Consider the following 144,179-nt stretch of genomic DNA (forward strand, 5'->3'; position numbering starts at 1 on the left):
CCGAGTAGAAGCGTCGTTGGCGCGCGGGTTCGCGTCCCGGCCTAGTCAGAGGTGGGAGCGGAACGCGGGGCGGCGCTGACACAGGGGTTACATATGTACACAGTAAATGATGAAGTGCACCAACCAAAAATACGACATAAAGTGATAAAAAGTTGGCAGTTTTTGGCCGACTGTGTCACCGCTTCGTGTGGCCACTCGATTCCGACCACCCACGTCTCGGTGGTTCTTCCATTTATTTATTTTTTCGATTGCCGACCTTGCCATTTGGCAGTCACAATAATAATTTCTTGACGAGACTTGCTCTTCGATGATACTCCCGTCAGCTTGGTGCATTTTTGCGTGTAGAAAATAATGTTTGATTCTATTCTACAATGGCGGTGTTTTCGCCCGGAAACAACAGTCTGAGCGGACCAATCACAGTCCGTTTTCGCTACGTCTACGCGTCTACGCGACGCGAAGGTTAGACAAATCGAGAGGTGCGCGTCAGGCTACGGCGTAGGGTCGTAACTTGATTCTTCCTTGACGGCGTAGGTCTGACGCGGAAGTATAACTCGGCCTTTAGGCCCAACGGTCGCAATATCTGCAGAGATTAAACATTGTGCTCCAAACTCGTCAAAAGGAGCCGAGTTGGGAAGCCCAGTCGCATGGAAACTTTGTTGCCCCCGCAGTCATCAACATCATCATCGTCGTCATCACCACGGATGGACGTAAATAGCCTTTCATGTCAGGTGGAACAAAGCTGTTGAGTGAGCAGATTGACTTAAAACTCAGCATACAGAGGGGGTAATGAAAGAACAATTCGCACATCCACCTCTCCAGACTTTATGAATATAAAACCTCAGAGTGGAACAACCATGAAACACTTAATGACAATCTAAATCAGTGGGTGGCTTCAATCTACAAGGATTAATGGGCTTGATGTAGTACACATGAAGGAATACATGTCGCCTTATTATCGTAAGAGCTTTTCATGTCCTCTTTGAAGGAGAGAGGGAGGCGTAAGGGGCCCTTAGCTACTCCACAAATTAGGTGCTGCGTTATCTATTCGATATGTTAAAAAAAGGAGGCATGAGATATGAGCCTTGTCAAAAATTTCCAGGTAGAAGGAACCAACTCCGTGGTGAAGTTTTCCTTTAATGATCATTACTGCATCACCGCCGCCAGAAAACTCCACGGGAGAAGTGCCATGTGTGTGTGTGTAAAAGTATGTTCACATTTGTTTGAAACAAGCAACTTTTCATTAGCAGTGTGCATTTGAGGGTTTTTATAAATTTCGACTATTTTCCCGAACTCAAATCAAAGGCATCACCAGGGAAAAGTAATAATCGGAGCACACACAGAGCAATATAGACAAACAGTGCAGAACGTACTGTATAAAACTTATGACTACAAAAGTAATAAATACTGATTATGTCCTGCAATTACATTTGCACTTTCAGTCTCATCATGATTTGGTTCATGTGGTCAGAGTGTGTTACATCACTGATTTGTAAATCTCCCAAGAGATTAATGTTCTGATTCCCATTTGACATTATTCAGAGACGCATGTTCATGTGGGTGGTAGAAATAAGATATGATTCCTTATTAGTCCCACTGTGGGAAAGTTCAGAAGTTAAAGCAGCAAAGGAAGGAGCAAATTATGAGCACAGAGTTCAATCTAAGAGAGAAGATGAGACATTCAAACCACCTTTTCAGATACAGCGAACAAATTTGAAAACGCAAGAAAGTTGTCTAGACGTTTTCAATGAAAGTGTTTTTTACTCTTTTCAGATAATTTGAGTTAGTGCTTACAAACTAATTCCTTAGCAAGCCTAAACTTTGAGTGGAATAAACAAAATACATGTTTAAAATCTTCAATCATCTTAAGGAGCAGCCATTTTTTTCGGAAAAATGTCACATTATCAAACTTGGAAAAGAAATGCATATTTGTGACGACAAGCATAACTATAGGTTAGAAGGTGTAGAATGCTGAAATATATATTTAGTTTTTAATTATTAGTTTTATCAATGCGCAAACAAAGTTCATTGCAAAATTGCGTGGGAAGACAATGAGAAATAAAACAGACTGTTTAACTGAATCACTTGCACCCATACACATCATGAAGCATATTTAATCAACCTTATAATGATTAAATAATAAATATGACTTAAATAAGTCTTAGTTAACTCATCAGCTGCCATTGACAGCGATAGACATCCAATCCATTTGAACTAGGCTCGTCCTCCCGGTTACATGGTTTGGACATAAATCACCATCTCTGGCTACATTTACAGTGGGGCAAAGAAGTATTTAGTCAACCACTAATTGTGCAAGTTCTCCCACTTGAAAATATTAGAGAGGCCTGTAATTGTCAACATGGGCAAACCTCAACCATGAGAGACAGAATGTGGGAAAAAAAAAAACCTAGAAAATCACATTTTTTGATTTTTAAAGGATGAATTTGCAAATCATGGTGGAAAATAAGTATGTGATCAATACCAAAAGTTAATCTCAGTACTTTGTTATGTACCCTTTATTGACAATAACGGAGGCCAAACGTATTCTGTAACTCGTCACAAGCTTTTCACACACTGTTGCTGGTATTTTGGCCCATTCATCCATGCAGATCTCCTCTAGAGCAGTGATGTTCTGGGGCTGCCGTTGGGCAACACAAACTTTCAACTCCCTCCACAGATTTTCTATGGGGTTGAGATCTGGAGATCGGATAGGCCACTCCAGAACCTTGAAATGGCTCTTACGAAGCCATTCCTTTGTTGGCCTGGCTGTGTGTTTGGGATCATTGTCATGCTGAAAGACCCAGCCACGTCTCATCTTCAATGCCCTTGCTGATGGAAGGAGATTTTCACTCAAAATCTCTCGATACATGGCCCCATTCATTCTTTTCTTTACACAGATCAGTCGTCCTGGTCCCTTTGCAGAAAAACAGCTCCAAAGCAAGATGTTTCCACCCCCATGCTTCACAGTGGGTATGGTGTTCTTCGGATGCAATTCAGTATTCTTTCTCCTTCAAACACGAGAACCTATGTTTCTACCAAAAAGTTCTATTTAGGTTTCATCTGACCATAACACCTTCTCCCAGTCCTCTTCTGGATCATCCAAATGCTCTCTCGTGCAGGATTTGAGTCCCTGGCGGCGCATTGTGTTACTGATAGTAGGCTTTGTTACTGTGGTCCCAGCTCTTTGTAGGTCATTCACTAGGTCCCTCCTGTGTGGTTCTGGGATTTTTGCTCACCGTTCTTGTTATCATTTTGACGCCACGGGGTGAGATCTTGCATGGAGCCCCAGATCGAGGGAGATTATCAGTGGTCTTGTATATCTTCCATTTTCTAATAATTGCTCCCCAGTTGATTTCTTTACACCAAGCGTTTTACCTATTGCAGATTCAGTCTTCCCAGCCTGGTGCAGGTCTACAATTTTGTCTCTGGTGTCCTTCGACAGCTCTTTGGTCTTGGCCATAGTGGAGTTTGGAGTGTGACAGGTGTCTTTTATACTGATAATGAGTTAAAACAGGTGTGAGTGGAGCCTCGTTAGACCGCGTTAGAAGAAGTTAGACCTCTTTGACAGCCAGAAATCTTGCTTGTTTGTAGGTGATCAAATACTTATTTTCCACTCTAATTTGGAAATAAATTCTTCTAAATTCTGAATTCTTTAAAAATCAAACAATGTGATTTTCGTTTTTTTTTTTTTTTTTGTCCCCACATTCTGTCTCTCATGGTTGAGGTTTACTCATGTGGACAATTACAGGCCTCTCTAATCTTTTAAAGTAGGAGAACTTGCATAATTGGTGGTTGACTAAATACTTATTTGCCCCACTGTACATGAACAGTTTTCTTTGAATTAAAAGCCTGATAGGAATAAAAATGCTTCATATTCTATTCCGAACGAGACAAGTGGTTTATGTTGTTTGATAATCCTAGCTGTGCACATGAAAACATTTTATTTCCAAATTTTAGAACAAACTGTCCTTTCCCCCCATGTCTGTGATGTCAGTGTGTGCATTTCTGTGATTCGCGGACGATAGTAGAAGCAGAGCGAGCAGAAGACTGCGTTGGGGTTATACTAAGCTGGTCTGTATCAAGACAAAAGGCTGGTTTATGCTTCTGCAACGGACCAGCGACGTCAAGGCAGACCCGGTTTACGACCCTCCGCCGTAGCCTGATGTGCACCTCCACAAAATCCTGACTACGCGTCCTTTCAACGTGTGGTGACGTGACGCAAATGGACTGTGATTGGTCCACTCAGACTGTTGTTTCCGGTTCAGCACAAAATCACTGCTATTTACAAACATTCTTGTGCTACACTCAAAAATGGGCAAAGCCGACAAGACGATCATCAAAGAGGTTCGCAAGTATGACTACCTGTACAATGTTTTGTCATGGCATTATAAAGATTGCCAAATGACAATCCATTTGTGGAAGGAGATTGCTGAAAATACAGGGCTGGAGGTCAGCGAATGCATTAAAAAAATGGAAGAACCTCCAAGACAAGTATGTGTGTGTTCGGAAGCAAATGGCCACAAGAAGCGGTGACCCAGCCGGCCAAAAACTGCCAGCTGTTCATCACTTGATGTCATATTTTTGGTTGGTGCACTTTATCATTTATTTTGTACATACAGTACATACAAATTGTACATATGTTTGCTATATGTGACATACACATTTTACACTTCGAGTACTGTATATGAAGAACAAAGCACATGTTTGGTGTCTAAAGAGACATTTTGATGTTTCATTTTCAACTACAGTTTACACACTTGATACATCATCACTGATTGAGAGAGCCTCGGTGCTTTTGTGATAACGTGTTTACCATTAAGGCTTCCAACGCAGTTTGGGATGTTCCATCGCCGCCGGAAATCTGCTATGGCTCCCCACTGGCTGGTTGTAGGACACAGCAAAGTAATTGGACAAAACGCTAGACACATTGCTCAGACGCCCGTTTGTAGCTAGCCGCCCACAGATCACCTCCACAACAGTCTTCTGCGTTGCCTGCACCTCACCATTTGTATGATCAACATTTGTTGTTCAATGATGAGTTGAAGATCCACAGTCAAGCGTTCCATCTCCGTTGACATTGTTGTCTAACCGAAGGAAAACTCAAGTAATTCGACAAGAGTCCCCAAAACTGCACAAACACAATGCAACACCCCTCTAGTGGCTTGGCGGTGAGTTACAGAGCAACGCGTTCCCTTGACGCAGAACTTCGAATGCTCGTTGATGACGTAGGGTCTATGCCATCGCTACTCCGTCACTGCAATGCAGAAGCATAAATTAGGCTAAACATGTTACTGAAGAAATGAAAAGAGCTTAAAATCGACTTAAGACTTGATGTTGGAAAAACGGGAAAAATACATAAACTATCGCTAACGTTTAATGGAAAAATGGTCAGCGCGATGTTTAGTTGTCATGGAAATCAGTACAGCGGTACCTCTATTTATGAAATTAATTGGTTCAGGAAGTAGTTCCATAAACTGAAAATTCCGTAAGTAGAGGCGCGTTTTCCATGTAAATGCCCTTATCCGTTCCAAGCCCCACAAAATTCACACATAAATCTTTTATAAAGCATAAAAAACAATCATCACTTGTAACAAACACAGTACATGTCACAATTAGATTATTGCACAATAAGTATAAAATAAGAGTTAATAAGACAGAGTAAAAAAAACAAAGAATAAAGAATAAAAGTTAATACACTCACGTTGAGCTGCCGGAACACAAGGAGCGAATGAAGAGGATGCTGGGATACACACACACACATACAGAAGAGGTCCATCTTTGCCAATTTGATGCAGGAAGATGCTAGATAATTGCTAATAGCAGAACCTCTATAAGTATATTATGTTCAGTAAACTCTGGGAGCTGAGAGTAGCAGATCATACTGTATTTTTGCCTTTCGTATCCTGCAATTTCTTTCTTAACAATATTTTCCCATTGAGGTGTGTCTTAACCTGAAAATTCCTTATGTAGAGATGTTCGTAAGTAGAAGTACCACTGTATACTTGTTCAATCTGCATATGTAGGTAAAAACAGGGGTGAAAGTGGGCAGGAACGGTCAGGAACGCAGTTCCGGTATAAGATTCAGGGCTGGAACGCAGTTCTGGTATAACAATCAGGGTCAGAATGCAGTTCTGGTATACGGTGCTTTGATTCCGAAAATATGACGGCAACTGTCAAAACGCTATGTAAAAAAAAATTTAAAAATACAAAGCTGCTACACATGCGTTTCATCTCCAAGAAGAAAACAATCTACAACAACGAGATTTACATACACAAGTGTTAACAACAAGCATAATAAATTGCTTGTGTAGCGTAATCCGTTTCCACCGATATTTATTATTTTATTCCACGGACGGCATGGAGGTTTCCCCAGCTGCTGTAGTTATTTGAGTTTGACGAAGATGAGTCACGTTAATGTGCGAATGCACGCAGCAAAGCAAAATGCCTGGGCTCATTTATCCGTTCATTTGGCTGACATACTGACATGTGATCACCAGAGATAGTTAGCTCTGATTGGTTCAAATGTGCATGTTTTCTGAAACAGCAAAAAAAAAAAAAAAAAAAAAAAAAAAAGGGCAATGCAACAGAAAATAGATCAAATTTGTAAGAGCAAGGAAAGAGTTAAGGTGGCTTTTTTATCTTATTTAGTTTTATTTGCTCTGATGGGCAGCTTCAGAAAATCTTAGCTGTCAATGTGCACTCTGGACTTATATTTGTTCATTTATGTTAGGCTACTTATTCATTTTCTTTTAATTTAAAAAAGTCAATGTTTGCGCGATCTTCAAAATATATTCCATTTCACTCTGCATAATATAAGTCATTTGTACTTATTTTTCTGAATGTATGTTACTTATATCATTATTATTTAAAAAAAAAAAAAAAGTAAGTAATAGTAAATGTTTAAATTAACTTCAATTTTAATATACATCCTATGTTCTTAAGTAGTTAAAATTAAGATGTGGCATTATGTATGTGAGGAAATGAGGGAAAATAAAAATTAGGAGATGGAGGTTGGGGTTATAGCTGTTTTTGTTAACTTTTATTTTGCAAATCATTGAAAAAATACAATTTTGAATGAAAATCAGTTTTTGTATGTGTTATAGTAATAACTGACCAAAAAGAGTTTTCTTTGCATTTCAGTAGTTTTTTTTTTTTGACACCCCCCCCCCTCCAAAAAATCAATCAATAAATAAATAAATAAATAAATTTTCTGGCTCCGTGGCGAACTTCACATCGGGGAGTTCCGGCAGGAAATTCTAACCACTTTCACCCCTGGGTAAAAATATTTTGTTCTGACCGAAAGTGTGGATCATGAACACACACGCAAGTTTTTAGTGTCCATTGAGGAAATGTTGTCCGTGTAAATGTAGCCAATGAAAGCCACTGAATTTAGAATACTTGACTAAAGTGTAAATATTGAAAAGGGAGACGTTGAAGACTAGACATTACCCTCCTTTGTTGTTGTTTTTTAGCTGTCTTGTTCCAACTGATACATTCAATGTGTCTGGGATTTGCAGTGGAAAAGTGGCCCAATTCCCTAAACATAGTTGGAAATTGATGACTATTAAAAGCTTTAATGGCAACACTCCTAGGAGTATATGTGCTGTTCCGTGCATGCAGGCTGAAAAGGTGCATTCACTCCAATGATTGTTGCCCTCTTCAAGCAAACTGGCTGTCTCGCTCTGTCACCCCCTGGTTGGTTGGAGGCCCAATGGTGATGGATGTTTTTTTCCCCCCTCTTTGTGGAGTCCCTGTACCGCTGCGGCATGCCAGGCAGAATGAAAAGCAGATTAAAGAGGTAGGAGACCGACACATAGAGGATGTTTGGCTGTTGGCTATTGAGTTATCAGGCCTTTTCACACCTAATGAAACAACTTTCAGCACTGCAGCTTATTAAATATCCCAGAGTCACTGGGCAGAGCTGCCAAGCCCCTAGAAAGCTACATTAGATTTTAATTAAAAACAAACAAATCCCCCAGAGCTTTTAAATGTGGAACCATTCCTCTGTGTGGCATCGACAGGTAAAAAAACTTGTATACAGTAATAATGAAAGCAGACTTTAATTTCAAAGTCGTATACTGTACAGAAAAATGCTGATAATGAAGTTAGCATTGAGGGTGACACATGTCCAACAATTCACAGCGAGTGATGACTGACAGTTCAAGAGTTTTAAGTTAATGGTAGGTTAACCAGACAAAAAAAAAAAAAAAAAAAAAAAAAAACAGCTTCCAGAAGATTAATTTCATCATTATGAACTGTTTTGTAATGAAGAGGTTAACTGCTGCAGAGGATGGGGAAAATCTCAACTATCTTCATGAAGGGACTCTATATACTGTATGTGCCTAGAGCATATGTAGACCGACTCAGAATCGTTCTGTCCTGATCAAATTCATGAAAATAATGTTAGACCAGCTGCATCTTGAAGAACACACCATTTTTTGCCAAAACGCCCAGCTTGTCTGCCAAAACCCCAAATCAAGTGGGGCCTGCACCTACAACAATTAAAATTGCATATTTTTTCTTTTTTTACACTCGAGCCCTTGGTTACAGAACCTACATGCCAGGAGCGCTTACTAACAAGCATGAACAAGTTGCTGAAAGTTGTCCACGCATTTAAACCCGTTGCAGAACCTGAACTGTGCAACAGTTCAATCTAGTTTGTTTGTTGTGTGGCGTGCTTTGTAGACAGTCCTTCCAAAAGGGGTAGAACTTCACGGGAAAAAGCTCCAATGTGTTTTTTCTCAATGGAGAGGGTCACCCCAACATTACGAAGGAACTGGTTACCATAAAAATGCAGCTATGAGCGTTTATGGACACATGTAGCACAAGCAGCTCTTAGTGCTGGACAGACATGTATATTAATACTCAGCACTTTCTTCATTATGAATATTCATCCTCATCCATATTTCAGAGCTCCCATTCCTGCGAGGGCCTTGCTACGTTTTGACCAATTTCCATCCCCATTACAGAAATGACAGCTCTCACTCCTGGGTCCTGACAGAGGTTCACCCAACGCACAGGAGGTCCAACGGGGAGGGATCCTCAGCCTGTTCCCAGCTGTCCACAAACACTCATTAACAGAGGAAAATATCCAACGGAATCTCTGAGAATTTTTAATCACACAAAGACCCTGCTAATTAGGCAGCTGATGGGGCATGGAGAGCACAAGGACGAATTCTTTAAACAAAGGACTAGAAACTTTAGGAGCCTTAATTACTCGGGCAAAGAGTTCATTCCAGAATGGCAGAGCACATCATTCCACTAATGAGACCAAGTGGCAGCACATATTAGTGAGAAATAATGTGGAAAGTTCAATTATACTGTGCTTTTGGAGCTTCCCCCCCGACTTTCTACCCACTGCTACTTATGCACACGCAAAAGATGGAGTCTGGGCCAGTGCCGGAAGGAGGCTGGGGCGAAGGACACACAATCACTGGCACCTGCACTCTGCTCTGCACATGTATCTTGGCAGGCTTGATCATCTTAATTGCCCATTAGAATGTTCTCCTGTTTGAAAATGAATATCATTACGGCACCCGATCATGGTGTCTGCTGGAGAAAGACTTAGTGCAATTTTACCATTCAATACTGCATGTCCTGAATTGCAAACACTCAATTGACAAGGAATTTCAATGAAGCAGATGGAGAAATTTCACGAATTAAAAAGGACACTGTCGGAGTCAATTACAAGGATTGAGTTTTCTTTTTTTTGCTTGCATTTTGCTTTGTTTACTGTAAATTAATGCGTCAATGAGTCATGTGTCAGTCTTATCGAGAACATTTTGATTCCACGCCCTCTTTTAATGGTAGTAAGACAATAAAATAAATGTAACTGCCATGGCAACACTTGCAGTCCACTTAAAGCAATGCAGATTAGTTTGGTTGATAGTTTTGAATGGTAAACTGTCCTGGTTTGCTTCTAGGCCGTATTGGCGTGACAATAATATTCATATAGTATAACATACTGTACTAATGTGGCAATCAGTTTAACAAATTGAATATAGTCCAGGGGTGGGTAGTAATGCGTCACATTTACTCCATTACATTTACTTGAGTAACCTTTTGAGAAAAATGTATTTCAAAAAGTAGTTTTACTTTGCTATACATTTTACCTTTATTTGAATAGATTTGTGAAAAAGAAACTCAACTCTTTGCTACTTTGGGCTACACTACAGTCGTTAAATTTTCCCACTTTATAGTACATATTAGATTTTGCTATATTTTTGCCGTAGACGCCCACAATGGCTCTACCAATTTCACCAATGAAACCTCACAACGATAATCACATGTCTCCATTAAACCAATTACACGTACTGTAACAGTACAGTCACAAACTTGCTACCTGAGGTCCTCTGTTAGAGCTGGCCTGTTAAATCAGATAGGGTCTTTAAAGCACCCTAAAAAAACTATTTCACTCGAAAATGGCAGTGATATTTCATTTCTGTGGATTTTTGTAGTAAGATTTAATGCCTTTTTTGGCCTACTATTGTCATGAAACAGGTTATTGCACAGTACAATAATAGCAGTTCATATAAATGACGTTGTGCTGAGAAGAAAAATATACCACTGCTTAAATAAAATCTAAATGAAGTACTCAATGTGTAACCTTGTAAGTAGTTACTCACAATGTTACTCATTACACAACTTTATTAAACAGGCCTTCAATAAATATTAGATGGAAAGTCCCAAATAGCAGGTGAATCCGTGCTGAATCCAGCCTGAGCTCGGCAGAATTGAATTACTTAACTTGCAGACATGGCAAATCACTTGAATACACAGGCCATTTTATTGACGCTCTGTTGAATAACTTGTTTAGCAGTAATGAAGTGAATTCAAAACGCAGTTATGACTTTGAATAACGCGCTTACCATAAACATTTCCGTACGCTTAGATGACGTGTCCTGAATCCTGCGTGTTCTCCTGTTTAGTGTCGCAGCGGATGCCCGCCTTCAGGGTGCGCGCTGTTGTGACGTCACACGTCGACCGTTAAATTTCAGATTGTTAGCGTCCGCCCTGGACCAGTGTGTAACCTACCATTTGGGCTGTCAAAGTGATGATCTGGGCCACATCTGGCGCACTGGCAGTTTGCCTGTCTTTGCGCTTAGGTCCCCTACTACCCCAGAACTTTAACAAATACAATATGTTGCGTACAGTCAAAAAAATGGGTCATTTTTAATGTGGAGTTCCTGTTCCAATTAATATATTTTGAGAAAAAACAATGTTGTATTGTTATGGTGCATTAATGTTAGCATTAATAAATGGCATGAAAAAGAAGTGTTATTATTGCTTTTAGTAGACAAATTTAATTTGCAATATAAACACATTACAGTATGATACATTGAACAAAACGGACCCCAAATACAACAACAACAAAAAAATGGTTTTGATGCAAATCTGGTCCCGATTGGGTAACAACATGTGTGCCACATAATGGCCATAGATTAATGTAGTACAAGTGTCTGCTACTTTTGACCAGTTCTGGCCCCAAACAGGTTGTTGATACGGCAAGTGACTCCCTACTGATTTTGGGCCATTGTTCAAACAGACACTGGGGCAGATCCATTTTACGAAATCGGGCCGAAATTTGCACTACATCTGGCTCGTGTCCGCTCCAGTTATATTTTGCTATCTTGGGTAGCTCTCATTTTGATATCAGATAAGACCATGTTCAGACCATGGAACAAATTTCCATTTCCACTCATTTAAATGTTAAGATGTTTTAAGATAAACATTTTTGGAGTCATGAGGAAGCTCTGACATACAGTATAAAGTATGAGGTGTTCAGTTCTTGATATCAATATCAGTTGTGAACTGGAATTGTATAAATCAAAATGACTTGACTTGATCACTTATTTCTATTATGACACTCATGCTCATTGACAAATTGGGACCGTTTTATTGCTGTTGCTGGGTAAACATCCTCATCACTGGTACATTTGTTACAAAAAAAAAGTGCATTTAGTGTTAAATAATTGTGCTAAATAATCACAATGTGTTACTGTGAAGTGCTACTAAAAGGGTAATACATGCATATTCTCTCCTGCATAAAACATTGTATCAAAACTCCTAATGTCCACATCAAGAGGTGCCTACATACCTATTACAGCAAGCAGGAAGCAAATTTCCCGTGAAATAAAACAGCTAATGGGAAATGGAGGGAGGAAGGCAGCATTCCTTTTTGCTCACTAAGCTGGAACTAGGAAGAGAGGCAGGCAGACCCGCTGAACTTTCAGATGACTTTGCAGAGAAAAACTCATCATAGACCAATAGAAACGAGCAGTTAATTTGTGCTGATAATGTTAGTCATTTTGGTTCGTCTAGACAAAACTGCTGGTATGTAAGATTTCTGCTGCCTATTTCATTAAAAAAAAAAAAAAAAAAAAAAGTATAACAAATAGTAAAATAGATTGAGGGCCACCATTTTTCAGTTGCTGTTCTTGAGTAATACAAGGAAGTGAAGGAACCTGGAGTTGCTCGTGATCTAGATCGGGGTATCCAACTCCGGTCCTCGTGAGCCCCTATCCAGTTTGTTTTCCATGTCTCCCTTTTTAACACACCTGAATCAAATGATCAAATGCTCATCAGCAAGCTCTGCAGGAGCCTCATAACAATCCTGATTATTTGATCTAGATGTTTTTAATATGCGTTGGAAAGGAATTACTGTCTTAAGTGTGTCAGCCCCTTCAACAAAAGGGTGGCGCTATGTCTTTTTTCAGCTTACTTTTTCCAACACCTGGAAGGGCTACTTCTCGCATTCTACTTCCGATGAACATTCCTTCTGGACATGGGGCAGTGGAGTACTTCATTTTAACAGACCATATGGATAATGCGTTATTCATGTCCCAATGTTTTCCATTCCTGACCAAGGACAACAAATGTCAGATTATTTCATGTTTTAGATGATGGTTCAGTCGTCTGAATTTGTCCTGAAAACAAGTGTCTGAAACAGGTCAGGGCCAACAAGCCTACATATGTTAAATACTTAAGACCAAAATTCTTCATGTGTTATGACAATGAAGTGTGGCGTGTAACAGAATGTAGCCAGTAAAAGTAGGACTAACAACAAAATAAAGAGGAAGAAGACGAAAGTTGCTTTTCCCAACAATCTTTTAAGATGCGAAAAATCCTGGTATACAATTCTTGGTCCCGTTAGCTATTTCCTAATCTATTGGTTCAACTGTGAGACATTTGATTTTTGATGGTTTTTGTTGTGATCCTGCAACAACAATTTTAGTCCTTTCGTGTTTACATGCTGCATATCAAACATGATATTCAGAAGAAAGAAAAAAAACAAAGCCAAGTAGGTTAGGTCTGATGATCTGCTTTCTTTGTTGAAGTATGAAACAGACAAACAGTATGAAACAAACTCTGATGTGGTTCGGTTGACTTCAGCCGCATAGATCAAACAAACAGATGTGTTAAAATGACAGCGGGATAACTATCGAGGAATGAAAATTATCTTAAATCTCAAGGGATTGAAAATACCATAACTCTGTGTGGTTATGTTTGAGTGTGCTAGTGAGGCACTATTGCAACTGATACATCAAAATGGAGAAACGTGTAATTATAAAGGTGGACAGGTTCAAGTGTACCACATACTACCACATTGAAAGTCTTTACAATAGAAACTAGAACTAGTGGAAACGGGGGCTTAATGGAGAAATTTTTCATTTGCTGTATGTACAGTATAAATATAAAAAACAAAGGAAAAAACTCTTCCCTCACCTTCCTCCCATCTCCCCCTGGTAGAGCAGGTGGCTGTTCATCTCAAGCTCGGTTCACCTACTAGAGGCCTGGGAGCTTCAGGGTCCTACGCAGTATCTTTGCTGTTCCTCGGACTGTGCTCTTCTGGATGGAGATGTTTAGAGTACCGCATATATTTACAGTATATATACCTAAAAATCCTAGGCTCAAAATTTGGGTAGGCGTCATTGATACGAAAGCTTCAGTACACCAACCCGTTTATTTTTTTAAGCTTTTTTCTTCATTATACGAAAAATTATTCATTTGCCGAAAGATATACATACGAAAAAAGATACAGAAATCCAATTTGCAGAAACCCACGCCATAAATGCGCCTGTACTGTCCTTGCTAAGATGGTGTGGTGCTCAGTCTATGCTAGACAGCGAGGTAAGCTCGCTAAACCTAAAAGGTAATGCCAGAAGTCCTTATGTTTTGCTGGCTTTATTAAGCTGTTCCTGACATCAACACTTTGCAGAGAAAAACTAAAAATGAAATTATTATTACTTATAATTGTTAGCGTCTGCAAATGCGGAAACAAGGTTGAACCTCGAAGCAGACAACAAGCGGGGGATACATAAAAGGGTTTAATGATTGCAAACAAAAAATAACACGCGATCGCGGGACAGTAGAAATAACAAAAGGAGTCCGTGACAGCAGGTCGACGGACAAACTAAGACGATAGGCAGCGGTTACAAACGAGAGCAGCACACTAACAGAAAAACCCAATGCAGGGGCATAACAAGCAAATGTAGCGAGATTATTGTGCCAGATGTCAAATAGCGATCAGCAAGGCAAATATCTCGGCAGCCTTCTCTGAGATCACCCGTGCTTAAATGCTGCGTTGATCAGCCTGCATTGGATTCAAGTGCCACGCCCAGCAACAAAACACAATCTACCCAGCAGCAGAATGTGACAATAATTTCATGAAAGTTGCACTTTTTGGACTTTGAGAGGTTTAAAAAAGTTTATTCAGTTCATTCAGAGTTTATTATTATGAATTTATTTTTACTTTCTTACTGTTGGGCTAGTATTATACATGTTTTATTAATTTCACAAATTTAGCACTATTTTGGCCTTTGAGAGCGGAAGGTTTATTCAACTATTGTCTACTAGGGTTTAGTGTACTTTTTCCTATTTTGCAAAGGTAAGCAACAGCCTGACAAAGCCTTGATAGCAATGATTTCACATCCAATTATGTAAATCTTTGGGAAAAAAAAAAAAAAAAAAAATTAAGAAAAAAAAAAATATAAATATATATATATAATCGGGGTGGTATCGGTATGGTATCGGTATCAGCCGATACTGCACAGCCAGGTATCGGTATCGGGGCCAAAAAATGGTATCGGTGCAACACTAGTCTCAACCCCATAGAAAATCGGCAGAGGGAGTTGAAAGTCCGTGTTGCCCAACGACAGCCCCAAAACATCACTGCTCTAGAGGAGATATGCATGAAGGAATGGGCCAAAATACCAGCAACAGTTTCTGAAAAGCTTGTGAAGGGTTACAGAAAACGTTTGGCCTCCATTATTGCCAACAAAGGGTACATAAAAAAATATTGAGATTAACTTTTGGTATTGACCAAATACTTATTTTCCACCATGATTTGCAAATAAATTCTTTAAAAATCAAACAATGTGATTTTCTGTTTTTTTCACATTCGGTCTCTCATGGTTGAGGTTTACCCATGTTGACAATTACAGGCCTCTCTAATATTTTCAAGCGGGAAAATTTGCACAATTAGTGGTTGACTAAATACTTATTTGCCCCACTGTACGTCACAATGAAAAAATTGCCGTCTGTACAAAAGTCACGTCAAAACTATCACTTAGTTATTGGTCAGATGGTGTATTTTTTGTTACTGTAGAATTTTCTCCGATTTGTTACTTTGTAGATGATAAATAATCGATCCAAACCAAGAAAAAAAAAAAAAAAAAAAAACGTTTAAAAGACTAAATATATGAAAATGAACATCTCGACCACTCCATGATGTCTGCAATTTCTGCGACCCGTGTTATATTACCATGTTTCATCCATAAAATCCGCCAAAAATCCGGCTGTGGTCATTCACTGCTGTGTCTTGACACTCGGTGATACATGCTACGTGGAGTTTTTGGACCAAAAAGAGGTAAGTATGCAATAATATCTCGTTAAAATCATGGCGTCTTTCATTCTACTCTCGCGTGCTCTCACCTCCAATTAGGGTTTTGCTGTTTAATTTTTTTAATTCTTTTTTTAAATGCCCTCCTGTTCAAAATGTTTCTTCCCCCAGAAAATGGAGATTTTAAGCTTTCCAATGATGTATCACACATGCATATCAGACAATTTTGAAATTTGACCGAATTGGGGGTCTCAGAGTGGAACTTCACTGTTTTTTTCACATTGATACTTTTGACAGTTACTGAATGAGTAGAAGGCTAAAGATAATGGGAATTAGAAAAAAAAGAAAAAAGTGACAGCAAGCATTTACCGGCCATTATAAGACACAAAACCACCTTTACTGAAACTTCTTTTCCCAGGTGGCTGCCGTGCACATTGCCTATAGATGGCCACCACTGAAATATTGTGTAAATCAAGAGCTTGTTGACTGTTTGCTCCCTTTGTCCTTACTTGCTGCAGAAAAACCCAGAGAGAATTGTCTGACCAGAGAAGACCCACCAGTGAAGGGAACCTATTGATTTTTTTGTTTCCCAATGCTCACTCTGCTAGAGTTGTTTGTTGCTTTTTGTCCGTTGCCTGCGTTTTATTTACAGGCAGCAGGATCAATAGAGACTCTTCCTGGCTTGCGTGTTTACAGCTTTATGAAAACTTTCAACCTCTATATATCTCCTGTGGTTCAAACAATTCGACTTCTAATGATTGACAAGTGTAATGGCCCGTGAAGGTTGTTGTCTAGAAAGAGATCAACTACCAGAAACATTTGGGTTTAGTTAAAAATAAAACACATTTATTAGCAATATTCTCCGTGCTTGTGAAAGAATGAAAGTCACAGAACTCACCATATTGTTGGTGCAACGAAGCACACCTGCACAAGACATGAATGATTGGTTGACAGAGGAACAAGTTTGAAGACAACAAGTGGTTTTAGGCAGTAATCAAGGGGTATTGCACAAAATTAGGATAAAGACACCCAGGATAGACGCGAAGACGCGGCTTGATTAGTTGGCGCTTTCTTGGATGAATTGATTTCACGTTGGCCGAGCCAGGATGAAGAGGCGTGCTTTAATTTAGCCAGATCTGGATTTTTTCTTTAACAATAAGAAGAACTAAAATCCAGTATTTGTCAAGAAGCAAAAACAAGTAATGTTAACAAAGGAAAGAGAAAAAACCTGGCATGCAATAGCTAGTGTTGTCAGTAACACGTTACTAAGTAATGAATATTGTAGTCATGTACAAAAAGCATTTTGAATAGAAAAATGCTTGAAACGTTTCCGGTACGTGTTTCCATGGTAACCGCTCTAACAACTTCCTGTTTTGGATCTCGAATCACACGCACTAAGTGTTTGGGACCAAGAAAGGCGTGGGCCAGGCTGACAGTGTGGCTGCACATTCGAGCCGTGTGTTGAGATGTGCGAGAGAATGTTAATCTGTGTACATCCACAAATGAACGTGAGTACTTTTCCTTCATTCTCGAGGGTATCAGCGATAGTTTGGACACCCTATATGCGAGACTGTTTTGTAGCTTTCGTTGCAACGACGGGCAGTCATTGCTCCAAGTTGGCAAGCATTGTTTACATGATATTCGTTCTGCACATTTATGCCGTGAGCTGACGTGTTTTGCATTTTTGGGATGTGTTGTAAGTCTGAATGTAAAGTGCTTAGTTGTCGCCACGTTTTGTGGCCAAATTGACCGCATGTGTGTATGGCGTACTTCTGGGTTATGTGCACGCATCCGTGCCCGGACCCACCTTTGTGTTTATTTCACTGTGCAATTCATATGTGTGTTGTTGATTATCGTGCAGTCAATTTGCATTGTTTTACATTGGCACTGATATGCTGTTAGCCCTAAACCCTTACCCGAAGTTCAGAATTTTTTTACATTAGGCCTAATATTCAAGTTAGCGTTGGTTTAATTAGTCGGTGGAGTGGATTTCAACAAATTCCATGCAGTTTATCAGTTATTTGTTAGTTTCACGGCTCCGGAGTGGCTAAGCTAGCGCGAGTCAATGGTGGTCGAAATCAACTCCATCGACTAATTAAACCTCCGTTAACTCGAACATTAAGCCTTATGTAAAAAAATTCTGATCTCGCACTTTAAATTCATTTTCGGAAAGTCAATTCTATGCGATGACATTTTTCTGTTGTCATTCTTATGTTGAGGCGGCAAAGGGAGAAAAATTTGTCAAAAGTAATGGATAAATTACTTTTAAAGTAACTTAGTTACTTTGATAACGGAGTAATCAGTAAAGTAACAATTACTTTTTTGTGGCGTAATCAATTATCAGTAATTAAATTACCTTTTAAAGTAATCTGTGACAAAACAGGCAATAGTGAACTGGTTTAATGCTGGAGCAGTCCAAATATCTAGATGAATAAAATATACTCTACAGGAAGTGTCACCACAAGTTAAAGAATGCAGAGCTGATGACTTTTTCCTCTATCTAAATAGGTGTTTTTGCTTTAAGGCAGCTCACTGAAGTGTCATGATATCAGGTTATAGCACATATAAATGACACACATCTAAATCAAAACCTCTAACAGTAGTTCGACACGCAATCTCTACCATGTTTCCTCTCATAGATACTGTTATGCCTTCTTATTTTTCTCTTAGCAAATTTAGGGTTATGCCTAACTGTTTTCGTCAGATAACAGTTTAGCCTCAATGAAAATTAATTATAATCAGAAAACTTACAGAAAAGCCATCTTATTTTGCGACATTAAATAATTTAATTGTATTTGATCATAAATCATTAAAAAAAAATAAAAAAAATAGTGATGATGTAATATCCAACACTTATATTGTATTTTTTTTTTTTTTGTAATATTGTGCAGCTCCAACATATACATGCTGAGTCTTAAGAGCCCACATTTGACCGGCTTCCAACAGATTGCCATTTTTTTCTGGTGCGACTGACTGAAAAGGCCAAATTTATACCCCAATTCAAATCTTCTACTCAAAATCTTTGCTGATCCAAAATACAAGGTTACGCAATGTCACCATCTACAGGGATCTTATTGTCATTACAGTGGTTAACAACCTTGATGTTCAGAGTGAGCTTCTCTCTTTGAAAACCATACAGATAAATTGATACATGAAAGCTAGCTGTTAGCATTTGTATGGCACTCATAAGAGAGGTTGTCTGCTTCAAGTTCAACAACAATTTTTAGAACAAAAAAAGAAAACAACCAACACGTTTTATGCGCAACCCCACTGTACCTCCTGTGGACGAGCAGCCTGTTCCTGCCATGCTACGCGGTGCTCACGCTCTCATTTTGGTGCAGAGGGCGCCACACGTTGAATTAAACAGGTTCTGATTGATAAGGTAGTTGAAGGCAAATCTGCTCCCGCTAATTGTCTTTCAAATGCCCTCATTAATCAAAGCGGGCCTGGCGCCGTGACGGGCGGCGCTGTCAGCCGCTAGGCTACCGGCTCTCCTCCGGCCACTCACCTCCCAGCGTGACGCCTGCTTCCCCTCTGTCAGACGGCGCTGTCCAAGGACCACGGGTGCACAGGCCATCCGTCCGTCCGCCGCACACCTGCCTTCTGCCAGACAGGATTTGACCGCCCCCTGCCACCGGGACGGCCCCAGAGACCAATTTAGCAGCCGCTTAATGATTTATGGCTTCAAGTGGTGGAAATGAGGGCAGCATATGATAACGGGAATAAACACATTTAATTAGCTCCTCATATGCATTATTTATATATTTACCTGCTCTGATTAATTTATATACTTCATTGTTGTTGCGTTTTTTCTGCTCCCAAGGATTTTTAGTATTCACAGCGTCTGTCGGTGAGTCTTTGTTGTGTGGATGGAACACAGGTTTGTCAAAGAGAGGGGTAGCGTTGTAACTCCTGAGTGTTAGGGGTGTTTTTCAAGGGTGCGGTTGGGTATCAGCAGGGACCGCCCCTGCAATGAAATGAAAGGAAATGGCGGGCGATATTACACATTAAAATATACAGTTCCCTGTGCTCCAAGTATAGCCTTGTTTGTGAATTCCCTGACAGGTAGTTACTCTCCCAGTTTTCTTTGAGCACGGGGCATGCATTTTCATGGAGGCGCTAATCAAAGCTGTGCGGTGTCAAACGGCACAGCCACAGCCGGTCAAATTGGCCTTGTACCTGGCTCTCATCAACAAGTCTCCATAATACTGATGACATTTCTTCACAATGCACCTATCATAGTATGCCCATCGTCAGTGATCATTCACTGCTAGCCCTCAGAGTTAAAATGGATTCGACATCGATCGCTGTCAATAGCAACTAATGAGTTAACACTGCACAATACAATTTCAATTTGAAGATGATAGGAATTAGGTGAGTCTCACAACTTTAATTTGGCCAATGGAGCAAGACATGGTCGGGTTTTGCACCTATGGTTAATTGTTATTTGTGAAACCAATGAATTGCATACCTGACTATTACGTCTACAAGAATACAATGGTACTTCGACATACGATCGCTTCGACAAACGATCTTTTCTACATCCGATGTAAAATTTGACTCGCCATTTGTTTCTACATCTGATGACATGCTCGAAATACGACAACATGATAGCCCTGCAGACGGATGCACGGCAGATTTTCTTGTGAAATCAACACAGGTTCCAAAAAGGTTGGTCAAGGTGGTGAAACAAGAAAAATGGTGACGATTATCATGGAAAAGAAGATGGAAATGCTAGAAAATTAGAAACGTGGGGTACGCAGTCGTGAACTGCTCAACAATACGGCCGTAGAACGTCTACGATCCCTACGGTCCTCCTCCAACCTCCATTTGCCAGTCTTTATAAGTTAAGGTGACAATTATTATTGTGGTAACATCGCCAAAGAAATCGACAGCTTCGTCAGGTTTTTATCATTTACTGTATTTCAGAACTTGTACAACACAACATGCCTACTGTCCGCCACAGTTGACGGTGTTCTCAACAAAACATTAAAAGTGAAAGTAAACTCTCAACCGCACCGCTCCCTCTGTCTGTCACGTCTGCGACGTGGTGCGTTCAGGTACAGCACGCAAAACACATCCGCCACATTAGACCCCGATTCATTACATTACTACAGGAATTATTATTTTATTATTCCGTTTTTTATTAATAATTTGTTTTTCTATGTGTAATTGCCATTTGTAATAGTATCAGCAGAATTTATTCAGGATTTCGTGTAGGTTTTCTGGCTGCGGACCAAATTAATGGAATTCTAATGTATTCTTATGGGAAAATCCTGCTCAACATACGACCATTTCGACTTACAGACAAGGTCCTGGAACGAATTACCTTCGTATGTAGAGGTACCACTGTATTGTCTAGGCTTTGGATCAGGCCTTGGGATTTTGAGTTAAAAAAACAAAAACAAACAAATATATATATATTTAAAATGGTCATCTCGGGTCCTCTACCAGAGGCCTGGGAGCTTGAGGGTCCTGCGCAGGATCTTAGCTGTCCCTAGGATTGCGCTCTTCTGAATGGAGATGTCGGACGTTGTTCCTGGTATCTGTTGGAGCCATGCACCCAGCTTGGGGGTTACTGCCCCTAGTGTCCCGATCACTACTGGCACCACTCTTGCCTTCACTCCCCACATTTTCTCCAACTCTTCCTTCAACCCTTGATATTTCTCCAGCTTTTCATGTTCTTTTTTCCTGATGTTGCTATCGCTCGGGATTGCTACATCTATCACTACTGCTGTCTTCTGATGTTTATCCACCACCACTATGTCAGGCTGGTTGGCCATCACCAGTTTATATATACATATATACATACAGCTTACATAAAGCTTAAAATCTCAATTTTCTGGGGGAAGAAAATTTTTGAACAGGATGACATTTAAAAAAAAAAAAAAAAATAAACAGCAAAACCCTAACTGGAGGTGAGAGCACGCGAGAGCATGATTAAAGACGCCATGATTTTAACGAGATATTATCGCGTACTTACCTCTTTTCAACCTAAAAACTCCATGTAGTGGTATAGCAAGGGTCGCGATGCAGAAATCGCAGACATCATGGAGTGGTCGAGATGTTCATTTTCATATATTTACCCTTTTAAACGTTTTTTTTTTTAATTTTTTAATTTTTCTTTGTTTGGATCGATTATTTATCATCTAACATATCGGAGAATATGCGACAGTAACGGCAAAAATTACAATTAAGCGATAGTTATGAGGTCGATACTGGTGACTTTTTACAGACGCCAATTTTTTCATTGTGACGTAATTTGTTTAAAAGTTTAAAATATGCGAGTGAATAATTTATTAAAGTCGTTTTTTTTTTTTTTTTAAATCTAAATATTAGACATCAATTAATGATTCTAAGCTAAAAATGACAGACATTTCGAATGCTAAATACGATTACTTACCTTCTTTTTATGGCTAAGTTGAAACAAAAGCGTTTGCGCGACGTCTGTAAACAGGGGTTTCCAGGGTAAAACGGACAAATTAAAAATAGTTCGGGGGCATATTGCACCATGAATCTGCTATGGCAGCATAATGACATATTGTTCTATCAAACACACTTGAAGTTCCACTCTGAGACCCCCAATTTGGCCAACTTTCAAAATTATCTGATATGCATGTGTGAACCATCATTGGAAAGGTTAAAATCTCAATTTTCTGGGGGAAGAAAATTTTTGAACAGGAGGGCATTTTTGAAAAAAAAAAAAAGTTTTTTAAACAGCAAAACCCTATCTGGAGGTGAGAGCACGCGAGAGCAGAATTACAGACGCCGTGACTTTAACGAGATGTTAACCTTGTTTCGATCCAAAAACTCAATTTAGCATGTATCACTGAGTGTCAAGACCAGGGGTGGGCAAACCGGTCCTCGGGGGCCGCAGTGGGTCCTGGTCTTTGTTCCAACTGACGCAGCACAGATAGTATAACCAATAAAGTTTCAGTAGAAATGAGAAGCACCTGACTGCAATCGACTGAATGCACTTGTAAAACAGCAGATTAGTGAAAATGTGTCCTCTTAATGGATTGCAACAAAAACCCGCACCCACTGCGGCCCTTTGTGGAATAGTTTGCCCACCCCTGGTCAAGACACAACTGTGAATGGCCACAGCTGGATTTTTGAGGGATTTTATGGGTGAAACATGGTAATATAACAAGGGTCGTGATGCAGAAATCGCAGACATCAAGGAGTGGTCGAGATTTTCTTTTTCATATATTTACTCCTATAAACATTCTTTTAATCACTTTTTCTTTGTTTGGTTCGATTATTTATCATCTAACATATCGGAGAAAATGCGACAGTAAGATAAAAAATACAATTAAGTGATAGTTATGAGGTAGATATATGTGACTTTACAGACGCCATTTTTTTCATTGTGATATAATTTGTTTAAAAGTTTAAAATATATGAGTGAATAGTTTTTTTAAGTCGTTTTTTTTTTTTTAAACGAAATATGAGACATCAATTAATGATTCTAAGCTAAAAACGACAGACATTTTGATTAATAAATATAATTAATTATCTTCATTTTATGGCTGGGTTGAAACAAAAGCGGTTGCGCGATGTCTGTAAACGGGGGTTTTTAGGGTAAAACGGGCAAATTAAAAATAGTTTGGGGGCTTAATGCGCCATGAATCTGCTATGACAGCATATAGACATATTGTCCTATCAAACAAAACAGCTGCTTTGGCTTAGAATACAGTAGTTTCTTTTAAAGAGGTGTGCAAGAGCAGAAACTGCTTTTTCAGTCTTGTCTGTGTTTTCCGCCATATACATTATATATATATATATATATATATATATATATATATATATATATATATATATATATATATATATATATATATATATATATATATATATTTATTTATTTAAAATTAAACTTATGTAGTGCCTTTGACAGTGTTTAGATGAACCACAGTCACTCTAAAACTGAACTATTTTTATATTGACCACACTGTAACTTTGCCGTATTAAAACTTACAACGATCACACTAAGGAAAAACATCACAACATTCCTACTGTTTTAATTGGTTAAAGATTAAAGATTATTTCCTAAATTGAGTAATTGGCTGCCATTGACGACAGTAGATGTCAATATCCATTTGAGCAGGGAGTGGCCAGCAGCGGTCGAATGATTGCCGCCAGCCCTCTCAGCTAAAATGGATTGGTCAACTATTGCAGTCAATGACACTGAAACATGATCATTCATTGCCAGCCATTGCACTTCAAAGGGCAGCTGAAGAGCTTTCCGGATTTTGGTGTAATTTTATGACTTTAATTTGCTTATATTTGAATATTGAATAGGATAATTTGCGTTTTTTTAGTTTTTTTGCACTCCGTTAATGGTCCCTTCCCAAACCCGGAAGTGTGACGTAAATTCCCCGACGCAACAGAAGACTAGTATCCACAGCAAGCATAGCAGCAACAACGATATCAGTGATATTTACACCAAAGGTAACCATTCAGGATCGCTCTTTCGTGATGCTATCGATGGCAAAGGCTCCCAGGAAAGATGATCTACAATTAATCCCTACATGTTTGAACCTGAGGCGTCAGATGACGACGATTTACTTGACACAGCAGGTGTCGTCATGACGCCAATTGACAGCACTTCATGAACGGGAGAATGAATGGCATCGTGATTTTTCTATTTGAGAGAATGCGATTACATGGTTGTATATATTTCCATGCTCTCCACATAGCTGAAACGGAATATTAGTTTATGGGACAGCTCCTACCCATCTCGATATGGTAAAGCTAGCCCAAATGTGGCTAAATAAATGATGATTTGAGGTATTGATTTTTCAAAATAAATGACAAAACAATTTTATCTTCCAGGTGTTGCTGTAAACCTTCAAGTAATTACCCTTCCAAGAGAATGCCTGTGTCGTCAGGTGATCCCAGACATTAGAGCCAAACTTGAGGAGGCTGAAGCACTGACAGGGGCATGAATTACATTAAAAAAATAAATCCATAAATTGTAAACAACAATGACATATTTTGTTGACTGTTTAGTGTATTCTATTGGTATATAATATATTGTAATTATATTACACTGTGAAACAATATTCAATATGCCACAATAATAACAATGATACCAGATTTATGTTGAATCAGCATCAGCTTTCACTGTCAGATTGTGACACAACATAGAAAGCTAAGTTATACCAGGCAAACAATGGCACACGTCAAAGAACATCAATTTAGTAAGCAACACAAAGTTAGGATAGCAATGGACTAGCACAACATTGAAAAATGATTACGGCAAAAGACTGAGAAACAGTTTAGAGTGGGAAAAACTGTATTTACTCTTTTCTGTAGCATTAAATGTTCTCTATACAAAGATAAATCATTATTATTAAAATATGAAGGTAACTAGATTTTTCTTTTAAAAACGTGTACTGTATATATGACTAGTTTATGATTTCATTTAATCAAACTTTGCTACATTTATTTCTCCTAGGTCATCGTCATCTGATGTCGCAGACGGAAGAAATTCAGCATCTGGCAGGCCTCAGGATCTCTTCCGTCGTCATCGCTGGACACCGCATCCCTTGGGTCATCATATGACTCGACCAACTCTCTCTTGATTTCGGGAAATTGGGTGGCGACTGACTTGCAACGCTTTTTTCATCGTGTTGAGGGTTTTTTTTGTTTGGCATCCTGAAAAAAAATACAGTAGCATGAAAATATAGGATGAATCCCAAATTTATTTTAATAATTTTTAATAATAATTTCTTGGTGATCAAAAACATAATGCCCAGTCAAAGCAGCAATCTATTTGATGCTGTTGTTCCCTCTTCAAATAGGCAGACCTTGATGTTGATGCTGTAGTACAATAGTCATTGTTTTATTGAGATGTGTTTGGTACATCAGGGCCTGGCAGGTGGATTGTTTTATATATAGGCTTTATATTTACCCTGTGACAGGCCCAAAAAATAACGAGCCAAGGACCTATTTGGTGCTGGGGACATTTGAATTTACATAATACCTATTGATATAGTAATAAAATCACGAGTAGATGACCTGTCAGCAAACCTATCTACTTATGACAGGCCAACAGCAACAACAACAACAAAAAATGTCACGCTTCAACAAACAGGTAGTAGGATTCCCCCTCGTTTATCAACAGAAGTGCATCAAATTTTAGATTCAGAAAAGCCAGTAAGCGTCTACTTATGTCTTTGTAAAACCAAGGTTGCATTGTTGTAGGTTTTCAAAGCTGTCGTCGCTGAAATGATGAAAAACAATGAGCCGATTAGGGACCTGTATGCATGCTCAGTAAAACAATGGTCCAAATCTTTGAGGAGACGTTTTTTTTGGACCACTCATAGAGTCTCGAGTCTTCCTGTGAGCAATTCATCGCTACACATCAAGATGGCATGACGAATCTCGAGAGTAAAACCCAGAAAATGTTTGCAATACATGGCAAGGATAGCGTGGTGCTATATTTCCGTGTTCAGAGTGGTGGCGAGGCTCCCTGGAAGTTACGTCATCAGGTAGCGGTCGGCAGGGCGGCACGCCCCTCGTTGCTAAGGTGTTGCTATGGCCGTAACTCAAAAAGTACGTGTTCAATTATTATGATTATTTTTTTTTTTATGTGACTTTTTGAGACAGTGAATGATGCATTTAATACAATTCAACCGAGTAAAACACTAAAGAACGAAATCCGAAAAGCTCTTCAGTTGCCCTTTAAATGGGTTTTACAGCGCTATCACTGGTAGTGAATGAGTTCAGTTAATCAGGGAAGTCCCATTGTGATTAAAAACATAATTTCCAAGGTAGTCATGGCCCGGAAGCTACAAAATTTACAATACAATATAACAAATACAATAAATAACATAAAAGATTGATAAAAAAAACAAAGAAAATGAGGTTGCCTTGAGGGCAAGAAGTCTAGATTTAAAAGTACCATTATCAAATAAGTTCAGTGAATTTAGTCTTTTTTCCCCAACATATTCCATGTTGAAGGAACTGAATACACAAAACCTTGTGTATTCAGTAGACAACATCAATTGCATCTTGTCATCACTGAGGAAAAGCTTTAGCTGCCGACTTGTGTGCTGTATGTTTCAAGACTAAGATGCTGATGGGAAATGTTCAACAAAATTATAGGCAGCCATTAGAATTAAATTATTTCATAATTACATATTTTGCATTTAAAATCTACCGACATAATGAGCACCAACTGTAAACGTATTTCAGTTGTTTGGTTCTCTAACAGGGTCAAAGCTCACTGGTCTGCTTCCTCCACCATGCAGGAATGTTGACAACATATAGAACTTGGGACATTTTTGCTAGTCACTGTTACAAAACTAGTCACTAGCCAGTTTGGAAAAATTTGCCAAAATATAGAGGTTTACAGTTTTAAATGGCTTCTTAAAGATTGCAAAGAATGATCTGTTCTATATTTTTACTAATATACCGCGGATAGTCTACATAATAAGTAGGCACAGTACAGACAGATATCCTGATAGTCAAGCTGCTGTGATACGAAAGTAAGCATGGATCCGTCTTCATGGTCACATGGTGTAAAACAATCATAGTGACCTCAAGTGTTGTCTTGTCAAAGCTTGCCTCTTTGACACTTATGTGGCGTTAAATCAGTCAGTGGCGAGGGACAATGACAGCCAATCAAGTAGGTGAGAAAGGCCTGTGTCCAAAGCGGTAGATGCAAAGAAAAACCCACCGGCCACTCTCCAAGCTCTCCCGTGCTCGACCTCAGCATACTTCACTCTTCTCCACTAATCCCTGGCCACTGAAGACCTCCAGACGCCCTCCTCTCATAATGACACGGCTATCGAGCCCCAATTGCGGTGGCTCAGACCCAAGGCGGTGCATTAAAGCCCTTAGCGTCTGATTGCTTCTCCAGAGTCAAGTGCTTGTCTCCTCCCCGTCAATCCTGGGCCACCGTCGTTGCGGCGACGAGGGCCCTCACGCAGGCCCTTCTGGCCCATTGACCAACAGACATCGACTCCATACGTGTATGCAATGCGGATGCAGATAACTGCCATGGTACTGTCTATGACTGGATTGAAAAACATACACAGTGTTTGTTTTGTTTATCTTGTCTTCAGTAAGAATTAGAACAAACGAGAATTTACCTTAATTTTCGAAATATATGTGGCTTATAGTACAGTGTGGTTTATTTGTTGTTTTATTTGGGTTAATAGGTAACACTTAATTTGAAAGCGGCGTCATAAGACACTATCATGGGCATTCCTGAATGCTTATGACAGATGTCATTATGTGTCATCCAGCAAATTATGTCACTAACTCCATTTACAGTGGGGCAAATCAGTATTTAGTCAACCACTAATTGTGCAAGTTCTCCCACTTGAAAATATTAGAGAGCCCTGTAATTGTCAACATGGGTAAACCTCAACCATGAGAGACAAAATGTGGGAAAAAAAACAGAAAATCACATTGTTTGATTTTTAAAGAATTTATTTGCAAATCATGGTGGAAAAAAAGTATTTGGTCAATACCAAAAGTTCATCTCAATACTTTGTTATGTACCCTTTGTTGGCAATAACGGAGGCAAACGTTTTCTGTAACTCTTCACGAGCTTTTCACACACTGTTGCTGGTATTTTGGCCCATTCCTCCATGCAGATCTCCTCTAGAGCAGTGATGTTTTGGGGCTTTCGTTGGGCAACACGGACTTTCAACTCCCTCCACAGATTTTCTATGGGGTTGAGATCTGGAGACTGGCTAGGCCACTCCAAGACCTTGAAATGCTTTTTATGAAGCCACTCCTTTGTTGCCCTGGCTGTGTGTTTGGGATCATTGTCAGACCCAGCCACGTCTGATTTTCAATGACCTTGCTGATGGAAAGAGATTTTCAATCAAAATCTCTCGATACATGGCCCCATTCATTCTTTCCTTTACACAGATCAGTCGTCCTGCTCCCTTTGCAGAAATACAGCCCCAAAGCATGATGTTTCCACCCCCATGCTTTACAGTGGGTATGGTGTTCTTCGGATGCAATTCAGTATTCTTTCTCCTCCAAACACGAGAACCTGTGTTTCTACCAAAAAGTTCTATTTTGGTTTCATCTGACCTTAACACATTCTCCCAGTCCTCTTCTGGATCATCCAAATGCTCTCTAGCGAACCGCAGATGGGCCCGGACGTGTACTGGCTTCAGCGGGGGGACTCGTCTGGCAGTGCAGGATTTGAGTCCCTGGCGGCGCATTGTGTTACTTATAGTAGCCTTTGTTACTGTGGTCCCAGCTCTCTGTAGGTCATTCACTAGGTCCCCCCGTGTGGTTCTGGGATTTTTGCTCACCGTTCTTGTTATTATTTTGACGCCACGGGGTGAGATCTTAAATGGAGTCCCAGATCGAGGGAGATTATCAGTGGTCTTGTATGTCTTCCATTTTCTAATAATTGTTCCTTGTCTTTCTTTTCTTTTTCTTTCTTTCTTTCTTTCTTTCTTTCTTTCTTTCTTTCTTTCTTTCTTTCTTTCTTTCTTTCTTTCTTTCTTTCTTTCTTTCTTTCTTTCTTTCTTTCTTTCTTTCTTTCTTTCTTTCTTTCTTTCTTTCTTTCAAATGACACGTGAGGATAATAAATGAATGAGCAAGAACTCCAAATATTTCCCATATTATCGCTTTATCTTAATGCCTATTGCCATCTTAAAATTAACTCATTTGCTCCCAAAAACGTATAAATACGTTGTATTTTTAATTGTTTCAGTGTCCCAAAGACATATTTATACGTCTTTTACATTTATAAAAAAAAATTATTATTATTTTTTTTTTACAAGAGACATCTCTGGGTTCTGATTCAATTTAGCTCCAAAGCACAAAGCTGAAAATCAATTTTAAAGCAATAAAACTGGCCACTGGAGGGCAGTAGCGCATTTGGTAAGACCCGCAACCTGTTTCAATGGCAAAGAATGGCTGGGCCGCACGGCCGGGGCGCCAGCGGAAGACAACCGAATGGAGAACAACCTCGAGGACGCCCGGGATGTCAGGCGTTGGACGACCAAGCAGAACGACCGTGACCACCAGTGCAGCGGACGATGCCGTTGAGTCCGTGCTGCTTGCCAAGCAGACCCCGCAGAGACTCAAAGAAATCCATCTTTATGAGACAGGCGGCGATGAGGGAAAAGTTTACCTGGCTGTCGTGCCCACAACAGCGTCATCTCTCAGTTAGTTATGTCTAAATAAATTGTTACTTTGCTATCAAAAGCTCTATTTGTCTTGTTGTTTATGGTATTTTGTAAAAGGAAAACATTATTCAGATGTTTGGGATGTAACTAAAGCAAAAATAGCTGTGTTAAAGTTATGTTTGAAATGTATGCTTACACAAAAAGCTCAATTCCTCAGTTTTTTCATCAGAAATTGGAAAATTGCTCAAACTAAGCTATTTTCTAATGCTGATTTCTAAAGAACGGAAAAAGATATAAACTTTCTTTTTTACCTGCTGAAAGAAGAGAGTCTAATCTTTCTTTTGGTGGATTCCATGTTTATATAGCAATAGAACAGAATTTTCTGTGGGCCTTGTAAAATCAGTCAAAATCCAGTAAAATGGACGGGAGCGAAGGGGGTTGCACAACTGACAATGGCCGGGAGTGAATGAGTTAAGTTTGATCTCATCTGAATGTAAAATAGGATCAACATATTTGCAATGGCAAATCTATTTCTTTTCAAACTTTTTGTGAATTGTCTGCCTTTGCCCCAATGCTGCTCTACTTCTGTTTACCCCTTACAGCAGGGGTCGGGAACCTTTTTGGCTGAGAGAGCCATAAACACCACATTTTTTAAATGTAATTCCGTGAAAGCCATACAGTATGTTTAAAAATACGAGTAATGTGTGCATTTTATGTAATTTCAGCATTTTTAAAGTACAACAAGTCTGTGAATTCTTTTTAATAACATTGTTATGCTGTTGCTAATCAATGATGAGTATTTCTTACCATTAATGCGACTTCCGGTGCTGCATGGTGATGCTGATGGTTTTGTAGTCTGGTTGATACTTGATGAGGTTAAGCGTCGTGCAGGCATTGAGAAACTTGGGATATGTCTCTTTTCATGTTCACGAAGAAACGACACGAATCCACTGTTTTTTTCAACCATACACGGAGCACCATCAGTGCATACCGAAACAAGTTTTCCATTGGTAGATTTTTTTCTTTAGCGAACTCAATGAAGGACTAGAATAAATCCTACCCTCTTGTTGTCCCTTGGATAGCCAAAACTGCTAGACTTTCCTCATGTAGTGTGTCACCGACAACATACCTTGCGATCACGCTGAACTGTGATAAATTGCTTACGTCCGTTGACTCATCCAAAGCAAGTGAAACAAATTTATGTCCTTCATGCGTTGCCTCCATTTGATTTGACATCATGATGGTATGATCGTGAACAGTCCTTGCTGACAGGGGCATGTCTTTTATCCATTTAATAATCTTTGTCTTTATCCGAAAAGTCGTCAAAAAGTTCATTGGCAACATCAAGCATGAATGCTTTGGCGTACTCCCCATCTGTCTGGCTTCCCGTTTCTCACAATTGCTAAAGCGCCAGCAAAGCTAGCCAAATTCCAGTCACCCTGTTTGGTCCAAACACGGAGTTGCTACTGACTAGCTTAAACTCTTGTAAGAAGCTCTTGACATGCTTTCTTCCTGTTGTCCCCCGCCGGATATTTCTTTGCAAATGTAGTATGGCGGGTGTCAAAGTGCCGCTTTATATTTGACCTTTTTATAGATGCAATTTTATCATTGCATATTAGACACACCGTAGAACCTGCTCCCTCCGCAAAGGCAAATTTCTCTGTCCATTCCTGCTGAAAAGTATGATACTCCTCGTCTTTTTTTCTCTTTGCCATCTTCTCAAAACGGTTTCTAAAATTAGCGGGGAAAACGAAACTAAAACCGTGGGAAAATTACTAGGCACATGCGCACATCGGCTGCTCTTTTTGACAGCAAAATACGGCGACCCCACTCGATCAGTGTCTGCCTCATCTGCGTTGCTAATGCGATTGATAGACAGATAAACAGATAAATAGACGCAACGACATCTATGTTCGCCACATTCCCACTAAGATAACTGTGAACCGGCTATCTAGTCGCTGGGGATCGTCGCCGTTTTGCGCAATGAACAAAGGAGTATAACAAAGCTTTTTTTTTTTTTTTTTTTAATAATTAAAGATTTGTCTGCGAGCCAGATGCGGCCATCAAAAGAGCCAGATATGGCTTGCGAGCCATAGGTTCCCGACCCTTGCCTTACAGGAACCAATGTCCAAATCTCATAGCTCTGAGGAATTTGATTAAACTTTCCTTTAATGGTGGACAAAAAGAAGTAGTTGCTGGAAACATTTTCAGCCTTTTGCTCAGTTGATTTCTCCAAGTTTCACAGATGACATAAATTGTCCACATTGCTGGCAGGATATTCCTTACAGCGCAAATGAAAAGTATGCACTCGCGTTGCCTGGGAATGAACTGAAGGCAAAAATAATGGGAATGAAAGCACAAATATCTGTTTGTTTGTCAGTGTGGGCCACCACAAGGATGTGCACACACTATATGTGTGCGGGTGTGCACGGTGGGGTGTAAGATGGAGTAGGGTGTCGCAGTTTGGGCAGAAGGTGAATAACTACAGTGCTTACAGTGTAATCATGGTTCCTGTCAGCATTGCTGCAAGAGCGGAGGGGGCGCCCAGTAGACTTGCGCTCCTTGGTGATGAAGTACAGGCTCAGAAGAGCGCGCTACACCTGGATATTTATTAACACAGACCTGACAGTAATGAGGCCTGAACAGGTGGGCTGGGACACACACACATCAGAGTGAGGAGCATCCGCCAGGATGCAGAGGGGGAAGAGACGGTGAAGTTCACCCGGCAGGAACGCGGCCCTAAAGAGAGGAGGCTGCCCACCCACTCGCACTCAAACGCGTCTCACCCCGAGCGCTGAGAACACTACACGCATGTTTATTTCTCCTGAACTCTTTACTCTAAAAGGCACATGTTTGGAAAACAGCGGGTTTTATTTGAAATTAAAGAATCACAGAGACACTCATTTAATTTGCTGGAAATATGTCATACATTTAGCCACTTAAAAATCACACAAGCCGACTCTAAATTGCTTGTTTTGGGGCACTACTTTTTTGTTACTTATTAAAACACTTGTCAACAAACTTCTAGAATGAAACAGAATCTGAATGCTGGGAGAGACATAATTTGCAAGCCTGGTGTGAAGCAGCCTCTGAATATCTGTAGCAGCAATGTGCAGACTTTGCCCTTTAATTTGACAGCAACTAAAATTGGTGTGCTCTTATTTACAGAAAACAGTACTTTGTTCTTTTGCAAATCGTAAACAATAGGAAAATTACAGGTACTTCTGGTTAAAACTAAATAGTAGATATTCTCAGAAAACAAGTACACAATTCCTCCTATCTTACCAGAGGTATGAGCCCCCACCAAATTGATTATATTGAGAAAAATTGACAAAATCATCTTGCTCTTGACAAGACACCATACATTTCCAGTGGGGCTCAAGTCAGAAGAGTTAGCTGGCTAATTAAGTACTGTTATACCATGGATCTGGAATAACAATATATATTATATACTGGAGGCATATATCTGGTTAATAGTATAACAATCCTGGTATTGGTAGTTTATCACTTTGTGGGTAGGGGCTAAATCCTGCTGACATGAAGTCTAAAATTTGCAATGACTGTGGATTTGATCAAAGAAAATGATCCTCCACCTGCAAATGACATGGCCCAGTGGCCCTCTTTTCAGATGAAAGGCCGTTTTGTAAAATTCATTTGGAAATCAAGGTCCCACAGTCTGGGAAAAACTGGAGAAGCACAAGTGTCAAGGTACAATTTGAAGTTTCCATACTCAGTAATAGGAGTGGGAACCTCTTGGTACCTCACCATACAATACGATTTGTGATACAAAGCTCTTGATAATGATGATCTGACGATATGGCGATACAACGATTATCGATACATTTTTAGAATAGCCTAGAATGATTTTCTGACCAACAACTAATAAACAGAAAAACAAGCTACTGCTGTGAATGAGAATGAGTTTATCACTAGTAGACGTCCAATCCATTTGAAATGGGTGGGTGGCATCCCTCCCACTTCAAATGGATTGAACGTCTATGGCCGTCAGCCGCAGCCAATGTCAGGCATTGAGGTAATTTTGGGCCATTTAAGGTCATCTACCTGTTGATCTTCAGTTACTTCCTGTTGACTTTGGGATATTTTATGAGTCACTTTCTGTTGATTTTGAGTTACAGAACAGGAAGTGACCTGGGAATCACCCAAATTAATAGGCAGTGACTCAAACTCAACAGGAAATGACCTATAAATGCCCTAAAATGAACCGCAAGCGACCCGTAAATGCCCTGAAAACCCCCAGTCTAAAAGGATTAGGCGTCGTGCACCGTCAATGCAGCCTTAGAGTTAACTGAGATACTATTATGGTGGAAGATTTTGGTAGCAACTTGTTGGTTTCTTTTTCTTTTCTTTTTTTTTTAAGACACTGACACCTTTTTAAAACTATATCTCGATTCTTGGCAGGAGCATATCGATAACCAGGGGTGCACATAATTTTTTTGCCCAGGTTCTCAGAGGAGGACCTGGAGATGTGACTTGGTCCTCATTGAGCTTGAGAGCCGACCCGCCTGATGCGATAAATTTATGACAAGCTTTACTTAGAGCCAATTAACTTTAATTAATTATATTAACAATTAATGCTTGATTAACATCAACTGGCACAACAAAATTGCCATTACTTTGAAGTGAAATGTAAAGAAATAAAAAGCACCAATTCAAAATAAAGGGCATTATGCGGCTCCCACATTAACTCCAAGCCTTTTTAAAAGTGGGATGTCCTCCTCATAAGACCTCATTGAACGTGCATGTTTAGCCTTGTAAAATGCGAGCAAAAACACGTTTGTCAGTGCATGTCGCTGTTCATTACCTTTATTCCGCCACTTGTCCATAGGGCGAGCGGGGTCCTGTTTGACATCGATAGTTTGCTTAATTGCCACATGCTCTCTGTTTTTTTCGTGCTTTTCAAAGTTTGGATGGCTGAAATTCTTTGACCCTACATAAAATGCGCTGCTCTTATCGGCGACATTGGGATTCTCACGGCACATTTTGTACCGCATTTCCGTGCGAGCATCATTTGCTTCTAGCCATGGTACATCCTGTGGCCTCTTTTTAGCAAAAGTCCTTTTTTTCGGTAGCTCCGGTGACGTCTCTGTCGTCTATCTGTCTTTTGACGGGGGTGGGTGAACACGGAAGTAATTACTCCGTGTGGCCTGCCTCTTTGACATTTTGAGAAGTTATTTTTTCGTGTCCGCCGCAAATATGGTGGTCAGTCATCGGTACGCAAAAGCGTATGGAAGTCGTTGAGGGCCAGCGCGTTTGTCTACGTCCAGTACGCATGCGCGCATGCGGACCACTTATGTGCACCCCTGTCGATAACCTTTTGGGATACAAAGTATCACGAAAAATCCCCATTTCGATATTTTGTCACACCCCTACTCAGTAAAGGTTTAGAGAGCCACATCATTTGACTGAAAGAAAAAAGGGAAGGAAATACAAACAAAGTGACGAAACAGTGAGAATTTAGAATGAAATAGAACCGCCATTAAGTATCAAGCATAAGTATGGATTGATAGCCTTATGGTTTGAAGCTAAACTTGCAAAGGTGTTGTGTCAATATGATTATTGTCTTCAAAGTATAGGGTGTGCAAGCAAAGTAAGATAAATCCATTGTTTAAAACCAGTGTTGAGACTAACGTGCACACGCGGACCACCGACTTGATAAAAGAAAACAGAGAATGGTTCAATTTCTGTTGCTTTATACTACAACCAATCAGCAAAGGAATTATTGATAGACAAATCACCTGCGAGGACAATGGCCAACAACAAAATTGACATCCAAGTGCCAGTTTGTCCACATAGAGGAGCGTATCATTTTAACAGTGTGCGACCAGCACATACTTTATGATAGCTCTCGGTATGATTTCTAGTACGTAAATAAAAAAAGTAGCTATATGGTAAATTGTAGGCACTCATGTAAATCACATGATTGCAATCGGAAAATACCAGAAATTTTAAAATTCCCTCCAAATTCATAGCCAATCAGAGACAAGCGATGACGCACAGGCAGAGGCCGGTGCTTGTTGCTGTCGCATGCCTCTGCAGTCACATTGTTCTCAACGGCGATGACTTTACGTGTATCACACGGTGCAGCTTGCATTCTTACCACTTTTGCATTAACCTCTGTCGTTTGAGGCCGCGATCTCGTTACATTAAAAAAATGATACTTTTACACATTTTTCAGCTTCTTTTATGAGTGCTTCTCTCTTTTTAACTCTTATGTTTTCAGCTCCACCTTTACTATTTTTTATCCATAATCCGAGCACCGAGCTAGTAGCTAATTTGACTCAAAACAGACTCAGATTTGCGGGCGGAGTTGAATGTTTTGCCGTTATGTATTTGCCGCCTGCACACGTCAGGGTGTGTCTGAAAAAAAAAAAAAAAAAAACATATAAGTATATGTGTGTATATATATATGTGTGTATATATATATATATATATATATATATATACATATACATACATACATGTGTGTGTGTGTATATAAATACATACATACGTGTGTATATATATATGTTTATATATAGGTATGTATGTATGGTGGAAAACACAGACAAGACTGAAAGAGCAGTTTCTGCTCTTGCACTCCGAGGAACCCACGGAATCTCTTTCAGTAGAATGTAGATGAGGCTCCGTGACTTTCTGTGTTGTGTGTTTGTTTTCATCACTTCGTTGATCGATCATGGACAAAATTCTAACAATCTGTGCAACCTCTATTAACATGAGGTGTAAACTGATACGCCGGTCACTTGAGTGACCAAAATGACGCAAAATTACAAATAATATTACAGTTGCCGAATGCAGAAGGGCTGTCATGGATTTTGTTGTTACAAGGAAATACAACAAGGTACTTTTCATCTGGTTAGATTATAGTTATGGTATTATGAGCTCATCACACATGTACAGTGGGGCAAATAAGTATTTAGTCAACCACCAATTGTGCAAGTTCTCCTACTTGAAAAGATGAGGGAGGCCTGTAATTGTCAACATGGGTAAACCTCAATCATGAGAGACAGAATGTGGGGAAAAAAACAGAAAATCACATTGTTTGATTTTTAAAGAATTTATTTCCCAATTAGAGTGGAAAATAAGTATTTGGTCACCTACAAACAAGCAAGATTTCTGGCTGTCAAAGAGGTCTAACTTCTAGCAAGATCTAACGAGGCTCCACTCGTTACCTGTATTAATGGCACCTGTTTTAACTCATTATCGGAATAAAAGACACCTGTCCACAATCTCAATCAGTCACATTCCAAACTCCACTATGGCCAAGACCAAAGAGTTGTCGAACGACACCAGAGACAAAATTGTGGACCTGCACCAGGCTGGGAAAACTTAATCTGCAATAGGTAATAAGCTTGGTGTAAAGAAATCAACTGTGGGAGCAATTATTAGAAAATGGAACACATACAAGACCACTGATAATCTCCCTCGATCTGGGGCTCCATGCAAGATCTCACCCCGTGGCATCATAATGATAACAAGAACGGTGAGCAAAAATCCCAGAACCACACATTGGGGGGGGTGGGGGGCTAGTGAATGACCTACAGAGAGCTGGGACCACAGTAACAAAGGCTACTATCAGTAACACAATGCTCCGCCAGGGACTCAAATCCTGCACTGCCAGACGTGTCCCCCAGGCCAGTCTGCGGTTCACTAGAGAGCATTTGGATAATCCAGAAGAGGACTGGGAGATATGTTATGGTCAGATGAAACCAAAACAGAACTTTTTGGTAGAAACACAGGTTCTTGTGTTTGGAGGATAAAGAATACTGAATTGCATTCGAAGAACACCATACCCACTGTGAAGCATGGGGGTGGAAACATCATGCTTTGGGGCTGTTTTTCTGCAAAGGGACCAGGACGACTGATCTGTGTAAAGGAAAGAATGAATGGGGCCATGTATCGAGAGATTTTGAGTGAAAATCTCCTTTCATCAGCAAGGGCATTGAAGATGAGACGTGGCTGGGTCTTTCAGCATGACAATGATCCCAAACACACAGCCAGGGCAACAAAGGAGTGGCTTCGTAAGAAGCATTTCAAGGTCCTGGAGTGGCCTAGTCTCCAGGTCTCAACCCCATAGAAAATCTGTGGAGGGAGTTGAAAGTCTGTGTTGCCCAACGACAGCCCCAAAACATCACTGCTCTAGAGGAGATCTGCATGGAGGAATGGGCCAAAATACCAGCAACAGTGTGTGAAAAGCTTGTGAAGAGTTAAAGAAAAGGTTGGGCCTCCGTTATTGCCAACAAAGGGTACATAACAAAGTATTGAGATGGACTTTTGGTATTGACCAAATACTTTTTTTCCACAATGATTTACAAATAAATTCTTTAAAAATCAAACAATGTGATTTTCAGTTTTTTCCCCACATTCTGTCTCTCATGGTTGAGGTTTACCCATGTTGACAATTACAGGGCTCTCTAATATTTTCAAGTGGGAGAACTTGCACTATTAGTGGTTGACTAAATACTTATTTGCCCCACTGTATCTTCAATATTAAGCTCAGTCTCGAACTTTTTTATTTTTGTTTTTATTTTTTGCAATGCATTTTCCCAGGGGTGGCCAAGTCTGGTCCTCAATCCAGCCTGTATTCCAGGTTTCCCTCCTCCGACATGCATGAACATAATAATCAGGGTCTCAGGGGGAGGTTAAGCGTTTTTAGGAAATGAGAACAAATTTTCCGTCAGCGATCGCTTCGTCTGCTGGAGATTCTGGCTCCGACCCATATATTTGTGCTGCAGCTATAATGGGAAGCGTTCCACTGTCGTCGGTACATAAATTGTATTCGGCGAAAACAAAAACATTTTCATTTGATTCAACGTCTGAATCACAGAATAAAAACGAGTTGTCCGACAAATCGCTGTCTTTGGTGATTGCATGTTCTGTAAATACACACTCCCTCTCGTGTCGTAAAAGCAGCTAGCAAGCAACGTTTAGCCACGCTGTTGAATTGGCCGAAACTTCGGAACTCCTGCGGCGTGGGCAAGTAAAATCAGCTTTTGTTCGTTAAGTACTCAAAAAGATTTAATGGAGGGTATTATATTGTACATACACTATATAATAGTATAAAAAAAAAATATATATATATATATATGTGATTTTCGGAATGCGACATATTTCCTCTATGATTATTTTTTTAGAGTAATGTGCCCAACACTGTTTACAACTGTTATGGTGCTGTGATCATGTCAGTTGGTAACCCTTACGTAACACAAAGAAATCAGTAAAATGTCTTTTCATTGTTTGCCATAACAATCTACTTAAATTGAGGCCAAATGGTAGATTTTCAGCAGATAGTGCTACACCTTTAACACTGGAATGGGAGAATATGGCTTTCATTGCCATGCTTTTTCAATTAAAAAATGTCATGTTTAAAATAGTTTCAGTCTGTGCTATTTTGTATTCTTATTTTTTGCAGTGTACACCCTACATGGTTACATTTCATGTAGTATGAACTCACTAGTTATTAGGATTTGACATTTTCCAGAGCAGCACATGGAGAAAATGTTGGATCATGGCTCTCGGTTGATACATAACGGACTTGAGGCAAAGTCGCAAGAGACAAGCTCTGGTTCTCCTGCTTAACAGTAACGATCATGTTCCAGACCTCATTAAGGGTAATGACAATACCCTTAACTCACAATGTAGACAAGTCCTGGTCAAGGCAGCATCCGGCATGTGTATGAAGTGATTATACGCGACTGATCTGTTATGTTTGTCTGTCCTCCTCTGCTGTTGTCTTATTAAGAGCCCGCGTGAGGCTAATCAGTGTTGTCATGTGACGCTGAGCAGATGCATGGAACAAAGAAGCCGAGGAGACCACTGTGGGCCCAAGGTGCATCTGCGGGGGAGGAGAGAAGAGAAGTGCGCTGCCTGAGTTGATGCTCGCTGATGGCGCACCCTGTCAAGTACCGCGCTCATACTACTAATGGGTGGAGAAAAGGTAGAGGGTGACTACGTCCAACATTTCATGTCACATCCACCTTAATAATTTGTCACTTGCAGACGCTGCGTGACTGACACAAACTGCGGGTGAGTCGGACTCTTGCGCCCACCCAAAATGGCACTTGGAGAAATTCACTTAACTAACGTAGTCAGCTCTGGATCCAGTCCGCACCACTGACTCATTTGAATTTCTCGAGTGGAACCTTCACTTGAAAGCAAGCAACATGAATTTGAAACTGATTAGGAGCTAGGCAACGCTGGCTCTGCCACATGAACAAGCCACTCTTATTCTGATGTTAAACCTCTTTTTCAAACTAAATTGTCTCCCGCTTCTCAGGATTCAAACCCCAGTGCAGAGACTGTTAACACATTCCGCTGAGTCTACAGGGAACGCTCATTTCTTATGCAGAAACTTCTAACTCCGAAAAGATGACCTTGGTCTTATCGGGACAGCTTCGAGATCTCAGCAAAACCGGCGAGTCACAAGCTATTATTCCATAGATTTGTGGGAAGCCGACAAATATCATTGTTCATTTGTCATCATGGCCAAATTTAGCCCACATAAAGCCGTATGATATCGATAATGAGATGTCAGACATCTTTGCCATCTAATCAGCTGCAACAATACTTATAGATAAGTGTCATCTCAGAATGTATGTGCTACAAAGATGAATATCTAGCACTGGAGAAGTGTACAAGTATATTCTGGAGGAAAGTTTAGCATAAGAGTAATTGGAAAGGCATGCAACCAATGTGGATTTAAGTGGATAGCGTACATCCTGCTTTACATATCATTAAGTAAAGAAGACTTTCTATTGTGCAATTGGTTCCATTTTTAGTACTCCAGTCACATAAGCAGACAATTAGGGCTTGTTAGCCCATCTCTTCCAATGCTTTGCAAGGAGGACAGCGCTCCAATCTGTGGAGAACAAACAGTTCCCTTTTAAGATCCTATGTCAGGCGCTAAGCTGGTAAACTCCCATTTATGCTCCTGAACACTCGAGATGGAAGGAATTAGCTCCCCCAGACAGAACTGAAAGACCGTAAGCTGGCCGCATACCTCTGAGAATAATTAACTTCCAACTTTAGATATTAAAGAAAATGAGTTTGCCACAGAAATGACCAGACTTCAACTCCATTAGATGTTTTTTTTTTTTGGTACCACAGAGCAGGCAGGGAGCCATGCGCTCAGCGAGGCACCATCTTCCATAATGCATGTTGGCCCCTTCCCTACTCTGACAGCACTTAAGAAACCTACAGCCATTTGAGGAACAAAGATCTCATCCATTTTTCAGTTTTGACGTTCACTGTCTGACGGGGGAGATGGTATGTGCCTCTCTGTTTGCGGACAGGTGTCTGCACGAGAGAGTTTGTGGGGGCAATTAGAAGCATGTTTTCAGGACACTAACAAATGATCCCTACGCACGTCGAGCGCCTCTTTGTATGAGTCTTACTTTTAACGAGTTCTTTTCATGCAGTCCTCCAAAGGCTCGCTCGCTGGCGCTGCAGATTCACCACGTGCCTCGTACATTCACACGTAGGATAAAGCCTCCAATTGAAGCCGGAGGAGGGATACATACTTACACGGCAACAGCACTTTCAAGAGGAAGAAAACAATCTTCAAGCAGGACAAAATAGGGTATAAAATTGTTTCACGGGAACGCCCGACTGAGAGTGGACAGCTCAAATCTCCATTTCTGTCCATGTCAGACAGCTTAACTTCTGAGTCTCCCAAATAACCCCTTCTGTTTTTTGATAGAATGTGTTTTTGACATGGTTAAAATGCCATTAGATGGGCAAAAGTAAAGGGACATTCTTTTACTCTGGAAAACTTGCTGAGTTTTGAGAGTATCAATTTAAACCAAAGGAATTGTTTTAGGCTAAAACAATGTAATTCAAACAAATTAGAGATAATTGATTTAACAGTCGTCCCTTGCCTTCTAGTTTGGAATACCTACCAAAAACAATAGTAAAGCAACATGTTGACCTCCTTTGATGGCAATTGATGTCTAATCCGTTTGAACTGGAAGTGCGGAAAAATAAAAGTAAATGAATTTTAAAATATTTGGTGTGAATGTTTTTTTTTTTTTTTTTTTTTAAATCTAAAAGAGCCCTAGAATCAACTAGCAACCAGTCTTGCCTGAAGGGATAGGTTCTAGCTCATCTAAACTCTTGAACGAGGACAACAAATTTAGAAAATGGAAGGATGGATGGCTGATGTAGATTTATGTAACAAGTCCAGATGGCAAACACAATGTAAATCAAAATAACAAACAATTGAAGAAAATACTTGTGCATTATTGCCAGATGGTACGGTTATGTGGTATGCTTTTATAGAATCATCAGACCTTATGGTAATAAATATTGCTGCTTTGCATGATGGCTTTCGCTCTTTCAGAGGCCGAGCTCCATAAAGCATCAAAGTATCATGAGGAGCAAACTTTCCAGCTTCTTCAAGCAAGCTATCTCTAATGTTTGGCAACATCTGAGGTGGGCTGATCCTGATTGCACATTAAGTGCTTTTAGACACAAAGCAAGCAGCGCATGTCGTGAGGGATGCATTAGGAGACGATACGTGCTCTCTCTTTTATTGATTTCTATGGGCCTTTTAATTTAAGGCATTCTCACTTAAGGCTGAGTTGAATGTGAGAAAAGGCTGGCTGCATATCCAGCTGTTAATGCGACAACCATGTTCAATTAAAAATGTATGAAGCCACAGATTCAAATCACCGTGAAAGTAATAGGATTGGTAGAAAATACAAGCGCTGTCTTGCAAATGTTTCTCCGAGGTCCCATTTTGAGGGAGAGAGCGGTCATGGATTAGTCTGCCAAAAGACCATGAGTGAAGCAAAATGAGGACAATTAATCCCTTGAATGCTGACAAACCTGGTGGATGCAGCTAATTGGTGAGAGTATGACCTTTGCTGAACACTGACCACTCTCCTACTTGATAACTTTCCCTTGACTGCATGGACTGAATGAAATTGCTGTTTTCAGCCCGGCGACGATAGAAATGGCACACGCAAAAAGAGAATTAGGGTGCAAGGTAGCGCTGGGCTAAGGTACTCAAAGTCAAGCTCATTAACCTCGGCAAGAGAGACGCCACAATGAACCAGAAGATATGCGTGGCATCGGGTCACATCCTGAAGAGCAGCTCCTTGTCAGAGCTGAACTCTCAGCTACTGACACAGCACCATTGGAATTTCTTATATTAAAGCCCTTTTTGTCTGAGGGTGGTGGGTGAAAGGAGAATGGGGGGGGGGGGGGGGGGGGGGGGGGGGGGGGGGGGGGGGGGGGGGGGGGGGGGGATTACACTATAATTAGATTTACCATATTTTCACAACTATACGGCACACTTCAATTCCTTTATTTTTCAATTCAGTTTGCCTTAGCCTGCTGAGACCCAAGCTCTTTAAAATTAAAAAACAACTTTTTTTTGCAATGCATTTTTCCAGGGGTGACCAAGTCTGGTCCTCGAGAGCCCCAATCCAGACTTTTTTCCATGTATCAAATGAATCAAATCATCTGAATTATTGTCAGACTTCTGCAGAGAATGCTGATGATCTGACCATTTGATTCTTTTGTGTTAGAGGAGAGAGACATGGAAAACAGGCTGGATTGAGGCTCTTGAAGACCGGCCTGACTTTGAACCTATTTGCAGGTTGGAGTTGGAGCTGTATTATACAGTTCCAATAAAGTCATCAAATCCATAAATAAAAACTGTGAAAGAAATAATAAATGAAACAATAATTACAATGTTTCGACATGAAAAAAAAAAGACAATCTGTACATTGATGCACTAATGCACTTTATAATCAGGTGCACCTTATTGTATGTATGAAAGGAACTCTATTGTTGACTCCTTATAATCCAGTGCTTTTATAGTCCCAAAAATCCAGAAAATATGAAAAAAACTAGGCCTTTTTTGTGTATGTTGACCATTTTCATTCGACTTCAATTCATTCAACGGCAAAGCCTTTCTTCAACGTTGATGTGGGTGTTTTTTCTTCGGAAACTTCAATAATAAAATATATAAACAAATAAATTAACAGGCAGCCCTCCCAACTCTTCCAGTTAAAATCAATTGACCTTTTTTCGCCGTCAATGGCTATGTTTATATGGACAGAATTTTCTCAGATCAGAGTCTGGATTAAAATTATGATTGGATGCACTGTTTTCATGGACACTCAGTCATCACACTTTTGGTTGGAACAATTATTTTGATGTGTGCAGATTGACCAAATATAGGAGAAATAGGAACAGAAGAATTCCCCGTCAATATTAAATCACACCTTTCGTTTCTACTTTTAACATTACTGTAATTTAGCATATTTTCCCCGTTCTTCTACTGTCAGTTGCTTCAACAATTGTGATCTTACATTATCTCAAGTAACGTGTTTGTCCCGGATACAGACCATTTTAGTACTGCCCCTACCCCGTTTTCCGCTCGCTCTGCTTTTACTAGCTTCCGTGAATAACAGAAATGCATATACTAACGTCACAGGCATTTGCGGTAAAGACAGCTTATTCTGAAATTTTGGAATAAAATGTTTTCTTGCGTGCCAACCAAATGATCAATCGACAAACCACCCCTTTTGTTCGGAATACAATCTTGATCGGAATGTGCAGGATAAGGTTAGAATTTTCTTCATGGGAGGCCTCAGCGGGGAAAATTACCACCTTCATTTTTATTTACTGTGCGATAAATGGAATTATTGCATATCGCGACAGGCTTACTTGTCATCACACCAGATTGGTGAAAAAGTGTCATCTTGTTTGATTGGAATGAAATCCTGCACCCACTGCAGTCCTCTGTGTAATAGTTTGGAGACCACTGCTTTAACACTCGAACTACCAAGGGCGGATCAATTGATACAAATCACTTTTGTAACCAGAGAAGGGTCATCTGACCCTAATCAGCATATCATTTGTGATCACTATGGTCCTCATTAGTCATTCCCATTCACACTTGCAAAATCACAGGGTTGGATTGCTCCAATTAGCATCTTGACTGCTGCCTTGGCTTTGTTGGAAAGTGGACCGCTCAGGCAGGCAGTTGGGCGGACAACAATTTTACATATTCCAAAAGCTGCAGTTTGTCTACAGTATGTAATGTATACTGAAACCTGTGTTTGCTTTGACAAAACAGCTGTTTGAGCTGCTGTGGAATGTTTGTTGGTCATTGTGTGCTTCAACATAATAACCTGTAAACCTTGACAATTGAATGTTGGACTTGTCAAGACAAAGTAAAGGTGCTTGATGGGATTTGTTCAAGATGTTCTAACAATTTTCTACAGTTCTGAGTGCTAGTTGTAGTTTCATGGAACATGGCCCTCTCATCATTTTTTACACTAACCCAGGAGTTAACAAGTCTGGATTTGCAAATATGTAAGATGATAATTGCAGCTATCCAGAGTGAACCTTCACACCAAGGGTGCTTGATTGCTTGTTTGAGTGGTCTTTTGTTTGACAAAGCCAAGTTGTCAGTTTGGTATCAGGGTCATTTGACACCTTTCTGGTATTTCTTTATAGCCAAACCCCCCCCCCCCCCCCCCCCCCCCCGGTAGTTCCGGTGTTAAAGCATTAACTTACAGTGGGGAAAATAAGTATTTAGTCAACCACCAATTGTGCAAGTTCTCATACTTGAAAATATTAGCGAGGCCTGTAATTGTCAACATGGGTAAGCCTCAACCATGAGAGACAGAATGTGGAAAAAAACAAAACAGAAAATCACATTGTTTGATTTAAAAAAAAAAATTATTTGCAAATCATGGTGGAAAATAAGTATTTGGTCGATACCAAAAGTTCATCTCAATACCTTGTTATGTACCCTTTGTTGGCAATAACGGAGGCCAAACGTTTTCTGTAACTCTTCACAAGCTTTTCACCCACTGTTGCTGGTATTTTGGCCAATTCCTCCATGCAGATCTTCTCTAGAGAAGTGATGTTTTGGGGTTGTCATTGGGCAACACGGACTTTTAACTCCCTCCACAGATTTTCTATGGGGTTGAGATCTGGAGACTGGCTAGGGCACTCCAGGACCTTGAAATGCATTGTACGAAGCCCCTCCTTTGTTGCCCTGGCTGTGTGTTTGGGATCATTGTCATGCTGAAAGACCCAGCCATGTCTCATCTTCAATGCCCTTGCTGATCGAAGGAGATTTTCACTCAAAATCCCTTCATACATGGCCCCATTCATTCTTTCCTTTACACAGATCAGTCGTCCTGGTCCCTTTGCAGAAAAACAGACCCAAAGCATGATGTTTCCACGCCCATGCTTCACAGTGGGTATGGTGTTCTTCGGATGCAATTCAGTATTCTTTCCCCTCCAAACACGAGAATCTGTTTCTACCAAAAAGTTCTATTTTGGTTTCATCTGACCATAACCAATTCTCCCAGTACTCTTCTGGATCATCCAAATGCTCTCTAGCAAACCGCAGATGGGCCTGGACCTGTACTTTCTTCTGCAGGGGGACACGTCTGTCAGTGCAGGATTTGAGTCCCTGGCGGCGCATTGTGTTACTGATAGTAGCCTTTGTTACTGTGGTCCCAGCTCTCTGTAAGTCATTCACTAGGCCCCCCCGTGTGGCTCCGGGATTTTTGCTCACCGTTCTTGTTATCATTTTGACGCCATGGGGTGAGATCTTGCATGGAGCCCCAGATCAAGGGAGATTATCAGTGGTCTTGTATGTCTTCCATTTTCTAAAAATTGCTCCCACAGTTGATTTCTTTACACTAAGCGTTTTACCTATTGCAGATTCAGGCTTCCCAATCTGGTGCAGGTCTACAATTTTGTCTCTGTTGTCCTTTGACAGCTCTTTGTGTTTTATACCGATAATGAGTTAAAACAGGTGACATTAATACAGGTAACGAGTGGAGCCTCTTTAGACCTCGTTAGATCTCGTTAAAAGAAGTTACATCTCTTTGACAGCCAGAAATCTTGCTTGTTTGTAGATGACCAAATTCTTATTTTCCACTCTAATTTGGAAATAAATTCTTTAAAAATCAAACAATGTGATTTTCTGTTTTTTTCCCCACATTCTGTCTCTCATGGTTGAGGTTTACCCATGTTGACAATTACAGGCTTCTCTAATCTTTTCAAGTAAGAGAACTTGCACAATTGGTGGTTGACTAAATACTTATTTGCCCCATTGTAAACTGTTTCACTCTAGTTAAAGCTTTAATCATGACAGAACAGATTTATATAAATCTATTCATAAATGAATCATTGGAATGTCTTCAATGTAAAATTCGTATTAGATTGAAAAAGAGAATGATTTAGTGGTGGAGAATTGCTGTGCAGAGGTGGGCCGATGTGAGCTATGACATCATTACGTTGTCACTACGTGCCTTAGCGCGTATCTTAATTTATGAAGCTTCTCATACAGTCGCCTATAATCTTAACCTGTTCAAATAAAGGCTTTGCAGCAGGCAGGTGCAATCAGAGTGATGAGTAAACACATACGCTATGTCTATCTTGCCTATTAATCTGTGCAGCCAGCTGTGAGGAAGGCTTAGCAGCCGTATCTGCGCCGGTCCACACAGCGGCCCGTCGGTGTCGCCGCCTCTGTTTGGATTTCATCGAGAGCAAGCGATGGTTTTTGCAGAGAAAGCACAGATCAGAGCCGAGTGAATGTGGCTGTTTTGTGGAATATTTTGAAGCTGACAGCTTTTCTTGTAGATGTGGATACATGAGCATCTTAACCTTTAAGCCTGTGAGAGATGATGGAGAGACGGACTGAGACGTAGATGAAATGATGAAATGAGAACGCTTAGCATCATACTGTGACACTAAGCACGTTAAATAGAAAGTGGGAAGTCAACTGAAGTTAATGTGCTTTTCCCTCTTTTGCGAAAGGTAGGAAGGCGAAAAATAACACACATTTCACTTATCAACTTTGGAAGAAAGGCCACATGAATCTTTCAAGTGTAAGCCAATAATGTTTGCTGAGATTTTGGCATTAAAATACCACAACACAGCAATCTGCCTTTAGCAAAAAAAAAATAATGTCACTGAATTGGAGAAGAAATGTGACCATTTTAATGTGAGGAGTTTTGTCCATGTCTAAGCTTGCCCCCTTACTACTAAGTGTTAACCAGTGTTGGGAATAATGCCGTTACTCTGTTTCTTTAATAGCACATATAACTTCAACATTAACACAAACGCACGGCTCTCGGCAGACCGTGTGTCTAACTCACTCCCGCATCATGTGAGCAAAACAATATTGGCGCCATGTGCACTTTAGAGTGCCTCGGATAATTCTGTATCAGAATATTACAGCACGTACTTCTTATGACTCCAGGCCGATTGTCCCTGCTCATTCAATTAGACAATGCTTTCCAAAGCTTGCTAACGTTTCTGTTTTTGCTACACCTGAATGCTAGCCTCGTTCCCATCCCCCACTGTCAGCCAGCAAGAATGCTGCTTCCATCTTGAGGACGGCAGACGCTTTGAGGGTAACGGGAGGAGTAGGGGAACGAGGCTACCTGAATGCACCACCTAGATAGATGCGATGGAAGTGATTGTGATTGGCTGAGGGTTAGAGTCATGTGTCATGGTAAGCCAATCAGAGCCAGTGTTTTCACACACAAACCGGAACAGCGCGTGCGGCAAAAAAACACACGCAAAACAGATGGAGAGGGATATGATGGCAGAGCATTCAGAGGAAAATTTGTCCTTTACGAGGTGGAGATATAAACACTATTTCAAGTCAAAATACTTGAAGTACAGTAGGCTATGTCTACTTGACCAGTTGTCTCAGGTTGTGAGAGTTAGATTTAATTGATTAAACTCACTTTATATTGTTTACTGCTGATTGTTATTTTATTATATTGTTTACTGTTTATTTTTGTTGCACTTCAAGTGTAGGATAAATCTGTTGCTGGTGAGGTGCAACAAATATTACAAGGTTCTATAACACAACTACCTGTCTGTTCTTCTCTATTCAACTGACTCGAATACTGCTCAGAAAATGTCAAATTCTTTGATATACAACAACTTCTTTTTAAAGTAATGGAAATAATTACTTTCCCTGGTAACTAGTTACTTTTACTATAGAGTAATTCAGTTACTTTTTCGAAGAAGTAGTGAGTAACTATAACTAATTACTTTTTAAAAGTAACGTGCCCAACACTGGTGTTAACATCTAGGCATTAGAAACAAACACCAAATGCAAAACATAAATAGGTTTCATCCGCAAGTTTTGTTTGTAAATTGACCAGATCCAGCACAGGTAAATCTTTAAATCTTCAGCGGCCTGTACCAGCAAGCAAGACCATCACTCAGTCATTGAAATAAATGGCATCCATTTTGCTGCAGAGTTGTTGGAAGACATTTTATCTCCTGTGGTATCCTGCGTGTGGGACGACAGGTATGGGTTGGTGGTTGGTTGAAGCATGAAATTGATTTCAAGCTTGATTTAAAGGTTTCTTACATTTCCCCCAAAAAGAAAAAAAAAAGATAATTGATTACATGGCTTGAAAAAAATAATCAAATATGCTTTTGATCATATTACCACACATTGATCGTCTGTTATTTAGAATGAAGAAATTATTGCAAGAAGGCTTATCTGCGAGATCTAATAATAAAGAGATGATTAACATTTGTTAAAACTCCGGCGCGGAAAAGGTCAGACTTCTGTTCCGACACAGGGAGATGAAAACATTCCACTTTTTGGTAGGGAATGTCATGATTTAAATTAAGATTGTCAGATTGGCTGTAAGCTCATATCACAGAGCAGGCGTCATGTATGACCTTTTCAAGGAATTGTCATTTTCCACCCCTGTGATGCCACCATGGCTGAGTGGGGGAGAGGGGCCCCCTCCTTGGTCCTGTAATTTGTCCTGGCTGTTATCATTCACGCCGCGCTTCTCCCAGCCACTGGCCCAAATGCCTATGTAACTACGGACCAGCAGGCTGCGACTACACAAAAATGAGAATGTAGCTCTTCAGGCTCCACTCTGCGCTTTGTGTGGAAATGCTTCGGCTCTGCTCTGTTGTTGGCCGGAGCATCACACTCACCTAACCTGGCACAGAGGACTTTAAAGCAAAGTGTATCAGAGCTGACCATATGTACTTTTATGACAGCTCTCATGAAGTAAATCAAAAAGTGAAACCAACCGATGTGTGTTGTAAAATGTTTGACCTAGAGTGACAGAAATTATAAACCACAACAAGTGAAAAAGTGTTGCCAGTTCGTACAGAAGTGGAAGACCGTTTTGCCAAGGATAGAGAGGCAAACATTTGCGCAAATAACTTTTTTTATGTTAAATTATTCGAGCAGGAGACAAATAACTTACTTAGGCAGGGTTTCCCTTTCTCCTCCATAAGCCTTGTAGGCCGCCTAACCCTTTTCTTAATTTTATGCATGAGCTTTTGGGGTTGACTTTAGTTGTAGTTATTTATGATGGCTATACAGTATGTCCGTATGGAAGGAAGGTCAGGAGCTGTAGTTCTGCACTACTTAGAGTCACTTTGTTTTTAACAACCTTCTACACAAGAAATACACTGCGCTAACATATGTTGGAATTCGCCGCACGGAAAACGGCAACAGCCGAACGAAGCGGTGCTCCGCTGCTTAACGCTTCCGTGCGCCAACCGGGAAGGCGGATATTCTGCGTGTTCACTCCCTGTGTTGACCCTTTGTACTGACTCCATGTTCCAAAAGTTTAAAGAAGAATCACCGAAAGCAGGTTGACAATTTATTCGTTGACAATTGTCAAAAAACAAGGCAAAAAACAGACGACGGAGGTACAATTCTGGATCCGAAACAAGGCTACATAGAAAATGTTTCCGAGCAGCAAATCTGTGTTATCTCAGTGTCCAGTGTTTTTTAAGTCCGTGGTGGAGTAGGCTGGGCCGAAAATGTGGCTGAGTGTTGTTTCGGGGCCATCCCTCTGTGGCTTGTTTTGGGCGGTTAGGTTGTCCGTGGATGGGACGTGGTTGCCACAGCGACCGACGCTGGTCTTGACGTCCCAAGCGCCTGCTATCAACTTTGTTATCCGGGCTGGCTCTACTTGTTTTAGGACAAAGAGTAGCGCGCTTTGTCCTTGTTGTGGCCAGGAGAACTGATTGTGATAGTTGGTGCGTCAGTCTTGCTCGTGACGCACACGTTGGGCTTCTGTGATAAGATGGCGTTCTGTATCTATTCTGCTTCTTTTCGTTAAACTATGGTGTGCTATTTATTTTATATTAGGTTTGTTTAGAGTAGTTCAGTCCTACCGTAAATATGAGAAATGATACTATTCCCTGATTAATTATATTACGCGTGTTCGAGTAATGCAAACAGTTAGATGGTGCCTACGAGAAATGGTACCAGTTTTTCATTTCCCCCTCATGAGCCCTGATAAGGTGATTCACTTTACTGTGATCAAGGGCATGGAGTGAAGTCTGCCTAAACTATAGTTAGATGAATGTGTAGACTAATGCAAACAATTATATGGTGTGTGCGAGAACGGTACCTATTCCCTTCACATAATATAAACTAAACTGTGCGCTAACATAATAAAAACTAAACGAAACTGAAACAATTAAAAAAAACAAAAAAACAAAACAAAACAAAAAAACCCCAAAGACTAACACTGCCACCTCTTAAATACTCACTGTAAAGCTAACTGAATTTGCCAAGCAAATGTTAAGATCAATTGTAATAAATACAAACTACAGTGGTACCTTTTACATACGAAATTAATTCCAAATCGAAATGGCAGGATTTTCCCGTAAGAATACATTATAATTCCATTAATTTTTTCCAGAGCCCGAAAACCTACACTAAATTCAACAAATACTGCTGGTACTATTACAAATGGCAATTTCACATAGAAACCCAAATAAATTATAAGTAAAAATCAGAATAATAATATAATAATAATTCCTGTAATAATGTAATAACTCGGGTTCTAATGTGACGGATGTGTGTTGCGTGCTGTACCTGAACGCACCGCGTCGCTGACGTGACAGAGTAGGATAGGTGTGGTGGAGATTTTACTTTCTCTTTTAATGTTCAGTTGTTGTTGTCATCAGCTGCGGCGGACAGTAGGAGTGTTGTGTGGCACAAGTTCTGAAATAAATGATTAAAAACCTGATGAAGCTGGCGATTTCTTTGGTGATGTTACCACAATAATAATTTTCACCTTAACTTATAGAGACTGGCGAACGGAGGTTGGAGGATGACCGTCAAGATCGTAGACATTCTACAGCCATATTGTCGAGCCAGTTCACGTACGCGCACACAAAGTTCATATTTTCTATCATTTCTATCTTCATTTCAATGGTAAGCTTCACCTTTTTCTACCAACTGCATTAACCTTCTTGGAACCCATATTGATTTCTCTCACAAGAAAATCCTTCGTGCGGCCGTCTTGCGGGAACACAAAGAAACTGCGACGCGGTCATAAATTGTCATGTTTCGAGCATGTCGTCACATGTAGAAACAAATGGGGAGTCATCGTTTACGTCGGATTTCGAAAAAATATATGTCGAAGAGATCGTATTTCAAGGTACCACTGTATAATGAAAACTCCTAATCTATGACACCATAAAGGCCTTTTCACAATAGCGTAGGCCTAGTGTGAAGGGTTCGGTGAACACAGGCAATGAAACCAGGGCCCCGCTGGCCGGTATGACCAGTGTGTTGACATAGCAGCATTTCAGCAAGTAAAGAGTGAAGCTTTTGACAACGTGTTTGCTTCATAAAGGAAGTATTTGTCATTACTGCACAAGTTTTATCATTTTAAGGAGTAAGGGGTGACTATAGTAGTCATAAAAAGGGCTTTACTAGTTTTGACAGGAAGGTAGAGCGTTTTAATAGCGTCAGTGAGCTAAAGTTCCACACAATATGCTTGAAAATATAATTTAGGCTGAGCAAGAGAAGTTTAAAATCCCATTTTCAGGGCACTGCTGTGCTCCCGAAAGTGGGGGGGGACTGGGGTGGTGGAACGGTGTGCGGAGGGGAGGGTGTTGGTGGGAGTGGGGTAGTAGTTGTGTGCTACATTGTCCTATTCCGGAGAGCGTTTTAAGGTCAACTTGATGGGCCGGGGTGTGCCCTGGGTCCAGGGTACGGATGGTGGTTCATCAGTTATGGAGCCGGGCGGAAGGGAGGAGTTCCGTGCCTTTTCCCGCCTGGGATGGCGTAGGCAGCGCCAGGGTTATCTAGCGGTTTGCACACCTTAGAATGAGTACACACATGACTAGGTGCCACTAGACACATATTGGTATGTATAACTGTTGGTGCCAGAATAAGTGATCATATACAGTAGCTAAAAGTAGGATGTCTATGTGTCTTATCTGACCTATCTTCCCTCTTCTTATCCTTCTGGTAACTAGATGTATGCCCCTGCCAGATGGTGTCCCCCTTGGAAAGAGTGGTCATATCGAGATAGCAACACTACTTAAATTAGGTAGCATATGTTTTCGTCATACATTTATATCACAATTCCCTCTGTTCTTTCTTTCTCACTGTCCCCTAACCCTTTTTCTGTCCTGCTGCATTGTTTGAATATACAACACAATATAAACAACAACAGTGGGCTTACACCAAACTCCCTTGTACCACATTAAAACTCTTGCAGCTGAACATGACATGTTAAAAATCAAAGAAAAAAAAAAACAATGACAACCCCCTGCCCCGGCACCTTCAGATCGTGTGTGCCACTTACTTTCTGCAGTCAGTTAGCCACATTAGCCTGCTAGAAAGTAATTGTCATTAATATTAATTAAGTGCACTTGTTGGTTATTTGTCTACTTTCTGACCCAAACAAAATATTTACGATTGTAACATCTGCTCTCTGCTGTGATGGAACGGGATTTGTATTGACATTCAATTTAATCACTGGGATGCAACTGTTTTGTGGCCATTAGGCGGCTTGATTATTTTTGACTTTCCATTCGGTCAGATAATACCTTTTTAGTGAATACATACACTACATTTGCTTCACACTCAAACTGTTTAAGGATCAAAATGCATTAGGTCGCGAAACAAGAAAGACTTGATATCAGAGACTTGGAACCTGATATAATTTTGTAGTTCTCTTCTCCGGAAAATTTATCTATTTTCCTCAAACATGGCAATTTTCAAAATACTGCTGTAATTTAATTTTTATGTAATTGAAGTTATTAGTTTGGAAAGAAAAGTTTGAACTTTTCAAGGTTTTTTTAGAGAGTGATTGCATATGCTGTTAAAAAATAGCCTTTGTTTAGAGGTTATGTTCAATGTTTCACAATAAAACCAGATTGACTGAAACATTAATGGGGCGCGCTGTTTTTTCCCCCCAAAAATTTGGATCGTCAAAAATCGAGATTGTCAAGTCAGGGTTTTCCAAAATTGCTGACCGTGCCAAAAATTGTGATTTGTTCATCCCTGGAATATATTATTTTCTTTACAAGATGAAGGCCTTTCAGGTCACCACTCAGATTGTAGTTGTCATTTTGAGCTATTCCTGTTACTTGTGTACAGATCAGAATGAAATTTGGTAGGTATATTCAAGAGATCTATACGTATCGATCCTTGAATCTGATTTTTTAACATTTTTTAAGTCAGAGCTGATTAGCAGACTAATTTTGCCAGTAGGTTAGGAATTAGCCATTAAAGCACATGTGCACTCTTAGGCTAGGTTCGTACTGGAGGTCGTAATGCACAATTATGATTTTTTTGTCATATCTTTTTTTTGGGCGTCAGACAGCCTTTGGCCATTGAACCCATTCAATTAATACGCATGCGCATTAATTCGCAGTCCGACACACACTGAGCAATCTGACCCGCATGCGTAGAAGCATCAAAACAAATAACTAAGCACTGTGCGTGCATGACGCACACAAATACGCCTTATGTATGTGCGTCAGTTTGCCACTCGGCCATGTAAGCAATACCGAAATATTGCTCATTATCAGGCTTATACTTTTCTTCACTGTATTTTATCCTGACTGTGGTCAAGCCAGCCTCCTGCGTAGTAAAAGCCGAGTTCAAGCTAAGCGCTAATGCTAATGAAAAGCTACATTGCTGCCATCTTGGGTGCTGCTCTAGCTCTTTGCTGATGTAATTGCTTCCTGAATTCAGATTTGGGAGATTTAACAGTTCAGAACACCACCATATTCTGGAAAAATGTGTCCCAGATCGGATTAAAACCACATACGAAAGTGACCCAGACCGGATTTGAAATGGTCCACTTCTATGCGACTTGTCACGTTCAGACCGGCAAGTTAATGCCTCACTCGAGTCGGAGAAACACGAAAAAAATCGGATTCGTGCATTAAGACCTGCAGTCTGAACCTAGCCTTAGTCATGGCTACAGGCTCAAGGCCAGTCAAGTCACAATTCCCGTTGTTGTGTACACTATAATTTTTAATCTTTATCTTTGTTATTCATGGACGGATCACAATGCAATATGGTAGATATATTTTAGTGGTGTTTACGCATTGATCCACAGAGGTTGATTTTTGATTTTTTTTTTGTATCAGGGCTGATTAATTGATTGCAGACTAATAGTTTCCTGTAGGTTAGGAATTAGCCAGTAGAGGGCATGCGTGCTCTTTGCCACAATCTTCAGCCTGCAGTAGGACACTAGTGCTTGTTCTACACGTACAAAGTATTTAGGGACACTCAACTTCACGCAAATTTACTCTTGCCACAAATGCTGAGAAATGCTCCCTTGCGCAGGTACCGCCTCCTAAGCCTGTCCTTTATATCCAGCATACTCATAATTTTGTTTTGACAGTCATTGCTGAAAATATTGCTTGCCAAACATTGGACTTTGGAAATGGGAGCAAAGAATGTAGCGTTCACGTTTTTCTCCCTTAATGTTTTGGATCCTTGTCTAGAATCAATTTATGTCAACTGGACAAGAAAAGAATAAGGAAGAAAAAGTACTTGATATTGACTGACATTGACTTTCCTCAAGATGGGACTTGTGAGCACGGAGGATTGAAATCTTGATTCAAAGACAAATCCCACATAGCTTCTCAAGTGTGGCATTTAGGACATTGTCCTTGGTGCTTGTCTAACAGCGCATTTCAGCACTGCCCCGTCTCCTTCCACTGGCTGGATAATGCAGCCTAATCCACATTAGCAATCACTCCGGTCCCTGTTGTGTGGTGGCAGGCCTTTCTAATTGCTTGGCATTACTGGCTGCTTTACTTGTAAATTTGAAGAGGAAGAACATCATTCTGCTTCATCCAAGCAGTAAATGATCCAATTAGTTTAATTTCCAAGAAACACTAAAAGCCCTCTGTTACTGTTACTGCTCCCCCTATTGTTTGTCAAGTGAAATACTGTTAGTTGTAAGGATGAGTGCTTCCGAGGATTTCATTGGGAAAAAAAAAATTCAAATGTCACAGAGCAATGAAAAAAGTCAAATCAGATTACAAACGTAGTTGCGTTCCCTTTAAAATCATCCATAATAGTGGAATAGAAGCCACAAATGCCGATATACTGGCGCCAATTTAAATTTTTTTTAACTCATTGGCTGCCATTCAGTGATCATTCACTGCCAGCCCTCCCAGTTCAAATGAACTGGATGTCAATCACTGTAAATGGCAGCCAATTTAAGCAATATTATAAGCATATAAGAACTTTTTGTCTATTTAAATGAGTGATAAGTGAATAAGAATTTGACATGGTCTTTGTGTTGATTGTGTTCTGCAAAGGAATGATGTTCAAATATAGGCTATAATAAAGCTGATAAAGAAGATCTAAACCAGATGTAATGAAAAGCTTTAAGCTTTTGGGTTCAATTATGCTTGTTATACAACTTTTGTTTGTCAATTACCATATCATATTGGGTTGATTTTCTTGGTAAAAACACTTTACAAAATTGTTTGCTGATTTTTTGACAGGAGGCTGGAGTGCAATATGGAATGGGTAAACAGGATATATGATTACCATCTGAATGAATTAAACACATACTAATAGCAAAAGAGGATTTAACTTGTATGGCCAAGCGAGAAATAAAAAACATCTCATAGCTGAAACAAGTGCAAAGTAGTTTTATCAACTCTAACTCACTGTCCCAAAACTCCTCCAATCCTGCCAAAGTTTTCAAGCCACTGTAGTGGCGTGAGTTACACTTCTAAAGACATCAACCTAAAGCTGTTGACTTGAACTCTCTTCTTTATTTTTCTTTCGTCACCATCACTGGTGCCTGTCACTCATCCACAGTCCCTGTTGGAAGGGCCGCATGGCCCAAGGCATGCCACTACACACCAAAGGATAGAGAAATGACAGACCAATGATACATGCTTTTGTGTAGCGTATCATTTTACCAATCATCTGCATTTCACTTATGTGAGACTCCGCTCCTCTACTCCAAGTGTCAAGTCTGTTGGCCTACTTAGGTTGAAAGTGGAGTTTAAAAAAAGGAGCTGATGAAACCATCACGTCCGAGTCTGGTTGACAACTGAAGCACTGAAGAAAGTGGAAAGCCAGCCATACTATTCTTTGTTCATACAACAAATGTGAAAATTAATATGACAAGCTCTCTGTTGTTGCTTTGGTCAATAATGGTGGCACTAACATAGTGATGTCTTCTTTCTGTAGTTCCTCTCTGTTCTTTCCTTTTGTTTTAAACTAACATTGCAAACTTGCAGGACATGCATCACACGATGGCCTCCTGTATTCATTCATGAACCTCTTTGAAAAAATTTTAGTGTGACAACTCCACCTCCCAACTTACCTTGCTTTAATAAAATAGAAGTGGGGTGTTAATGTATTTTTTCATGCATGCTTTGCTTTGCTTGTGTGGTGTGAGAATCAAGGCTTGCTCTAAAAAGACATTACATCACGAATGTCACATCTTCACTCATAGTGCTTTATTGTTAAATAAAGCCACAGGAGACAAAGGTTCGAATGGCAAGCCCCTACTTGCAAATGCAACTAGTGCAATTGTGCAGTCCTGCACCTGTGATGCTTGTGTGCAATTTCCCCACGGTGGGATCAATAAAGACCATCTTATCTTATTATTCTTTTCGCATTTTACTGCATTTGATTAATTTTTAATCATGTAAACATACTGACGTAAAAATCTACTCAAAGTAAAAAGTAGCTAATTTAAAATTCACCGAAAGTAAAAGTTACCTACAATTTCTTGCTGGAACTCCCTGACATAAAGGTCGCCACGGAGATAGATTTTTTGCGAAGAAAACTGCTTTTGGCATAGTTATACCTATTATACCCATATTCAAAATTGTATTTTTTAAAAAATGATTTGCAAAATAACAGTTAACAAAATCACCAGTAACCCAACCACCATCTCCTAGTTTTCATTTTCCCTTATTTCCTTTCCTTCCTTATTTCCATCGAAATGCCAAACCTCAATTTTAGCTACTTTACATTGAAATTGAAGATAATGTAAACATTGACTATTTTTTTTTAATTATAAAAAGTAAAATACATCAACAAAAAGAAGTACAAATGACTTACATTATGCACAGTGAAAAGGAAGGTGTTTTTAAGCTAACGCAAACATTTTTTCCCCTTCATTAGTAGCCTGACATAAATGAACACAAATAAGTTTAAAGTGCACACTAACATGGAAGATGTTGTGAACATTCCCAGCAGAGAAAAAAAAAAAAAAAAAAAAAAAAAAAAAAACAACCCTTCAACTCTTTGTTTTCTCTTAGAGATCGGATCCGTTTTCAGTTGCATTGCCCTTTTTCATTGCATTAATTCAACAAATCATTTTTTTTGTTTTGTTGTTGTTCCAGAAAATATGTGCATTTGAACTACGGCTGGGCGATATGGCCTAAAGTACGTATCATGGTAAATTGAGCAGATTTACCTCGATAATAAATTATAATAAATAATAAATAAATTCGCCTAAGCCGACTGTTATATAATTTGAAAATCTGAATCAATGCGTGAAATACAAATGAACTGTTTCTCGTTGATTTATTTACCAGATTTCAATTTAACATATTTAAACAATTAAGTAAATAAAGAATTATTGTAAACCATAAGAATTCAAGTATGAACATTTATAACAGCTTGTATGACTTGAACAATGTACAACATTATAAAAATCAATACGACGACTAGGCAAACATGTCATTGTAATACAAATGACTTACAGTTTGAACTAAAGTTGCACCGATACCAGTATTGGCAGGGGGTGCCGATCCGGCCCGAATTGGTGGTATCGGTATCGACGTGTACCAACATTTAGGGCGCCATTACCATCTACTGGCATCACTTGAAAGCAAAGGTACTGTCCTCCCCACGTGAGCTAACTTCCCAAATCCCGATGCGTGACATCTGTATGTCTTCGTCTCGAAATTATCAAACGAAATAAACACCTTCGTCTTCAATATTATGGAAGTTCACTATAGAGCATATCCGCGATGTTACGCTGCTCATCTAACATGGAATTCACACATGATTAGCATGCGTGAGCTAGCGTCTGCTGTTGTAGCGACGATGGGATCAGAAACGTTAAAACCGTGGGAGACTAAGCAAACTCATGGTTCCATGATGAACAATGAGTGGCAAATTAAGAGTACTTCACGTACGCCGTACTTCAAACTCGTCCTGTTTATGAAAGTCGATTGTCATATGCTGGTGTTGTGCAGAAATGAGCAGAAGTAACTTCTGTGGCCAGAAAACACTCAAGCGCGCACACTAGATATCATCAAATAGCAACCTAGATGTCCTATTTTAGATCCCATGCCAACTCTTGCACGCACACACTAGATATCATCAAATAGCAACCTAGATGTGCTACATTAGATCCCATGCCATTAGCTGCGTGAGCCCAGAGCGACGCATAGTCAATATACTACATTGATAAATTAGAAAACCGCCATGACTGAATGGAAGTTAAGCAGGCCAAATCAATCCATACCAGTGACTATGTTACGGTGGCTGGAATGTTCGACCCAAAAGCGCAGCAATGAGGAGGCAGAGGTGACGAGGAGCCCGAGGGCGTGTTTAATAAACAAGAAAATAAAAAGGAATGACGAGAGGTGGAGGCACTGCAGAGTTGGAAGGCTGAGATGGCTTGGAGTTGCTGTGAAGAAAAGGGATATGAATAAGTCAAAGTTTGGTTGCGTGAGAGGCCTGTACTTTACCATGTGAGGTTAGGTGTGGTGATTGATGACAGGTGTGCACAGCAGAGTCAGTGAGGAGGAGGTGAAGGCGAGGCTGAGTGAGCCATAACAGTACCCCCTCCCCGAGGGGCGCCCCCAGGTGGTCGACCAGGGGCCTCAGGATTGGCCTCGTAGAAATCTCGAAGGAGAGAGGGACACATGATGAGCCGCTTTGAGATCCAGCAACGTTCCTCTGGGCCGTAACCTTCCCAGTCAGCCAGGTATTGAAAACCCCGACCACGGCGCCGGACCTTCAGCAGACGCCGGACCTTCCATTGGGGATGTCCGTCAACTAACTGAGGTGGCGGCGGAGCTGGGGCAGAGGGCATGAGAGGGCTCGAAGAGACAGGCTTGATTTTTGAGACGTGAAACACGGGATGCACTTGCTTCATGGCGGCAGGAAGCTTCAGACGAACAGCTGTGGGACTCAGAACACTGTCAATCGGGAAGGGACCAACATACCTTGGAGCTAGCTTCTTGGATGACACTTGTAGCGGTAGGTCAGCAGAGGAAAGGTAAACCCGTTGCCCAGCCTGATACAACGGGGCAGGGGTACGGTGGCGATTGGCCCCACGGCAGGAGCGAATGTTGGCACGCAGTAAGGCAGAGCGGACTTCCCTCCACACTCGTTGGCAACGCCGAAGGTGGGCTTGAATAGAGGGGACAGAGGCCTCGGTCTCCTGGACTGAGAACAATGGGGGTTGGTATCCCAGAGAGGCCTCGAATGGAGACCTGCCAGTGGCGGAGCAGGTCAGGGCATTGAGGGAATATTCCACCCATGACAGGTCCCTGCTCCAGGAGGTCGGGTGGAGAGCGGACACACAGCGGAGGGCTGACTCCAGGCTCTGGTTAGTCCGTTCGGCCTGTCCGTTAGTCTGCGGGTGATACCCAGAGGAAAGGCTAACGGTGGCACCAATACCTTTACAGAAGGCACGCCAGACCTGAGATGTGAATTGGGGCCCCCGGTCCGACACAATGTCGCAGGGAAACCCATGTAGCCGGAACACATGCTGGGTGAGGAGGTCGGCTGTCTCAGCAGAGGTAGGGAGTTTGGGCAGCGCCACCAGATGCACCGCCTTCGAGAAACGGTCTACTACGGTGAGAACGACTGTATTCCCCTGGGAAGAAGGAAAACCAGACACGAAGTCCACAGCAATATGAGACCAAGGGCGACTGGGTACCGGAAGAGGACACAAAAGGCCAGCTGGCGGCTGATGTGATGCCTTGGCCCTGGAACAGGTGTCACAGGCAGCGACGAACTCCCTGATGTCCGCCCTCATGGTCGGCCACCAAAACCTGCGGCTCAGGAAGGAGAGGGTGCGCTGGTACCCGGGATGGCAAGCAAACTGGCTGGAATGGCCCCACAGAAGCACCCGGGATCGCATTGAGTCAGGTACGAAGAGCCGGTTGGGCGGACCGTTTCCAGGCCCGGGGTCAGCCTGTTGGGCCCGTTCGACCTCGGCTTCAACGTCCAGGGTCACCACTCCTACAATCCGAGAAGCAGGAACAATGGGCATTGGCTCGGCAGAAGACTCCTCGGGTGCATGGAGCCGAGAAAGAGCATCCGCCTTGGTATTGCTGGAGCCAGGTCGGTAGGTGAGGGTGTAGTTGAATCTGTCCAGGAACTGCGCCCACCTTGCCTGGCGGGAGCTAAGACGTTTGGCGCCCCGGATAAAGGTCAGATTCCTGTGATCTGACCAGACAACAACTGGCTCCCTGGCACCCTCTAGCCAGTGGCGCCACTCTTCAAAAGCAGCTACCACTGCAAGCAGCTCCCTATTACCGATGTCATAATTCACCTCTGCAGGTTGTAACCGGCGGGAGAAAAAGGCACAGGGGTGTAGCTTCTGGTCCTCCATGGAACGTTGGGACAAGACAGCCCCAATACCTATGTCTGAAGCGTCGACTTCCACTATAAATGGCCTCGAGGGGTCAGGATGGAGAAGGACAGGGGCAGTAGTGAAATGTTCCTTGAGGACTGCGAAGGCGGCGTCGGCTGCTGGTGACCAGACATAGGGGCGTAGAGTGGAGGTGAGGCGAGTGAGGGGCGCAGCTAAGCGGCTGTAGTTCCGAATGAAACGGCGATAAAAGTTTGCAAAGCCGAGGAACCCCTGGAGCCGTTTGCGGGTAGTCGGTCTTGGCCAGTCGAGGATGGCTTTAATCTTGCGGGGGTCAGGACGGATGCAACCACCCTCCACAATGTGCCCGAGGAATTCAACAGAGGCAGCGTGAAAGACGCACTTTTCAGCCTTAATAAATAGTCTGTTCTCTAAAAGGCGCTGGATTACTAGGCGGACGTGTTGAACATGCTCCTCAAGACTTCGGGAGAATACGAGGATGTCATCCAGGTAAAGGACTACGAAGACATCCAACATATCCCTGAGTACGTCGTTCATGAGGGCCTGAAAGACAGCAGGGGCGTTGGTGAGGCCAAAGGGCATAACTAGGTATTCGTAGTGCCCACGGGGTGTCTTGAATGCTGTCTTCCACTCGTCCCCTTCCCGGATGCGGACAAGGTGATATGCACTCCGGAGGTCCAGCTTGGTGAAGACTGTAGCCCCGACGAGGGGTTCAAAATTTGAGCTCATGAGGGGCAGCGGATACTTATTCTTGACAGTGATGCTGTTGAGCTCTCTGTAGTCGATGCATGGTCTCAAGTCCCCACCCTTCTTCTTGACAAAAAAGAAACCGGCAGCCACCGGGGACGTGGATGGGCGTATGAGACCTTCAGCCAGGCACCCATTAATGTAGCTGTCCATAGCCGCTTTCTCAGGGGGTGAAAGGTTGTAGAGGCGACTGGCAGGAAGTTCAGCGCCAGGACGGAGCTCAATGGCGCAGTCGTAGGGCCTGTGCGGAGGAAGGGTACAAGCGCGCTCCTTACTGAAAGCCTCCCCCAAGTCATGGTACACAGAAGGAACCTTGGTGAGGTCAGGAGGAGCAGGACTGGGTCGTTCAGCCAAGGAAGGTGTCAGAGCGGATCGAAGGCAGCGGGCATGGCAAGGGATACTCCAGCTGAGAATGCGGCCAGAACGCCAACATACGTGTGGTGTGTGAAGTTCTAGCCAAGGTCTGCCAAGGATGAATGGCGTGTCGGGTGAGTTGATAACGTAGGGACGGATTCTCTCCACGTGGTTAGCCGAGACTGTGAGGGTGAGAGCCTCACACCGATGAGTGATGGGGCCCATGGGGTGACCATCCAGCGCAAACGCCGAGAGAGACTGCTCCAGGGGCGTGATGGGGAGTCCCACCTGTTGGGCATAAGAACGGTCAACAAAAGTCTCATCAGCACCAGAATCAATCATTGCTGGGACGGTGAGTGTCTGCTCCAACCAGGCGAGAGTGACAAGGAACCTGGCTCTGCTGGAGTGGGGATTAGACAAGTGGCTCACACGGAACCCCCGACCGAGTGAGCCTTGTCTTTTGGGGGTCGAGCTGGGGGCTCTCTCGACGACAAGCTTGGACAAGAGTCAACAGAGTGGGCTGAGCTGGCACAATACATGCAGAGTCCCTGTAGTCTCCGGTGTTCACGTTCCGCTGGAGTCAAACGAGCCCTTCCCAACTGCATGGGCTCGTCCTCACCAGCAGGTATTGAGGAGGCAGGGAAGAGTCGAGAAGTCTGGCTACGACTCGCCGGAGGTGAAGAAAGTAGCCTGGTTGCATTATGACACTGGTGAGCCTTCTCTCGCCTACGCTCACGTTGTCGCTCGTCGAGGGATATGGCGAGTGTGATGAGCCCGTTCAAGGAGGTAGGCCTCTCTCTACCCACCAAGGCGTCCTTAATGGGCTCCGTCAGACCTCGTCGGAACGCACTGAACAGGGCAGGCTCATTCCATTGACAGCGAGCTGCGAGGATACGGAATTCTGTGGCATACTCAGCTACGGAAAGAGAACCCTGCTGGAGGGTGGAAAGAGCAGTATCAGCATCTTGCCCAGGGGCCTCATGATCGAAAACCAACCTGAACTCCCTAATAAACGCTGTGTAATCATGCATGTAAGGTGCAGAGCCCTCTCGGCTAGCCATAACCCACCGACGGGCCTGCCCTGTGGTGAGGTTAGCGATGTAGGCTATGCGAGCAGGAGCAGTTGAATACATGCTTGGTTGGAGTTCAAAGACGTACTCACACTGCATAAGGAATTCACGGCAGAGCGAAAAACAGCCATCATACAGGGCCGGAGCAACAAGGTGGGGCTCCCGGGCGGGGGGTGCGTCCGGCGGAGGGACAGCAGCTGGAGGCCCCGAAGGAGAAGAAATTCGGGCGTCGAGAGCAGCAACCTGGTCGGTGAGGGACTGGACCAAAAGGGTGAGTTGGCTAACCTGGGCCTTGTGTTCGGACGCCTGCGTCTGTTGAAGACCTGACACCGCCCGGACGTCCTCCCTCAATCCAGCGAAAAGAGCAGCTGCGTCAGATAGCTCACGAGAATGATGCGCCAACAGCCGCTCCTGGGTCTGACGCGGGTCGGGGGTCGTGGGTCTCTCCAACTGCGACATGCTGGCTGGGTCTTTTGGCCAGAGCTTACTGTTACGGTGGCTGGAATGTTCGACCCAAAAGCGCAGCAATGAGGAGGCAGAGGTGACGAGGAGCCCGAGGGCGTGTTTAATAAACAAGAAAATAAAAAGGAATGACGAGAGGTGGAGGCACTGCAGAGTTGGAAGGCTGAGATGGCTTGGAGTTGCTGTGAAGAAAAGGGATATGAATAAGTCAAAGTTTGGTTGCGTGAGAGGCCTGTACTTTACCATGTGAGGTTAGGTGTGGTGATTGATGACAGGTGTGCACAGCAGAGTCAGTGAGGAGGAGGTGAAGGCGAGGCTGAGTGAGCCATAACAGACTATAGATAATCCTGCAAATACTGTTAATTCAGTACATGTTACAGATGGACTCGGACCACAAATAGGATGTTTTGCTTATATGGTAAATGTAGCTGCTAAGAGAGCTGCAGCAATCAACCGTGTGCCCCACATTACAAACAGTAAAGATTGTTCTCAGCACTTTTATACAAAATTTCAGATCAGTAAGAAGTAAGTACATAAATATTATGCACTAAAATGCTTGTTTATATGATGGCACTGTTATTTTTGCTTGTTAGCAACAAAAAAAAAAAAAAAAAAAACCTGAAAAAATAGTAATAACAGTTTTATTTTCTGTTTCAGAGCATCAAAATGGTAAATGGACTGTACTTTTGTATTGAATTGTATTGAAAATCGAACCGAACCGTGACTTAACTGTATTGTTGCATCCCTTATACGTATATATATATATATATATGTATTTTTTATTTTTACAAACAGAGTGTTATCGGTATCGGCCGATACTGCACAGCCAGGTATCTGTATCGGTATCGGGCCAAAAAAATGGTATCGGTGCAACACTAGTTTGAACAAAACACTTCAAACAGACAACTTATTGTTAATGACTGCTGTGACATAATTACTCAACACAAGTGTTTACGTCAAGGTTTGAGGTTTTTTTCCCCCAGAGCATTTTGTAATACACGCACGCACACATGCACGCCTCACACAGACACACACACATTAAAGCTATACTGCTCTTTTGCCAATGAAACATTTAAGATTTTATCATGGCAGTAATGACACAGAATAAAGCTAGCACATACAGAAAAATAGCTGTGGCCATTAAACGGCCATATTATAGGCTTCACTGTTGCATTATATTTTATACTGAAAGCTTTCTCAAGGAACTAAACACCAAGCGGCAACTTCTACCAGCAATAATTGAAAAGAAAATGTCTTTCTTTGGACATATAACTAGGAATAGAAACTGCTGCATGACGAGAGACATAATTCAAGGAAAGGTGGAGGGTCGACGTAAAAGGGGAAGACCAAGAACGACATACATGGAAAACATCAAGAAATGGAGTAAGAGCACAATGCAGTAAGCCTTTAGAAAGGCAGAGGACGGAAAAACCTGGAGACAGTTAACAAAGGAGGCAGCATGGTCAGCAAGCCACAACGTTGACGCCGGAGAGAGAGAGAGAGAGAGACTAACTGAATGCTTTACCCTCATAAAAGATATAAAAGAAATCACACACACACACAGATACAAAATAACACGACAAACTAATTGCTAGATGCAGTCCGTGCCCAATCCACCCATTAAGTTCTCAAGGTTAGAGCCACTATCTGACTCCATCACCTTCACTTTATAGCCACCTGCGTAAGCCTGTGGCCTGGCTTCCAGTAGAAATCGTCCTCTCCTGAAATCGTGAGAACCAGGGACGAAAGCCCGTTTGGAGGCCGCCAAGAGTCTACTTAATGTCGGGGGAAAGTTTGGCGAAGCCACCTCTAAGCCAGACTCCATCACGTTTGCTTGTAGCGATAGCCGCTAGTGTTAGCCTACCGGGCTTCTGTTTGTTTGAGTTCCTGATAACCACGTGACTTCATACATAAGCACACTGACTGCTTTCTTAAAGGGGAATGAACATAGCCAAAAACACAGAGTCAAAGCGGGATGAAAAGACTATATTTTCTTTTTTTATTTAATTACCAAATTTACCGACATGGTCAAAATCACGTCGGTCATCGTTAGGGTTGGGCATCGTTTGAAATTGAACGATTCCGGTTCTGATTCCAGTTCCATGTTTCGATTCCGGTTCTGAACGATCCTAGATTAAAGAGGCAGGATCAAAAAAAAAAAAAAAAAGACAGGTTTAACAAAAGTTATAGTTTGAAAATTTATTGGTTTATATCAATGTCTTAATTTCTTGATTTTTAAAAAAAATATATAAATTTAAAATTTATTGTAATTATTATTATATATATGAATTTAAAATTATTTATTATTAATACAATTATTATGAAATTTATAAATTATATGAACTTCTCACAAGGTTATTTTTAACCTGTATATAAAAATCAGTCTTTGAACTCTTTGAATTTTTTTTCCACAGGATTTCATTTTCACAAAGATATTCATTTTTCAAAACCTCACGGAGAAAACATTGACTTATATTCTTTTGCCATACATGTACCTTAGCTGGAAGCTACAACGAAGCATGAGTATAAATTCTTCTATTCATTATAATTTGATGTAGAAGAAGCAAAAATATTGTTTCCTTATTTGTAAAACAGATTCGGTTGTGTTTACAGACACATGCAATGTTTATGTTACGCCAGTGAGTGGCGCTGTAGAAGTGTGGATATATAATGCGGAGAAGAAGAGATGAGAGCGTCTGGCTAGGATGCTTTGTAATGTGATGCTACGTTTTCACTGGTACGAGGTCATTAAAAAAAGTAATCAAATTCTTCATATGGCTGCTTCTTTCTAAATAAGCAACACAACAGATTCCAAAACAAAATTCCTTTTAATACTGGTGATTTTAACGGAGGCCTCTACTGCTTTAAGATGGCAACTGTTTACTAATGCAAGCCAGTCTGTCATTTTGCATGTATTTCTCTTTATATGTTCTAATGCCGCCGAGTCTGTCATGTTGCATCTAGTTCAGTATACATGATATCGACTATAGCCCGACGTAATAATATGACTTATTCTCGTACTATTTTATATCCATCCATCCATCCATCCATCCATCCATCCATCCATCCATCCATCCATCCATCCATCCATCCATCCATCCATCCATCCATCCATCCATCCATCCATCCATCCATCCATCCATCCATCCATCCATCCATCCATCCATCCTCTACTGCTTAATCCGGGGTCGGATCGCGGGATCAGCAGAATACAGACGTAATGTATTGTTTTACTTACCTGGTTCTGACGGCGCAACGTGTCAACTACGTAGCACTCGGCTAGCTTTGCACTTGGCACTTAGGCTATATTCCATGAAGTCAGTCGCGCGTAATTGGTCGTGCAGCCACCTTTGTATGATATAGTTTTGTTGCAAATGTTGCACTGAGCTGACTGGTCATTTTATTTTTGTAAAGTCAAGACAAACTTTTGAGCATCGACGCCGTGTCCATGGTTGTAATCAAGTTGCAATGCATAAACACGCGCTTATTGTGGCTTCTTCTTCGTGGTTTTCGGCAGCATTTTTGTTCCGCTTGGCGGTCAGGGCATCGAAACATGGAATCGGAATTTATTCCAGGGAGAACCGGAGTGTTAGAACCGGGTCCCATCGATGCTCAATGCTCGATGCCCAACCCTAGCTATCGTGAAGAATTTCAGTAATGGTAAATTTTCGGTAAACCGCTCGGCTCTAATTTGAACCAATCAGAGCTAACTATCCATGCTGATCACATGTCAGTATGTCAGCCAATTGATCGGACAACAGAGTCCAGGGTGGTTTACTGTGTGCATGCACACATCGGCATGACTCTTCAAAGTCAGACTCATAGATGCTGGGCAGCAGAACTCTATGGAATAATTAATGAAAATATTGGTGGAAACAGATTACGCTACACAAGCACTTTATTAGCCTTGCTGTTAAAATTTGTGTATGTAAATCTGACATCAGTATATTTTCTTCTTGGAGATGAGATGTGTGTGTGGCAGCATGGCAGATTTTTTATTACATTGGAATTTAACAGTTGCCTTCATATTTTCAGGATCAAAGCACCGTTCCGGCCCAGACTCTTTTACCGGAACGACGTACCGGACTGTTGCGGCCCACTTTCACCCCTGCCAGTAATTACTTTTCTGTGTGGGGGAAGAAGGGGGGCAATAGTAGTTGTAGAAAAAAGTTACTTTGTTGAACCACTGTACAAAATGGGGATGAAAGAGGCACAAATTCATGGGAACAAATGAAAAGACTACTTAAAATATGAGCATAAAAATAACGGTACCGTTACCGGGAATAATCTGAATTGGGTGGAATGAGTTATATGTTCACAGGACAATTACAAACTGGTATACCATAAAGTGTCAATGGTGAAAATTTTGTAGTTTGGATTTGAAATGTACATTACTTTTGTAACACTTGTCCCAGAACTTTCCTGGCACACCTCATATGTGCATTGACACGCCTCCTGCTGTGTTTCCGATGTATCTTTGTTCAAGTCTCCACTGCAATAAATCACTTGACTTTGATTCCTGTAAACTGGCAACCTCTTTCACACGTTTTTGTGGAATATTTACCATCAGCACGCCTGCATCGATTCCTTTTGTGTGCTTCATCAATACGATAATGGCATTCTGGAGCCTACTCTGAATAAAATTAGTGGGTAGATATGCCCTTCAGATTAGAACAAAGACTTTCTGGATCCTTTTAAATGAGTTGAACAAGTTATGCGGCTTGGAGTCAGCAAACTGGGTTCACACATTCGATTCCTTGTGCCATACCCAAATGCGACATAATGTATATTTTATGTCAGACACAAACACTGTTTTGTGCCTGTGCTAAAGAAGAACATAGATAAGCATTGAGGCCATCCTCCACTCTTTGTTCGTTTTGTTGGCAGTTCCCCCGACACACATTTAAAAGCTTTTCATGCAAAAACTGTGGGAGTATTTGCTAGAAACAAATCTATATACAGTAACTACATCAAATTTGGACATGTCTCATTCACAGGCCGGATGCAACCTTGTCAAATTGAACTAAAAGCAAGAGAGCTAGGGGAGGTTGAGATGTTTGTTCTAATTGACGCAATAATGAATGCTTACGGAGTTAGGCCTTGGCTTGGATAAGGGGATCCGTGCCAGGATGCTTTTTAAAGGAAAGCGGTCTCTGCAGCAGCCCTGGGCGCTTGGCAGTGCCACTTGCTCACAATCTCACACAAAAGTGTGCGGCAAGGACCTTGAGATAACCACCCGTGAAATCTTTCATCAAATGCCTTTGATTACTTGTCCACTGGTTACTGCTTTTGAGCTTTTTGCTTCAGAAACTGCAAACAAACATGATTTGTTTGACAATGCTTGCTTCACAGGGACACATTTGTCGAAAGGGTTCGCACCCCAGCTTACTGGGGGTGCCTATCATATCTGTGGAATGAAAGAAATCTATTTAATTGCGCTGAGAGCGTTCTGATTTCAAAATCAACTACGTATGACATCTGGTTAGATCCTATTGTTAAAAAAATGGTGCCATCAAGGTTGAAGCTTAAACTATAACAGCTTTGCTTAAAGCTTTAATTTTGACAGCATTAATAAGAAATAAAAACATTGAGACACAGTTAGGAATCTCATTGTAAGGATTTGTGGTAGGCAAATGGCATAATTACTAAATTGACCACTGAAATTTGGGCCAGATGATCCCCTGCTTTAAGAAGACAGTGAGTGACATTGTTTGGGATAGTTGCTAAATTGAACTCTGCATTTATTCTTCAGTCATACCTGAATTTCCAGACTATTTACTCTATGGGAGCATAAAACAATAATATAAAAAGAAATCTCAGATTGCTCATTAAGAGGATTTAAACACATTTCCAATCCTGGAGCAACACTCTGTTGGGTTTCTAAATGTTGTGTGGATATTGTGTGTTCGTTTAGTGTAAGCTATTTGTATAGTCTATGCATGAGGGTGTGCTTGTGCGTGTGTGTCCCCGCTGGGGGTGAAGACTGAAGCGCTTTATTAAAATGATGAGAGCAAGTTCAATTTGAATCATGCAGTGCCTGTCAGTGGCTTCTCGAATTGCAGGGCTGATGAAATTGCTCTTGCGGTTATTTAAAAGCAGTTGTAATCCATCTGAAAATGCTGTGATATAACCCATTTAATTTCTTATTCCTCGCAGCAATAACACTGAGTAACAAAAATCTATCAAAGCTATGCAGCCTGGTGATTTAGTAATTATCTGTATTTTTACATTACTGCAATTCAGCCTGGATTAATTGGAGTCTTATCTGAACAGAGTGGCAGGTCACTTACCTCCATCCAGCACAATGTGTTTTCATCTTAATCATCCACCTCCACGAGTTCACTCGTGACCCACTGTGCCAAGAATGATTATTTTTCTGGTGCACATAATCAGCAGTAAACACGGATATGCATACCGAAACCACCAGCTGTTTTTAGCAGTTCTACAAAATTAAAGTTTAAATGCTCTGCATATGAAATGCTAGTGCATGCGGCGGCACTTGTTTAGCATTTATAGATCCGATCCAAGCAGACAATAAAGTGTTTATCACATCTGCTGGATGACAATATCAAGATTTGCAATGAGATATGCGGCAACCATGCGAAATGTCAGAAAGGGATGAAACACAAGGCTTTATTTTGCATTTTACAATATAGGGGTAGCTCTGATATACAACTTTAACTTTTTGCTTTGCTTCAACTGACATTGTGCTGCTCTTTTTGGCGTGTGCGTTTACACCCCAGCAATATATCGCGAATATATGCGGGCAGTTCCAACGAAACCAGGAACTTCTCACACAAAGTCAAAATGAGTCTAATCGTGGCAATGTATTTTATATAAATTTTGAGGAGAATATTAAAAATGAAACGTTCACTTCAATGGTTTCGTCCTAACATTGAGTTTGCTTTTGTAAGCAGACCCTTTAAATAAAAAAAAAAAACAAAAAAAAAAAACATCCCAATGTAACCCATTACAGCAACTCTTAAATCTTTGCTGCAGAATACAGTACCTGCAAGGCACGATGGTGCCACCATTTTTCCATAAATGATTCAAATAGGTCTGAAAACCGCTCATTTCAACAAAGGATGATTGATCGGGACTTTTAAAGTCCAAACTTGTCTTTATAACTTGGATCTTCTTTGGACATTTTCTCATATTTTATCTGTATTATTTTTCCTCAAATTTGAACGTGAAAATAGAATGGCTCACATATACGTGTGACTATTGTTTGCATTTAAATGTCAATCACCAAATGGGTTAAACACTGTTTCAACACTTTTAGCAATGCTGCTATTTGTTAGCCCGCATTTAAATGCATTTGCATAATATGTGATCAGCACTTTATATGGACATTCCAAAAGCAAAGTATTCACTCTTTGGAAAAAAGTTATTTACAAACTCAATCAGCCAAACTTTCTTCGTGGAAAAGCGTTGAGTTACGTGCGATCATACCATGCTTGTCTCTCAAGTTTTTGTTCACATGTAAAAGCAAAAAGTTGAAGGTCTTATCTCGAAAAGCTTGTTTTTTGTGTGGTTTTTTTCACTTACAGTATATCTCAAAGGGCCTTTGTATAAATGAACATATGGAAATGAAGATGTCACCCTATCACCCTGGGGTCCCCAAGCTAAGTCCTCTAAAATTGAGCTACGCACCTCTTTTAAGGTTGCTAAATTGATGACATTGCACTTGTTGTTTACAAATATCGAATTGACACATAGCAGCATAGCTTGCCCGTCATTAGTTACACAAGAACAATTCCTTTATTTGCCAATCAAAAATAAATTAACAATCAAATCCAAGAACATTTTAAGCTCTCAGAGAACACAGAAGTATGCTGAACACAAACTGCTAACAAAAAGTGAATGTCACACATTTCAAGTACTACAACCTTTGAAAATTGGGAAATATACAGTCCCACTTACGCACAGCAGTGACTTTATCAGAGTAGGTCAGTGGCGTAGAAAAATGGTGTGTGGAAGAAAGAGCAGGGTGAACCACATGATTAGTGTCATGTTGTGATTCTGATTTGGGAGAACACACCAATATATCCTGTATTGATCAGCTGTTTAAGTTTAGGTAATGTATGAGCGATGTTCATTGGAATCCCAAATGGTTAAAGTGCCTGAAGGCAGTGCGGCGGTAATAAGACTCTTTCTCACTCTTGTTTTCATCCACGTGGGCTATCTGACATGTGATATGAGTGGAAGGCCTGTTGGATATGATATAATCGAGAATGAGGGAGAAGTAATAGTAATACTATTGTAGCGCGGTCACCAATTTTGTAGTGAGACATTTTTCAGAGTAAATTGAATGGATTACTGTTTGTGGACATTTGGATCCCCACCAATGCAAAAAAAGAGGTCACAATTTTATCTTTTTTAGTCCACTGAAATTTAGTCTTTGTGCGTTAGTATGGAAGATGTTGATATAAGGGGTGCACAGATCACAATTTTCTGTCCGATCACAGATTTTTGAAAATTCTGAGCTGCCATTTTCAATATTTGCAGATCCCCATTTCTTTTCATAAACAAGAGCATACATCTTTAATATTCCAATCATGTTATATAATATTATAAAACACTGAACATTATCTGTGACCCAAGACTGTTTTTTTTCTCAGAAAAATAATTTAAAAGTATAAAAACCTTTTTTTCCTAACAAATGAATTACAACTTCATTTACCAAAAAATAAAATGCAGCAGTATTTTGCTTTACAAAAAGAAGATCATAACATTTGAGGAAATGGATAAATTAATTTTCTAGAGAAGAGAACTACTATATTATATCAGGTGTCTTTATCTTTCTTTTTTTACGCATATTAGTATATTTCAATGCGAGACCAGTTTAAATGAGAGCCAAATGTGTGCATTCACTAAACCACAGGTATTAGCTGACTGAATTCACTCACAAAGAGCAGACAGAGATATAAGTCCATCTAGCAGTGACAAAACAACTACCACGCACCACTCCCTTATACATTAACATGACAAGGAGCAGCAGGAGTTGTAATTGTGAACATTATGTTGGGGTCAGAAAGAGTGAAAATACCCAACCAAGCATACTTATATGCTTATATCAATGACAAAAAATCTTTGCGATCAAATGCTGGCAGGCCAATGTGGCTAAGTGACCAAAATGTGACTGGCAGACATGTTGGGCTACATTTTTATGATCGATTGATCTCCCATCTCTTCCTACTTTATGAAATTAGGCCCGATTGATTGTTCAAACTTTAGTTGATATGCGCCCAAAACTGCACATTTATTTATTCTGGAAACACACACTTTTTACTTTTTCCACAGAAATAGAACTGTCAGTGAGCAGTTCAAGCGTCAACCAAAATTGCCCTTTTCTAAAAAAAAAAAAAAAAAAAAAACCAACCAACCAACCAAACAAACAAACAAACAAACAAAACAAAAAAAAAACATCTTACAATCATTCTATATACAACTATGAGCTATGAGTTGATGATGTGGTGATTTGAAAAAGACAAAAAACATGTCATCCATTCACAGTTATGCTAGTCATTGCAGATACTCTGCAAATCCTTTGTAAATTTATTAATTTCAATCAACAGTAGTGGGCAGCATTGATTAAAATGTTGTCTCCCTGATAAAGAGATTACAGGAGACAAAAAAACAATTGCAGGCATCGGGTCGACAGTTAAAGATAAAAAAAGAAAAAAAAAAAAAAAACATCATAAGAATAAAATTCTCTACTTAGCACGCTGAAGGATTAGATGTTGCTTTTACTGTCTTACGTTCAAAATCACATTCACCAATCAAATAACGGCACTTCACTGCATACGATATTTCTCTGAGTATAGGCTAAAGACTGTACACAGATTAATTCCGTATTACTATTCCTATTGTTGTGTACAACAATACTGCATCATACCAACACTATTTTCATGTTGGTTACCTTATTCAGCTACATTCAAGGGTCTCTATGTCAACACTTTAATTTTAAAATGGTGTCAAACAAAGGCAATATTTTTGTAGAAATTCAAACCCTGGGGACAAAACCTTTGGCCGCGCATAGCCATAATTAAAAGATTCTGTGCCCGACTCTTGACAGGGCCAATCAAGCTTCGACATCTGAGCGGCTCTTCCCATTAGCACATTGGCACGGGTTAAAGTGTCTTGTCTACAGCTGCAGTGGCACAAAATGATAACAACACACACTGATTTACATAATGTAGGGCCTTCTGACTGAGACCAGTGCACCCATCTAAACGTTACGGCCTAGGGAAATGATGAGCAATTAAGCACACGCAATTTATAGCAAAGCTATAACATGAAAATAGGTATAGCCGTTTGTTGCCTCTGCATGTGTGTGTTCTCTGTGAAGTTAAGGACATCAAACCTGCTTGCTGCCTGCCGGTGGATAAAACACATAAAGGACTGTCCTCACTGAGATTAATTGATTCCTTCACATTTGGATTCAGTTCAGAGAACCAGAGAAATTGGTTGTTTTGACTGAGGCATGGCTCGTATTCACTCAGCCACTCGTGGCCTAAAACACACACAATAAGGGCACCGTTTGCTAGGTACACAGACAGCTTTAAAAAGTCTGTCTACATCATCACGGCAAAGACTTCAGTGTTGCCACAACTTTATTGTAGACATGTTGGGAAACTTTCACGCACAAACCTGACATTATCTCCTGTGCTGAAGGTAAAATAAAAACAATTAAATTCGCTCAGACCCGACATCACCAGTTTAAAAAAAAATCCTTCCTTTTATAGCTAACAATGCTCAGTTTTAGCTGACACTGTTTAATTCTTGTCCTCAGCTGTGCTTACACAAAAAAATCTTAACACAATTCCAGGACTAAAAAAAATAACCGTATTCATATCACTTTAAGCACAGCATTTTCATATCACTTTATGCACAGCATTTTATGCAAATGTCACTTGTGTATGTTGAATGCATACTCAGTATTCATGATTCTGATAGGATACATTAAGATCACAATATTTTCGACAGATACAAGTTATATTTTCTAAAAAAAATAATAATAATAAATAAAGTTTTTCTACAAGTTCAATTTTTACAACTACAAGTTTTTTGTGTTGAAGACAAAAAAAAAGTTTTTTTTTTCTTTTTACGGGTTATTTTATTCCCTTAATGAACAGGAGATGACGACAGACAATTCAGGAACAGAGAGAAACCAATAATCACCTAATATATGTACTTTTATTAAGGAAAGAGTAATCTAAAGCCAACCAGCCGCAACAGATTCTGCTCAACCTTAGAATTCATCCAGTTTATATTTGCCGTCACCACAAACAGTGGAAAAAACATAGGCAGCCTAGTGCCGCCCATAGCTAGACAAAACAATGGAAGCAAAAGTGCTTGTACGCAAGCAATACTATAAATAAACACACAGCCATGAGAAGATCATGTGCAACTAAGCCTGAACGATATATCGTTAAAACATCGCCATGTGCGCATACGTGATAGTCCCATCGTAAGGACTATGCAATAGTCTTTTTTTAATCCACAAACTTCATGCTCTCCGCACAACCCCTATCCCTACCCTCCCTCTCCCAGCTCTTTGTTCCGCAGTCACTGCGGCATTTGCTTATTAAAGTTAACGATGTTGACAGACGGTTGTGTTTGATCTTGCCAGAGAAGCGGACTTCACACGCGCCGCATGTCAATCATCTTTTAACTTGTTAAATAGTTGCTGCTGCAAGGACGCGCGCGCTGAAATGAATGTGTGTGTGTGTGTGTGTGTGTGCGTGTGTGCGTGCGTGTGTGGAGACGTTCGAAGCAACCGGAAGTGTTATGTCGTGGCAATAACCGCCAGAAGTGATCCTGAGGAGTTTGTAATTTCTACATGTCACTCCAGGAGTCACAGCCAAGGTAGGTAAACAAAAGCATTTAATAAAGCCAAGTATTTTTCTACTACAGTACTGTATTCTTGTTTGAAAATGATTCCGTGGGACAGTTATGTTTAAAACTGATCATAATTATTACATTTAAAGTGCTTAAAAACCATTTATCAAAAAAAATATATACTAGTATATACATTTTTTTTAATCATGCTTTGGGGAAAAAAGTGGAAAAAACATGTCTTATATGTATCTCTTTCCAATGCTAAATCTGAATTAATACATTGAACACACATTAACGGTCTAAAATTTATTATCTATGTATGAATAATAATAATAATAATAATATTTTTTTTGAGGGGTGGAGGGCACTACTTCATGTTTTTTCACTTATCGCAGTGGGTTCTGCTCCCAATTAACCGCGAAAAAGGAGGGATCACTGTACACTTTGGTAACGGTGAGTCATCCAAAGTCTTTCCAAACCGCTATTCAAGTCATCTAGTGAAAATTTCTTAAAGATACATATACATATATTTTTAATATCGCAATATAATATTGCAATATATCACAAACCCCCCAAAAATCGAAACAATAGTTTTTTTCCAATATCGTTCAGGCCTATGTGCAACCATGAAAAATGAACAGATATGTTCAAGTGAATAAATGGAAATATATATCGACTGTGTACAACTAGAAATACAAGCTGCTCTTACTCCATAACTACATTTATTTTTTTTACAACTGCAAGTTACTTTTTGCACCAAAATTACCACCAAATTTATACCACTCAGCTCAATTGCCCGGTTGTAAGTACAGCAGTCAGCTAATAAAAGAATTTAAGATACAAGAACTTTGTGACAAATTAAGACAGAACTCTTAGACGCATTGTTTTTCCTTAAATTTTAATTCTTATCACCTAATAACATGTTCCATCATTTGATCAAAGAAATGTCATCTATTAAATGTGTAAGATTACGGTATAGTTGAAATAACCACTATTACATTTTCACAAGAGTAACTTGCAATTACAAACAATTACATTTCCAAAGAAATCTTCCCAAGACAGCGCATTCACACCTGGCATAAAACTTGGCATATATGACTGGTGTGAGTGCCCCATGCTGCGCTCAAGCACAGTTGGGATCTTTGGTTTTCTCAATGGTTGAAAGTTGTGGGCGTACGCATAGTTCACTTGCTCAGGCCAATGTCTTTTCATCCATGGGATCGTTCCACCTGCCAGTTACTGATGGTATCTGCCACCTTGCACAAGAGAAATAACCAAAAAATAGGCCACATAGTTGCTGGAAAAGTAGTTTTTGTAGCACCATGAAGTAATAGTGAATGCAAATGTGCTAAAGCACGGATGAGTAGAGTGAGTATGGGCTCACGGGGGATGAGAGCGAGGGGTAACCATAGCAAAGCACATTATACCACTGGCCCTGTATGTGCGTGCCCTAAGGAAGTGTACAATTAGTGCCAATTCATTAACGGGTTGCTTTGGTAGAGGTCTATGCTCCACTGATTGCTATTCTAGTTTAGCAATATTCAGGTAAGCAACTGCAATCTAATGTATCAATTTCCAGATATTTTGCTCTTGTAATGTCATTAAGAATGGTAATCAAGATTGGTATATGGCGGAAAACACAGACAAGGCTGAAAAAGCAGTTTCTGCTCTTGCACCCCTCTTTAAAATAAACTGGTGTATTTTATGGTAAAAGAACTGTTGTGTTTGATAGAACAATATGTCTATATGCTGCTGTAGTAGATTCATGGCGCATGAAGTCCCCGAACTATTTTAAATTTGTCCCTTTTACCCTGGAAACCCCCGTTTACAGACGTCGCGCAACCGCTTTTGTTTCAACCCAGCCACAAAAAGAAGTAATTATATTTATTACTCAAAATTTCTGTCACTTTTAGCTTAGAATCATTAATTGATGTCTAATACTTCGTTAAAAAAAAAAAAAAGAGTAAAAAAAATTATTCACTCGCATATTTTAAACTTTTAAACAAATTATGTCACTGAAAAAAATGGCGTCTGTAAAAAATTCACGATATCTACCTCATAACTATCGATTAATTGTATTTTTTTTTTGTTACTGTTGCATTTTCCCCAATATGTTAGATGATAAATAATCGATCCAAACAACGAAAAATTGATTAAAAAAAAAAAAGTTTAAATGGGTAAATATATAAAAAATAACATCTCCACCACTCCTTGATGTCTGCGATTTCTGCCACCCTTGTTATATTACCATGTTTCACCCATAAAATCCCCCCAAAATCCGCCAGTCACATCTGTGTCTTGACACACGATGATACTTGCTACATGGAGTTTCTGGATCGAAGCAAGGTAAGTACGCTATAATATCTTGTTAAAATCATGGCGTCTTTAATTCTGCTCTCGCGTGCTCTCACCTCCAGTTAGGGTTTTGCTGTTTAAATTTATTTATTTATTTTTTTAAATGCCCTCCTGTTCAAAAATGTTCTTCCCCCAGACAATTGAGATTTTAAGCTTTCCAATGATGTATCACACATGCATATAGGACAATTTTGAAATTTGGACAAATTGTGGGTCTCAAAGCGGAACCTGAGTGTTTTCTGCCATATAATGAATGATGTTCAACAGCAGTGAAAATTACAATCACTTCAATAATGTATGCAGAGTTTCATTCCAAACTGAACATTACTATAAGCATAACAAAGTTCACTTGGTCTCCTCAATTGAATCAGTCATATTATAAATATACATGTAATTAGTACAATAATTCTGTAAAAATAAAATTATAAAATCCTTAATTTTATCCCATTTTATCCATTGCTTTTGCATTATTTTTGGAATGTTTCACACTTGAATTTTTGTTTAATACAAGATAAAACACCTTGATCATGTGCTTGATTCATAGTATCTTCAGATGCTGTTATTGTGCAGTACACGTTAGTTGATGTAACAATTCATTTTGTATACAAAAAAAAAGTATATTAAGGTTTCATAATTTTGCATGTGTTTCTAAAATTGTTGTCCAAGCACGGACAATTGCTGACTAGCAATTGCTAAAAGAATCTAGATGCCAAGTGAAGTTCTGCCATGTGCCCATAAATGCTAACAATTGTCATTGCCACCCTGTCAGCAAGCTCACACAGGATGCATGTGTTGTCTAAGATCATATTGGTGATTTCACAATATTCATTATTTCATCATATTGCAATATTGAAAGTAGAGATGTCCCGATCCGATATTTGGACGCCGATATGGGCAAAAAAATGCGGATCGGTATTGGATCGGCCGACACGGAAAAATTCCGATCCAGACTTCCGATCCAGTTTTTTTGAAAATCCGGTCCGGGTTTTCCAGCGCACCAATATACATAATCCATTCCAGTTTTTGCTTCGGTTTCCCTAAAATCCGGTCTGCATTTTAAGGCACACCTTCAACACACTACATTACCGTCTCCCAATTTACCGAGAGACTTTATCTGTAAAAATGTCAGCTGTGTGGAATCATTTCACCTTAAAGGACGACAAAGACGAAGAGGCAGAGTGCAACATATGCTACAATAAAGTCAAGCGCGGTAGTAAAGCTATAAGAAGTTTTAATACAACCAAACTAATCAAGCATTTAGCGATATACACATGCATTGAAAACTAGGTGCGTTAGTAAACAGCCGCCATCTTAAAGCAGGAGACTTCCCTTGTAGGCTGTTGTAGTGACCCTTCCAAGCGAACCTAATTAACTTTTTATCTAAAATACTCCTTGTTCTGCCCTTCATTTCGCGATGTGCATTTTTCGTTCCTGCTTTTATTTTGACAGCCGTCCGACAGGAAAGAAGTGGAGCGGCGGCCATGTTTGTAGTCGTTTCGTCAGTCCGCCGTTTGACGAGAGCTGGGCAGCATTGTTTACTGTGCTCACGCTATCCTAAAGTTGTCGTGTTGTTTGCGCCTTTGAAGGCATCGTCTGTAAGTACAACATTTTTTATATATAGTATTTAGCGATTTAAGTGCCATATTTGGAGCGTTTTGACCACTTTGTAAACTTTGGCACCTGCTGCATGCTTCATTTGCATATTAGAATATTGAGAGGCATTGTATGCGAATTGGCTTCGTATATATTTGACATTTATAGCATATGGATAGTCAAACCTGTCAATGATTTTCGTTCTGTACATTCCATATCTTTTAGTTTCACCTGGGTTCATTTTTGGATGTGACAGTGCAGCTAAATAAAAGCACCTGGAGCTTGGATGCGACTTCCTGACTCCCGCGTTCATTTTTGAATGGAGTTTGGCTTGCTGCGAACCTGTGTCCGCTTACACACACAAGGGGAGCAGTATACTCCTAAATCGGCAAAATCTTGACTTGAATCTATCTTCAAAACAGTTTTAAAACTTTCACATGTCAATAGTAGACAGAAGGGAAATTATGGAATAACGGGAACAATTTCAACAACTTAAACAGTTGATCCGCAAAATTAAATTAATTGAATGTAGTTCAAAGCTGCTGATACAGAATGTGGACTGGAGTATTTTATTTACTGTTTTAAAATGTAAACTTGATACTGAAATAGTCGTTTATTTAAACCTGAGAGGCTTTTTATACAATTTTTGTAACTAATGCACGAAACATTAAAAGCATCTAAAAGCATGGGGGGTTTGTGGGATTTTCCACTGACAGTTTACAATATTATTTGCACGATTTACTGACTGACTATGCCATTTCTGTTTGTCATTTATAATGTTTTGTGTTTGTCACTGAATAAACCGGTCAGTTTCTTGTTACCAACCATTGTGTGTTATTCAAACTCACCTAATTCAGCTGGCTAGTTGTTATCAAGAGTACTAAAACCCTTTTTAACATGAGTCTGACAACTAAGTAAGGAGGCTAAATAACTTTAAACTTTAATACATGCTCAGATAGGCCGGTATCGGTATCGGCCAGTATCGGTATCGGATCGGAAATGCAAAACAATATCGGTATCGGATCGGAAGTGCAAAAACCTGGATCGGGACATCCCTAATTGAAAGTGCCTCAATACACCTTAGTCTTATCAAAGTATATTATCACAAATTGTTGTTTAAAATGATGTTTTGAGTTGGCGAAAGACACAGAAAGGCATTTAGTAAGGATACAACAGTAAAATTGTAGCGTTCGGGTGCTATATAAATGATAATATTGATCAGCTGAACGGAAATGGAAGTCGTAAAATATATTTTTAAAAAACAGTGAGAATACATACAAACTACACGAGACCGGACAGCTAGATGAAAAGGTAAGTCAATACGGCCTTGTTCCCACTGGCAGTCAAAATCGGATTTTCAGCCAATCCAGATTGAAACTCGATGGCTCTTTTGGAGTCTGAACAAAGCACGGAAGTAGGATTTTTCGAGATGAATTGAAACCACGTATAGAAGGTTGTTTCATATCCAATATGGACAACATCCTTCTCAATCTGAACAGTTCAGATGGGATTTGACTGTCCGTTATGTCACTCTACGCGACGGAAAACTAAATGGATCAGAGAGCGCCAATTGCAGAACGGTTAAAAAGAATGGAACAGACTGAGGAAAAAAGCAGTATGTACTTTATATACAGGGTTTCCCAAAAATGTATACACTCTTAAACAGTTGGTAATCAAATTGTCTATGTCTTTGTAGATTAAACCCACTGAATCAATGATGGCAGCCAGACTAAACTTTGAAGAAACAAAATTCATTCTCCAAGTAAGAAAATGCAGTTCAAGTGTGAACATGTCATGTTATCAGCTGCAAAAGGGTGTATACATTTTTTGGTACAACCTATACACAACTGGTCTACGGTGGAAAAAAGGTTTGGTGATGACTGACCTAAGTATACTGCAACGCAGTGGTCTCCAATCCGGTCCTCAAAGGCCCGCTGTGGGTGCAGGATTTCATTCCAACCTGACAAACGACAACACTTTTTCACCAATCTGGTGTTTTAAAAGTGCAATCAGTTGATTGCGTCAGGTGCTGCTTGTTTTAGCAGAAACCTCATTGGTTCAACTATCTGTTCTGGATCGGCCTGGTTGGAGACCGTAATGTACTTGTAATGTGACTGTAATGTATTTGTAATGTAATGTATTAGCAAGATGTCAGATCTCAACTTTTTTAAGTGTGTAAATCACAAAATAACCTCATGGTAATATTGACTTAGTATTTGTGTAATAGTAAAAAAATTCACACAGCTTTTGCATTGGATAGTTTGTCTAGCAAATGATGTGACCAGTGAGTACATTGTAGACAGCAGGTAAGAAAATGATTAGATTCCCAATGCCTATGGGATTGAGTGCATTGACGACATAGATGGGAAACTTGGCAGTGGTGGGACTTGATGATGGCATTCTCATGTATTTTGATCTCCGCTCCCAGAAAGCCTCCCACACACTCTGCGGCATAAGTGCTCACGTCTAATGCCCTCAGAGGATGTTTTGGTGCGTCAGTATGAGTCTAATTTAAGGATATCTGCATGAATTGGGAGGGCCTGGGGCCAAGCGTCTCCTGTTTTTTTGAAGGAAGGGGGTTGCGTTTGCGCCCCTTTCGGGACGAGAGCCGCATTTCAGATAAGATCGGCGGAGGAAAGTGGTGAACCGAGCCGTTTGTTCTCGTTGGCCATCTCTCATGTTGCACCACTGATTGGGGGGAAAGCTAAAATTGCTTTCACCGGGGCTCACTCCAGCAGTAAGCAATGATAACTAACAATGCCCCGGGGACCTAGTTAAAGCTGCATCACACGCACTAGAAAACCACTTTAATGTGGCAGCATTAGGAAGCTGTCAGTTGGCTTGCTGGAGAAAACAGATTCCAACTCATCGCAAATTTTCAAAACATTTGTCATCTTCTGCTTCCCTCCCCTCCAAAATTGCATATAATCAAGGAGGCATTTTAAATTTAATTTCACACAGCTTACCATGAGGAAAAAATATTTAAAGATCATAAAAGTGAGGATACGGAAACAAACATTACCATGCGACATCTGCTCTTCACTGCAACCCTCGGCTGACTCGCTCAGCCATGAGGATCATGGAGCTCATGTCATGCAGTAGGTTGTTATTTTATCATGTTTACTCTTGTTATGATTCAGCTACTGTTGAGTGCGCATGTTTCTGTATTACATTAGTGACAGGTGCAGTTTAAATGTGTTATCTCACAGAGGCTCTGCTTATCATTTTTTAAAACAACATAAAGTCATGTAAAAAAGTGTAACATGACAAGCTTGGCTCTCTAACACTTCATCAACATTGATATTCAGTCTGTTGTTGTATATGCATATCCTGAATTTACTTGGTTCCAACATTAAATTCATAACTGACACTTGAATGTCAATTCATATCTTTTCAATGAAATGAATGGAAAGGCCAATAAGGTAACCTGATTTTAAATGGTAAATGGTGTTATACTTGTGTCGCGCTTTTCCAACTTTCAAGGCCCATTACACTACATCGCCATCCACCTACTGGTGACGCAGCACCTGGAGCAACGTGGGGTCCAGTATCTTGCTCAAGGATACTAAAATGAGTTCATCAGGGCAGAAAATCAACCCCACAACCTCTGGGTTAGGGGACAACTACTCTACCACTGAGCCACGCCACCCCTGAGCCTAAAGGCCAAATTATCCCGGACGCGTGTGCAGTACGGATCCGCCAAGATATCGTGGCTAAGCCAATCCGTTTCCATTCTATCATATTGTTTAAATTATACCGGCCGCATATGCGCTATGGATTGACTGCGGACATTCTCCGACGTGCGGGAGGCCACAGGAATGTTTGGGCTAATTTCTATTTTTGCCGGAGACGCATCCGTCAAAATGGGTGGAGCCAGACCTGCAGTCCACAGGCCAGGTGCTTATTCACAGTTTAAACACCAGCGAACATGGATGATGAACGACTGATTCATTATGGTGGTGGAAAGTTAGAAACTTTAAAAAGGGAATCTGAATGGAATGCCATAGCAGAAGCTATGAGAATGGACGGTGAGTTATGTCATTTAAAACAGTACTTAAATGGTAGAGATCAGGCTGTTGACGTTGTTGGGTTGTCACAAACCCATGGTAAATGCAAAAAAATTTGGGAAAAAATGTTCAGTCAAATCAAGTCCACATCTCTCTCTGCTTCTCTGTTGAGTACAGACTGAGTGTGTTTGTCATTGTTTTTAATGCCACATTACTGCGCGTGATCACGCGGGAGCTCACGATGGAATGGAGCTGCCAGACTGCAATTGGGCGCAGACGTTCTGCGGAGCACGCAGTGAACATGGAGCTTGGCGGATCCGTACTGCAGACGCGTCCAGTATAATTTGGCCTTTATAAGCAACTCATTTAACTCATGGCTGCCATTGACAGTTCTTGTATTTTGAATGTGAAAGGCTGGTAGAGAGTGATTAGTGCCAACCCTCCCAGTCAAATGAGACTGGATGTCCAGAACTGTAAATGGCATTGAAAAGTAGTCGTTCTTTCTCTCTCTCTCTAATATAAAATGATTTTTTGAGATGTGTCGTCCACATACGTATGTGGACGTCACATTCTGGGTCATGTAGGCATGTAGGCCAGACCATACACAATGTACTGTTTGTGAATGTAAATTATTATTATTATTAATGTAAATTACTATTGGGGCCAATAGTACACGACCCAAAATGTGAAATCCATGTACAGTGGGGCAAATAAGTATTTAGTCAACCATTAATTGTGCAAGTTCTCCCACTTGCAAATATTTGAGAGACCTGTAATTGTCAACATGGTTAAACCTTAACCATGAAAGACAGAATGTGAAAAAAAAAACAGAAAATCACATTGTTTGATTTTTAAATAATTTATTTGCAAATCATGGTGGAAAATAAGTATTTGGTCAATACCAAAAGTTCATCTCAATACTTTGTTATGTACCCTTTGTTGGCAATAACGGAGGCCAAATGTTTTCTGTAACTTTTCAAAAGCTTTTGAAACACTATTGCTGGTATTTTGGCCCATTCCTCGATGCAGATCTCCTCTAGAGCAGTGATGTTTTGGGGCTGTCGTTGGGCAACATGGTCTTTCAACTCCCTCTGCAGATTTTCTATGGGGTTGAGACCTGGAGACTGGCTAGGCCACTCCAGGACCTTGAAATGCTTCTTACGAAGCCACTCCTTTGTTGCCCTGGCTGTGTATTTGGGATCATTATCATGCTGAAAGTCCCAGCCACGTCTCATCTTCAATGCCCTTGCTGTTGGAAGGAGATTTTCACTCAAAATCTCTCGATACGTGGCCCCATTCATTCTTTCCTTTACACAGATCAGTCGTCCTGGTCCCTTTGCAGAAAAACAGCCCCAAAGCATGACGTTTCCACCCCCATGCTTCACAGTGGATATGGTGCAATTCCGTATTCTTTTTCCTCCAAACAAGAGAACCTGTGTTTCTACCAAAAAGTTCTATTTTGGTTTCATCTGACCATAACACATTCTCCCAGTCCTCTTCTGGACCATCCAAATGCTCTCTAGCAAACCGCAGACGGGCCTAGACATGCACTTTCTTCAGCAGGGGGACACGTCTGGCAGTGGAGGATTTGAGTCCTTGGCGGTGCTTTGTGTTACTGATAGTAGCCTTTGTTACTGTCATCCCAGCTCTCTGTAGGTCATTCACTAAGTCCCCCCGTGTGGTTCTGGGATTTTTGCTCCCCGTTCTTGTTATGTTTGACGCCACGGGGTGAGATCTTGCATGGGGCCCCAGATTGAGGGAGATTATCAGTGGTCTTGTATGTCTTCCATTTTCTAATAATTGCTCCCACAGCTGATTTCTTTAAACCAAGCGTTTTACCTATTGCAGATTCAGTCTTCCCAGCCTGGTGCAGGTCTACAATTTTGTCTCTGGTGTCCTTCGACAGCTCTTTGGTCTTGGCCGTTGTGGACAGGTGTCTTTTATACCGATAATGAGTTAAAACAGGTGCCATTAATAGAGGTAACGGGTGGAGCCTTGTTAGACCTCGTTAGAAAAAGTTAGACCTCTTTGACAGCCAGAAATCTTGCTTGTTTGTAGGTGACCAAATACTTATTTTCCACTCTAATTTGGAAATAAATTCTTTAAAAATCAAACAATGTGATTTTCTGTTTTTTTCCCCACATTCTTTCTCTCATGGTTGAGGTTTACCCATGTTGACAATTACAGGCCTCTCTAATCTTTTCGAGAACTTTTGGTGAATTGACTATATACCTATTAACCACACTGTGTATGGACGCCATTTTTTTTCATGACTAAAAATTGCCACTTGTCTTTTGAAGAGTTAAAAGAAATCAAGAGTCCAAATGCAATGTCACAATTTATGTAAATGATTTAAGCCATTGTTTCTTCATTCACTACAAAACTCATTTGTAGAAGACCAACTAACAGGTAAATGACATTTGTTTGCATGTCATTTTTAGTTTAAACACTATAAAAGTCTATAAAACATCCATTGCTCAAGAAACACAAAGTATCTCCTTAAATCCGCTAATGTAAAGCATCTGTAAAAATATCCCAATGTGACAGTTTTTTTGGGGTAGGGGATTGAAAGAAAAGTGCCAAAATAAAAACAAAAAAAGACACCCTAGCTTTTGTTAATGTCTTCTCTTCCAGATGGCAATAGTCTCTGAGTGTCTAAGAGGTGTTCTTATCCATTTAATATATGCTCACAGTGTATCCTGTCAAATATAGATTTGAATCAATAGCACTCTGGAGTGGCTCGTTAAACTTAAATCAGCTTGGAAGTGGTGCATGCTTGCCTCACAGCTGCTGTCATTAACCACCGCCTTGCAGATTATTGGAGAAACGTCCTTGTGTGAGCAGATTTGCCAGTTTTCCCGAGGAGCGTCCGTCGCAAAGAAAACCTGTACAAAGGAACAAGGAGCCCTCCTTTTTAGAAAAAGTAATATTTTTTTAACCCAAAACTGAGAGGGCTGGTATTGAATGATCATGTTACAGTGCCGTTGACAGCGATAGAAGACCTTCGCCATTAATGGTAGCCAATAAGTAAGTTATGAACAAACGGGTTCTCGCAAACTAATCATTGGTGAGTAAGTTTTTGTTGTTTAGTAAAAAGTGAACTTCTGAAAATCTCCTAAATCCTGGCTGAAAATAAGTTGTTTTTTCAGCCACAATAATGAACATAACACTTAAATGAAGTTATTATACCAAGGCATGCTCCCTGCAGAGAAGTACCAATAAAGAAAGGGTTAACTGCAACAGCAACAATAATGTGAGTGCAGTGAGACGTGAGAAGTAATTAGTCAGCCTGCTCTCCAATATTTATCCAGTTAATTATTTGTGAGTATTACTCTTTTTCTTCCCTCGGCTGCCCGTGTTGTATTTTCCACACCATTTGTCACCGTCCACCGATTGCGATTCCTCGTTTCCTGTTGTTTTTCCTTCATTTTCCCATTATGGTGATTCTTGCTTGCAGAGGTGTTACACTGCTGTCCTCGCTTGTGCGAGGTCAATCGTGATTATTTATTCATTTGTACTTTGGAGTGTCCAGAGCCAGATGTGTAAATGGGTGTCAAAAATGACAGCGAGGTCATCTGGAGGTCAAATTACTTTTAGAGTCATCGCTAATTCGCTCATCTTTGAAGGAGTACCAGCCCTTGAATGTGTTTTGATATCCGTTAGTCAAAAGAGAAACTAAAGTGGATAACAATTGACTCTTTTATTCTTTAATTAGCGTTCCATCCATGTTTATCTCTGAGTATTGTATTTAGAAGAGCGGTCCAATCGGTGGGATTTTAAAAGCGAGAAAAAAGTGTAATTATTTCGTTCTAGCTCGGCAGTAATAATATTACAGTAGTGCGGTGTGCAGTGAGCTTATCTTTGGAACAAATGAGCCGTCCCCTAGGTGTAGACTTCAGCTCGGGGCCTAAGGTAGACTACTTTCTTCCCCCTTTCTTCGCTTCGTTTTTAGACTCTCATTCATAGCGCATGCAATTATTTTTGAAAATAAATGTAGCGTAGAGAAAAAAAATTGGGCCTCTTGGGCGACGCAAATGACTTCCTTGTTTTTATTAGAAGACAAGGTGTTTATTAGCGGCCTTGTTGGCTTATTGTAGGAGGTTTCTGAGTTTGAGTAATTGTCCAATTAGGTGTAATTCCAGGATTGGTGCTAACCCAGGCGATTGTGCTGTAAGAGGAAGACTACCACCGGGACACACATTAATGAATCCCACTGAGACCTGTCTACCTTTAAGAAAGAGAGAGTGAGTCTGCTTCTGTTTCGCCTTCCCAAATCTTTTTAACGAGGCATTATAACTGGGATTTACAATTGAGACAAGACACTTGTGCTCCCTCCCCCACTTCATCGTTCCTTTTTCTTCTTATTCTTTCCACTGGTTTGCAGAAATAATTTATCATTCATGTTGTTTCACTTCTCTGAGCAATGGCCTCTTATTTAAACAGAAAGGTTACCTTAATTGTTATGTAGCTCAGCTATTTATGCCCAGGCATAAAAATGCATGTTCGCCGCTTGGCAGAAAGGTCACTCGTTATAACCCAAATAACGCCCCCCCCCCCTTTTTTTTGTTGGTGCGGGCTGCTCAAAGTGTTGCCGGCTACTTCACGCTGGGAGACGGAACAAAGTTTGAGCATAGGGCTCCTGAGGATTCCAATTGTTGCCTCGTCTCTGATGAGATGAACTCATTCTCGCTCACTTTCTCGCCCTATTTTCTCTTCATGCTTATGTGGCCCCCATCCACGATTTTTTTGTAGAACTGTGTTGTTTCTGGAATGCAGGCCTTTGGTAACAAAGTTTTGTCTATGCCAGGATCTCATTTCGTTCTTTAACCGCAACAAAATGCTACATGCTGCTTTAAAGTAAGGAATAATTGAAAGGCTCTCCCTACTACTGTAAAGTACAATTTACTTTTAAGCTGCTGTCATGAATACAAATCGTTAGTGGTAAACAGACCAGACACCCTCTTTGCAACAGATATGTGTTCCAAAAAGAGAAAACAGCTAGTTTAAAGCTTACCTTAATGGGCATGCATTCTCATACTGAAACTAAAACTCATTAGGCTGAATATCATTCCGTGTCCATGTTTTCATTGGCTCACCAGTAAAAACATGTAACCAGTAGCGGCAAATGCTTGTTTTATAATAGGATATTGCACCAGGTTTTGTTTTATTTTGTTGTAGGCTGAGAAGAATTAACAGTACAGTGGCCCTTACATTTATGCACCTCATCTAAATAAGACACTTGGGTGATAAAATGAATTATTTAATTTTCTGCTGTTGTCATTTTGCTTTTGACAAGCTTTCTGAAATAGCAAAGACAAAGCAAACATATTTGGAAACCCTTTCAAATATGACAATATCTGAAAAAAAAATGGAAAAAGAAGGTGGGATATGTTTGCCTTTCAAATGTCATGAGCAATCACACATTATTCAAATAAAGAGTCTTCTGAAGCTCATATTCATCTTTTTTTTTTTTTTGAATTGGTGCCACTAATCTTCTGCCCAGGATATTGTATTTTTAGTAGGGGTGTTAAAGAAAAAAAAATCCTGATTCTGAGATATATGGCGACATTACGTCACGCAATTCTCATATCGATTCAAAATCTGTTTTTATCTATCCTTACACGTGTGGAAATAAACAATTTCGTGACTGCACTCCTACTCCCGTCCAGTAGTTGGCAGTGTGCAGCAGCATTCCCTTGCAGTCTGCTGAAGTAACAACAACATTAGACGAATCCAAATAGAGATTTGTGTACGTCATCCTCTAGTGGTTGCTCGGATTAATCCTTTTGCAAGTCGGAAATTTGGGCTAATTTTGGCTTTACCTGCAAAAATGGAGGCATGGAGTATGTAGAATCCTGCATTTAGGCACGTTTGACAGAAGTAGGTTTTCAGTAAAAAAGAGACAATTTTATAATGAAAGCCATATGTTGTTCAAACATAAAACAAAAAAAAATTTTGGGGATTCAGGAATAAATTGATAGAATGTACAGTGGAATCTCGACATACAATCGCTTTGACACACGATCTTTTTGACATCCGGCTTAAAATTTGACTCGCCATTTGTTTCTACATCCGACGACATGCTCGAAATACGACGATTTATGACAGCGCCGCAGTTTCCTTGTTTTCCCCCAAGACTGACACACAGTGATTTTCTTGTAAGGGAAATCGACATGGGTTCCAAGGATGTTAATGCAGGTGGGGACAAAAGGAAAAAGGTGAGGCTTACCATTGAAATGAAGATGGAAATGATAGAAAAACATGAGCGTAGTGCGCGCGTCCATGGACTGGCTCGACAATACGGCCGTAGAATGTCTACGATCTTGATGGTCCTCCTACGACCTCCGTTCACCAGTCTTTAAAGTTAAGGTGACAATTATTATTGTGGTAACATCGCCAAAAAATCGCAAGCTTTGTCAGGTTTTTCAATCATTTATTTCAGATCTTGCGCAACACAACATGCCTACTGTTCGCTGCACCTGAACAAGGTGAAGGTAAAAGCCCCTCTCTCACTCTGTCAAGTCAGCCACGTGGTGCGTTCAGGTACACCTCGCAAAAACATATCCGCCACATTAGAACCTGATTTGTTACATTATTACAGGTATTATTATTATTAGTACTATTGTCATATTATCATTCTGATTTCTATTCATAATTTATTTGTTTTGCTCTGTGTAATTGCTATTTGCAATAGTACCGGCAACATTTATTAAGGATTTAGTGTAGGTTTTCGGGCTGCATTCTATAAGTGTATCTGTATTCAAGATGTATTCTAATGGGAAAATCCTGCTCGACATACGACCATTTCTATTTACAAACAAGGCCCTATATATAGGAAAGTTGCGCTGACACACCATTGAAATCCATCTATACATCTTCAATCATTTTGAATGTTTTAGTTCTCATTGGCTGGATTCGCAGGCACACTCTGTGTTAACTGACACCACTATTTACAGCCAATGAGAGTGTCGTGTTGGCACATCGAACGCACCAATAGGAAAGTCACGCTGACACACTATCGTGGCGCCGGCATATTTTACTTCCTAGGTATGTCCCAAATAAAAATATTCAAGGAGATTGAAGATGTATGGATGGATTTATAGCAGAAGCCACATTCGCATCTTTGTTAATGCTCATTTCCAAATACCACACCAGAAGCAGAATAAGTTCCTAGTTTATCAGTACCTACCGTTGACGGTAGATTTTTCCAATTAGCGATGAGTGTACATTTGGACTAGGACCTACCTCTTCCGGTTCCTTAATGTAATTTCATTTTTGGAATTGTCGTTGTGTTTTTTTGTATTTGTTTTTTTGCTATGTGATTTGCCGGTGTGTTTTTGAATTTGTTTTTTTGTTATGTGATTTGGCATTTTGCTTTTGAATTTGTATTTTTGTTATGTTATTTGCCGTTGTGTGATTGAATTTGTTGTTTTGGTTATGTGATTTGGTGTTTTGTTTTTTACTTTGCATTTTTGTTATGTCATTTGCCGTTGTGTTTTTTGATTTGTGTTTTGCACTTCAGGGCCAACATACAATCGTGATAGTTTCAGAGTTTCAAGTACGCATGAGTGTTCACATGTGTTTTAGGTTGTTCTTGTATAAAAAGCTTAGGAACTGCTGTTCTTTACCACTGAAGCTGGTGATCTGCTGTTGCCATGGCAATGACCGACACACAACTCAACTTTATTTACACAGCACTTTCACAACGGTTGCAGCTGTAACAAAGCGCAAGAGAGACTAAGAGAACAAGAAAACATGACATAAACAATACCATATTCTCCAGCTAACCAACCAAACTTTCTCATTATTCATATATCACCTATATCGTTTTAATCCGTTTTAGTCATAGATGTCACAAGAGAACAAGAAAACAACATAAACAACAGCACATTGTCCAGTTACCCAACCAAACTTTCTCATCTTTCATACATCACATCGTTTGAATCCGTTTTAGTCATAGATTTCATGGTTACAAGGTCCATGACGTTACTTGCTTGAAAGTAAACAAGCAGCTTCAGGTTAATTTTTACTCACAAAAAGAATGGGTCAATTCTCTGGCATTATAAACATAGATACTCTATGATTTTTCATTGGCTGCCAATTGATTTATACAAAAGATGGCAAAGTAAAGCACTTACCAAGGGGACGATATGTCGCTGACTACTGTGTCGTGTTTTTTATAAACAAAGGGCTGAAAAATTCATAAAGGTGAGTGCTGTGATGTTTAAGTTCTCGGACAACATCCTCGCGCCTGTCACAGTTTACGGGCCCACTCTTGGTGGGCAAAAACAAAAGTGTCGGGGCTACTCTAAAAAATTCAACACGCTGCATAATGTACAAAGGTTTGTCACGGCAGCATAGGGTGACTTGTAAAGGTCCCCGAGTTCCCAATACTTCCTCCCAGTTGTTATATATGAATTGAATCAGCACTCCAATAGGAGATGAAATAAAAGTGGAGATCCCAATTTCAGACCTTACCTCAGACTCTGAGTGGACATTAAGCGGGCCCTCTTGATTCTAGCCCATGGCCAAGGTGCTGACATTAATGTCACTTTTGTCACACAGGAATTGTGTCCCGTCTATTTTGGGTTCACATTAAGGTTGCATTGCACCAACATCACCTTCCGCATTCTTCTCTTCATCCCTTCTCACATTAGAGCTTCTCACAACCTCACCAGTGACACCATCATATCCTGCATGGCAGCTCCCCGCCGCTCATCTTCACACTAAACCTTGTCCCTCTTTCAGGCTTATGTCGCAACATTCCCTTGCAAATAAGCTATTTCAAAAAGATTCATGAGCAGCTGGAGCAGCGCCGTCACCGGCTCCTTCAGCCTGACGTCTCTGAAGGCTCGGGGTTTCAAAACAAAATCTAGTTTCCTGATCTAGCGACAAACTGAGCCATTGGGAAGGCGCTTTTGCTAAGACTCTTTGTGACAAGATGATTCAGAGACACTAACTCAAATTCCCTATGAATATGGATGCAGCTGTTTATGCCGCTAGGAGGGAGGGGGGGGATCAAGAACACTTGAGTGGTAAATATTTGCCCCCCAAAAAAACAAACAAAATCTTTTGGCTACGCTATATATCTGTTTTGCGGGCAAGAGATTATTATTTTTGCAACTGTGCGTGTGCGCGTGTGTGGGTTTGGACTGTCAGTTCATACTATCTTAAAAAGGATTATCTGATGCACCTAGCTTTGATTTCAATTTGAATAGGTGTGAATTTATTTTGCGGTGCTCAATATCACATACAAATAAGTCCTCTATAATCCAATTCCACCCCCACCACACACCAAAAAAGGATGAAATAAGAATCTCATTATACTCTCTTGCTTTATGCCGCCTTGTTCCAAATTCAATATCACTTACATTTACCTGAAGCTCTTCAATGGGCTAAAATGTGAGAGAACGGCAGTGATATTATTCTAATTTCATGAGAAAATCATCTCCAAGGGTTAATTCATATTGAAGCCCGAAGCCTATGACTTATTTACCGACCCGCCACATTGACTTCAGAGCGCTTGAATGTGGTGGAATGAAATTAGATTGCATTGTGTCTCTAATAACTCCACATGGAACAGCTCCTCACTCTGCTTGACACCCTGCACCCGTTCAGAAAATATGGCGGCGGAGAGGGAAAGTTAAAGTTGCTCAGGTTCATCCCGAGGCCCGAAAAACACAATGAATCAAAGTTTACGAAAGCTTGAGAGGGACAAGGAGCTATGTAATTTGCCGCGAGAAGTGTCCTCTGAGGAGGTGCGACGCGCTCCGGGAGAAGCCGCTCTCCTCTGCTGTGACTGCGGTGTGAGGTGATGATAAGATGAGGTGTCCTCTTTAAGGACTTGATTAATGGCAGCGGACGAGAGGGCCTCTCAGCACAGATACTGTTTGCCTTTACTGAAGCACACTTGTGTGCTCAGGTAGAAGTGAGCTCCCGGGGTGCTTTGCTTATTTCTCGCCCAAAGCTGAAATTACCACCGCCACTGTCGTCGCCGCCGCCGCTCATCTTTACTTAGGAGGCAAAGATCACGATCGATGTTCACAAGTTCATTGAAGCGGCGTCCTTCATTAGGTTTGAAAACCATTCACGCTGATTGATCCACGATGAGTGCATGGTATTGATAAATAATTAAAAAGCTCTCTGTTTAATTTGGAGCTAAGTAGAGGATGGAGAGACTTTGGTGGGGGTTGTACTGGGCCAGTGGGCTCTTAGTTGGTGTAATGAAGCCTGGCCCCCCGCAGTGGCGTGCTCACTTGCCGCTTCGTGTCCGCCTCTCCATTTTGTCCCGGCGGACGTACAACCAGCTGGATTCGTCTGCCATATCCGAGGCAATCAATGCAATCTGGCTTGAAAGAAAATCAATAAGATGTATCCACTTATGTCTCCCAGTGCAGGAGAGGTTCGTTTGCGGGACCGATCCAACATGTGAAATTTAGTACAATGCCGTCTGAGGCATTCCCGAGGTGACGCTGTGGCCCACATTTCAACCTATCGTTTTAGGTTTTTGACATCTTTAACTCATTGGCTGCCTTAGACGGTGATAGACGTTCAATAGAGTTAAAATGGATGGGTCAGTGGTAGCCAATAACTTAAACACAGTCACACCAAATTTTGCAAAAGCAGAATTTCCTCGGTGCTCAACATAACAGTGATGTCATTAGTTGGGAAAGTTATTTCATCGCAGACATGCAATTGTCTGTAAATTCAGTTGTAGAAATTCCATAAAACTTTAAGACATAACCTTCAGAATATTATTGTTGTAATCATGATTGAACATGCCGTCTGAAGATTCCAATTAATGTCTTCTTCTTCTTCTTTTTTTAAACTATTTATTTCCTTACTCAATATGCCATGCCCATTCAAACCAAGACAAATCAATTTTAGTTGTCCTTACGGTTACTACCAATAGAAGGTGATTCATTATCTGGTTGCAATACACCAGAGAGATCTGTGAGCTTAAGTGCCAGAATATAGCCGTCATGTTGCATTCATACAACAGCACGCAGTGAAATAGATTATTAATACATGGTAGTATTTCTAAAGTACAAATAAATTTGTGAAATTGTCAGCTCTAGTTGTTGATGTGAATTATGAATGTATAAAGACAACAGGGTAATGAGGAGTTTGAATAATGTATGCCCTTTTTCCCAATTATCCTGTTTTGCAGTGTTGTTTTCGTCAACAACGACGACAATGAAAACATATCTTTAACGAACATTTTTTTCACGACGATGACGTAACGATGAGCTGAAAACCTGTCTTGGATGATTGAACTTTTATTCAGCCAATTGTCCGTTATGATATTAATATGTATTTTTCACATTTTTGGTGTAAAAAGTAGCGCCGAGTTTAGGCTAATATTTTAGTTTATTTGCGCTGCTATTACTAATAAGCTTTTGAAAGTAAACAATGTGCAGCCTGCTAACATTATGTTATGGGGAGAACATTTGGCCATATTTGTTCATGTGGCATGCGCTTTAACCTGTATTTGGACTGTCTAAAACAGTGTGAAGACGTGTTGCTGTTCCCCATAGGTTTAGGTTGCTACCTTAAGTTCCTTATAAGTTGTAAGCTACATATGACTTGTCCTGCACAGCAGGAATTTTATTTTGCTGCATTCATTGTGTAAATTTCACCAAAATAAAGCTAGTGTGGTGAAAATAAGTGTTTACTTGTCTGTCATTGTTCATTGGAAATTGTTGGAAACCTTTATTTACTTTTTTTTTTAAATTACTAAAACCATGTGTATCCATCAACTAATACTAGACTAATTTTCTTTGAGTTTCCGTCAAATAAAACTAGACTAAAATTTGTTTAAATTTTCGTCGACTGAAACTAGATTAAAACTAAAACATTTTGAAATGACTAAAATATGACAAGACTCATGTTTTTCGCCAAAAGACTAAGACTAAGGGCCCAAATACACCAGATGCATGATCGTTCCGGTTCCGGTCCGGCTCAGTGTTGAGTGCGTGCCACGCAGTGCGTCAAAAACAATTAAATCATACCGGTTGCACACGGCTGCGGTTCGCCAACTCCATTTCCTCGTGAGCTCTCGCGTGATCGCGTGCTATAATGTGCTATTTAAAACACCGAAAAACACACGGAGTCTGTACTCATCAGAGAAGCAGAGAGAGAGCACATTGTTTCTTTGCATATTGATATTTTAGTTGTGTCTGTCTGTTAATTGCAGATTGACTGCATCATGTTGAGATCAGGGCTCCGTGTGTAGGGGCTGGGGGGGCCTATTATGCCCTTGGTTGTGTCGGTGGGCTTATACCTTTGTGCACATTTAAAATACTGTATATGGCACATAACATCTCATAGAGCTGTTATAAACAACTGTTAAATAATCTGTAATATTTATAAAATGGATAGCCAATTATAAACTACATTAAAAAAACAGCGTACTTAGAATTGGTGTCTCAACACTGCAGATTTCTGTGCCCAGCGCAAACTGTTGGTTTTTCTATGAAACGTCAAGTAAAATGTAGGAGAGATAAAAAGAGAAACGTCTCGAATAGACCACCAGGTCGAAACTTGTGGGTGTCTCTTTATTCTCTTTCGTACTTTTCCCCCTCGACTCTGTATACAAACCGACATTGAGTGTGCGCCGGGCATAAGAATTTCTGCAGTAGAAGCATTTCCAGATATGCTGCATTTTTCTCGCTCAAAGTTGTCAGCACGTCGTGTGTTTGATATCATTGCCAGAAAAACAAACATAATAGGACACCTTGCAGCTTCCTTTTTAATGCTGTCCTTATAATACCGATCTGCTGCATCGTAAATAACTTTGTGACTTTCCACCTCCATGATGAAACGTTCTTCGTCCATGTTCGCTGGTGTTTGCACCGTGAATAAGCAACTGGGCTGTTGACTCCAGGCTCAGCTCCACCCATTTTGTCGGATACGTGTCCGGCAAAAAATAGAAAATAGCCTAAACCATCCGGCGAGCTGTGGCACGCCGGAGATGGTCCGCAGTCAATCTGGAGCACTGACGCGGCCGGTATACGTTGAACAATACGATATAATGGGAACGGGTTGGCTCCGGCGCTATTTTTTACCGGAGTCGGACCGGAACCGGAACGATCATGCATCTGGTGTATTTGGGCCCTTAGACTAAAATCAAAAGGGCTGCCAAAAACAACACTGCTGTTTGCATTAAAACAAGCAAATATACTCTATAACTTCCACTTTGGAGTCAGCATGCCCTCCCTCAAACAACTCTAGTTGGTCAAAAATGCTGCTCCTCGCCTCTTACCTCGAACATAGGGGGGAGCACATAATCTTCTTTTAATTAATTATTTATTTTGAAAATCTTCCTTTTTTTATTTGATAGTGATTAACTTTGTTTTGCTTCTAAATTTTGTTTTGTTACATTATCATATGTACCTTGCATTTGTACTCAGCACTTTGTTTACATGTACGGTTGTACTAATACGGTACAATATAACATTGAGATAAGTGGAGTAAAACATTACCATTATACATTTGTATAGTCAGCCTAATAGCAAAATTGCCTGACTCATGTTTCAGCATTTTCGGAAAACTTAGTTTTCTTTCTTTCTTGCTTTCTTTTTTTTTATTATTATTTTTTTTTTCAAACACATTGATATTTTTCTGACTAAGGCACAGTGTTTTTGAACAGTTCTGATTGGCTGAAAAGAAAAGCAGTAAGGCAGGATAATGCAGCAGCACTAGTAGATTACCCTTATGCATAAATCTCAATCTGGCAAAAATATGACTTGAGCAATTATGCTGTTAGGCTTACTGTATATGGATGTGTAGCTTTTCACCGCAACTTAAAAATGCAAATATTTTCATTAAATAACTTTGACCCATTATATATAGTATTGGGATTGGCTATGGACTTGGAGGTTTGGGCTAATTTCAAAAGGCTATTTCAACTTTCTTACCGTTTATATGCGTTAAGGCACTTTGCCAGTTTTAGTGTTGAGATGTAACTGCCAAAGACAGTTTAATAAAACACCATGGATGTGAGAGGATGTGTCATATTAATACACATAACAACAGTATATGTATTTGTGTTTTTGGACAACGCGTATGTGTGACAGCCCACTATCCGAAGAAGGTGTTGTCCCCCGCTCATCAGTTCTCAGGCAGTGATTTTAATGCACAACCCAACAAATTCTACACCCCCGCCTCCTGCTATTGCCACCTAGCTAAACCAGTTAACACTGCAGACTGGAGGTCATGGCCCAGTGGTGCTGGTGCAGACAGCTCCGAGAGGTGCGATATGAGTCCCGCGCGCCGTAGCCTCGCCCACCCCGGAATATTGCCACACTCCAGTCATGGACTCACACCTCGACGAGGAGAATGATGGTTGTATATCTAAAACAAAGCAAGGTCAACTCATATGCACGCATGAAGTGAAGCAACCAAAGAATCTGGAGTTTTGAAACGAAACATTATGCTGCATCACACTTTTTTAGTGCCAATATCTGTTTAATCGATGACTTTGTGCCAGATCAATCCATGATGCATAATTTAACATGGATCAAGTCCCACATTAACATAATCACCCAATGGATATTCTGCAAATTGTGGCACAGCACTGGGAAGCAGAATCCCAGCTTGAGAAGAAGTGACTGGGGAGATGCACTGAGCATGAGTTGACAAATAAGCGCATACGTGTGTGCGATGGAGAATGAGGCTGATGTTAAGATGTCAGATCCGAAGTCCCCTTAAAGCAAATAGTGGGAGTTCCGAGTGTTTATGTAGAGCCACATTTGAATAAGCAGCCACACGCACACACACACCTGCACCTCCCCGCACACACACACACACACACCATCTTGGAGAGTGAGCGCTGAAGCTGCCTGCTTAGACGCTGCCGTTTGCAATCACTAAGCAGCTTTAGTGTCTCCTACCACAGTCCTGATTTAAAATTCATAAATGCTAATCCTTCATAATTTACAGTTTAAAAAGCAGCCCTGCTCACGGGCCCTGTGGCCACAGCTCTGTCAGAGTAATTATACCAAGGGGCTGGGATTGAACTACTACTAGCAGACACTTTCAACAGTCAAGGAAATCTCCCTCACTGGCACCAGACCCAATTATTCCAAATAACTAAACAGATTAGCGAGTCATTTTCCCTTTCAATCTGGACATAGGTGCCAAATTGGCGTTGTACTTTAGTCAGGTGGGTAAATAACATTCAAGTTGGGGCACGCCTGTTTCTTATGAAGCCGGAGCTCTGCCGAGTCATTTTTATTAGCCACTTCATTTAATTTGTGGCCTCGCCGATTGTCTTTTACAAGGTTACGAGTCTCTCATTCGCTTTGGCTGGTGTCACGAGGTGATTTGCTGGCCTCTCACTGTTCACTGACATGGCAATCAGCGTGGAAGTGCGTGTGCGCGCGTGCATGCCGCTAATGAAGGGGAGCTTATGTTTGGGGAAGTGCCAGTTCACAAAACAAATTCCATGTCCTTGGAAGGACACAATACATTAGTTCAGTTGTAGCGTATCAGGGATTCTTTCATCCAAGGCTGCTAATAGAATGGCATTATAAAAATGTTATGCTTTTACTGTAATGGACCTCAATGACACCAAGTACCATCAAAGGTCCAAAGTTTTTATCTATATATATATGCTCTCAGAACAAAATGGCTCTTCTTTCTTTTCAATACATGGATGACTGGCTTTCTTCAAAGCATATTTTACATGACATTCCATCTTGCAGTAATGTACTTATCATTAATGACGTAAATGAAAGCATACATGATTGGTCTAACGGATTTTTCTGCCTGTTGCACTTCTGAAAGGACCGTATACACCGTGCACATAATGTACTAAATCAGGGGTCCCCATCTGCCGGGCCGCGGACCGGTACCGGTCCGTAGCGCATTTGCTACCGGGCCGCACAGAAATAATAATTTAATAAGGACCGCATTCTGGCTCAATTAATCCTGTGCCCCTGCTTAACACACCAATATCCCTGTCTACTCTAGATATAATACTACGGGATAGATTACAATGTCGTCATAGACATCCATTGATTGGACTGCTAGCAGTACATCTTGTTTGTGTATATAATATATCTATGTACGCTTGTCCTCGACAATAGACCCTACTCACCAACGTCACAGAATGACGTGTCGCTGTATCCGGCCGCCATATTGTTCGTCACTGTTTATCCGTATTCTCAATGGTTTCAATTTGTCGTGCAATTTATAGTGCAATTCATGGAAGCCCCGGTGCTTTCAGACGCTGTAAACTCATTGGATGCGTTGCATAAAAGGCGTTATGTGGAAAAGCTTCAGTCTATCCATTCGCCAGATCCGTATTTGATGCCTAAATCGATATTTTTCGACCCGCTGTCTTCGCCGTCTCTGCCTGACATCTGCTACCCTGATATCTACAACTATCTTGTCCACAGAAACTCAGCCTATTCTCACGAAACTTTGAAAAACTTTAAGAGCAGCACTCTAAGCAACATTACCCCGTGTGACCCTTTACTTCCAATTTTCTAAAATGGCGACAATCAAAAAAAAAAAAAAAAAAAAGGTTGACCGTGGTGGCCGACGCTTCAAGGATAGGTGGATATTGGACTATTTTTTCAATAAAATACGCAACAACTGTGTCTGCCTCATTTGCAAAGAGACAGTCCTGTTTTCAAAGAGTTCGATGTGATGCGATATTAGCAAAAAAGACACGCTGACATGTACGACAACATTACAAGGAAGATACGCAGTGAGAACTTATAGCAACTTGAAGCTAGTTTAATTTCACAGCAGCAGTATTTCGCAAGAGCTTGAGTGTCTAAAGAGAACGCCACAAAGGCGAGATTGTTGAAATTATGAATTAAAAAAATTATAATAAAGCAAATGTGACACACAGAAGGGCTTGCTAAAATGTGTTTAAATATATTGTTCTACGTAAATCAGCCCAGGTAGCCCCCCACATTTTTACCATACCAAATCTGGCCCCCTTTGCAAAAGGTTTGGACACACCTGTTTAACTGATGATTCGGAGACGAGGCCAGCTTCTTTCACTTGGTACCAGCTAAATATTATTAAAAAAATAATGATGGCGGAAGAAATAAACATCTTGAATTTGAAACTGTATGTTGTTGGCGATTAGCCTCGCAATGATCTTAATTGTGGTTGTCAGCCCAAAACCCTCTAAATATATATTAAATGCATTTTACCAGATATAAAATGACTACTACATAATCTGTGGTGATCGTTTGGTGCCCAATTTTCTCGTCGAATTGCAGCAGTCCATCTCGCTCTCCTATCCGGGTCTCTCGGAGTATGGTAGAACTTCAAGTCTCTCCGTCTATCTTCTCTGTTACTGCAACCAACCGCCACACACGCCTTCACCATTTTGATTATTAATGTTAACGAGCAGAAAAACACGCCATAATAGGAGGAATTTACGTAGCTTAAACCCGTACGTAATGCTTAAACCCGATGAGCTGACGGACAATATGGCGCGGAGGCGTGGTTGTGATGTCATGTGAGTAGGGTCTATAGCGTATTGCTAGGCCGCGGGCGCAGCACATTTGTTCCCGGAAATAATTAGCCCCCACACGACCGAAGACGACTGGAAAACAGATGTCTTTGGAGATATTTTCACGGTGAAAAGGTCACCTGACGAGCCTACAACCTCTAAGACCCACGAACTGCGAAGGAGTGGATTCATGACCCGTTTGTGAATAAACCGGGTGTTTTGAGCATGTCTGTGCAACAGAAAGAACAACTTGTAGAGATCGCAAATGACGGCGACCTTATTAAACGTACATTTGAGACAACAACTCTACCGAGGTTCTGGATTAAAGTCATTCTGGAATATCCTGACTTCGCTACAAGAGCGTTGAAAACCTTGCTACAATTTCCAACATCGTATCTTTGTGCAGCGGGCTTCTTAATTAATGTTTAACGACAAGGCGAAGTCGTTAATGGTGAGAGCGGTGTGCAGTTGTTGTGTGCAGCTTACATGGCAGGATGTATCTGAGGAGAACTTTTCTACAAGTCCTTCCATGATCAAACGTAAGTTAATATTCCTTTCTTTCAAGAAGGTTTGTAGTGTTTACTTTGGAAACGCTGCATTTGCACATTTTGCTGCTATGTTTAACGTTACGCGCATGTGCAGAACCGCATCGTTGCAATTTTTGATGGGTTGCAAAATTTGTCAGAACACCGGTCCGTGAAAAAAAGACCCAAATAACACCGGTCCGTGGTGCAAAAAAGGTTGGGGACCCCTGTAATAAATGACATATATTCGCAATAAGAGGTCATGTTGTTTTTCGCTGAAACTTTTGTTGCAATGGTTTTGAATATATCAGAAAAATAAGCCATCATTTTCCCATTTTAATCCATTCAAATTTCAAACATCGATTTTAATTTCACCAAAACGAAAAGGATCAGAAATATTTGACAGCTGGAAAGGCTCAGAGAGAACAAAGCGAGTCCTCATACATGGCAGGTCTATTTTTTTCCCCCTCTGTGCTGTATGAGATGGCCACGACCCTCAGATGATGTCTGAGCCCTACATCACTGTGACTTTCATCTCTAAGTGAAAGAAATCATGATTCCATTAGAGCAGATTAGGACCAATGCGCTGGACATCATGTCACAAATCCTGAGCTTTAAAGTTTCTCTGTCTTCTCTCTGTCACCATCGGCCATGAGGAACCAATCACCCAATGCTCACACTTTTCTTCTTTTTCTGCTTAAAAACAAATCTGCTTGGATGCACTGTTATTGATGCCTGAATTCCTGCTGGTGTGACGCGCGGATAAAGCCAACAAACACTAGGCACCTGCAAACATCCACAGTGGTTTTCTGTTGTTTCAAGTACGTACTTCCTACAGTTATTACCAATTTTATTGCATTTTATTGTATTTCACAACATTTGACCTCTACAATTAACCCAAGACTGGAGTAAATATTGAGCGGTCACTCTACTGGTGACATACTGGAGCAGCTTTGCACTACTCGGTGAGCAATTGACCTTTTGCTAGACAGTCAAAGAGCGCTAACACTTTCCTGGCCATGCTACTTTTTGCAATGATACATTTCAGATCTTTATGATTGTATTTTTACTCGTTCGTGTGTTGTCACAGAGATGGAGTCACTGGAGAATAGACACACTCAACTCGATAATCATATAGTGGTATTATAATGCAACATTTAAAAAGATCCGCTTACCCATTTTCTGTATTGTTTTTTTCTCATTAAGGTTTCATGCAGGTAAGCAGAAGCCTATGCCAGCTAACCTTGGGTAGGAGTTGGGTTAAGTGAACCAGTTGTCAGCTAATCGCAGGCATAAACAGTAGACAGCACCTGGAGTCAGACAGGCATTCACACTCACATTCACAGTGACCAATCTTCAAGTCATTGGCTTCCCTTGATTGTGATAAAGTCCAATCCATTTGAACTCTGTGGACTGGCAGTGACTCACCTCGGTGTGCTCGCCCCCCCCCCCCAAAAGATGGATATTTTGTTTTAACTGTTACATTTTATACATTGGTGTCTACCATTGTATATTAGCATTAAGCCAGTTCAGCTCTTTTACTAACTAACACAACATATATTCATTGAAAGATGAACATTCAAAGTCAGTCTTCCCAGTTTAAAATGATTGGACGTCTATTTTTCTCAATGAAAGGCAATGAGTTAAGAATGGCATAGCTGATCATCAAGATTGGTCAAAGTTGATCTTCGATCTCCCAGCCCTAGAATGAACACTGCCATTCTGTTATCCAGTCCATTTTAATTTCTATCCCTGGCAATGGCAGTGAATGAGTTATTTAACCCTTTAACACCGAACGTGTCGGCAGCGATCTTTGAAGCTTCGTCACGCTGTAATTACGTCACCCACGTGCCGCTGGTTGGTCTCATTTGAAAGTTCGGAAGTTGATGCCCACACCAGTTTTTATTTTAAATCAATCGACCAAGAAAACGGGAGATAATGTCATTTGAATTTTATATTTTTATTGCACTCATAAATATGCATTAAAACGCTGCATGGACCATGTATGTATCTCCATATTTCCATCATTTCTTGTCCTTTTTCAAAACCAAAAGCAGCACAAAAGACTACATATCCCAAGAGCCATTGTAATGTCAAGAAGGACAAACCGAATGTGATCATTTTAAATAAATTTACGAGCGAGGCGCCAACTAATGAAAGGGAGGCATGCGAAGCAAGCAACGGCCAGTTGGTTTGAGCGAGCGACTTTGAAACGTGCAGAATAAATCTAAAACTACATTTAACGCAAGCTAATGCATTATTTCATTAACTCAAGGAAGAAGATGAGCCGTATTTGTCGTTTTTTTCTGTGGATGAGTCGCCGTCTCGGCGAGTAGAAGTGACAGCAGCGCACAAACAGCGAAAGAGTAGGCTGTGTGACATTGACGCAGCTCCGCGACCTGTTCAAGAAGAAGCTTTACTGAGTGCACAAAAAAAAAAAAATAATAATTTTGGGGTCGCATGCCTGAAAAATTTGAATTGAACTGAACTACTTGTCAATTATTTTTTTAAATACTTTTTTTCAATGTTATATATATATTTTTTTTCTTCACTATAATCTTTTCAATTTTATGTAGATGTGTGTTCAAGAAACTTGATTGCATGTACGTATATACTTTTGATAAGGTGATGGGTACAACACCTAACTTCACAGAGATATCCTCCAAACCCTTTGTATGTTAGATGATATATATAATCTTTTTTCTCACTATTTTGCACTGTATATAACCTGTTTTGACCATAGTATGTGTAAAGGCCAAAAACGCCTATGACCATACCGCTTATTACCACCTAAAAAATATAACCAGAATTAAGGGGCTTCTGACTCAACAAGACATGGAAAAACTTATGCATGCATTCGTTTTCAGCAGATTGGACTACTGCAACGGTATATTTACAGGTCTTGATAAAAAATCAGTCAGGAAGCTACAGCTAGTACAGAATGCTGCAGCCAGAGTCCTCACAAATACAAGGAAGCTGGACCACATTACGCCGGTTTTGAAATCGCTACACTGGCTTCCAGTGAGTCAAAGGATAGACTATAAAATACTACTGCTCGTCTACAAAACACTTAATGGCCTTGGACCAAAATACATGCTTGACTTGTTAGATTCCTATGAGACATCTAGACCCCTAAGGTCGTCTGGAACGGGTCTTCTGCATGTTCCAAGAACAAGAACCAAGCAGGGTGAGGCAGCATTTAGTTATTATGCTCCTCACCTCTGGAACAAGTTACCCGAACGTCTGAAGTATGCTCAAACTGTTAGCTCCTTTAAATCAGGGCTAAAAACGCTTTTGTTTAGCACTGCGTATCCATAACTGTCTATATATTTCAATCTACCTGCCTTCTATTCCTCTTGTGCTTATCTCCATTGCTGATTTCAATGATTATTAGTAGTAGTAGTTTTTGCTTTATTTCTATTTTTGTTTTATTTTTATTTATTTATTTTTATTCTGTGATTAAATGCGATCTTTTGTCTTGGTTTTTACGTTGTGTTGATTTAAATGTGATTTTTATGGTTTTCATGTGATGTAAAGCACTTTGAATTGCCTTGTGTTGAATTGTGCTATATAAATAAATTTGCCTTGCCTTGCCTTGCTGTTTGTGTTGGATTGTCAAACATAAAACTATTCAATCTTATTTTTTTTCTATTGAATGTTTATCATAACAAGTGTTAGGGCAGGCTAGGCGAAGGCGATGCGGACCAAAGTGCGACCCGGAAGCTGAAGTAGAGTGAAATGGTATTTATTAAAGACATGCAAGGTGTGGAGTGGCTGGAAGAGTTGATGATCCAGGTTGTGACTGTGGCAGGCGGCGTTGTTCTGTCAGGAGGCCTGGCTGGGTGAGTGTCCTGAAGGCAAAAGATAAAATCAATGAAGCTTTCGAAAACAAGAGTCAAAAGACCACAGACTTGAGTTGGCCGATGTACCAATGGTGACTGGCAGAATCATCTGGCACCTGCTTGCTGCCCGGGCCGCTCCTTATAAGCAGTGTTGATTAATGATGAGCTGCAGGTGCACTCCGAGGTGAGCCAGGTTAAAGCTGATACCATTATTCAAAACAGGAAGTGTCATAACAATAAAAGCCAGCAGAGGGGAGTGTGGGCAAGGACCACCACAACAAGTTGAATAAATATTATCAAGCTTCAAAACGGTTGGTCGAGCATGTTTGGTTGTCAATGGAACATCAACATTACAAATTTTGAAAAAAGATTTTGGGATTTTTTTTTTTGTCTTTTTGGGTCCAAAATGTGGATTATTATTGGTCAGTGAAGAAAACAACAGTTTGGACATGAAGTTCAAGGTGTCCTGAAAAAAGGGACCCAACTTGGCCATTGTAAACATTTTTTTCTTTGAAATATAAAGGCAACATCAAATGCATGCAAATTCGGCCAAAATAGGCTTAGGTGTTAAAGGGTTAACTTAAGAAGCATGTTTTGAATACCCGAGAAAGCATGGGAGAACACGGAAGAAATGTCACATGACATTGAGAACTAGGGTTGAAACCAAATTAGTCGCCTTTGCAGACTTTCAGCTCACATGTTTTCCACCATCACTAGAATAAAAGATTTTGCAAAATATCTGGCAAACTGGGCGAGAGTAGGAAAACAAGATGGCAATCGTTGCAAATAGCGGTTAGGTGTGTGAGCTTCGGCTTTTCGTCACTAGTCTTAACAAATGGAATGAGCAGTAGGCGATGGGCAGTTTTCAACAAAGTCTTGCCGGTGTCAATGGAGCACATCAAAGAAACTGCCACAAAAACAAGGGTGAAACCAGTGAATACAAAAATACAGCAATTAATACACAAAAGTTTGTGTGTGTGTCCAAACTTTTTGACATGTAAGTTAATGTCTTGATTTTTTTTACACACTGTTGCTTTTTCATTTCACTTCTACTCCTGCATGGCATATATCTGTGATGCTGCATTCAGTTAACTGCATGATAATTACCACACTCGTCATAAACTCGCAGTTGAACTCACTTCATGAAACTACGCTGAAGGTTGTGTCTGTTGATGTTCAAAGAAGACGTCTCCGAATAACACATTTGCACATGTAGTCTATCTCCTCTGAAACACATTGTGGCTTGTAATGTGTTCGGTTTGTGGTTCAGCCATTTCCAACAACCAAATAGCTTGCACGGATGATAAGAGTTTCATTATTTTCAGAACAAATCAAAGGCATCAAGCAGCATCATTCATAAAACAGATTTCAATATTCCACCTGTTCGTAATGAGCTGTTCAACAAAGCGACGAAGAGATGGAAGACAGAGCAAGAAATAATGGAGGAGGTGTGTACAGTGCACGCGCTCAAAGAAAGCAGCAGCCCAAAGGATATTGCTTTTAGTTATTCTGGCTCTGCATCCTTAGTTTTGCATGTAGGAGTTGTGCAATTTTACAAAATAAAATCTAATCAAAACAACAACGTGAGAATAAAACAATGAACTTTGATTTCAGCCGAAAACAAAAATAATGATCCCTTCTCTTTTTTTCCTTTAAAGCCAAGCACAATGACTTTGAAAAAAGAAGTGAGCGGTTATTAAATCTTGCTGTTAAAAAGGGTATGTATCTAAAGTCAGACACAAAAGCAATGCCTTGATTATGTTTTCCCTATTATAAACATGCGCTGTAGATTCAAGGTCATAATGTACAATTACTATACATTTGCGGTTTTATTGACCTTATTGCATCAGCCTTATGATTACAATGCCATCTTACAATAGGGCCTTGATTTACCTGCCATTATTTGTGTATAACTTGCCGATGGTTCAATAAAAAAATAAGAATAACTGTTAAACTCATGGTCTCAGTGTGGTGTACAAAGCATAGCAACTATATCTTTAGAACATGAAGCTATTGGAAAAGCCAGATGCCATTCCATTTGCTAACTGTTCAATGACAATATTAAGCACAGGTATAGACATGATGTCAGACGTCTAAGAAAAGTGAAAGAATTTGATCTTCTGTTCTTTGACACACTAGTAGTAATTGTGCATCTGGTGCATTGTGATGTACTTTCTTTGAAACCTTGACAACTTTTCTTTTTTGTCCTTTGCTTGGAAATCATTCAAGGAAACAAAAACCTCCGAGATTGATTTATTTCGTGTTTCACTGAATCAAGGTTACAACACCGTTATATACAGTGTGTGGTAAGGTGTATTGGGGGAACTGGCATTAATTGATCATTCTTAGCTATGAGTGACTTTTCAGTGTGATAACTTTTGTGAAAAAACATTTTTGTATATTATTTTCAGTTGATAACTTGTTCAACCTTCTACATCTTTTGTTGTAAAAGCCCATCTATATCTAATTATTTAAGTAAGCTGTGTTAGTTATGGCACAGTATTTTTTTTCTCTCTCATTAGACAGCCTAACTACCACAATCTAACAGGTTAAAATGAGACCCACAATAAAGCTGGCAAAAACGTGTTTCTAATTCCATTTTCTTAAGCATTTATAGGGCTCTCGTTTAAAGGGACTATACAGAGTTTGTCACTTTTTATTCACGGCTGCCACCTCCCGCCTAAAGCATAAATGCAGCTCGTGCATGGCGTGCGTGCTTGTGTTATGTTACAATATGGATCCAAACACAGACTTTGAAATTAGAAGTATTTATTACAAAAACGAGAACAAAGGGAGCACGCCAAAGTAACGCGAGTAAGAAAATACAACTGAGAGAGTACGCTAAGTAACGCGGGTAAGAAAATACAACTGAGAGAGCACGCTAGAAAACGCGGGTCAGAAAATACAACTGAGAGAGCACGCTAGAAAACGCGGGTCAGAAAATACAACTGAGAGAGCACGCTAGAAAACGCGAGTAAGAAAATACAACTGAGAGAGCACGCCAAAATGGCGTGAATATAACAGTACAAAATTTCAATTACAAAATCCCAATAAAACACAAAAGTAAATGAGATCAAACCAGAACACGATCGAAGAATGTCGGGAAGCACCAAGGGTGACGATGAGCACACAGCGGTAAGCAAAGCAGGTAACAAGCAAATGCAATAGTCCGACACTCGCAGACGGTGACAGGAGTCCTTAAATAATGAGCGCTCCAAATGTGCCACAGGTGTGCAGCACAGCCCCGCCCATCCAGCTGCATAATGTGCTGGAAAGGAAAGAAAAGAACTGAGAAGGCACATAAACATGACAGAACCCCCCCCTCAACGGACGCCCCCTGGCGGACCACCTGGTTTCAACGGATGGAGGGAGTGGAAATCCCGCAGAAGTGATGGGTCGAGAATCCAGGAGCGGGGTACCCAGGAACGTTCCTCAGGGCCGTAACCTTCCCAGTCGACCAGGTACTGCACCCCCCTACCCCTCTTCCTGGAATCGAGAATGACACGCACCGTGTACACTGGTCCACCGTCGACTATGCGAGGAGCAGGAGGAGGCACTGGCGGAGGGTTCAGAGGACAGGTGGAGACAGGCTTGAGCAGCGAGACGTGGAAAACGGGGTGAATCTTCATCGAGCTGGGAAGCTTCAGCCTGACTGCGACAGGGTTCACCACAGAGTCCACCGCGAAAGGGCCCACGAATCTAGGGCCTAGCTTCTTAGAAGTCCCAGCAAGGCGTAAATCCCGCGCCGACAGCCAGACCATCTGGCCCGGACGATAAGCTGGAGCGGGTCTCCTATGGCGATCAGCAATCAGACGGTTGCGGGCTGCCGTGCGAACAAGTGCCGCCCTAGTGTCTCTCCAGACCCTATGGGCTCTCCGCAGGTGCACCTGGACAGATGGCACAACGACCTCGGCCTCCTGAGAAGGGAATAGCGGCGGCTGGAACCCATATGCGGTCATGAAAGGTGACCTCCCGGTGGCTGAGCAAACGAGGGTGTTGTGAGCGTACTCCACCCAAGGGAGGTGTGAAGACCAGGAAGCTGGGTGCAGGTGACAGACACAACGGAGGGCGGCCTCCAGCTCCTGGTTGACCCGTTCCGTCTGCCCGTTGGACTGAGGGTGGTAACCAGAAGACAAACTTGACGTGGCCCCCAAGGCCTTGCAGAACGCTGCCCAAACCCGGGAGACAAACTGGGGGCCCCTGTCGGAGACGAGGTCACACGGGATGCCATGAGTCCGAAACACGTGCGTTACCAGCAAGTCAGCGGTTTCCAGAGCCGAAGGCAACTTTGGGAGAGCGACGAAGTGTACCATCTTGGAGAATCTGTCCACCACTGTCAAGATGACGGAATGACCCCTGGAGCGTGGAAGGCCAGTGATGAAGTCAAGTGCAACATGGGACCAAGGGCGAGATGGAACAGGCAAGGGACGCAAGAGTCCTGCTGGAGCACGGTGGACTGCCTTGCCCCGAGCGCAGACGGAGCAAGCAGAAACATAGTCCATGACGTCCTTTCGCATACCTGGCCACCAAAATTTTTGGGAAAGTAGGAAGAATGTGCGGGACACACCCGGGTGGCAGGCGAACTTTGAAGCGTGACTCCACTTCAGCACTGCTGCACGCTGAGCAACCGGAACAAATAGCCTGCCAGCAAGACAGCCCCCCGGCACCTTAACGCCTTGCAGGGCCTCTTCCACAAGCCGTTCGACCTCCCAGCGTAGCGCGCCGACTATCAGGTTTCCAGGAACAACAGGCTCCTCCGAAGGCTCCTCCCCCGCTGGCTCATGAAGCCTTGAAAGTGCATCGGGCTTCCCGTTTCTTGAACCTGGACGGTAAGTGATCACGTAGTTGAATCGCGTCAGGAGTAATGCCCAACGGGCCTGGCGTGAGTTGAGACGCTTGGCGGCCCGAAGGTATTGCAGGTTCTTGTGGTCGGTAAGTATTTGGAACGGTACCTCTGTGCCCTCCAACCAGTGCCTCCATTCCTGCAAAGCCTGGACTATAGCGAGCAGCTCCCTGTTGCCCACATCGTAATTCGCCTCGGCAGGGGTGAGGCGGCGGGAGTAGAAGGCACAGGGGTGCAGTTTCTGGTCGACTGAAGACCTCTGGGACAGGATTGCCCCCACTCCGGAACTCGACGCGTCAACCTCGACCACAAAAGGAAGATCTGGGTCAGCATGGACAAGGACGGGAGAGCTCGTGAATGACCGTTTAAGACTTACGAATGCGGCCTCTGCCACTGGAGACCACACAAAGGGGCGTTTGTTAGAGGTCAGCCTGGTTAGGGGCTCAGCCCTCATACTATAATTTTGGATAAAACGCCTATAAAAATTGGCAAACCCAAGGAATCTTTGTAATTGCTTACGTGAAGTGGGAGTCGGCCATTCTGCTACTGCCCAAATTTTAGCTGGGTCAGGTCGTAGCTGCCCTTTTTCCACAATAAAACCAAGAAATTGGATTGACCCTTGGTGGAACTCACACTTTTCAGCTTTGACAAACAGTTTATTTTCTAGTAGTCTTTGCAGAACCATGCGGACATGTTGGTGATGTTCCTGCAGGCTTCTAGAAAATATCAGAATGTCATCTAAATAAACAAAACAGAACACATTTAGCATGTCACGCAATATATCATTTATGAGGCTCTGAAAAACAGCAGGTGCGTTAGTTAGGCCAAAAGGCATGACCAGGTACTCGAAATGCCCGAGCGGGGTTTTGAAAGCGGTTTTCCACTCGTCTCCCTCACGAATCCTGACTAAGTGGTAAGCGCTGCGCAAGTCTAATTTGGTGAATACTGTGGCTGATTTCAACGGAGCAAAAGCCGAATCCAACAACGGCAGCGGATATTTATTTTTGATAGTGATCTCGTTGAGACCCCGATAGTCGATACACGGCCTAAGACCCCCATCTTTTTTGCCGACGAAGAAAAACCCCGCCCCCAAAGGAGAAGATGACGGGCGAATAAGGCCAGCAGCCAAGGAAGAGGAGATGTATTCCCTCATTGCCTCTTGTTCCGGTTTAGAGACCTGGTATAATCTAGAGCTAGGCAACGCGGCATTAGGCAATAATTCAATTGCACAGTCGTACGGACGGTGCGGTGGCAGGGTCTTGGCACGCTCTTCGCTAAAAACGTGATGGAGGTCATGATATTCGGCCGGAACATTCTCCAAATTGACCGGCTCGATGGCCGTCTGCGTTTGACCAGGAAGTAAACATGCAGAACGTAAGCAGTGCGCATAACAAAATGTGCTCCACGTCACTACTTGTGTCTTGGCCCAATCAATATTAGGGTTATGTACTTTTAACCAGGGGAGCCCAAGTACAACTGGAGCCGATTTGCACGGCATCACTAAAAAACTACGGATCTCAAAATGATTACCGGAAAGCTTTGTTTTGAGCGGAGGCGTAATAAATCTCACGTCCGCCAGGGGTCGCCGATCGAGATCTAAAACCTTTTTAGGCCGAGCTAGTTTTATCAACGGACATTTAAGAGCGTCAACAACACTTCGGTCTATAAAGCAGTCATCCGCCCCCGAATCAACTAAAGCAGTAAACCTAAAATTAATCCCACTATATGACACCTCTCCCGGCAGTTGCAGTCTCAAATCACCTCGAGGGTGTATTGGTTCATTTAATTTGTCGCGAGGCAACTCGTTCAATGGACTGCGGTCATGCCCGAATCTCGTTCCCCCTCGGGTGAGGGGAGCCCCAGCGGCCGAAGATCCGAGGCGACCTGAAGGGATCGCGTCACAGGCGGCGACATGGTGCCCCGGCAAGCCGCAGTACAGACACAAACCCGTTGTCATCCGTCTCCGTCTCTCCGCTGCAGAAAGACGACCGCCACCGAGTCGCATAGGCTCCACTCCTGTCGAGCCTGGACCCCGCGTCGGCGTGGAGACAAATGACCGCTCGACGAAGCCATCTGCACGGTCCGCTGTCGGGCCGCCCCGCGGCGAAGGCCAACGACGTCCCCGAGTCTCCATGGCTCGTTCCCTCTCGCGCTCCTTCAGACGATTGTCCAAAAGCACGGACAGAGAAATCAGGTCCTCCAGACCCGATGAATCATCCCGGGCCGCCAACTCATCTTTGACAGCAGGCGACAGCCCCCGCCGAAAAATACCACACAGAGCCGCTTCGCCATAACCGCACTCCGCGGCCAAAATGCGGAACTGAATGGAGAAGTCCGCCACAGACAGATCGCCTTGAAAAAAATCCAACAGGCGGCTGCCTGCCTCCTTGCCTTTAACCGGATGGTCAAAAACCCTCATAAACTCAGTCTTAAAAGTCTCGTATGACTGACGGATCGTGGGTGTAGAGTTGCTTACCGCCATGGCCCACGTAGCAGCTTTACCAGCGAGGAGACTCATGGCATATGCTACACGGGAGCTATCACTCGCAAATGTGTATGGCTGTTGGTCAAAAACAAGGGAGCACTGGTGCAAAAATTGTCGGCAAGCCCCGGGTTCTCCCTCATATCGATGGGGGTGTGGCAACACCGGCTCCCGAAAGGACGCCGGCGGGCACATCGAAGAGGGAGGGAGCTGATCGGGCGCCACCGCAGCGTCAACTACGCCACAAGACTGTGAAGGTGACGTCATCTTTTCTACACGTGTAATTAGCGAGCCGATCGCGTTTGCTAGTTCACGCAGTGACTGTTCGTGCTGGCTGATCACGTGACCGTGACAGGCGATTACAAGGCGAGTACTTTCAGAATCTGTGGGATCCATGGTCGGACTATTCTGTTATGTTACAATATGGATCCAAACACAGACTTTGAAATTAGAAGTATTTATTACAAAAACGAGAACAAAGGGAGCACGCCAAAGTAACGCGAGTAAGAAAATACAACTGAGAGAGTACGCTAAGTAACGCGGGTAAGAAAATACAACTGAGAGAGCACGCTAGAAAACGCGGGTCAGAAAATACAACTGAGAGAGCACGCTAGAAAACGCGGGTCAGAAAATACAACTGAGAGAGCACGCTAGAAAACGCGAGTAAGAAAATACAACTGAGAGAGCACGCCAAAATGGCGTGAATATAACAGTACAAAATTTCAATTACAAAATCCCAATAAAACACAAAAGTAAATGAGATCAAACCAGAACACGATCGAAGAATGTCGGGAAGCACCAAGGGTGACGATGAGCACACAGCGGTAAGCAAAGCAGGTAACAAGCAAATGCAATAGTCCGACACTCGCAGACGGTGACAGGAGTCCTTAAATAATGAGCGCTCCAAATGTGCCACAGGTGTGCAGCACAGCCCCGCCCATCCAGCTGCATAATGTGCTGGAAAGGAAAGAAAAGAACTGAGAAGGCACATAAACATGACAGCTTGTAAGAACAGGAACAGAAAGCAACAAGCATTTGGCCCATCAAATCAGCACCAGAAACATAAAAACAGTTCGTGAAAAGTCTTAAGTGGGTTAGAAAAGTTATTTTGGCAAATGGAGACTAGGCACTGCTGTCGCATGGATGTGCACAAGCACGTATTCACCCAGAGTGGTCGAACCGAACCCTTTTTATTGAAGGTATACAAAAGGTGTTTTTGGGGGCAGTCTCAGTTAAAATGTCAGGCCTCTGTGTACTCATCAGGGCATTGGTGGAGCATGCATGGAGTAGAAAAGTATTTTAAATTATCTCTACAAAAACAAAAATCACGTATGGTCCCTATAATTAATTGAAAACATGAGCAGTATACATGAATTATCCATGTGTGCCAATGGCGGGCAATGAGTTAAATACTCTTAAAATTAAAAGGAGTATCAACTTTAGGGTGTTATTGGGGGCCGTGTATTTCTCATTTTAATTCATTAATTTGATTTTTATTAACATCGTAATAATTTATAATATAAATAGATAAATGATTTAAAAAATAGTCATTTGCCCTATGAAAGGTTCAACCCTTTTCATGATTAGTAGTTGAAAAAATAAAATATCAGTTCTGACTGGGCGCATAATGATGATGTCACTCCAATCATCAAGAAGAGCAATAACAGCAGTAGCTCAAGGCAGTGCAGATGGAGTCTGATCTTGTTAGTTTTCTATGCATCTCTAATAGGCACGTCTCTGTTAGGGAGAGGGAAAGGGAAATTGTAACACATTTCAGTAAAAGTAATTGGTACTCATGCAGACAAAAGCAGCCACATATTGCCATCACTATGTATACAGATGCCAATGTAATTACCTTGACTGTGCAGCCTGCTCCCTCTCCCCATTTGCCGCCTTCTCATGTGATTACATTTTCGTTGCCTGCGTTATCTGTGAGAAAATCATGCCCCTGTGCTGATTAACAAATAACTCAATGATGAGCCGTAACAATGTCCGGTTAGGTGCTAAACTACATCGTATTTGGACAAAGATCTGAGGCCTAATGGGAAGAGAAGCGGCGGTAATAATGCCAATTTGGTGCTGAAAGGATGAGATCCCATTATTTCATGCTACGTTCTATGCAGCATGAATATCGTCTCACGTTAGTTCAATGTCAGAAACAAACAGCAGTGCTCCGTGTGTGGCAGGTTGTCCAGAGATGCACAGTGTGACTCTTAAAAATGTAATTAGTTCATCTCTCCAGGAGGGTTTTTCAAGCTTTACTTATATGCCTAAGTAAAGTGAAGTCACTTTGATGATAAAAGGGATAAAAAGGCAGTGATAAGGTGGAATGTTGAGCCTGCTAGTGGAGGTCTAATTGGATGAAGGAACCCTGTAGCATGAGGCATTCATCCCTTATAGTGCAGAGACATTGGCAAAACCTCCCACGCTGTTTTCACTTGATTCAATTAATCTGTTTTTCAGTTAAACTGATGGAAATATTGCCTACGTTCCAATAAATGTCTGACAGCCTTGCAATATGATATCAAAAAAAAGAACTCTGCACTCTTGAAGGTACATTTGAAAAAACGAATAAATTCCAAACTAATTTTTTATTTCACCCTCAAGCCATCACAACTTATTTGACTTTAAGCATGACGTTCTTTTCATGATATGTTGTGTTATATATATATGTAAAATAAATAGAACGTAATATAAATATAATATTTCTAAATGTAATGGACCTAACAACTTGGGGTAAAAAAGTAACTTTTGATTTTGAGTTGTTTGAGTTATGAACAGGGGTGCACATAAGTGGTCCGCACATGCGTACTGGACGTAGACAAACGCGCTGGCCCTCGACGGCTTCCATACGCTTTTGCGTACCGATGGCTGACCACTGTATTTGCGGCGGACACGAGAAAATCACTTCTAAAAATGTCAGCGGCAGGCCCCACTGAGTAATTATTTCCGTGTTCCCCCACCCCCGTCAAAAGACAGACAGACGACAGAGACGTCACCGGAGCTACTGAAAAAAAGGACTTTTGCTGAAAAGTGGCTGCAGGAGGTACCACGGCTAGAAGCTAATGATGCTCGCATGGAAATGTGGTACAAAATTTGCCGTGACAATCCCAATTTCGCTGATAAGAGCAGCGCATTTTATGTAGGGTCAAAGAATTTCAGCCATCCAAACTTTGAAAAGCACGAAAAAAACAGAGTATTTGGCAATTAAGCAAACTATCGATGTCGGACAGGACCCTACTCGCCCTATGGACAAGTGGCGGAACAAAGTTTAATGAACAGCGCCATGCACTGACAAACGTGTTTTTGCTCGCATTTCACAAAGCTAAACATGCACGTTCAATGAGCTCTTATGAGGAGGACATCCCACTTTTACAAAGGCTTGGAGTTAATGTGGGAGCCGCATAATGTCCTTTATTTTGAATTAGTGCTTTTATGTTTATTTCTTTACATTTCACTTCAGAGTAATGGCAATTTTGTTGTGCCAGTTGATGTCACTCAAGCAATAATTGTTAATATAATTATTTAAAGGTAATTGGCTCTAAGTAAAGCTTGTCATAATTTTATCGCATCAGGTGGGTCGGCTCTCAAGCTCAATGAGGACCAAGTCACATCTCCAGGTCCTCTTCTGAGAACCTGGGCAAAAAAATTATTTGCACTCCTGGTTATGAACAATGCGCTTCACTGAGCCTTGTGAAGCATGCCGTTCTTTGGATGTTGTTTGGGGTTCTTTGTGACCTAAATGGGTCGTGTCATGCCTTAAGTTCTGTTAGGTTTGTGCCCTAGTGTCTTGTCATGTGATTACCCATTGATTTCACCTGTTGTGGCCTGCTGCTTCTGTGTTGACCAATCCGCTGCCTCTTGTGTCACCCACCTGTGCCTCATTGTCTTGTTACTCCATGTCTGTATTTCAGTTCCCCATGAGCGTTCCGTTCTTGGTGGGTCATTGTCTTTCCGAGTATCGTTATCAGTGTCCAACCCCTTATTCTTCCCACAGTAAGTTTCATACTCAGCCTTTTGTTTGAATTTAGTTTGTGCTTTGCTTTTTTGGGCTTTGGTTTGTACTTTGAGTTTTGTCAACCGATATTAAAACATTTTTGAGTTGATCACCACCCTGCCCTGACGTCTTTTGTTTTCCCTGCGTTTGGGTCCTCCATGTCCCCCTCCCTGACACATCGTAGCACTCTTAAAATAATTTTGATTAGCTGAGCATTCCTGGAAAAGTTCACTCTTGATCCTTGTTTTTCTCAATTTGTCAAACAGTCATTTCTACAGTCCCAAAGCCTTGCAAATGGCTTCATAACCTTTTCCATGGTGCAGCTCTTGTAGCTTCACTGTGTCTAAGAGAGGTACTACTACAAAGTGTTTTACCACCATAACGATTTTTAGAATGCTCGGCGGAAGGTCTCAAACTCCCACTTACTTTGTTGTTGGATTTCTTCTTCTAGGGAGGACACTAAGTAAAATTGCTACTCCTCTGTTATTCGTGGACAAATAAGAATAAAATTTGATACCGTAATTATATTCTAGGCATGTATATGCTTGGAGCCCAATCTATTTATTTATTTGTCTCAGGGCTGGAACAGAGAGAAAGGAGGAACACACAGAAAAGAGAAGGAAAAGTGATACAAAATCGGCCCCTCATTAAATATATACTGTACATATGCTATCTAATACAAGTAGTGATGCTGTTTCTAAGTGAGTGGACACCATGTGGGGAGGCAATACCTAGCAACTGAAGGAAAGGAATGGGTAAGATAGGACAGATAAAAGTGTGACTGTGTAAAGGTGACTGCTACAGCAATCTCATTAGCATACATATGTCGGGCAACACGGTATTAGGACAAATCACCTGTGAGAATATCTTAGTCATGATATGTTCAGTGGCACCTAGTCAAGCGTATGCCCATTCAAATGTGCTTTAATCATATGGAGAATGACATGTTTTTATTTTTGTCTCAGGGCTGATTAGTAATTTGATGAATTAATTGTGGAATTAAAGTTGATAGTTCTCTGTTATTTGTGTGGGTTTAATTAGTTTTGATAAGTTCCAGCACTTTCTGCTGACATAATATATCGACGCGAGCTAATTGCGAATAAAGATTACGGTAGACTGCAGTGGTCTCCAAACAATTCCACATAGGGCCGCAGTGAATGCAGGATTTCACTCCAACAAAACAAGACCACACCTTTTCACAAATTTGGTGTTTTATAAGTGTAATCAGTGATTGCAATCAGGTGCTGCTTGTTTTAGTACAAACCACATTGGTTAAAAGTCTGTGTATGAACAAAAACCAGGACCCACAGTGGCCCTCGAGGACCAGATTGGAGACCACTGGATTAGAGAATAGAGATTAATATTGTTGACAAAATGTTTAGTTTTCAGTTTTACAATAAATTATCAGTGCTCTTATCAACAGAAAAATGTCCACAGTAAAGCCAGTTTATCTTTACTCCAGCATCTGATTTCTCTTAGCCTAATTTGTTGGCTGTCTGTCAACTTGTGTACCCACACACACATTGAGGACATAATAAGTGCCTTATTGGCACTTTGCATTTGCACTTGCACTTGATCCAGAAAAACTGATGTTTGCACTGTTTTGATTTCAACAATTAATATAGTGGTGCAAAAAAGGCACTTTTCCCATAACTTCAGTTGAAGTTGTTCTCCTTGCAGTTGCAAACCTTGCAGTTGTTACATTTATCATTAGTAGGCATCCAGTGGGACATCACAATACAATTAGCCATAATATGTTTAGTTCACGACCGCATATACAGTATCGGTAGCGGATTTTTGGAGTTGCACAATATCCTGATATCTGTGATCAGGTAAAAAGTCATTACGGAACAACTGTGATTAATTCCATTATTTGAAACGTATAGTGTTTTTTTTTTTTTTTTTTGGTTTAGCATATTACAGAAACGTTTTTAGTTTATAATGAACGAACAGTTTGCCATGGTGAATTTGAAGGTATGAAAGGGGTTTTGGTCAAGATTTGAAAATTTCAAAATATACAATAAAACATAAAGTGAGGAGCAGTATTTGCACCCCTTGTGATTTTGCAGGTTCACCCACTTAGAAAATAGGTAGAGGTCTGAAATTTCAATCACAGATCTATAAAAAAAAATCCACAAATCACATCGTATGACTTTTTTCAATAATTTATTTGTACTTTACTGGTTCATAAGTATTTGTACCCTTGAGAATCAGCAATAATTATGACACTCAATGAGTTGTCATTGTACCTAAAAAAAAGTCCACCTTTAAAACCATGAGTAACCACCCATCCACCCGCCACCTGTTTGAGCTCATTATTGTTACCTGTGCACCCCACAGTCAGTCATTATCCAACTGCTACCATGGGAAGACCAGAGAGCTTTTGAAAGACACCAGAGAAATCGTTGAGCTCCACAAAGCTGGAAGAGGTTATGGGACAACTGGAAAGCAGCTTGGTGAGAATAAATCAACAATTGCAGCAATTGTTAGAAAAGAGAACAGGCTAAACATGACTGATAATCTACCTCGGAATGGGGCTCCATGTAAAATCTCTCCTCGTGGGGCATCACTCGTGATGAGAAAAGTGAGGGCTCAGCCTAGAACTACACGGGAAGAGCTGGTCAATGACCTGAAGAGAGCTGGATGCACAGTTTCGAAGGCTACTGTTGGTAGAACACTACAGTGCAATGGTTTAAAATCATGCATTGCTCAGAAGGCTCCCCTGTTGATGCCATACATGTGAAGGCCCGTCTGAAGTTTGCCAGGGACCATCTGAATGATGCAGAGGGGTCATAGGAGAAAGTCATGTGATCAGATGAGACCAACTTTTTGGTGTAAACTTTACTTGTCGTGTGTGGATGAAAAAGAAGAATAAGTACAATCCCAAGAACACTAGCCCCTGTGATACCCATTTATCCCCATGTTTTGGGGCTGCTATTCGGTAAAGGAGACTGGACGACTGTACTGTATAAAGGCAGAGGATGAATGGTGAAATGTATCGTGATATTTTGAGCCACAACCTCCTTCCCTCAGTCAGAGACTTGAACATGAGTGGTGGATGGGCCTTCCAACATGACAATGATCAGAAGCACACAGCCAAGCTGACCAAGGAGTGGCTGCGTAAAAAGCATATCAAGGTTCTGGAGTGGCCTAGCCAGTCTCCAGACCCCAGTCCATTAGAAAATCTTTGAATGGATCTGAAACTTTGTGTTTCTTAATGACAGCCCCGAAACCTGACAGATCTAGAGAAGATTTGTGTAGAGGAATGGGCCAAAATCCCTGTTTCCATATGTGAAAACCTGGTGAAGAACTACAAAAAGCGTCTGACCTCTGTAATTGCAAGCAAAGGCTTCTGCACTAAATATTTGCACTGATTTTCTCAGGGGTACAAATACTTATGAACCCAAGTAAATTACATATAAATTATTTAAAAATCCTACAATGTGAGTTCTGGAGTTTTTTTTAGATTATGTCTCTATAAGTGGTAAAGAATCTATGATTGAAATTTCAGACCTCTACCTATTTTCTAAGTGGGTGATCTTGCAAAATCACACGGGGTGCAAATACTTCTGCTCTTCACTGTATATATATTTTTCTCAACATTGTGAAATGATAAATAAGGAATTAATTTTATTATTAAAAAAAAAAAATATATATATATATATATATATATATATATATATATAATATATACTATTAAAAGACATCCTTCCAGGTGTTTAGTTTGGTGAAGATCCAAATGAGTATTGCTTAGCCTTGGGGGATGTCTTTCTGCTCTACTGAGTGCGCTTCTCGTTACGTTTTAGAAAGCAGAATCTCTAATTCAGTTCTCTCATTGGCTCCGATTAAATTAAGCCTGGGTACCTAATATTGTGACCAGTGAGTGTCAAGGTTCTTTTCCCACTGCCTGATTCCAAATAAATGAGCGGAAATCACCCTCTATCCAAAGCTTGGCCTGTGGCTGAATGATCTTATTCAATGAAATAACTTCCTCATTCCGTGTTTGGTGCTGTAGCTTTTGTTTTCACTTGGCTGCTGGTGGCCAAGCTGAAGAAAAACATTGGCCCGAGCAATAAAAGAGGTGGGAGGGTGAATAATGTGTCAGGTGCCCTGAATGAATTAAAGTGCCGAGCGGGGCCGTGGAAAAACCTCTGTGTGAGGCCCTAATCAGTTGCAAACAAGGACGGAGGGGTATGGGGGGTGGGGAGCTTTCATTCCTGTAACTAATAATTTGCGGTTTCCCAATGCAGCCAGCCAGCGCCGAAGGCAGAGACTAATAAACTTGGAGGCTGTGTAGATTTATAAATGATTAATTAAGGAGCCTCCCATGGGAGCTCTAGCAGCTATAAGCAAAAAATAATAATTAGCTGGGATGAGACTTAAACTAACAGGAAAACATTGTGATCCTGTTGGAACGCACATGGCAGGGGCAGCTTGTGTGACATTGGGTTGACAAAAAGGGCCCTCAGTGCTCCACCACTTTGGGGTAGAGTGGGAGGAAGGAGGATGGTGACGTTGATGATAGCAGATAATGAAGAGTTACATAGAGTGTAGAAATACACATATACACACTCAAGGAGGCAAGTCGTAAGATGTAAAAGGAGATGACGGAGGGATTGAGATGGGTTAGGATTGGGTCTGAAATTAGTTCTTGACTGCCTCAAGTACCTCTGCACTCAGCTACATTATCATCTCTGGTTGCCTTTCCTCATGCCTGCCCTTCCGGGAGGTCTCCAAAGGCTCACTCATCTAGTTCCTTTCGTGAATGTCAAGATGCTGAGTTGAAAGTCCTGCAGAATTAAAGCAAAGTGTCAAGTTTAGAAGCCCCCTAATAAGAGAACTAGCACATTTCATGCCAATGATTTGAATGTCACAATGCAGTCCGACTTTCTGAGTATTATGTCTTTTGTGGTAGAGGTGACCAGGCACCATCTGATAGAATAAATATGTCAGGAGCTGGCTCTAAATTTAAATGTGTAAAATTTTCCACATTTACATAAACATTTTTGGTTCAATTGTTCATCAGTTATTTGCTTAAAAAAGTTCTTTAAGTCTTGAGGAATGAAAATCTCTTAAATATTAGTTAATTAATTTGTAGTGTTGCCACACCTTGTTGATGGAAACCAATCTAGGATCAAGTCAGTTTAATCTGTAGATAACCAATTCACAACAAAAGTCACTTTACACATCTAGCAGATCAAGAACCACATCCCCCAGTCATTATATATACAGGATATGGGTGTAAAACAACCAACTGAAGCCCAAATGGGCAAGAACTTGGCTACGGAAGCAAGGAAATACTCCCTCAAAGTTAGAAGCCTTGAATAGAGCCCAGGCTCTGTTGGGCAACCACCTGCCTCGGCCAGTTGGTTTGCAATGAAGAGACAAAATAAAGCTAAAACAGGAGGTGAAGTGAGGTTGCGTAACTAGGGAAGGATAAGCGAACAATGTGCATGGCAAGAACACCAATAGTCCCATGGTAAAATCAGCAATGACAAAACTGGGTAAGTGCCTTCTCTCCTTAGTCAGCGAGTGTAGACACCAGGACTATGGGTTCTAGGTTTCAATCACAACTCTGGCTTTTATGTTTTGAATGTGTGTGTGTATAAATGCTTGTTTTTCTGTCGGTGCCCTGCTATTGGCTGCCTCACCAGTAACCTTGATCAGTATAGAAAGTCGTAGAAAGTATCTACTGTAAGGAATTCCACAAATACTGTACATCTAGGTACGCAAAAATAGTTAAACTTCTTGGTGATAAAAACAAAATAGCCCAATCTAAGACCAGAGTGACAAAAAGTAAGTGTCAATGAGAGTCCTAATCAGGGTCTGATAGAAATCTGTCTTGTACAGATAACCACCTCACTATTACATGACCAACTTTGATCCACGGCAGACTGGCGGACCTTACGTGACTTATTCAGAAATCCTCCAGTGTCAATCTTGACCTCAGTTTGGCTTTCAGGTTAAAAAGAAGTGGCATCGACTGTTTTCATGTCTCTAGCACACCAAGAGATGAAAAGTGTCTGAGATGAAAAATTAGGGCCAAGAAGACTGTTGAAAAGAGAAGTCAGACACGTCTTTAAGCCATCATAATTGACTCACTGGAGGGCTGGGCTCTGGTGACACCAAAGTCCTTCAGAAGTCAATGTTCCCTGAATCTGCAGTCAAGGGTGAATACATGTTTTTAGATTTCATAAATAAATATTTTATTCAACAGTCAATGGTGTGCATGTGATGGGAGACAGTCCTTTCATGTGACTCTAGCTCAGTGGGAAAATAGAGGCGACCAAAGGCTACCAACAGGAGTGGGAGAGAGAACTTTCTTTTTGAATGATGGCTAAAAACTAGGACTACTGTTTTGCTGATTTGATCAATGGGAGTGATGGTCAAGTTTGGATTGAGGTTTGACAAAAATTAGTGGCCATCTTTGAGCTGTGTCAGGCATCCCTGTATGACAAAGGGAGACTCCGGCCCCAACCTCTCAACAGATTCAATCTACACACATCAACTCACTCAGACGGGAGAGATAAGAAGAGACATTGCCAATTGTTCAAGTCAAGAAAAACCCTAAGAAAGTATTCTCGACAGTAATACAACAAAGTCTCCTAAACTCAAATAGACAGGCATTCAATAGAGAAAATGTCCCCACTAAGGATTCCTGGTAGAAAAAAAGTAGTTTAAAATGGTTGCGGTACATGTTTTCACCAAAGTGTGTTTATGTAAATTGTAAAAATCCCTGATTTATTTAAAAAAAAAAAAAAAGTTAATTTGACTTTCAGTGGAGCATTACATAACAGTTCTACTTTGCAAAAATACAGCAGTACCTTGAGATATGAGTTTATGTTCAGTGTCCTCATTGATAACTCAAATCTCTCTCACCTCAAATCATCTTCTCCCTTGAAATGATTCAAAACAAAATTGCAGTGCCCCTCTAAAAATATAAATAATAAGAATTGCACTGCATTGTTAATCTCACACATCCCAGACAGCTGATTCAAATCGGTTCTTTACACCTCTAATTTTTATACGATTTGACAAGGGGTTTTGTTGAACGAAAATATGGGCAAAAGTCAAACAACTTGCTTCTTAACGTTGACCAATCATTCGAAATTCGAAACCGAGGCATATTTTGGAGAGTCCCCCAACACATTTGTGTACTTTGAATCTTTTCTTTGTTTGGAAATAAACAAAAACAAGGCAATTAATGGAGTTTGTCTTCGTATTTGTGGAAAGTCAATCACATTTGGGTTCACGAACGCGGCCGTGTTTGCTTGAGCCAGTGAATGGAAATGTGCACATGCTTACACTGAGTGACTCAGTAAGCTGTGGTAACAAAACTAAGTTTTCACTGAGGCAATTGAGAGCAGATTCATAATCATCTTGCTGAAGCCCCTTTCAGTCATATGAAGAAGTCCAGTATTTACCCGGCACACTCTAAGTGTAAACGCAATTTGTCGGCTCAGCTGACATGGAAGTTAGCCGTAAAATTATGGGCTTGAGCTATGTCTGAAAGCAGAAGGTAATGGTCCACTTCAGAGCGCAGAGGTTTATGACGTAGCTATCATGTGATTACAGCGTACTGAACTACGATCCATATTTTTCTTCACTCAAACATGAAATAACATTTGGCAACAACTTGCAAACTAATAACTTATTAACACAATAGATCAAACAACTGTTTGCTAATCTTAGCGCTTAGGAAGAGACTTTTAAATTTTGAATTGGATAGCAGGGGTCTCTGTGGCTGAGCAAAGGCAGTGATAGTGTTTGTAGCTTCAATCACGTTGCATTTCAGGATGTGTCATTGTTCAGTCTGGTCTCTTACAAATGAATGGGTTAAATGAACTTTATTGGAATTTAAAAAAGTAAACAGGCAGGACATCATGCCTGAGTTGTACACTGCATGTAATAGCTGCAAAGCCAGGTAAGTACCGCTACATTTCCCTCGAGTACAGAGGTGTCCAAATTTTTTGCAAAGGGGGCCAGATTTTGTGTGGTTAAAAATGTGGGGGGCCGACCTTGGCTGACGTCCTTTACGTAGAACAATATAAGCAAATTTTAGCAAGCCATTCTGTGTGTCACATTTGCTTCATTAATTTTTTTCAATTGATAATTTCAACAATCTCGCAACTAGTCTTTGTGGCGTTCTCTTTTGACTCTCGAACTCTTGCGAAATACTTCTGCTGTGAAATTAAACTAGCTTCAAGTTGCTTCAAATTTCTCGCTGCGTATCTTCCCTGTAATCTTGTCGTACATGTCAGCATGTCTTGTTTGGTAATATCGTTCACATTGAGCTCTTTAAAAACAGCTACTGTCTCTTTGCAAATGAGGCAGACACAGAGGCTGCGTATTTTAGTGAAGAAATAGTCAAATTTCCACCTATGCTTGAAGCGTCGGCCGTCACAACTTTCTTTTTTTTGTTGATTGTCACCATTTTAGAAAATTGGAAGTCAACGGTCACACGGGGTAATGTTGCTTAGAGTGCTGCCTCCTTTTAGTGGGTAAATGAGGGGCAGCATTTAGTGTGTAAGCTACTTCATATGCTGGTAGCAGTACTGCTGACCAATTTATTAAGTCTGTGTGTTGGCCAGATGTTATTGATCTTATGACAGAGGCTGGGGGAAATTTGACCACGGGCCGCATTTGGCCCCCGGGACGCACTTTGGACACGTCTGCTCTAGCATAAACAAGGCCGAAGTACCCGTATATTTCCCTATGTGTGAAAGCCAGGTGTTGGGTCAATTCCGGGTCACATTACCTGGTATTTTTTCGGTATTTTACTGTGTGTCTGAAAGCAGCTTGGGAGTCATCAGGTACATCTTCGATCAAAGAGGATTAACACCATGAGGTATTGTGGACTACAGGAGAGGAGCCGTTTGCAATGATCTAAAATCAAAGCATGACGTAATGATTCAGAGGAAAGCGTTTTCGAGAATATGTTAGCTGCATTGCGAAGATGATGAATATATTATAATTTTAAATGATTGCCCTGTAATGATTTTGTACCTCACATTTGTTGCTGTTATATGGACCAAAAGAAAGCTTCTTTGCCAGTTTATATAAGGACAGATGTCTTGGCCTTTTATCGACAACAGCTATTGACTTTTATTACAATATGGCATACTAAAATGAGGTGTACATAACTTTTCAAGTACTGTCGTCAGTCAGTCACAGTTACCGTAATTTCCCGAATATAAGGCGCACCCGTGTATAATGCGCACCCCAAATTTACTTGTAAAATCTAGGGAAAATTATTGTATCCGTTTATAACGCGCACCCTAATTTTAGCACCAATAAATAGAAGAATACAAGAAAACAGAGCTCGTGTACAGATACAGAGATGTCATTTTACTGACTGGTGAAACACAGCACAAGCATAGCACATTGGTAGTTCAAAACATTACCGTAAACTGACAATATTTACGGTAATAATATGATTTGACAACTTCTCCAACTTACCAGAATCTAGGAGAAAACAAAACAGATGTGACTTTTCTTTTAAAGGCTGCTGTATAACTTGCTCGTTTCCTCATGATGAATAAATGTTTCTTCCATGGATTGATACGGTAAAATGAAAATGAGAACGTAAATCGGAAATCCGTGAGAGCTCATCACTGTCAACACGACAGTAACAAAAGGAACTATTGTTATTTGGGTTTGAGTTTCCCGAGGGACCGATATAGTTGACGGACACAGGAAGTGTGTGTCCTTACATTTGTTATGGTCCGAATTGTGGAGCTGCAATAAACGTCGACTCAAATGAGTTCAAGAAACTAAATTCTGTGCTTTATGAAGAGTGAAAAAAGCAGAATTTAACACAGACGAAATCATTCGGCCGATTAGAGTGAAGTATTACCGAAACAAAATGGTGACGTCACGTACCGTAATGGTCGGCAACGGGTCGCCGCATACGTTTCTTCAACACAACGTGGCCGTGTCAATGAAAAAAAATCGGTTTATATATATATGTAATACATATATATTTCTGTCTCCATCCATGTACCCGTTTATAATGCGCACCATGAGTTTACAAGTTGATTTTGGGGAAAAAAAGTGTGCGTTATATTCGGGAAATTACGGTAATCAACATTTTTGTATATCAAAACATGACTCCTTTTATTTCCTGTTACTGTACAAGTTCAAGTGGTGGTGGGATTCTGTATTCAAAAGAAAACCAAACGAGATGCCAATAATGTGTGTGAAATGTAAATGTCCATAGCAATGACTTCAGCATCTAAAAACACATTTAGGCAATAATTGAAATGCAGCATAAAATTGCCCTTGCAAATAACCACGAGCCATTACATGAAAAATACCTGACATTCTCCCTGCTTCTTCTAAGGAGCACACACTCACACGCAAAAGTGGAGGAGACCTCTGAGGCTTTCACAATAGCACATTTCTCCACAAAATTAAAAATGGTGATTGATTGGTTGATTGGAAAGATGGTCAACATTGTTTTTCATTATGCTGTGAAAGGGACCATCGGGAAAAGCAAAAGTGCAGTAAGGAACACGAGCAACATGTAGTGTAAAAAGAGAAATGTAAATACTAGACCGCAATAACACGACAGCACACTAATCATATTTACAAACTGTATTACATTTTCCCATCGTGTTTGCCTGGCTGAGGATTGGCTACCATGTAATTGTCATTGTAACCAGTGTTGGCTTATGGGAAAATTTAACTGCAGTGATATACAGTAAGACGACTGGTAGGATTATTATTACTTTATTATGAGCCAGTATATGTTTATTAAAACAATTTGTCATGCAGAACAGTAGTGGGGAATGGAAACATTAAATTGTGCTCTACCGTGGCCGTAGAAATGAGTTACAATAAAATTAATGGCGGGGAGGCCTGCGCTGACACCAGACTGCTTCGTAATAACCCGCTGCTTCGTTTCATTTGCCGATCATTTCCTGTTGGGCCCTCTCCATTAAACATACATGCAGGGGATTATTGAAATAGCCCTGTGACAGTCATTGTATTGTATGTGTGTGCATGCACGCGTCTATGTGTGTGTGTAAGAAAAAAGGGCGTGTATTGTTTAGTGTGTTCCAAATAGTGATAACACTGCTACAGTGTGTTTGTGCTACAATGAGAGCATGAGGACAAAATAGGGTAGCGCTCAGGTCTGAGGAGGAGACGTCATTTCCCTGAGTGCCTAGGAGGAGGGAGCCACGTTACTTTGTCGGCTCTGGCTAATTGACTTTGAAGCAAAAGCCAGAAGGATACAGCGGAAGTTAGGGCAATGAGTTAAGTGCATTTACTTTGAACAATGTCCTTTATTCCCCTTGCAGATTGGTGTTTGGGATAATGTACAGAGTGGTAGCATGACGTAGTGAGTGTTGTTTGTCACCGTGACCTCGTGTCCGTCGTTAAAATGCCAGCGTTAAATTTCATTTCACTTAAATGAAGTGACGACCGTTTACAGGGTTTTAATTATCAACACAACTTGCAATACTACTGATTGTAGCAAAGATATTTAAAATCTTAGGGGAACCCATTCTCTGATCTAAACTACTACTTTTCCTTTCGGCTTTTCCCTTCAGGAGTTGCCATAGCGAATCAGTTTTCTCCATCTATCCCGGTCCTCTGCATCCTCTGCTCTCAAACCAACTACCTTCATGTCCTCCTAACAAAATCCATAAACCTCATCTTTCTGTCTAACCTAGAATACAAGTCATCGTAACCCCTTTTTTGGCCTTTGCCACTTCTCCTTTCACCTTATGCTGTAATTCCCTGTACACCTGTCTACTTCTTCAGTCTCCTAAATATCCCACTGACAGGAATCAGAGAACAAACAGACCCAATAATGCAGTGCTCAGAGCAGATTTATTGGCAATGGTTTTGAGAGGAAAAAGTCTTGGTTCTTGGTGAGGCACGGAGAGCTGTTCGAGCAGGGGGGGGACGAGCAAGGAGAGGCCCAGGCAGAGGCGATCCAGATCCAGTCCTGTAGCAGGTCGCAGAAACGAGGCAGAAGTACAGACAAGGAGCAGGCTAGAGGCAAAAAATCCACAAGGTCAAAAAGTATAAAAATCCGGCAAGACAGGGTAACTAGGATTGCTCGTATGTTGCAGTAAGGGCTAACAAACTCGCAATGGAGCAGAGGGCTGTGGGTGTTTATGTAGGGAGGCTGTGGTAATGACCAGGTGTGCAGGACAGGTGTGTGGAATTAGTGCTGATGACTGGGAGGGAAAAAAAAGGAAAAGGCAGAGTCCCACTGCAGGCCTGTATAACACCCACTTCTACTTAGCTAACCTCTTTCTCTGTATGCATTTTTGCAACACATTTCCTTCCCTTCCAGATGACACTCCAAGGACTGACCTACCTGTGTCCCTGATCACATTTGCTGTAGTTGTCCAGTCATCTGGAAGCACCTCCTGACCATCCAGAGTTTGTCACAACTCCCTTTTTAAAGTCATACAACAGTCTTTTTTTTAATTTTTTTTTTTTTAAGTTTCCACCATTTCGTCCTCTGCTCTGCCTTTGTCCTCTTTCTCTTTCTCACCACCAGAGTCAACCTGAACACTACCATGCTATGTTGTCCGGCTACACTATTACCTACCACTTTTTTTTGCAATGACTGATCTCCTTCAGATTACATTGTCTACACAAGATGTAGTTTACCTGCCTGCTCCTACCTCCACTCTTGTAGGTCACCCTATATTCCTGCTTCTTCAGGAAGAAGGTATTTATGACAGCCATTTCCATCCCTTTTGGAAAGTCAACCACCATCTGCCCTTCTGCGTTCCTCTCCTGGATACCAAACCTGCCCATCACCTCATCACCACCTCTGTTTCCTGCAAGAACATATCAACTGATGTCTGCTCCAATGATAACTCCCTCACATCTAGGGAGGTTCTGCATCACTCTTCAGCTCACATTCTACCTGTGGCGCATACCTACTAACAGCGATGATCATCACACCTTTGGTTCCTAGCTTCAGGCTCATCACTCTATCTGACACTCTTTTTACCTCAAAGACATTCCTAACAAACTCCTCCTTCACGATAACTACTACTCCAGTTCTCTTCCTATTTACACTATGATAGAAAAACTTGAACCCTGTTCCTAAACTTCTAGCTTTGCTCGCTTTCCACCTGGGCTCCTGAACACACACTATGTCCACTTCCTCCTCTGCATCATGTCAACCAGCTCTCTAACTTTTCCTTTCATAGTTCCAACATTCAAAGTCCCTACTCTCAATTCTAGGCTCTTGGTGTTCTTCTCTTTCTTCCTACGATCGCAGATTCTCTTCTCCTTCTTTGACCAACAGTAGTCTAGTTTCCACCGGTACCCTGTAGGTCGACAGCACCGATGGTGGTCATTGTTAACCTGGGCTTCAACGGATCCGGTATGGAAGTCATACAGTGGGGCAAATAAGTATTTAGTCAACCACCAATTGTGCAAGTTCTCCTACTTGAAAAGATTAGAGAGGCCTGTAATTGTCAACATGGGTAAACCTCAACCTTGAGAGACAGAATGTGGAGAAAAAAAAAAACAGAAAATCACATTGTTTGATTTTTAAAGAAACTATTTCCAAATTAGAGTGGAAAATAAGTCTAACGAGACTCCACTCATTACCTGTATTAATGGCACCTGTTTTAACTTAATATCAGTATAAAAGACAGCTGTCCACAATCTCAGTCAGTCGCACTCCAAACTCCACTATGGCCAAGACCAAAGAGCTGTCGAAGGACACCAGAGACAAAATTGTAGACCTGCACCAGGCTGGGAAGACTGAATCTGCAATAGGTAAAACGCTTGGTGTAAAGAAATCAACTGTGGGAGCAATTGTTAGAAAATGGAAGACATACAAGACCACTGATAATCTCCCTCGATCTGGGGCTCCATGCAAGATCTCACCCGTGGAGTCAAAATGATAACAAGAACGGTGAGCAAAAATTCCAGAACCACGCGGGCACCTAGTGAATGACCTACAGAGAGCTGGGACCACAGTAACAAAGGCTACTATCAGTAACACAATGCGCCGCCAGGGAATCAAATCCTGCACTGCCATACGTGTCCCCCTGCTGAAGAAAGTACACGTCCAGGCCCGTCTTCTGGAGAGCATTTGGATGATCCAGAAGAGGACTGAGAGAATGTGTTATGGTCAGATGAAACCAAAATAGAACTTTTTGGTAGAAACACAGGTTCTCGTGTTTGGAGGAAAAACAATACTGAATTGCATCCGAAGAACACCATACCCACTGTGAAGCATGGGGGTGGAAACATTATGCTTTGGGGCTGTTTTTCTGCAAGGGGACCAGGACAACTGATCTGTGTAAAGGAAAGAATGAATGGGGCCATGTATCGAGAGATTTTGAGTGAAAATCTCCTTCCATCAGTAAGGGCATTGAAGATGAGACGTGGCTGGGTCTTTCAGCATGACAATGATCCCAAACGCACAGCCAGGGACACAAAGGAGTGGCTTCGTAAGAAGCATTTCAAGGTCCTGGAGTGGCTTAGCCAGTCTCCAGATCTCAAAACGTTTAGAGTTTTACCAAAGTCTGAGTAAGTTTTATGTGTATTTTGCATATCTTGATTGTGAATGCCAGTTCTCTTTGCATCGTTATTTTAACCGTGTGACAATAGGGCCTCATTAATAGAGATTGAAGCGCTTTTCTTTTTGTGAACATTATTTTTTTGCGAGATATGAATATTATTTTAGTTGTATTTTCACTATAATAATGTTGTTGTGAAGGATTTGCTGAAGCTCATGCCAATAAACGGCTTGGTCCAATGAACGCCTGTGTCCACTCGCCTTTCTCTGCCTCTTAGATCTCAATGTGCAAAATAAGGCGTCATTATAATCTGTTGGGAATTAATACATTTATTCATTTTACGTGTCACTTATACACCAGGAAGCAACCGGCAAGATGATCAACAATATGGACATCTGTTTTTATGTGACAAAAATAAGGTTAGACATCATCAGACGCCTTTAGACGTCTCGGTAGAGGAAAACATTTTCGTGTGTTGTGATGCACGGCCCCGGGCTATCAGCAAAAATATAAAGCACACAGCAACTCTGGATGCTAACTATCTCCATAATAATATTGGAATAAGTCGGATCACTCAATAGTTTACCGTGAAGATCTGCAGTCACTAGCGAACTTGACACATGAACGCTACTCGACTCATCCCTTTTGCTGTCCTTCACATTAATGTGCCACTTGGGTTTAAATTGGAAGTGCAGAACCGAGGACATGTTAATGTAGTTAAAGAGTGACACAGTGGAAGTTGGGCAGTGTGTCAATGTGACGTCACCACCCTGCGACATCAACAACAACGGCTACCTACTCGTTAAAATAATTTTAACAAATTTTATTAAAACGAAAACATTTTGAGGGGTTTTAATTACCAAATTATTATAACTCGTACTAACATTTACCTTTTAAGAACTACATGTCTTTCTATCTGAGGTGCCCTTTAAAAAATTAAAAAATAAAAGTAATATTCTAAATACAATTGAAATGAATGCAGTCCTTTAGATGAGCCTAAACAAATAGCCACAGCTCAACAATATTACCATCAGAACAAAAATACTTGTAATATTTTCCATAAAAAGTGTATGACTAGTATCATGTTTACATTGTACACACACTCTCTTCTCAACACAGACAGTTGCCATGGAGAAAAAAAAAACACGTTTTACCACCGCTAGGCATACTAAACACTCTGAAGTTACTAACCTTTAATTTTGTATAAAATGCAAAATCATACTGGCGGTATTGCCTCCTCGGCAGCCACCCTCCACAAACATATTTTACATGTCGGTTGGCCCTCCTCTAAGCCGCGGCTGTCTGTAACATTTCTGTAGCTGAAGTATTCCCATACAAGGGATTTTGTTTTCTTTGATGGGGGAAATCGTTCAGGAGTTTCACCTCCTCCAGCCATCGTGTAGCACAGCTGACTCACTGACACTAAGCAACAACCGGTGGGGGAGGGTTGAGCCTTACAGCAATAAGTGAGGGATTTCTCCATGCATTTTTGAGACATAAAAAACAGCTAATACCTTAGGGACGGCATGACGGAAATTTTTGCAATTTTGAAACCAGTAATCGGCACATGCCTAGTAAGCACATGTGCAAACATTTTGACAAATGTATTCTTCTAAATAATGATACACTAATAACAGTGTATTTACATGTATATGATACTCTGACTTGTGAATGTACTTTTCTGTGTTATGATCAGGGATCAAACATTCTATTATCACTCATGTATGTTGTAAACAAGCTTTTATGACTTGCCTTTATGACCTGAGTATATCCGACAAAAAATCTAGGTGATAAGTATACTGTATAATGGATAAATGTAAAATAATACCATGTATGCAGGCTGTACACAATGCCTTGTGTTACATTGTCTTTTTTATACAAAATAACAAACTTAAGACTTTTTCAAAAAATATCAAACTACTTGTTTGGATATTGTGAACAAAATTCAAAAAACAATATTTCACTTATATTTTGGCCATAGCTACTTGGACAAAATAACGGAAGAAAAAAGTGCCTACGATCAAATGGACAATTCGTTTTTAAGTGCTCATTCTTCGGCTCTGCTGCCGACCCTTTAGACCCCCACCACCATACAAAGCCTCTTATGACTACATTAATGCAACTAATTACCATGTCAATCACAAGTAATGCTCATTAATTGGCCCTTAGAAAAAAAGGACAATTTCAAACAATAAGTAGTGCCTCTAAAAGCCCACTGAAAGGCTGACTGGAAAGGTGATGGAGAGAGAGCGAGAGAGTGAAATGTTTCAGCCCCACTACTGGCATTAGTCCGTCTGCTGTCCAGATGTCTCCCACAGGTGACAGCTGCAATAGCCTAACAAGCAAATTAATCACGGAGCTTTTGTGGCGCTTCATTTTGGGCAAACTCATTTCGTTTCATAAAAGACTTCATCTCGTGTGAAAAATGACAAATTGCGTCCGTAGAGCGATGCGGACGGCCGGGTGGCCGGCTCTCATTTCTGCACTGTGCCTGCAAGGTACTGAAGAACAGAGGATGGGAGATAGAGCAAAGGGAGAACTGGGCCCGAACCCGCCAGTCAGTAATGAAGCCTAGCACTGCCCCCGCGGGCTCAAGTTCTGAGGAGCCTCACAGGTGGCATGGACTGATTAAAACCCAGCTTGGTTGTAAAAACCAGGCTTTGAATCTCCAGCCTGTCATTCTTTGTCTCCAAATTGCAATATGATGGACATTCTGTGAGGCTAGCCTGACATGGGTTTGGTGGTAGGGAATTTTCTTGGGATATAAATTCAAGTCCAGCCTTTTTCCTATACCTTATGTGCATGGGTTCATTTAGGCGCTTGCCATACAGTATATTAGATTGTTTTGTATGTTTGATGACATCATAAACTTGACAGACCTGCTATAAAATAGGTCAAATGAGCTGTTTGTAAAAGGTCGTTAGGTTTAATACACAGTATATTCTATAAATAAATAAATAAATATATATATTATGCTGCACAACCTTGACCGGCAGCAAATCGGCTTAGATTCTAATCAAGGAGTGAAAAATGAAGTTCCACTTTCCTTAAATTTTCCAATGTGAAAAATGATATCAACTCAATCACTGTGAGCAATAAAATTCAAAATTATTTTAATTGGCAAAGCTGGCAGTGATCACTGCCAATCGTCCAGGTTAAAAGGTTTTACGTCTATTGCGGGAAGTGAAGGAGTTAAAACCTTTTTTTGTTTCTGTGAAAGCAATATGCTGATGGGAACCAATACCGACGAGAACAGAAAAACTAGTCCAAAGATAAAATGTTTCTCTATTTTATTTAGGTTGTCTAACAATGTCAGTAAACATATTGAATCAGCATCTTCTTATCAAAATTGAGGTTTAAGATTTGTTATAGAAAAACAAAATCCATTTACTGAGTCTGATATGTTTGGAAGAGTTATAAACTTGTAAGCCTCAGACACGCGCTGCTGTAAAGCCAACTTTTCTGTAAATGGAAGCTCCTCACAATGTCGTTTCAGGTGAGGCAAGAATCTCAAATCATACAGGGTAATGAATGACTAGCCGGATTAATTTATTGATCGACTGGGTTGAATTGAATTCTACAAATGCATTTTCCGGAACAACCTGGAATGTTCCATTTGTGGCTGTGTAATAGTTTTGCCCTCGTAACTTTCAGTACATTTCAAACAAAACTACGGTAAATTGAAAAGTCACAATGGCCACACTCAACCCACAAATTAAAGTTTGGGGATTTAAGTGCTTCAGAAACCCATTAATATAAAGCAGTGATAAATCCTTGAAAGCTTTTCAACAAAAACTGTAATTATCATTGTCAGGAGAAAAGAAAGGAACACGGGGAGGAGAGAGGATTACACTCTTCACAACAGAGGAATGTTCTGTGTTTATTTCACCTCATTTGTTGAAAGACATTCTGGAGTGACAGATGTCAGAAACACTTTATATTGGAGCATAATTATCTACTTCATTCTATTCTACTGGCACATATTGTATTCTACCTTCTATTCAAATTTTTACTTGACATGCTCTGATTGTGCAGAAATTCATTGTTCCTCTCTCTTGAATGTTTGGCCATGGGATATAGAGGACCCCTTTTACTTAACGGATTAACAAAAGCAGTTTTTATGACAATAAAAATAAATTTGTCAGTAGGCTATAGAGAAAAAGTTTTCATTTTTTGATCTTTGGTAGTCTTTCAAATATTCTTGGTGCCTCATACCTTTGCAATTCAGTGCCAATTGTGAACATTTTGAACACATTCCTGTGAGTAGATAGCTTAAGACTACATTTTAACTTAAGTTTGGCCTCTCTAAAGACTCATATCATAGTTATCGCCTTGATTCCAAGTTCCTTCATATAAAGTATGTTAAAGACATTTTTACCTCAGGTTAGCCTTGAGGTAGAATATCAGAATAATTAAAAAGAATTTAGGTTGACATATTTTTTTGCAAGCCTCACACAAAAGACCTTGCGAAACTTTCACAACAGAGTACAGAGTAATTTCAAAACGCACTGCCTCATTTGTTCCAAGGAAGAATCATTTGAGCAAATTCAATCAAGATGGGCCGAAAACTTGGGAAATCAACTGTTTTCAAAGGCAACGGTCAATTCAGAAGTGATGGCACGATTGTGAATGGCAGTGCCTATCACCCCGGAGACCTTTGATGCCACAACGGTACAATGCCAGCCCACTGGTAGAGATATGAGCGACCTCTGAGCCTTCAGCATTGGCCCACTAGCAGATACGCTGTTATCAAGGCAGGCAATACCAAAACAGATAAAGAAGCCTGACACTTTGTCAGAGGTGAGTTCTTGGCACACATGATGGTTCCTAATGACCGATATCAAGTGTTGGCCGGACTTTTCAAGAGTATGGAGTCAGATAAAATATAGTTGATTCACTGCTACTAAATGTTTTTATTAAATACATACAGTATAGTCCCCGGGTTAAGATGTACACGACTTACGTAGGTTCGACTTTACTACGCCGGAGTCTCGTCCGCCATCTTAGCCCTGGTCGCCTGACACGAAGATGACACAGACATTAAATGAGTCACGTACTAGTATAATGTCCGGGACTTAACCGGGACACGGCATAATTAAAAGGAGCCGGTTAGTCCCAGGTCACAGTGCGAAGGCTGATGACGTAAATATCATGGCGGGCCGATCCTCATTTCCTCTTTCTTCACAGTAAGACGAAAAGCAGTAAACAAACATCTCAATTATCAACATGGCAAACGGGAAAGATAGCAAAATAAAAAAAACCTCATGCATGCAAAACAAAAAAAACACTCTTCTACACGCAAACAGCACCTCGTCGGTCATAGAAATATACTGTATATTAAGGTAATGTCTCCGTAGTTCAGCAGTAACAAATAGCCCGCACAGTGCTCCCCAAAAATCTGCATCCAACAATGTATACTCAAAAAAATATATGAGCATTTGGGTCCAGCCGGAGGAGCGGCCCCATACCGTATGTCGAAAACAACCAAATTAAATTGCTACTGGATCTTAGAGCCAAGAAGGAGAAAGTCCATCGTCCATCTTTGAAAATGCATGGTTCATTTTGTTGCCGATGCCGACCAAAAATGACGAAATGTCCGGGTTATGAAATCCTGTCCCTCGACCCCCTTGCACAGAGAGTGCCGAGTCGCAACTTGAGACAAGCCTGAACGTGTCCAACCCAGGTAATCCCCGGTACATCTCCCCATGTCTGAAAGCCATGACACGGGTAAATCCCACGTCACATTCGTCTGAAAGGGGCTTTAGTATCCAGTCATTCCCCCCCCCCCCCCCCCTTTTTTTTTAAAGTTGCGTAACAGTAACACCTCTCAGCATTGATGGTAAGTACAGTATCATATTTTTTACTTTATTTAATTAATATGATGTATATAATACATGTTTTTGGATGGTCATTTTGTGGGTATTTTGTGGTACTTTTAGGGTTAATTCCGAATTTCACAAAAATTCGGGTTACGTCGCTAGCGTAGGAAAAGAACTCGTTTGTAACTCAAAGATGACCTGTAATCATAGTCTCTGAAAGTGTAGTGGTTGACCCACTTGTTCGTGCAGGCAGTGTGAGTCCATTTCTCCATCATTGGCTTTGTGAATGTTTGTCTGAATCTTTATGTCGGCGATGAGTGCCTGGCGACCAGTCCAGGGTTCGGTCAGTTGGGTCGGGCACCAGGTTTAGTGACCAGAGTTCTCCCTATTGACTGTAAAAAAGAACTTCACAAACTTGCTGACATCATCCATACCATTCATTGGCCTTTATTTTCGTCCCACTTCTCCGTGTTACAGGTGGCACCATAACAGTACACCATGTTTTCTGTTCGTGTTCGTGAAGGTCATGTACGGGGTATCTGGGACATCTGAATGCATGGGTTTTTTCGGTCAATGGGAAGTCAACACAATACCGACAGCAAAGAATTCTGAGCAATCGTGTTTGTCTGATTAACATAACAAATACGTAACACCCAATTAAACTGTCATACAATTGTCATGCAGTAACTGTGTTGTCATGCAGTCAAAATTCAAAATTTTATTAGAGTTTGAACAGTTTTATTTTGACTGTAAAATTGGGCATTTTATAACGCAGCCCTACGGAAGATTGCTCCGTTTTGAAGCCAGTCTCTAGTTTCTAGTACTGCAGGCTTTTTAAACACTTCCAGTCATTCATTTCCTTACCCCAAAAGTTGCCCCTTGGTTGTGTTCAGACTTGTGTGGGCTTTCTCTAAGTATATTTCTTTTATTGTTACAACTGTCAGTTTGATATTTTCTTCAGAAAGGTGAAATTGTCACTTTAGATGAATTTTAAATATTTGTGTGTTTGTGTGACACCCAATAGGAAGTGGACTGCTACTAACTTGAAAATATAGACATTAACAAGACACACACATACACACACTAACATCCTTGGACAACCCCCACCACACCTCCCTTGAGGGTCTGGAAGCTAATTAGCTGCGAAAGCATTTATTTATCACAGATAAACTGTCAAACAATCTCGCTAGCACATCCCCAATGGAAATAGGAAGTACTCATTAGTTTGTTCAATTAAGCTTTCTTTCCCCACTTCCCACATCCCCACAGGAGAACACACATTTTGGAAAAGTGTGAAAAGTTAATTCACTTAAAATGACTTTCCATGTACACTGCGACAAAGGTGGAGGCCCTTGACATCTACATTCTATTCGTCTAGGATAAAATTAGAGTAAAAAAAGATATACTGCATTAATTTGAGCATGCCTTCAAGAGAGTAGGAATGATGTACCGTAGAATTTGCAAACCAAAAAGATTTTATTGATATTTCTGATGGGCTCCCTCATGTTTTGTCAACGTTTATTTACGGATAAAACTTAGCTTTGGACGTCCCCAATCCGATTACGTGATCGGAAATTGGGCCATATATCAGGGGATCGGAATCGGGTGAAAATGATAGGGTATTTTAATAAAAAACTTAAGGCCTAAAAAGTAACAAAAATAATCGTGAAATACAATGGCACTGCCAAAGGAAAAAAAAAAAACATTTTATATTCTGCAACACTCCCGGATAAGGTGGAAGAGGAAGTATTGTTTTTATTCCATGAAAAAAAAAAAAAAAAAAAGTTTTTTTCCCGGTATTGGATCGGGACTCGGTATCAGCAGATTAGAACCGAGTGCAAAAATATGTGATCGGGAAGTCCCTAATTTTAATTCTTTTTTTTTTTTTTCTTGAGTAATCAAGGTTCCATGTCTGGCCACAGTCAGTGAGGGTAGATGGGGGAGAGACATCTATAGTGCTGCTAAACAAATGTTCGAAAATTATAGGAAATCAGTAATTCCACCCATCCACAAGACAGATTCCACATTAGTGGCAATGTGAAGGGAATAGCATCCTTTCCCCTATCTACTGTTTGACTGTTTGTATTACTCAAAAACACCCAATATAAAATAAATGGCATTTTAATCATAATTTAAGAAAGCAAGTAGAGTATATTTGATATTATGAGTTGTTGGACTTGGAATGAATGGAATTTGAAGCGCCAAAACAATGAGCAGATAAGGGCATAACAGATACAGGATGCCTGCTGACTATCAAAGCCCAAACCGCATCATGCAGCTGATTGAGCGAGCTTGACGCTGACGGAGCAAGACAAGCAGGTGATGGCCAAGACATCTATAAGTCCACGTCTGGACCACCAAATCCTGCCATCAGCTTTTCTGGGAACCAACAAGAACAATGGCGGGACATTCTGTCTTGTCACAACGAAAGAAGACTCCATGGCTAAGAATTTGAACACTGCGGGGTCGTTTTGCACAGAGGCTGACAAAATCTCCAATTCTGGTTGCCTTGGTAACAGTGACGCACGGACTCATCGGCCCAACCAGCAACAGAAAATTACCCTTAACAACACCCTAGCACACCCTTCTCCTGGACCACAGCCCGCCTTAATAGAGCCTTCAAAAGACTGAATTCTTAGCTAGCACTGTCTTGTCTTCTTGGGAATCTTTTGTTGACTTGTGCTATGGTGATTCTGGATCCAGCCTTCCTCTTTGCCTGGGTCTCTTTGCCGTTTTGCCTCGCTGTATGATTGCTGTCGACTTGGAATAAATTGTCAACTTGTGTTGCGACACCTTTTTCCAGCTTTTAAAATGGAGTCAGTACAAAGGGTTAAAAACTAAGGTGACCGCAGGGGGTTTGGCCTTTTGGCCGGGTTGTCGGATTTGCGTTGGCCCGGGTCATTGAAATTGGGCTAGCGAGGTTCAGGCGGTTTGGCTGGTGTGATTCCGTCAATCTGGCTAAAAGGTCAAATTCCAACAATTGGCAAATTAATTAACTCATTGGCTGCCATGATTACTTTCAGCCCTCCCAGTAGAGCCGGGCGGTTTGCCCAAAAATTTACCGTTAACTCTCGTGGCTTGGCAGTTAATTACAGAGCAACGCGTTCCCTTGACGCAGACTTCAAATGCTTAATAATGACGTAGGGTCTACGCTGTTGTTCTGCCCTCAACGGAATGCAGAAGCATAAATCCGGCCTTAAAAGGCCTGTAATGTCAGTTTTCTTTTTTTTTTTTTTTTGATCGACTAAGTTAAGTCATTTGCAGTTGTAGTCACCTTTGTTTCCATTACAAATGTGTCCTCATAACGTTCTACCTGATCTGGTAATTAGATCATAAGATTAGGGGGGAAAAAGATTCAATGAGACGTTGCACATTTTTCCAAACTCATTGAATCATTAAAAGCAAATTATGTGTAGGCGCCATTGGTGTTTGAATGTCAGTAGCATAATAAATTTGTTGAGGAAACATTAAAGTTGTCCGAATCTCCCATTTCAGGTCAAACCCTCATCACAGGTAAAGGTTATGGAATTTTCCAGCCAACGTACTGTTTCTCTATACAGGTACGTACATCGAGGAACACAAGAGCATGGTATTTAACACTGCATGAGGGCAAATCTTCTGTGTTGTGCCTATAAATGTGCTGGACTTGTACTGGTGGTGTTCACCTTCCACATATTTGAGCATTCCCTGAAGACGATATCGCCAAGACGCCAGGAAGAGAAGATCTGGCCAAGTTCATCCCACTAATTCCCTCACTACGCATCCATATTTCATTCGGCCTCGGCTCTAATGAAAGTCATGGCAACTTACCCACCATGGGAGCCTCTAAGTGCACACATCGAAGAGAGGAAAATCATAAATAAGGACAGTGGCCTTCGCACAACACCATGAGAAGGAATGAGGCCTAAAAAGTGGGTGGGAAAAGAAAAGTGGGGGTGTTTGGATGTGTTCGAGCTGGCAAGGCCATCTGCCTTGAAGAGCTTGGCTATCTCCCATCCCTACTCCCCCCTCCCCTCCTCTGCCTGTTTATCCCAATGCCCTTCAGAAGACATTAGCACAGGTCTCATCCTGTTATCTTCCGCTGGCCTGAATATGCTCAGATTTTAAGTAGCATTTTCTGTGTTGAGTTTGGCATCCATATCCCTGGGAAGCAAACATAACATCCCCACTAAAAGGCTGCTGGAGCACTGGGATTGGAGATACCTGCATATGGATTGCGTTTACACAGCATCCCACCGCAGCCACCTCCTCATTCTGGACACAATGCTGCATTAGAGGGAAGAGCACTAAAGCATGCTCAAATCATGGAAAGCCAGAGTACCTCAATTTTGCAATTTGTCTTGAGTGTCTTTTCTGTCCTGTACAATACGAAGCTCAGTAATGTTGTTTAGATAATGTCTACTCAGGACGTAAAGAAAAAAAAAAAGATGAACAATTTCATCAAGACCATTACTGCATCAGCAATTGATTACATATAGGTAATTTTATTAAGAAGGAGCTTAGCTATACAGGTAATGTGATTGAAGTATCTCTCTCCAGAACAAATACTGTATGATTCTTAGTCAGTTTCATTAGGCCTTCTAGTTGAGCAAATGCTGAGAGACACCAATTGTGACGCCAGGAAATATAGCTTCTTCCTGTATGAATTCTAAGAATAAAACATTCCCACTAATGATGTTGTATATATTTTTTTTCTTCTTCTTGGCTTAATAGCAGCACCATTGCACGACAGATGGTGCAATGAAGAATGAAAATGTGTTGCTTGTTTCTCATCTCAGCCAAAACTCCTATGTGTTATGATATACAGCACTGGACTTTTCTTAGGTAAGAGAGCAAACAAGATGCAGTAATGATGCCAAGACGTCACCTAAAAGGACCGAAAACAGTGTCCAATCAGATAGCTCTGATGCAATCTTCATACTGTCCCCAACGTGTAGCGGGCATACAATACCATATAAGTCCTGGGCCACCTTTTAGTATTGATGTTAATGACCTTTGCCGGAGTAGTCATATCAACATAGTAAAACACTAAATTGTAGGGCAGATGCAGGGTAACATTCCATTTGGATGAGACACATGAGAGAAATTTTTTTGTTATTGTACAAGTTTGTTTTTGACAGGAAACTAATATTAGTAACTATTTTTCTTTTAGCAGCAGTGTACTAGCATTGATGATAAAACACAGACCAGGGCTGCAGCTATCGAATATTTTCGTAATTGAGTATTGTACTGAACATTCCATCGGTTAATTGAGTAATCGGATAAATATTTTTTTTTTTTTAGGTAAAGAACAATTATAAATATACATGATTAAACAAGACATTTCACCTTGTTTTGTACCATTTTAAGACAATCAATGTCTTGTTTCTTACTTAAAAATGTCATTACGCTTGATAACACACATCACTTAAAAGTTTGGGGTTTTTCCCCACGTGTTTGAATTTCCATTTATGTCAAGCTAATTTTAAATTCTAGTTAAGTTTTGAGTTAGTCTAAATTGTAAGTCCTGATAAGATTTTGAGTTTTTGCAGTGTTCAAAACATATGTATGATACCTGCTGTATGGGAGCACATTAGGCACCAAGGCTTCCACACTTTTGACATTTTCTGCTTTTTCTTGGTGCCTTTCTCTTCGCTTTCGTTGGCTTCTTTGTCGTTACCTCTATATTAATGCATGGTTGAAATCAAATATATCCGCCACCTCTGTCTTCTTTCTGTACGTAAGTGACGTCAACGCGTCATGCCGCATTAAAAGTAGTCCGGGCAAAACGTGATGCTTAGAGGTGGTGAAATTAAACGATTCCTCGAGGTGGAGAAAATTCCTCGATCAATTTTTAAAATCAAGTTACTCGAATTGTTCGAGTAATCGTTTAGGCTCTAACACAGACCCTAGTCTGCCTTTGAGTCGTGAATACCGTGATGGCCTGAACACTCAGCAACACATAAAAAGGGCAGAAAACTTGCCAGAATCTCACAAGGCCCTATTCTTCGGTAGCCCAAATAGTACAATATACAGTGTATGGTTTATAACATTCTCACAATTAGAGAACAACATTGATAGTGTCAAAAGATTGCTATGATATGCAATGATGTATTAACCAAGCAGCAATTCAAATTCTTGGCATTTCGGTTCGGCAAATGGATCCTTCAACAGTCACATGCAATTCAATTTCTGAATAATGGTTTGGAAGGCCTTTCGCCAACTTAATTAGAGACAAAGAAAATAAGATTCATTTCTGAACATCATTGTGAATTTGTGAGTGGATGGTGTCCAGGTCCTGCAGGAGACAGTAAAGTAGCTTACTCATTAGACATGCACCATTCTGACTGTGGAGCTTAACTGATTAACGCAGCTACTCACTAGATTAATGTAAAATGTAAATTATGCTGTCATTACTGAAGTAATTATTTCTAAAT

Source organism: Corythoichthys intestinalis, chromosome 1, assembly GCF_030265065.1.
Source record: "Corythoichthys intestinalis isolate RoL2023-P3 chromosome 1, ASM3026506v1, whole genome shotgun sequence".
In the NCBI taxonomy this organism is placed as follows: domain Eukaryota; kingdom Metazoa; phylum Chordata; class Actinopteri; order Syngnathiformes; family Syngnathidae; genus Corythoichthys; species Corythoichthys intestinalis.